The 144,179-nt window shown below is 49.8% G+C and overlaps 2 protein-coding genes across 7 annotated transcripts; both read left to right on the top strand.

Moving 5' to 3' along the window:
• The first annotated feature begins 2,314 nt into the window (after nucleotides 1–2,314).
• Nucleotides 2,315–25,849, top strand: TMEM219 (transmembrane protein 219). 4 transcript variants are annotated; one of them, XM_088457479.1, is made up of 7 exons: nucleotides 7,494–7,525; nucleotides 9,454–9,501; nucleotides 9,606–9,809; nucleotides 9,894–10,119; nucleotides 10,719–10,857; nucleotides 20,132–20,270; nucleotides 25,230–25,849. In XM_088457479.1, exons 2-7 carry the CDS (start codon nucleotides 9,469–9,471, stop codon nucleotides 25,365–25,367), a joined length of 879 nt encoding a protein of 292 aa, XP_088313605.1. In that variant the 5' UTR covers nucleotides 7,494–7,525; nucleotides 9,454–9,468; the 3' UTR covers nucleotides 25,368–25,849. The 4 variants fall into 4 exon arrangements, with proteins under 4 accessions (XP_088313607.1, XP_088313606.1, XP_088313608.1 ...); XM_088457481.1 differs by lacking the exons at nucleotides 7,494–7,525; nucleotides 9,454–9,501 and adding an exon at nucleotides 2,315–2,361; XM_088457480.1 differs by lacking the exons at nucleotides 7,494–7,525; nucleotides 9,454–9,501 and adding an exon at nucleotides 7,256–7,339.
• A 25,238-nt stretch (nucleotides 25,850–51,087) lies between these two features.
• Nucleotides 51,088–123,367, top strand: TAOK2 (TAO kinase 2). Of its 3 annotated transcripts, XM_088457499.1 has the most exons (21): nucleotides 51,090–51,449; nucleotides 51,567–51,912; nucleotides 78,946–79,146; nucleotides 79,262–79,333; nucleotides 79,423–79,524; nucleotides 90,750–90,795; nucleotides 91,172–91,268; nucleotides 91,358–91,471; nucleotides 101,504–101,595; nucleotides 102,238–102,331; nucleotides 109,583–109,664; nucleotides 109,983–110,150; nucleotides 111,974–112,180; nucleotides 112,411–112,539; nucleotides 112,649–112,885; nucleotides 113,346–113,474; nucleotides 113,816–114,019; nucleotides 114,146–114,385; nucleotides 120,200–120,412; nucleotides 121,685–121,867; nucleotides 121,953–123,367. In XM_088457499.1, exons 3-21 carry the CDS (start codon nucleotides 79,015–79,017, stop codon nucleotides 122,478–122,480), a joined length of 3,069 nt encoding a protein of 1,022 aa, XP_088313625.1. In that variant the 5' UTR covers nucleotides 51,090–51,449; nucleotides 51,567–51,912; nucleotides 78,946–79,014; the 3' UTR covers nucleotides 122,481–123,367. The 3 variants fall into 3 exon arrangements, with proteins under 3 accessions (XP_088313623.1, XP_088313625.1, XP_088313624.1); XM_088457497.1 differs by lacking the exons at nucleotides 120,200–120,412; nucleotides 121,685–121,867; nucleotides 121,953–123,367 and having other exon boundaries at nucleotides 51,088–51,449; nucleotides 114,146–117,981; XM_088457498.1 differs by lacking the exons at nucleotides 51,090–51,449; nucleotides 120,200–120,412; nucleotides 121,685–121,867; nucleotides 121,953–123,367 and having other exon boundaries at nucleotides 51,456–51,912; nucleotides 114,146–117,981.
• The last annotated feature ends 20,812 nt before the right edge of the window (nucleotides 123,368–144,179 follow it).

Below are 144,179 nucleotides of genomic sequence, written 5' to 3'. Positions count from 1 at the left end.
GTGTAACGATTCTTCTACAAACAAAATAAGTGGTGTTCCTGGAGAAGGTCTCTTCCCTTGTACAGCTCATATCCTGTCCTGGCCCTTTGTAAAGCACAATACAGGGGTCTATTTACTAAACAGTGTTAGAAGTGATAAGGTACCAGCCAATCAGCTCCCAACTGTCATTTTTCAAACACAGCCTGTGAGATGACAGCTGGGAGCTGATTGGCTGGCACCTTATCACTTTTCACTTCTAACACTGCTTAGTAAATAGACCCCACAGAGAGAGTGATAGCAAAGGGGGACTTGTATGAAAACTGGTGCAGGTTGAATGACTTGCTATTACACATCGGTCTCCAGCATGGCGACCCTCACGGCACGTGTAGGTGATGGCCATCTTGTTCCTGTGCACCAGTTCTCCTATATGTCCCCCAGTGACGTGGATAACAATATGGTCAATGGCAGCCGTTTCCAAACGCTGTCCTTAAGGCACCCGAACAGTCCAGGTTTTAAGGATAAATCCGTGCTTGTGCATAGATGGTATGAGCAAACTGACTGAGGTACTAATTACATCACCTGTGCATAAGTATGGATATCCTGAAAACCTGGACTGTTGTGGTGCCTTGAGGACTGAGTTTTGGAACCTCTGGTATATGGTGTTGTCATTTTCCCATATATACATGTGTAATGTAAATGATTCGCACATTGGATGAGGTTTGAGTCCGAGATGTAATATCTTCTCGCTATGAATTACAGCATGTGTTCTATGTGCACCAGATTTACATAACCCCTCTCACCCCACTTTCCTGTGTGTATGTATATATCGATATCACACAGTATATTTTTATGTATTCATTGATTGGGCCCATCACGTGGAGGATTTAATGGCAATAAGTACGTCCCAGGTACTTGTTGCTGGAAATAATTGTAGAGGAGGCTTTGGTTTCCCTATAGAGCTGTCTCCCTGGTAGTTGCCTACAATTATAATCCTAACACCCCATACATTCCTGTAGGAAATGAGGCAGGAAGCCCCTGCTCCAGGACTTCCTGTTCTCCTTTTGTTGGGGAATAAACATCTGAAATTCCAGCCAAACTGGAGAACAAGGTGCCGGATCGGCGCGGCGTCCGGTGCAATTGGGCACTCCGTCTTACAGCATGTTCCACAAAGTGTTAAACAGAAATACTAGTAGCAATCAGTGTTCCTTAGTGCAAGTAGCTCGTCTACTAAATGACACATTACAGCAACCCGGTTCCTGTTTCTATGGGAACTGCAGCCACTTGGCCTCCCTATAGCTGAGATTCGGCTGCAGAACGCTGGCAGGTTAACGGTTAATATAGTGGTTATTACCATTTTGTACATAGCATGCTGGCTGCGTGCACCTCGAGTTCACACAAGTGTCAGCTCACTGGGTCCATTCTGCTGTACGTTTGGCTGATGGGCTGGAAGGGTACCTGATGTATTACTTGTATCAATGATGAGATGAACGGTTCGATTTTACTAAGTTATGTTCTGATCGCAAAAACGACATCCTATTGGCTATCCGGCTCTGGCGTTTTTGGGATAGCTAATAAGGAAAATCCGGACTTGGCTAATTTGACGGAAAAAAACCAGCTGGCTAATGGGGCCCATCCATCAGCGATGGATTCCCGCGATGCTGCAACCCAGGATCGCAGAAATCCAACCTGTTGGATTTTGACGATCGCGATCAAAAAGTTATCGTGATCGTCAAATTGGGAGCATTTAACATGTAATATTTCAGCGATCCTGCGACTGATCGCTCAACATCGATGTTGGCTGGCCGGAGTTTCTGATCGTGTAGCAGGATCGTGGTAAAACCTGTCAAATGTATGGGCACTTTTTAGACAGCCCTTCCGTTCATTGGCAACTACTGGCATGAGACGCTATGAGGTAACTGTGCCTCGTGCCTCAGTGCAGATGTTGGTGCTTGAATAAACTGCCGACTTGCGAATACTTTGTACCCCAAACAAAATGAGCGCCATCGTTACGAGTGCACTTTAATTACCCATAGGCCCAAGCTTTTGTGATATTTGGCCTGGAGATAACGTGCAATGTAGATACATTTAATGTATGTGTTACTATTGTATCGAGTGCTAAAGTATCATCATATAAGAGGGTTTGCTACATTGTATGTCATTGTGTTATTTTCATGTAGAAAACCACCGATTTACCAGTTTAGCCTGTTGACAATTTGGTTTATTTTTCATGTTTTTTCTTGTTTTTTGTGTTTCTCGTAACTACACGGCTACATGTAATAAACAGGTTTTGCAATCGTTTCAACATCAGATGACATCTTCATTCAGGCTGGGTTATTATCAGGGAAGAAATCGGAAAGACAACCAAGACCGTCAAACCGGGAGGTATTTATGTGTGAGGGGGAAATGAATGGGGCAATTCCATTCTAGCCGATGTGCCTCAGGAAATGTCCATGAAAGTACTGCACAGCGATATATCTTTTCTTTTTCTTGCACCCCATAGAGATAAGCAAAGATTCCTTACTGCTATAGGCAGTAATGTGATGTCTGGAAGCACTTTGCCAAGAATTTAATTGGCAGCAGCGCACATTGCTTATACATGAACATCGGGGGTGCAAAGTTAAATGAGCGATGTTGGGGTTGGGATGTACCACTGATGTAACGGCACATCGTTCCGAATTGTATTGCCCCCCTGCCAGGGTTTTAGTATATATTTCCAAAGGGATGGCTGAATGCAGAGATAAACTAATAACAGGCAATAAAAGAACTATTATAAAACAAATGCCAATACTTTGTCCTGTGTTCCAGTTCTCTGTAAATCCCTTCCTACCTCTGCTTCTGATAGTGTATAATAATCTGTTAGTTGTGGTTCCCGACTATGTTTCCCAGAAAATGTTCCCTTTTTCCTAATCTGTCTGTGTTAGTGCTGACACCTTACCAGGAGGTCATGCTTTTTGGATTATGGAGTTTGCTGTGGTGCATGTTAGGGGGTGAGTAACTTACTAGCACACAGGCAAAGCATCATAAATCGTGGAGTATAAAGGTGTGTTTACATGAGGTCTTTCACAATGTAGCCGTATTCTCAGCTTTTACCAATTATTGTGCAATATTAATGACCTAGCATTGAACGATCTGATGTGCTAGGCGGCACTAGTGAGTACAATCACCACACGTCCTCTTACACGGCAGAAGTAGTCCGTGCACAGTGGCTGAGGTGTTCCTAGCCTGAGAGATTATTTCCACACCATGTAAATCACAGCGTAGGTTACTGTGCCTGGAGTAATGGGAGAGTCGGAGGATAATGGAAGAATGAAGTAGACACTTTGCGGCAGTTTCAATTAGCTCCGTATTGTGAATCCGTGCATATTGCGTGATATTTATGCTAAAAATATCAGGAGGGCTTGCTCAAGTTACTGGTATCCTGCAGCTTTTGTGCCTTCATTCTGTGGTGTACAATCTGGACCTGATTCAGAGCCGCTCGCTCTGAATCAGGGCGGCCGCTTTGTTTTAAAAAACCTGGCCTCCTGGCCGCTCGCTAAGCTGTGGGTGACCACCCACAGCTTTAGCGAGCGTCCAGGCGATGGTCGCAACCATCGGACTTGCAACGAGACCCTTTTGGTTAGGGTCTCGTCTACCGCAAGCCCCAGTGAGCTTCCGGCTCGCTCACTACTGACATCACTCGTGACAGCTGCCCCGTTTGTAGCGAGTCCCGAAGGGAGAGAATTTCTCGCTCTGGGGCTTGCGTGCGCAATGCCCCACCATCGACCCGCTTGCGAGCGTGTCTGAATCAGGCCCTCTATGTGAAATGGGATGTTGTTGTTGGGATGCCAGAGCCGAAATCTCAACACCAGGCAGAATCCCGGCACCAGCATCCAAATGGTAAGTGTTGGGGATAGGGTGAGGGTTAGGCACTAGGGGGAGGGATAGGGTTACGCTGCGGCAGGGGAGGGAGGGTTAGACTTAAGGTGCCTATTAGGCAACCTGAAAGACTGAACGTCCAGCGTTCTTTTGCCCTTCTGCTCCACGGGAGGTTTCTGTCCTCAGCTTAGGACACCTGCGGTACGGTTTTGACCCAACCTGGGTTTTCAGACATGGTTCCAACCCAGGTCAGACACCATTTACACAGCACCATCGATCTGTGTTATTCTCGGGTCTGCCCTGCTAAACTTGTGAGATCATAAAAAGTGGAAGGTGACTGCTCCACAACCGCCAATCAGCTCATTTTAGGCATGACCCAGGTCGGATAACCCGGGTTGCGCCAATTACACAGCACCATTACCCAGGTCCAACCCTGGTAGCTACATGGGTTGGATTGCCAGGTCACTTGACCCGGGTTATTTTTCAGGGACCCTTTTACACTGAGCTGCGACCCGGGTATACCCAGCAATAACCCAGGTTTTTTGCTCTGGTGTAAAAGGGGTATAAAAGTATTTTTTTTAATGGACTCTTTCATAGGCCTCCCAGGATACCCTCATTAGGTAGATAAATTTTCATTTACTTGTCTGGAAAAGTTTTTGAACTTTATAACAACATGTATCCACCATTGTGTTTGGGGCGCCAGGAACATATGCTTTTAAGCTTGGATGATGATGGAGTTTTTTCTATTGAATAAAATACTTACCATTTGGATTTAATAACCATCATCTGTTGTTCCTGAGGATCGTTGTATTAATCAAAGATACCATGATAGGAGGAATATACATATGTCTTGTGGGTATGGTACGCTTGCTGAAAAAGATGCCTTTATACACCTGTTTACATCTATTGCCCATGTTAAATTTGAGGTCCAGACTTTTCGCCTCCTTCACCTGTTTTCCAGGCGGAAAAGTATCTTGCGCATGCCCGCTATTACCCGTATTCAATTCCAAAGTAGGCAAAATCGGGAACCGGCGAAAAAATACGGGAATTTTCGGGAAATAATTGTAGGACCCCCCCTAAAGATGTCCAGACCTGGGGGATCACTATGGATACCCCCCGTTTTTGCCTGCAGAAGAAAGTCGGGTTTTTAAATAGTCGTGGCAGGTGTTTTTTTTTCCCCCCGACATTGAAGAAGTGATGCAGAAGAGCACTTATCTTTTTTTTTTTTTTTCATTTGTAAAAGTGGTCCCATCAAATTTGGGGTACCTGAAAATGGGTACTAGCATATTTGTAAGTCCCTAAACTAATTTCTTTAACATTCTGCAAAAATGCACCTGCTGCTAATAGCTTATTCTAGAAAACACCTGCCACATACTTACAGAATACCCCTGAACCTATTTCGCTATTTTTAAACTGTTACCCTATTTTTTTTTTTCTCCCAAAAATTTTAAAGTAAGTTTTTTTGGGTGTCGCAATTTTTTTTTAACTTTTTTTTGCACATTTCGTTTTAAGGGTCCATTCCCAAGGGTGCAGGCAATTTTTTTTAAGCCTACACCCCTAAACCCCAATTCTGCATTTTTTTTGCGCCAGCTAAAGTTTGGCAAAAAATTATCCCCGTTTTTTAACACTGACTTTTCGCATCGGCAAAAAGTCAATGTAATTGAATATGGGGATATTTCAAATAGGCGAAAATGACGTCATCGGTGATAAACTAAAGCTGATTCCGACATTTCGCCTCAAATTGAATACGGGCATATGCTAGAGTGAGTGGGGTACGCCCCTCTTTATAACTCTATTGCATCGTGCGGTGGGATTAACATTATTATTAACGTACACTGTACCACACTTAAAGGTGTGTTTCATTTTGAGTACTTCTCGCATTTATCTCACGGTTTGCTCTTATCTCGGTGGTGTGGTATTAAAATAGTATCTATTTACCCACACTCACTGGAACGAGTATTTATTTATTTTTTTTTAAATTATTATTTTTGTTTTTTTATATCCATCGACGTCTGGGAGGGAAAAAAAGAACCCTTGGAAATGAAAGACCACTCCGGGCCCAAGGAATTACATTATCCTACCAGAATCAATATATCTGATTTCATATACCTTCATTGAGAAGCGCCTTCATCTGAGTCCCACCTTTGTTTGCATCTTTCTAGTAGTGGGGTGTTGGGTGACACCCAGGTGCTCATGGAAGAGGAATGCATCCATTTGCGCAGGAGTTTTAATTCCCTTTTTTTTTTTTTTCTTTGCTAGTTTTATAAGTATTTATATACAACAGGGGTGAGGAACCTTTTTTCTGCCGAGGGCCATTTTGAGATATTGAGAGATAATAAATATATATATATATATATATATATATATGTATATAATTATTTGTGGGCCCTTGTGCAGGCCACGACCCTCCGTGTGACATCACATGGGGGAGGGGGCCACAATCGCCCGTGATTACAGCAATAACCAGAGCATCCTGAGGATGCTCCGGGGAGCTGTAGGGGCAGTGCTATGACTGTACGAAGCATCCTAAGGCCGCTCCAGGTGGCACTGCTGCATAGATTCTGGCTGCAGGGTGCCATACTAGGCTCCCTGCTAGCTAGAGGAGGCTAACAGAAAAAAAGCTCATAGGGTCATTCCAAATGATTCCAGGGGCCTTATACGGCGCCCGGGCCTGAGGTTCCCCATCCCTGATATACAATTAGTAAAATATTGTGAAAAATAAAGACTACTCTTATCTGCAAGTTGAAAAATCCCTTGTCCATCAATGCTGCATCAGCATAATGTCCCACCTCAGGACCCCGTTCTCTGCTCTTCATAGAAAGCGACGTGACAAGTGAACCGTCTGTAATTGGTGCATATTCATATTTTCCTTATATAAACACCTGGGAATACATTATTACTCACCAGGAGCTGTGCACCTTTTAGCACTGCACTTTATCTTGACATTTTTACATTAACATTAGGACTTTCAAAAAGTTATTACCAAGAATGGTGGGGACAACTAAAAAAAAAAAAGTTATGTAGTAGAGACTCATAATGAATTGTAATTATGGGGCAGGCAGATGTATTTATGTATGAATGTATGTATTTATGTATGAATGTATGTATTATGTATGAATTTAGAGTAAAAATAAATAAAATTTCGTCCCCACCCCAAACACACAGAGTTAGTGATGATCAATGCTTAAACACTCTGTAAAGTGGTGCAGATCCAAAAATAATGATACAGTCAGCAGCACATAACACATACTTCAGCCAGGGCTGTAGTCACACAAAGCACTGTGTGCGTGGACTGGAGACCAGCAAAATGGCGGCGCCCGCGTGTGGCGACACCTGGGCAGGGGCAGAGGCTCGCACTCGCAGCGGTGGCCAGTTTCCATGGAAACACGTAGGCGATTCCCGCTGCCGCCACCGCCGCCGCCATTTTGTGAGCGGGCAGATCCGGCTTAGCAAGCAGCAGCAGCAACCGCTGCGCAGGCGCCGTGAGAGCTCACCGGCCTGACGGGTATGGACGTTGTGACCGTAATAGGGAGCGGATGCATCATGGGGGATCATGCGGGGGCTCTGTGAACTACCACTCCCAGAATGCACCGCGTGCTGTATACGTTATCTGTACAATGAATGGCCTTATGTCTTATGGTGACAGGGGGGGATGTCAGGGCAGCCATTGCAGTGAGCTTGTATAGGAGAGGTAGGCAAGCTGTAGTTCACCACTGATGGCTATATATGTGTATATATATATATATATATATATATATATATACACACATATACATATATATATATATATATATATATATATGTAGAAGAATATATATATATATATATATATATATATATATATAATCTCATTGGCCCAATTGCATATTAAAATCCCACCCTATGGTATGATTGGGTTAGGGGCGCTGTGTCCCGGCGATGCCCGGATTGTGACGCCATTGGAACGCTGTCAGCGGCACCCTACCGTGGGCTGATTTCTCCCCTAGGCCCACTTGCGGTAGCCTCAATGTGCGCATTTCAATATTCACCCCGGTGGGGCTGCCAATTAAAATGTGCCATTTAGTTCGCAGCACCGCGGTGGTGCATATTTAAAACGCGCACGTCGGGGCTACCGTCAGAAAATGGCGAATGTTCCCCCCGTCAAGTTCAGGAAATGTTGTATTTTCGGAGCTTGATGGATTTAGGGTCCCATAGTAGTGTATGGGGACAGCGAGCCAGAGCGGGGGGCTGACAAGTAAGCAGGAGATATCCATGATATCCCCTGCCTTACCTATATAATGAATGCCGCGCAGAACTCAATGTATACAAAAGTAGGTGACAGTGGCTGCGTACTGTACACAGATGATCGACCGCCCACATAGAAGTCCCTACTCGGACAGAGAAACTGCACCTGCCAAAGGGACACCGCTGCAAGTGTCAGTGGTGCGACCGACGGCGGTTGTCTAAGGACGCACCAATTGGTATTACTGCGTGTACAGACGCTGACAGTTGAGCGTCTTTGTCCTTGCATGTGACACACGTATGTACACAAGGAAATAGTTTGTATCAACAGCTGCATTTAAGTCACAGACGGGCGACCGCTAATAGACGCAGTTGCGGGCGTTTCTGCATCCACCTCTGAACTAGGCCGTAAGTCGGCTCCACTTTTTATCAGTATCCCGCACTGTGTCTGTCATATTACAGTTTGCGGTTTGCAGACATTTCCCTCCCTACTCACGTTCTTATCGCTCTCTGTTTGCCAAACATCGAGTCATAGGTCTTGATGACCAGGGCATAAGGGCCAATAGATAGCTGTTGCTAGGTTAGCTCCACCTCTTTAACAGTCCCGATCGGGGGATCCGTTGCTCCGTTGCGGTGGTTACTGTTCATGATTCTCTCATTGGTGGCAGAAATGACTGTAAGGATCTAGGGCAGTGGTTCCCATACTGTGCGCCATGGCACCCTAGGGGGTCTTGAGGACACTTGCAGGGGTGCCTCAGGTTGGTGGTCCAGCACCAAATCAATTATTCATGGTCAATATAATGTAGATATGTAGACAAACAGAAGCTCAAACCTGTCCAACACCACATAACTGAACCTAAGGATGACGGGTAAGCACAATATACTTCACTTTATTACTTTACTACATTTTATTCTGAATTTCTCAATAACAAACATCTGGCTTAGGGGTGCCATGAAAACAATGCTGATACTCTAGGGCGCCGTGGTTCAAAAAAGTTTGGGAACCTCTGATCTAGGGAAAGATACATTCAAGAAAGGGGGTTTCAAATGAAGTGGGTGGAAATGTTGAGGATTAATGGGCACACAGAAACCCTCTGGTGCACAGGCCTTACTGCTGATGTGCATTAAAGCGTTCACCTCTGTGCAATACTATGTTGTGGACTGGACCAATATTAATGAGCGAGCAGCTTATTAACTCAGAAGGGACCGGTGTCTGAGGACTATCCGCCGTGTGGGCTGAATAGCCTGCGCAGCTGCCTGTGTATCTCACTGGTGTCACGGATTCCCAGTACAGCCCACAAAATGGCCGCCTCCTCCGTTAAATATTGAGCAACCGGAGAAATGAATTGGGGTTTGTGTACCAGGTGCCACGAGATCATTTCAATGTGTATTGTACAGGTGGCAGTCACAGAGATGACGACCAGAGGCGGCTTCTCCACTCCCTGGGTTGGTACGAGAGGGATTTACCGCTAAACCTCTTTATCCGCCATCGTGCCTGTAACGCAGGATTATTTACCAGTAACTGGGCTTTATTTTCTGTAACTATGCAGGTGTCGTGGCTGCGGCTGACCACCCTCACCGGCGGCTCGCGTGACATCACCATGAGCTTTTGCCAGACGTGTCGGGGCATCCGCTTCTCTGCGCTACGGAACCCCCCAGTGGCGACTTTCTTCCTGTGTCTCGTGATCCTGGGAATTACGTTACTCTGTCTCGGAGCATACATCGAAACGCATCCAGTGAAGGACTTGTCCCAGGTACAGGAACAGCAGTGAATGAATGGAAGGTAAAAGGCCTATCTGGTGCACAGCCCTAAATATCAATTTCCTCCCCTGTGTCAGGACTGGGACGGTTTTCTCAGAACCCTCAGCTTAAAGAAGATCTGTCCCCAGGGTAACATGACCAGACAGTCGGCCTCCCCTGATCTGTCCGTAGATTCGGCATTGCTTCCCGATCATCTCAGCAATGTCTCCGTCCTGGCCAGCATTACACTGACGCCGTGGGAACTGGCGGTCAATCGCTCTGGTCTGCAGATATCCACCACAGGCAGTCAGCTTGGGATGAGAGGTCAGTCTGGGGGATGGCTTATCCGTATCTGTCTGCTCCTTCCTGCTCATTGGTGTTGTTATTTTATGTCCTATGTAAGAATGTGCTGGAAAACGTTTAGTATTTCCATATGATGCAACCCATAGCAGCCAATCAGATGCTAGCTCTAATCTCTCTGGTGTAGTCTAGAAATTGACGAGTACGTCTCACTACAGCGCCTCTTTGGTGCGCCAGGTGTCCTACATGGCAGGTAGAACATGTCATCTTATTACCACCTTCCTCTCACTGAGAATTTGGGGTGCATGGTCACAGGCGTTTGTTGTGTCCATGGTCTGTTTGGTGATTGGCAGGCTTCCTTCTGGGCCGTGTAACGTGTTTCCTTATAAAGCCCTTGAGGGAGGGGGGTTATCAGGACGTGAGGGAGAAGGCGGCACACACGTGACATAATGCATAGTGTATCACACAATCCCTGTACATGTCTGCATTCCTCAGCTCCCTTGCTGGGAAACCGGTGAATGTAGAAGGTCCCCGGTGCAGATTACACAGGCCCGGCGTCTCTGCAGCTGCCGCCGCGTCACATATCTCCTGCTCCTGTTGACATACTGTATCTGTTTCCACAGGTCCCAGCGCAGAGGCCCATCTGTTGGTGAGCGTGACCTCCGGCGGGCGGTCGGTGCAGTGTAATAACAGCGGCGCAGAGTGCTCAGTGAAGTACTGTGTTACAGTTCTCGGCCCACAGTCCCTTCTGCCTCAGAGTAGGTGAGATATAGACCCCTCACAGCATGCCATTCATCTGAGTATAAGTAGAGATCCGCAAGGAACCACATGCTTCCCTCCCACAGCTGGATGTATGATTCCCCCCATACACGCCCGAACAATCACTCTACTTCTGTAATAATACAGTGCCTCCGCCTGACAGCTAGGAGCATCCTCTGTACAGTCACTATTATTGCCAACACACTATCACACCGCCTGACAGCTAGTAGCATCCTCTGTACAGTCACTATTATTACCGACACACTATCACACCACCTGACAGCTAGTAGCATCCTCTGTACAGTCACTATTATTACCGACACACTATCACACCGCCTGACAGCTAGTAGCATCCTCTGTACAGTCACTATTATTACCGACACACTATCACACCGCCTGACAGCTAGTAGCATCCTCTGTACAGTCACTATTATTACCGACACACACTATCACACCGCCTGACAGCTAGGAGCATCCTCTGTACTGTCACTATTATTACCGACACACTATCACACCGCCTGACAGCTAGGAGCATCCTCTGTACAGTCACTATTATTACCGACACACTATCACACCGCCTGACAGCTAGGAGCATCCTCTGTACAGTCACTATTATTACCGACACACACTATCACACCGCCTGACAGCTAGGAGCATCCTCTGTACAGTCACTATTACCACCGACACACTATCACACCGCCTGACAGCTAGTAGCATCCTCTGTACAGTCACTATTACCACCGACACACTATCACACCGCCTGACAGCTAGTAGCATCCTCTGTACAGTCACTATTATTACCAACACACTATCACACCACCTGACAGCTAGTAGCATCCTCTGTACAGTCACTATTATTACCGACACACTATCACACCGCCTGACAGCTAGTAGCATCCTCTGTACAGTCACTATTATTACCAACACACTATCACACCGCCTGACAGCTAGTAGCATCCTCTGTACAGTCACTATTATTACCGACACACTATCACACCGCCTGACAGCTAGTAGCATCCTCTGTACAGTCACTATTATTACCGACACACACTATGACACCGCCTGACAGCTAGGAGCATCCTCTGTACAGTCACTATTATTACCGACACACACTATGACACCGCCTGACAGCTAGGAGCATCGTCTGTACAGTCACTATTATTACCGACACACACTATCACACGCCTGACAGCTAGTAGCATCCTCTGTACAGTCACTATTATTACCGACACACTATCACACCGCCTGACAGCTAGGAGCATCGTCTGTACAGTCACTATTATTACCGACACACACTATCACACCGCCTGACAGCTAGTAGCATCCTCTGTACAGTCACTATTATTACCGACACACACTATCACACCGCCTGACAGCTAGGAGCATCCTCTGTACAGTCACTATTATTACCGACACACTATCACACCGCCTGACAGCTAGGAGCATCCTCTGTACAGTCACTATTATTACCGACACACACTATCACACCGCCTGACAGCTAGGAGCATCCTCTGTACAGTCACTATTATTACCGACACACACTATCACACCGCCTGACAGCTAGGAGCATCCTCTGTACTGTCACTATTATTACCGACACACACTATCACACCGCCTGACAGCTAGTAGAATCCTCTGTACAGTCACTATTATTACCAACACACTATCACACCGCCTGACAGCTAGTAGCATCCTCTGTACAGTCACTATTATTACCGACACACACTATGACACCGCCTGACAGATAGGAGCATCGTCTGTACAGTCACTATTATTACCGACACACACTATCACACCGCCTGACAGCTAGGAGCATCGTCTGTACAGTCACTATTATTACCGACACACACTATCACGCGCCTGACAGCCAGGAGCATCCTCTGTACACTCACTATTATTACCGACACACACTATCACACCGCCTGACAGCTAGTAGCATCCTCTGTACAGTCACTATTATTACCGACACACTATCACACCGCCTGACAGCTAGGAGCATCCTCTGTACAGTCACTATTACCACCGACACACTATCACACCGCCTGACAGCTAGGAGCATCCTCTGTACAGTCACTATTACCACCGACACACTATCACACCACCTGACAGCTAGGAGCATCCTCTGTACAGTCACTATTATTACCGACACACACTATCACACCGCCTGACAGCTAGGAGCATCCTCTGTACAGTCACTATTACCACCGACACACTATCACACCGCCTGACAGCTAGGAGCATCCTCTGTACAGTCACTATTATTACCGACACACTATCACACCGCCTGACAGCTAGGAGCATCCTCTGTACAGTCACTATTATTTCCGACACACTATCACACTGCCTGACAGCTAGGAGCATCCTCTGTACAGTCACTATTATTACCGACACACACTATCACACCGCCTGACAGCTAGGAGCATCCTCTGTACAGTCACTATTATTACCAACACACTATCACACCGCCTGACAGCTAGGAGCATCCTCTATACAGTCACTATTACCACCGACACACTATGACACCGCCTGACAGATAGGAGCATCGTCTGTACAGTCACTATTATTACCGACACACACTATGACACCGCCTGACAGCTAGGAGCATCGTCTGTACAGTCACTATTATTACCGACACACACTATGACACCGCCTGACAGCCAGGAGCATCCTCTGTACAGTCACTATTATTACCGACACACTATCACACCGCCTGACAGCTAGTAGCATCCTCTGTACAGTCACTATTATTTCCGACACACTATCACACCGCCTGACAGCTAGGAGCATCCTCTGTACAGTCACTATTATTACCGACACACACTATCACACCGCCTGACAGCTAGGAGCATCCTCTGTACAGTCACTATTATTACCGACACACTATCACACCGCCTGACAGCTAGGAGCATCCTCTGTACAGTCACTATTACCACCGACACACTATCACACTGCCTGACAGCTAGGAGCATCCTCTGTACAGTCACTATTATTACCGACACACTATCACACCGCCTGACAGCTAGGAGCATCCTCTGTACAGTCACTATTATTAACGACACACATTATCACACCGCCTGACAGCTAGGAGCATCCTCTGTACAGTCACTATTATTACCGACACACTATCACACCGCCTGACAGCTAGTAGCATCCTCTGTACAGTCACTATTATTACCAACACACTATCACACCGCCTGACAGCTAGGAGCATCCTCTGTACTGTCACTATTATTACCGACACACACTATCACACCGCCTGACAGCTAGTAGCATCCTCTGTACAGTCACTATTATTACCGACACACACTATCACACCGCCTGACAGCTAGGAGCATCCTCTGTACAGTCACTATTATTACCGACACACTATCACACCGCCTGACAGCTAGTAGCATCCTCTGTACAGTCACTATTACCACCGACACACGATCACACCACCTGACAGCTAGTAGCATCCTCTGTACAGTCACTATTATTACCAACACACTATCACACCGCCTGACAGCTAGGAGCATCCTCTGTACTGTCACTATTATTACCGACACACACTATCACACCGCCTGACAGCTAGGAGCATCCTCTGTACAGTCACTATTATTACCGACACACACTATCACACCGCCTGACAGCTAGGAGCATCCTCTGTACAGTCACTATTATTACCGACACACTATCACACCGCCTGACAGCTAGTAGCATCCTCTGTACAGTCACTATTACCACCGACACACGATCACACCGCCTGACAGCTAGTAGCATCCTCTGTACAGTCACTATTATTACCGACACACTATCACACCGCCTGACAGCTAGGAGCATCCTCTGTACAGTCACTATTACCACCGACACACAATCACACCGCCTGACAGCTAGGAGCATCCTCTGTACAGTCACTTTTATTACCGACACACTATCACACGCCTGACAGCTAGGAGCATCCTCTGTACAGTCACTATTATTACCGACACACAATCACACCACCTGACAGCTAGTAGCATCCTCTGTACAGTCACTATTTCCACCGACACACTGTCACACCGCCTGACAGCTAGGAGCATCCTCTGTACAGTCACTATTATTACCGACACACTATCACACCGCCTGACAGCTAGTAGCATCCTCTGTACAGTCACTATTATTAACGACACACACTATCACACCGCCTGACAGCTAGGAGCATCCTCTGTACAGTCACTATTACCACCGACACACACTATCACACCGCATGACAGCTAGGAGCATCCTCTGTACAGTCACTATTATTACCGACACACTATCACACCGCCTGACAGCTAGGAGCATCCTCTGTACAGTCACTATTACCACCGACACACGATCACACCGCCTGACAGCTAGTAGCATCCTCTGTACAGTCACTATTATTACCGAGACACTATCACACCGCCTGACAGCTAGGAGCATCCTCTGTACAGTCACTATTATTACCGACACACACTATCACACGCCTGACAGCTAGGAGCATCGTCTGTACAGTCACTATTACCACCGACACACTATCACACGCCTGACAGCTAGGAGCATCCTCTGTACAGTCACTATTATTACCGACACACTATCACACCGCCTGACAGCTAGGAGCATCCTCTGTACAGTCACTATTATTACCGACACACTATCACACCGCCTGACAGCTAGGAGCATCCTCTATACAGTCACTATTATTACCGACACACTATCACACCGCCTGACAGCTAGGAGCATCTTCTGTACAGTCACTATTATTACCGGCACACTATCACACCGCCTGACAGCTAGTATCATCCTCTGTACAGTCACTATTATTACCGACACACACTATCACACGCCTGACAGCTAGGAGCATCCTCTGTACAGTCACTATTATTACCGACACACTATCACACCGCCTGACAGCTAGTAGCATCCTCTGTACAGTCACTATTATTACCGACACACACTATCACACCGCCTGACAGCTAGGAGCATCCTCTGTACAGTCACTATTATTACCAACACACTATCACACCGCCTGACAGCTAGGAGCATCCTCTGTACAGTCACTATTATTACCGACACACGATCACACTGCCTGACAGCTAGTAGCATCCTCTGTACAGTCACTATTACCACCGACACACACTATCACACCGCCTGACAGCTAGGAGCATCCTCTATACAGTCACTATTATTACCGACACACACTATCACACCGCCTGACAGCTAGTAGCATCCTCTGTACAGTCACTATTATTACCGACACACACTATCACACCGCCTGACAGCTAGGAGCATCCTCTGTACAGTCACTATTATTACCGACACACACTATCACACCGCCTGACAGCTAGGAGCATCCTCTGTACAGTCACTATTATTACCGACACACACTATCACACCGCTTGACAGCTAGGAGCATCCTCTGTACAGTCACTATTATTACCGACACACACTATCACACCGCCTGACAGCTAGGAGCATCCTCTGTACTGTCACTATTACCACCGACACACACTATCACACCGCCTGACAGCTAGTAGCATCCTCTGTACAGTCACTATTACCACCGACACACTATCACACCGCCTGACAGCTAGTAGCATCCTCTGTACAGTCACTATTATTACCGACACACAATCACACTGCCTGACAGCTAGGAGCATCCTCTGTACAGTCACTATTATTACCAACACACTATCACACCGCCTGACAGCTAGGAGCATCCTCTATACAGTCACTATTATTACCGACACACACTATCTCACCGCCTGACAGCTAGGAGCATCCTCTGTACAGTCACTATTATTACCGACACACGATCACACTGCCTGACAGCTAGTAGCATCCTCTGTACAGTCACTATTACCACCGACACACTATAACACCGCCTGACAGCTAGGAGCATCCTCTATACAGTCACTATTATTACCGACACACACTATCACACCGCCTGCCAGCTAGGAGCATCCTCTATACAGTCACTATTACCACCGACACACTATCACACCGCCTGACAGCTAGGAGCATCCTCTATACAGTCACTATTATTACCGACACACACTATCACACCGCCTGACAGCTAGTAGCATCCTCTGTACAGTCACTATTATTACCGACACACACTATCACACCGCCTGAGACAGTGAGACGTCATTTAGTCTTTAATATCTTTGTCAGTTGCTAAAGCTCTACGTTATTGTTACCTGTATGCTTATCCTACCTCCACAACAAAGCAGCTTACAGACAGACGCTATACTACCATGGCTTATAGACAGTCAGTATACCGCCACAACTGACAGACAGTCAGTATACCACCACAGCTGACAGACAGTCACTATACCTCCACAGTTGACAGACAGTCACTATACCGCCGCAGCTGACAGACAGACACTATACCACCACAGCTGACAGTCACTATACCACCACAGCTGACAGACAGTCACTATACTGCCACAGCTGACAGACAGTCTCTATACCGCCACAGCTGACAGACAGTCGCTATACCACCACAACTGACAGACAGTCACTATACCACCGCAGCTGACAGACAGTCACTATACCACCACAGCTGACAGACAGTCGCTATACCGCCACAGCTGACAGACAGTCACTATACCGCCACAGCTGACAGACAGTCACTATACCATCACAGCTGACAGACAGACAGTCGCTATACCGCCACAGCTGACCGACAGACAGTTTTTATGGTGCCACAGCTGACAGACAGTTGCTATACCACCACAGCTGACAGGCAGTCGCTATACCGCCAAGGCTAATAGACAGTCACTATACCGCCACAGCTGACAGACAGTCGCTATAACGCCACAGCTGACAGACATTCATTATACTGCCACAGCTGACAGACAGTCACTATACCACCACAGCTGACAGACAGTCGCTATACCGCCAAGGCTAATAGACAGTCACTATACCGCCACAGCTGACAGACAGTCACTATACCGCCACAGCTGACAGACAGTCGCTATACTGCCACAGTCGCTATACCGCCAAGGCTAATAGACAGTCACTATACCGCCACAGCTGACAGACAGTCGCTATATCGCCACAGCTGAAAGACAGTCGCTATACCGCCACAGCTGACAGACAGTCGCTATACCGCCACAGCTGACAGACAGTCGCTATACCGCCACAGCTGACAGAAAGACAGTCGCTATACCGCCACAGCTGACAGACAGTCGCTGTACCGCCACAGCTGACAGACAGACGCTATACCGCCACAGCTGACAGTCGCTATAGCGCCACAGCTGACAGACAGTCACTATACCGCCACAGCTGACAGACAGTCACTATAGTGCCACAGCTGACAGACAGACAGTCACTATACTGCCACAGCTGACAGACAGTTGCTATACCGCCACAGCTGACAGGCAGTCGCTATACCGCCACAGCTGACAGACAGTCACTATACCACCACAGCTGACAGGCAGTCACTATACCGCCACAGCTGACAATCGCTATACCACCACAGCTGACAGACTGGCAGTCACTATACCGCCACAGCTGACAGACAGACAGTTACTATAGCGCCACAGCTGACAGACAGACAGTTACTATAGCGCAACAGCTGACAGACAGGCAGTCACTATACCACCACAGCTGACAGGCAGTCGCTATACCACCACAGCTGACAGGCAGTCGCTATACCGCCACAGCTGACAGACAGTCGCTATACCGCCACAGCTAACAGACTAACAGTCTCTATACCGCCACAGCTGACAGGCAGTCACTATACCGCCACAGCTGACAGGCAGTCACTATACCACCACAGCTGACAGACTGGCAGTCACTATACCGCCACAGCTGACAGACAGACAGTTACTATAGCGCCACAGCTGACAGACAGACAGTTACTATACCGCCAAAGCTGACAGACAGTCGCTATACCGCCACAGCTGACAGGCAGTCACTATACCACCACAGCTGACAGACTGGCAGTCACTATACCGCCACAGCTGACACACAGACAGTTACTATAGCGCCACAGCTGACAGACAGACAGTTACTATACCGCCAAAGCTGACAGACAGTCGCTATACCGCCACAGCTGACAGGCAGTCGCTATACCGCCACAGCTGACAGACAGTCGCTATACCGCCACAGCTGACAGACTAACAGTCTCTATACCGCCACAGCTGACAGACACACAGTTGTTATAGCGCCACAGCTGACAGACAGACAGTCGCTATACCGCCACAGCAGACAGACAGACATTCGCTATACCGCCACAGCTGACAGACTTACAGTCGCTATACCACCACAGCTGACAGACAGACAGTCGCTATACCACCACAGCTGACAGACAGACAGTCGCTATACCGCCACAGCTGACAGACAGACAGTTACTATAGCGCCACAGCTGACAGACAGACAGTCACTTTTCCACCACAGCTGACAAGCAGTCGCTATACCGCCACAGCTGACAGGCAGTCGCTATACCGCCACAGCTGACAGACAGTCGCTATAGTGCCACAGCTGACAGACAGTCGCTATACCGCCACAGCTGACAGACTTACAGTCGCTATACCACCACAGCTGACAGACAGACAGTCACTATACCACCACAGCTGACAGACAGACAGTCGCTATACCGCCACAGCTGACAGACAGACAGTTACTATAGCGCCACAGCTGACAGACAGACAGTCACTTTTCCACCACAGCTGACAAGCAGTCGCTATACCGCCACAGCTGACAGGCAGTCGCTATACCGCCACAGCTGACAGACAGTCGCTATAGCGCCACAGCTGACAGACATTCGCTATACCGCCACAGCTGACAGACTTACAGTCGCTATACCACCACAGCTGACAGACAGACAGTCGCTATACCACCACAGCTGACAGACAGACAGTCGCTATACCGCCACAGCTGACAGACAGACAGTTACTATAGCGCCACAGCTGACAGACAGGCAGTCACTTTTCCACCACAGCTGACAAGCAGTCGCTATACCGCCACAGCTGACAGGCAGTCGCTATACCGCCACAGCTGACAGACAGTCGCTATAGCGCCACAGCTGACAGACAGTCGCTATACCGCCACAGCTGACAGGCAGTCGCTATACCGCCACAGCTGACAAACAGTCGCTATACTGCCACAGCTGACAGACAGACAGTCGCTATACCGCCACAGCTGACAGACAGGCAGTCACTATACCACCACAGCTGACAGACACCACTGCAGTTGAAGCCATGATTTAAATAAACACCAACTGCCGGAGCCACCACCATCCCGTCCCAACCACAAACATCCACATTGACCTGGTATTTGCTGCCTGCAGGTCCTCACCAAAGTGTCCTGTGAGTAATGGCGGTGAGCAACTACTATGGCCCCTGTACGGGGTAGGAGCAGGACATGACATCACCTGTTACAGTATTGTGTATGATGGAGACTCAGAGCTGCAGAACATAATATCCCAGGTAAGACCAACAGAAACCTCCACAGTCCACCGGGACTGAGCAATGACCTACATGAAAGCCCCGTTTCTGATCCATCTGTCATCTCACCAGTTGCTCCAGTTTATTCTGCCATCACCAAAACTGACCCCCTTCCCCAGTGATCAGAAATCTGCAGTCACACCCTTGGCATCTCCTACAGTGCCTTGCAAAAGTATTCACCCCCCTTGGCTTTTTACCTTTTTTGTTACTTTACAACCTGTAATTTTTTGAATTTATTTTTATCTGAATTTTATATGATGGATCTGCACAAAATAGTCTAATTTGGTGAGGAGAAAAGAAAAAAAAATATATAAAATATAATCTTTAGAAATAAAATTCTGAAAATTGCATGTGCATATGTAATTACACCATTTACTTTGAAGGTCCCTAAAAGTTCTGGTGCAACCAATTACCTTCAGAAGTCACATAATTAGTGAGATGAAGCCCAGCTGTGTGACATCTAAGTGTCACATGATCTGTCAGTATAAACGCACCTTTTCTCATAGGCCCCAGAGGCTGCAACACCACTAAGCAAGAGGCATCACACCATGAAGACCAAGGGGCTCTCCAAACAAGTCACAGGGACAAAGTTGTTGAGAAGTACAATTCTGGGCTGGGTTATAAAAAAATATCCAAATCTTTGATGATCCCCCGGAGCACCATCAAATCCACCATCATCAAATGGAAAGAACATGGTACCACAACAAACCTGCCAAGAGAGGGCCGCCCACTAAAACTCGCAGACCGGGCATTAATCAGAGAGGCAGCACAGAGACCAAAGGTAACCCTGAAGGAGCTGGTGTATCTGTGCATGTGACCATAATAAGCCGTACACTCCATAGAGCTGGGCTTTATGGAAGAGTGGCCAGGAAAAAGCCATTACTTAGTGATAAAAAAAAAAAGACATGATTTGAGTTTGCCAAAAGGCATGTGGGCGACTCCCCAAATGTGTGGAAGAAGGTGCTCTGGTCAGATGAGACTAAGGCCCTCATTCAGAGCCGTACGCTCTGAGCAGAGCGCACGCTCTGAATGAGGGCCGCCCTCCATAATTATTGAGCGTCCTCCTGGACGCTCGTATAGCTGTGGGTCACCACCCACAGCCCTTACGAGCGTGCAGTTTGATGGCCGCGATGGTCTTGACCATCGCGACCATCGCCACTGCGAGCCGGAGCCTGCGGTTGAGTTTATCAACCGCAAGGCCCGGAGTGATTTTGGCTCTATCAGAGCCAAAATCACTCCCACTGACATCACTAGTGATGTCAGTGGGCCGGCTTCTGACGGTAGGCGTTCCCTTGGGAACGCCCCCGTCAGGGAGGCACGCCCACCAAAGGGGGCGTGCTGTCAATCAACATCGACAGCACGCCCCCTTTGATCAGACACAACGAGCGAAGGAAAGTCCTTCGCTCGTCGCGTCTGGCGCATGCGCACGACGGAGCTCCCGCCGTCGTGCGCATGCGCAGTGCACAACATCGACCCACTTGCGAGCGGACAGCCGCTTGCGAGTGGGTCTGAATCAGGCCCTAAAATTTAACTTTTCGGCACCAAGGAAAACGCTATGTCTGGCGGAAACCCAACACATCCCATCACCCCAAGATCACCATCCCCACAGTGAAACATGGTGGTGGCAGCATCATGATGTGGGGATGTTTTTCAGCAGCATGGACTAGGAAACTGATTTGAGTCGAGGGAAAGATGGATGGGGCTAAATACAAGGATATTCTTGAGCAAAACCTGTGTCAGTCTGCCTGTGATTTGAGACTGGGACGGAGGTTCACCTTCCAGCAGGACAATGACCGGAAGCATACTGCTAAAGTAACACTCCAGTGGTTTAAGGGGAAACATTTAAATGTGTTGGAAGGGCCTAGTCACAGCCCAGATCTCAATCCAATTGAGAATCTGTGGTCAGACTAGAAGATTGCTGTTCACAAGCGGAAACCATCCAACATGAAGGAGCTGGAGCAGTTTTGCCTCGAGGAATGGGCAAAAGTCCCATGGGCAAGATGTGGCAATCTCAAAGAGACTTATCCAAAGCAGCTTGCAGCTGTAATTGCCGCAAAAGGTGGCTCGACAAAGTACTGACTTAAGGGGGGTGAATAGTTATGCACGCTGGCGTTTTCTGTTATGTTGTCCTAAATGTTGTTTGATTCACATTATAAAAAAAACACAACTGCACAGTTGTAGGCATGTTCTGTAAATGAAATGATGCACACCCTCACACAATCCATTTTACTTCCAGGTTGTGAGGAAACAAAACATGAAAAATGCAAAGGGGGATGAATACTTTTGCAAGGCACTGTATGTTCCTGAGGTGCAGGCCTCCAAAATGAGCGGTAATGCAGGAGGGATGGCGACTCACCTGGGATGCCATCCTCTTCTTCTCTGCTACCCAAGGAGATGAACGGAAGTCAGTTTTGCGGGCAGATTTATGTGTCCGAGCCGAGCACACTGAACTTTGGGCCTGATTCAGAGCCGAACGCTCTGATCAGAGTGCTCGCTCTGAATCAGGGCCCTCCTCCATGAAGATGGAGCGGCCTCCTGGCCGCTCGCATAGCTGTGGGTGACCACCCACAGCATATGCGAGCGTCCATGATGATGGTCGCGATGGTCTTGACCATTGCGACCATCGGGCTTGCGACGGAGACCCTGCGGTAGGGTCTCGCTGCCGCGAGCCCTGGAGTGATTTTGGCTTTATCAGAGCCAAAATCACTCCCACTGACATCATTACTGTTGTCAGTGGGGCCGGCTTCAGACAGTAGGCGTTCCCATGGGAACGCCTCCGTCTGGCAGGCACGCCCCCGGCACGCCCACCAAAGGGGGCGTGCTGTCAATCAACATCGACAGCACGCCCCCTTTATTGCGAGACCCGGAGCAATGGAGAGCCCGTCGCTCGCCGGGTCTCGCGCATGCGCACGACGGAGCTCCCTCCGTCGTGCGCATGCGCAGTGGGGGAACATCGACCCGCTTGCGAGCATCCTGCGCTCGCGAGCGGGTCTGAATGACCCCCTTTGAGCGATCCAGAATCTCAGCCGAGCATCTGGGCGCGCGCACATAGGATAAGTGTGAGCAAGCGCAGAGGTCTGTGTCATTTCACACAGATCTCTGGCACCGGATGGATTTGGGGGGGTGATCACAGATATATGCATGCGGACGGAGATTTAAAGTACGGGCGGAAAGATCTGACCATCATTGGCTGAAACGGCAGTTTGTGGAAGGCAAATGGGTGGTCATCGTGCAGGCGCATGGATCAGATCTGTGTCGTTGGCAGGTAGCCTATCGTCATTTGCTTGTTTGGAATGTGCGGGCGGCAATAAGACGCCTGTTTCTGACTGTAGCCGGTAAGTTCAAACGACCAATGGGAGGTGTTGCAAACAAGTAAGCTTTTTATTCCAGAGTTGAAAAGGCAGAGCCAGTGTAATGGCTTCTTACCTAAGGCACATACAGGGCCTGATTCAGAGCTGGACGCTATTTGCGCTCGCTCGGTCAGAAAAAGGGGCCGGCTATTTAAATTGAGCGCTCGCTCTTTGCAGTCTGAGCAAAGGAAACATGCGCTCGCAATTTTGTAAAGACGCCCCCTGGCCACTCGCATCCTACGTCATCTCCGCTATTTATTAGATTAATCGAGTACATCGAAAGGCATCTGAACTGCTCGCAGTGCTTGTGGTAGGTTTATCCTACCGCAATTATGCGAACAGTTCAGGGTAAGAGACAAGCAAGTGACGTGGTCGATGACGCTGCTTTGTTAATTATGCACACCCTTAAAACGCCCGTTTTGACCGTTTGGCACGGCTGCGTTCGGATCTCCACTCCCCGTTTTCAAGCACCTTCCCCTGTTACCACCCACAAACGCCTCATCCTGTCACTCAAATTAGCAGACACTCGCTATTTGGCGAGCGTTCGATTTCCGAACGCACTGACTGGTTGGCGCATGCGCATTACGACCCATACGCATGCACAGTTGTGCGAACATCGCTCGGAGTGAACGAGCGGCCGCTTACGAGCGGCTCTGAATCAGGCCCTCAGTTCAGGAACAAAAAAATCAGCTTACATGAGACAGCAGTTCAAACGAGCAGAGTATTCACAGCAGTCGTGGTTCAGATTGTCCAGCATAGAGAGAGCTGCTGAAGGTGCAGCCTCTCCCTCACATTACCCCAGACTGACTAAACTTACCAGGGTTTTATACCTCAGCTGGTTTACATTGAGGTAAGGGAGGACTACAGGGAGGTTACCCCTTTCCTCAGAACGTGGGAGAGACCCACTCTGTCATGCTGACGGATCTTGATGATGATGATGGCTGCTGAATGTGCAAGGACTGAGGCGCCCACTTTTAGCGCCCGCGTACCAATTGGGCTGGTGGAAGTGTCGTCTGTGCACGCAATGGTGGATTGTTCCGAATCACCGGCGGGTGTTGCAGCGTGCACGGGCATTGAAAGTGGGCGTCTCAGGGGTTACACATTTCGGGTCACGCTGGTACACTAGGCGAGGGCTGAAACTAGCATTTGCCTATCATTGCCGCTGCAGCGACTGCGATGAAACCTCTGAGTGGAGCATAAAGCTGGGTTACAACGTAGGATGACAGTACTGGCAGACGCCATTTGATATTTTTGTATAGTGTATTGACAGGCCCGAAAGGCAATAATTGGGGAGGGGCAAGGTGATGTACCCAGCTCCACACCTATTATCTGAGCATGTGCCCAGTGCACCCACTGTAGTATTGCCAGTGACAGAGTGATATATGTTGATTCAGTACCCTCTGACCACCCTGTCTTCTCTCTCTCCCCTCTCCCGCTCTCTCCCCCCTCCCTGCCTCTCTCTCTCCTCCCTCTGTCTCTTCCACCCTCTCTCTCTCCCTCTCTCACCCCGCCTCTCTTCCACCCTATCTCCCTCACTATCTCCCATCCTCTCCCCCCATCTCTCTATCTCTTTCTCCCTCTCTCTTCCCAGGAGGAGCGGTCCTTGTGCTTTCACCGCTTGCTGCTTACTGCAGTCTGCCTAATCTTCCTCGGCGTCGTCCTGTGTATACTCAGCTCTTACTGGTACCGTCCCCCCAAAGCGGACAAGTGGACTCCTGCAGAACTGTGAGAGGGTCTCATCTGCCACAGTGCAATAAAATGGACAAAATTCAAGTGCTGTATCTCCTCTTTTCTTAGTCAGCCTCTCACAGTGTCTCATGTTGATGGAATTTATAGGTAAATGTAACGTCAGAACTGCATTCATTAAAAAGCACTAGAAACTGAAAACTTGAGAGAAGTACAAAAAAAACGTTATTAAATCATATACAATTGGTATACATTATATACTGTCAAATGAGACAAAGATACAGAATCGACAGCCAGAGAATAGTAACATAGAGCCAAATATTACTGTATTGTATACACATACGTGGAGTCTGGGGATCATCCTTACTGTATACACATATGTGGCATCTGGAGATCATCCTTACTGTATACACATATGTGACATCTGGAGATCATCCTTACTGTATACACATATGTGGCATCTGGAGATCATCCTTACTGTATACACATACGTGGCATCTGACGATCATCCTTACTGTATACACATACATGGCATCTGGGGATCATCCTTACTGTATACACATATGTGTCATCTGGGGATCATCCTTACTGTATACACATATGTGGCATCTGGGGATCATCCTTACTATATACACATATGTGGCATCTGGGGATCATCCTTACTGTATAGACATATGTGGCATCTGGGGATCATCCTTACTGTATACACATATGTGGCATCTGGGGATCATCCTTACTGTATACACATATGTGGCATCTGGAGATCATCCTTACTGTATACACATATGTGGCATCTGGAGATCATCCTTACTGTATACACATACGTGTCATATGGAGATCATCCTTACTGTATACACATACGTGTCATATGGAGATCATCCTTACTGTATACACATACGAGGCATCTGGAGATCATCCTTACTGTATACACATATGTGGCATCTGGGGATCATCCTTACTGTATACACATATGTGGCATCTGGGGATCATCTTTACTGTATACACATATGTGGCATCTGGTGATCATCCTTACTGTATACACATACGTGGCATCTGGAGATCATCCTTACTGTATACACATATGTGGCATCTGGGGATCATCCTTACTGTATACACATATGTGGCATCTGGGGATCATCTTTACTGTATACACATATGTGGCATCTGGTGATCATCCTTACTGTATACACATACGTGGCATCTGGAGATCATCCTTACTGTATACACATATGTGGCATCTGGGGATCATCCTTACTGTATACACATATGTGGCATCTGGGGATCATCCTTACTGTATACACATACGTGGCATCTGGGGAACATCCTTACTGTATACATATACGTGGCATCTGGGGATCATCCTTACTGTATACACATATGTGGAGTCTGGGGATCATCCTTACTGTATTCACATACGTGTCATATGGAGATCATCCTTACTATATACACATACGTGGCATCTGGAGATCATCCTTACTGTATACACATACGTGTCATCTGGGGATCATCCTTACTGTATATACATACGTGGCATCTGGAGATCATCCTTACTGTATACACATACGTGTCATCTGGGGATCATCCTTACTGTATACACATATGTGGCATCTGGGGATCATCCTTACTGTATACACATACGATGCAATACGAGGCATCTGGAGATCATCCTTACTGCATACACATACGTGTCATATGGAGATCATCCTTACTGTATACACATATGTGGCATCTGGGGATCATCCTTACTGTATACACATATGTGGCATCTGGGGATCATCCTTACTGCATACACATACGTGTCATATGGAGATCATCCTTACTGTATACACATATGAGGCATCTGGAGATCATCCTTACTGTATAGACATACGTGGCATCTGGGGATCATCCTTACTGTATACACATATGTGGCATCTGGGGATCATCCTTACTGTATACACATATGAGGCATCTGGAGATCATCCTTACTGTATAGACATACGTGGCATCTGGGGATCATCCTTACTGTGTACACATATGTGGCATCTGGGGATCATCCTTACTGTATACACATATGTGGCATCTGGGGATCATCCTTACTGTATACACATATGTGACATCTGGAGATCATCCTTACTGTATACACATATGTGACATCTGGAGATCATCCTTACTGTATACACATATGTGACATCTGGGGATCATCCTTACTGTATACACATATGAGGCATCTGGAGATCATCCTTACTGTATACACATATGTGACATCTGGGGATCATCCTTACTGTATACACATATGTGGCATCTGGGGATCATCCTTACTGTATACACATATGTGACATCTGGAGATCATCCTTACTGTATACACATATGTGGCATCTGGGGATCATCCTTACTGTATACACATACGTGGCATCTGGAGATCATCCTTACTGTATACACATACGTGGCATCTGGTGATCATCCTTACTGTATACACATATGTGGCATCTGGGGATCATCCTTACTGTATACACATATGTGGCATCTGGGGATCATCCTTACTGTATACACATATGTGGCATCTGGGGATCATCCTTACTGTATACACATACGTGGCATCTGGGGATCATCCTTAGTGTATACACATACGTGGCATCTGGAGATCATCCTTACTGTATACACATACGTGGCATCTGGAGATCATCCTTACTGTATACACATACGTGGCATCTGGGGATCATCCTTACTGTATACACATACGTGTCATCTGGGGATCATCCTTACTGTATACACATATGTGGCATCTGGGGATCATCCTTACTGTATACACATACGTGGCATCTGGAGATCATCCTTACTGTATACACATACGTGGCATCTGGAGATCATCCTTACTGTATACACATACGTGGCATCTGGAGATCATCCTTACTGTATACACATATGTGGCATCTGGAGATCATCCTTACTGTATACACATATGTGGCATCTGGGGATCATCCTTACTGTATACACATATGAGGCATCTGGAGATCATCCTTACTGTATACACATACGTGGCATCTGGGGATCATCCTTACTGTATACACATACGTGGCATCTGGGGATCATCCTTACTGTATACACATACGTGGCATCTGGGGATCATCCTTACTGTATACACTTACTGTGTATGTATGTGTATATATATATATATATATATATATATATGCAAACGTGGTATCTGGGGTTCATCCTTACTGTATACACATACGTGGTATCTGGAGATCACCCTTACTGTATACACATATGTGGAGTCTGGGGATCATCCTTACTGTATACACATATGTGGAGTCTGGGGATCATCCTTACTGTATACACATACTGTGTATGTATGTGTATATATATATATATATATATATATATAATGTGGTATCTGGGGATCATCCTTACTGTGTATACATATGATGTCTGGGTATCACCACCATCAACTGGCCTGACCAATCTCTGTTCTCCTATGGCCGTGCCCTCACTGCTGCCCTTTTCTGTGCTGCCCCTCTGCACTAACCTGCTCTCTCCATAAGTGATCTCTCTCTGCTGAGGAAGTTGCGCTCTCACACTGACCTCCTGTTATGAGCCGTTGCAACATCTCATATCTGCTGCAGGTTCCGGCCAGAGCTGAGGGGATTAGCAGACAAAGACAGCCACAGTGAGGCTTGGTTCAGGCTGATGTCTCTTAGATGGGAAGCCTCTGTGAACATGCAGCACTCAGCTGCTCATAGTGATAATTACCAGAGGCTGGTCTTGTTTGCTCACATGGGATTGGCTCTGACTTCTGTTATAGGGCAACCAGCCCATTCCTGCCTTGCCGGAGATAGTTTCTTGTGGAAGTCATGCCATCCGGCCCCTGTTCCTGTATCTGCTGTTTGGTATTCCTGGTTCCTGTCCTGACTCTGCCTTGCGTTACCTGCACCTGTTGGATGTATACCTGGAACATCATTGTTCTGCAAATCCACTCTGCAAACCATTGGTGTTGTGTACTTTAGCTATTCCATTCTGCAATATATGTATATATCTCTTGCTCCTATTATACCCTGCAAAACATACGCTGGTTAATATATTGCTATTCCATTCTGCATTATGTTATGCTGCAATTCCATACTGCCAGCTACATGTGTATCTGAGTTTATTGCTATACCATCTTGCAATATATCTGTTGATTGTGTTTGCCACTATTTTATGTAGTTGTGTTTATATGCAATTGTATTCTGTTATTGTCTGCTACTCTGTGGTACTTACCCTGCAATATTATTAGTGTTGCTGATATTTACACTACCTGTTTATTAGTGTGCATTCTATCTTGCTTGTGTCCACGACTGCAGGCTGCTCCGTGGTTAATATTACCTTTGTACTACTACAGTTTTACCTTGCGAATTCCCACTGCTCCTACTGTCTGGAGGTTAAGAACCAGCGGCATCCTAAGTACCAGTAAGTGCGTCATACTCTATAGGAACAATGGGCGGTTGTTATAGGTAGAATCATTCCTTAGATTGGTTCTAGAAGACTTATGCAAATATAGGGGAGATTCATTTTACCTTTAGTTCAAGTACATTTTCTCATCCTATAGCTCTGCGCTCTCTTGAGGTTAAGAACCAGCGGCATCCTAAGTACCAGTAAGTGTGTCATACTCTATAGGAACAATGGGCGGTTGTTATAGGTAGAATCATTCCTTAGATTGGTTCTAGAAGACTTATGAAAATATAGGGGAGATTCATTTTACCTTTAGTTCAAGTACATTTTCTCATCCTATAGCTCTGCGCTCTCCCTCACTAATCAGTCTTGTCACAGAGCACTCATTTCCTCGCAGGCCTTCAACTACTCGCTAACTTCAAATCCCCCCCCCCCACTCCTCCGTCAGTGCAAAATAGAGTCCATCGACCATGATATCTTATCACTTCCCCGTACCCCTGGCATCAATAATCATGCCTTATTTAATGTAGACATTTAATGACTAAAAAGAGATGGAAACTATTGGATCCAATGAACACTTGCACTCTCGCTCGCATCTGTTGGACAATGTCATTGCGCACGTGTTTGACGCACGCTGTCACTAGTATTAGTGGGTAAACAGCCTGAAGCTGCTATTGTGAGAAGAAACAACAACATAAGCGGCAAAAATCTTCTCAATGTGATACTGTGACAATATCTAAGCAAGATACAAAAGTCACAGTGTCAAACTAGTTCTAAAGAGCTGTATTTCATCTAGAAATCCGATACTTTGGATGATCCTAAAATAATTAGTCCGTTTAAAGTGAAGTCCAGTGCGAGAGATAATCCACTCAGAAACAATCTGTCTTGTACTTTGCAGGGAAGAGATTAAGCGAAATTGAATTCACTTGTGATTCTTGTCATTTGTTAAGGCTCTGCGCACTAAAGTGTTCTATTAATAAACTAAATGCTTAAAAACATACATATAATTCATTGCACTTTGCAAATAAAACCCACGGCTGATCCAGCAGCCTTCAATATGTTTGGGAGAAAGTGATCAAACGTAATGATTACTCTATTCTCCTACTTCCCGACTAGGCACAGGTCTTAGGGGGTCATTCAGACCCGGTCGCAAGCGCTGAGCGCTCGCAACCGGGTCGATGTTACCCCACTGGGCATGCGCACGACGGAGCTGGCTCCGTCGTGCGCATGCGCGAGACCCAGGTAGCGACGGGCCCTCCGGGTCTCGCACCAAAGGGGGCGAGCTGTCGATGGTGAGTGACAGCTCGCCCCATTTGGGAGGTGGGCTGGGCCGGCCAAACGGAGGCGTTCCCGAAGGAACGCCTGCCGTTTTGTGGGCGGCCCCACTGACATCATCAGTGATGTCAGTGGGGAGCTTCCTGCTCGATCAGAGCAGGAAGCTCCCTGGGGCTTGCGAGTGCCGAGACCCAACCTCAGGGTCTCGTCGCAAGCCCCGATGGTCGCGATGGTCTTGACCATCGCGACCATCACCCTGGTCGGTCGCTAGAGCTGTGGGTGGTAACCCACAGCCTAGCAATCGACCAGAAGGCGGCACTTAAAAAAGTAAGTGGCCGCCCTCATTCAGAGCGATCGCTTGCTCTGAATGAGGTACTTAGTCCACAACGCGTTTCAGGGGGTCACTCGGCCCCTTCCTCCGTCCTTCTGTAGCCTCTCTAATTAGCATGCCGTATCTTTTCCCAAATATTCAAAAAGGAACTTGATGCATTGCAGTGATCATCCTGCGCAGGTGAATCAAATAGATATAAGCTTTGTACAGTCTAAGTATAGCAACCTTAACACGGAGGCTATAATAATGTAACATATAGGATAAGTGAAATGGTAACCGCAAGTGAGTGGAAAACCATAGCTGTCCTCTACCCCGTAATGTCTAGGAAACTCCAGAATTTGAGGGGAGCTCTCCCCGAGACAGTACCCCCCACCTCCTGGAGCTGCCAACGTCCATAGTGAAGTGGGCGGTCTGTGGGTTTGATTACACTATTCGAGGTGAATCCCATCATCTTGGGTCTTCTCCCCACTGCACAATGCTGCAGATGGCGGCACTGCATAGCAGGAGGTGGGTCTGCAATGACGTCATTCACAACACCACTACCAACGCTCCTCCCTACTTCCGCAAAGGCCAGTTATCAAGCATGTGTAGATCCTATATATGCCCATACTGTACACATTCAGGACCTTATTCAGAGGCGGCTGTACGGTCTACGACCGCACGGCTGCCTCGATGTTTTGCCAGTGCGCATGCGCACGAGGGAGCCAGCTCCCTCGTGCGCATGCTTGAGACCCGCTACGACCGACAGCGCCGGTCGTAGCGGGTCTCTTTCCAAAGGGGGTGAGCTGTCGATGTTGATTGACAGCTCGCCCCGTTCGGAAGGCGGGCCGGGGGGTGGCAGCCCAAACGGAGGCGTTCCCATGGGAACGCCTGCCGTTTGGGGGAGGCCCCACTGACATCACTAGTGTATGACAGAGCCAGAAGCTCTCCGGGGCTTACGACAAGTGAGACCCTACCCTAGGGTCTCGTCGTAAGCCGCGATGGTCTCTGACCATTGCGACCATCACCCGAGCGGTCGTTAGAGCTGTGGGTGTTAACCCACAGCCTAACGACTGCTACAGAGGTGGGCGGTCAGGATGCAAGTGGCCGCCCAGTTTCTGAGCGACCGCTTGCATCCTCCGACCGCCTCTGAATGAGGCTCCCAGTGTCTGCTGCGCCACACACAACGCAAATCTTGGTTCTCCCCTACAATAACAGTCTGTAAACAAAATCCAAGTAGTTGGCAGTTCCGCCAAAGGTCTTACTGCACAAACTGCTTGTCGTCAGGAAGTCCTTATGGAATAAAAAAAAAGAATTAACAAGCTTGGAACCCTGTTCCCCATGACATGGACAAAGCTTTTGTTATTAACCTTAAAAAAATTCAAGGAAGTGTCTATGCGCACACTATGGGCTGCACGCGTGACTGGGTTAGCTGTAGGCCACCCACCTTACATAAAACAAATAGCAAAACGACAATAAGAAACAAAATGGGGCCGATTCAGACCCGGACGCTGAGCTGCGCTCTCTCGCAGCCAAAAGGGGCCGGGTATGCATATTCCGAGATCGCACTGTGTGGTGTAAGGACGCCCTCTATGTCTTAGAGAGCGATGGCAGAGTGAGCGCACGCCGGTATAAAGACGCCCACTTTTCTTTCTTAGCCCACGTCATCTCCAGGAAATGTATGATTAGTCAGAACCATCGAGAGCCATCGGAGCTGCTCGCAGCCCTTGAGGTCAACCCTACCCCACCGCAAGCACTGTGATCACCGCAGGCTGAAATACAACCAAGTGACATGTACAATGACGCCTCCATGCTAATTATGCACACCCATAAAACGCCGTTTTGACGCCTGCGTTCGTACCACCACTCCCCCGTTCACAAGCACCTTCCCCTGTTACCACCCACAAACGGCGCTATCTGTCACTCAAAGTAGCGTCCAGTCTGTGCACTACGAGCGCACGATTCCCGGAAGCAGTGACTGGTTCGCGCATGCGTATTTTGCCGCATGTGCAGACGGACGATAATCGCCCATTGCTTTTGTTATTGACCAGGTTTATCACATTACCCCCTTCTTAGTGACCATGTTAGGTTGGTGTTACAACAAGGCCATAGCCTCAGCCTACACCTTGGTGACTGGCTGTTGAGAAGGCAAAACGCTGTCAGCCCATGACATGCGAGCGACAGAACTGTGGAGTTCAATCAGACCCGGACGCTAAGCCGCAAACGCACGCTATGGCCGATAATTGCACGTTTGCGCATGCGTATGCGTCATAATGCGCACGCACGAGTGACTTACTGCGTCCGGGAATTGTGCACTCGTAGTACTGGAAGCTAATTTGAGTGACAGATACGGGGGGAGTGGATTTGCAAACACAGTCGTGTCTGGGTGTCTAAACTGAGTTTTATGGGTGTGCATAATGAGCAATGAAGCGTCATTGTACACGTCACTTGATTATATTTTAGCCAGCAGTGATCGCAGTCTACCTCAAGCGCTGCGTGCAGCTCTAATGGCTATTGATGTCATCGAGTAATCACACACTTCCTGGAGATGACGTGTGCTGAGTAAAGAAAGGTGGGCGGCTCTTTATACTGGCGTACGTTCGCTCTGCCGTCGCTCTCTAAGGCATAGAGGGCATCCTTCCACCAGACAGTGCGATCGCGGCATTTGCATACCCGGACCCTTTTGGCTGCGTGAGATCGCAGCTCAGCATCCGGGTCTTTGTCTGTGCTGAATCGCTCCTGAGGGACAGGGTCCTGGGCACTTATAAACGCTGCGCCTTTGCAACTGGAACAGTGCAGCTTCCCTGCACCCCAGTGTGACACCGCCATTAGGATGTGTGCCCATGCTGGCTTTCCACCACTCAGAATTCAGGGCCTGATTCAGAGCCGGACGCTCTGACCAGAGCGCTCGCTCTGAATCAGGGCCCTCCTACCTCAACTTGGAGCGGCCTTATGGACGCTCGCATAGCTGTGGGTTACCACCCACAGCTTATGTGAGCGTCCATGATGATGGTCGCGACCATGGGGCTTGCGACGGAGACCCTGCGGTAGGGTCTCGCTGCCGCAAGCCCTGAAGTGATTTTGGCTCTATCAGAGCCAAAATCACTCCCACTGACATCACTAGTGATGTCAGTGAGGCCGGACCCAGACGGTAGGCGTTCCCATGGGAACGCCTCCGTCTGGCAGCCACGGTCCCGGCACGCCCTCCAAAGGGGGCGTGCTGTCAATCAACATCGACAGCACACCCCCTTTGATGCGAGACCCGGAGCGACGGCTACCCTGTCGCTAGCCCGGTCTCGCGCATGCGCACGACGGAGCTCCCTCCATCGTGCGCATGCGCATTTGGGTACCATCGACCCGCTTGCGAGCGTCCTGCGCTCGCGAGCGGGTCTGAATGAGACCCTCAGCTTACTCCAGATTTTATCATTGATCCCTGTGATTATTATCACAAGCTCTGTTCACACAACCACTCGGGGTAATGGCGTGAACGCTCTATGGACCACAGATAAGAAACACAGCAAGCTGCATCTATGCTCCATCCTGGAGAACTGTACAGTATAATTTCCTTTATGTTTCATAGTTTACAAATAAAAAAAATAAAAAAACTGTACCGGAGGGAAGGTCCATGGTAGAGATAGCCATCAGTATACAATGGGCCTGATTCAGACCCACTCGCGAGCGGCTGTCCGCTCGCAAGTGGGTCGATGTTATGGACTGAGCATGCGCACGACGGAGGGAGCTCCGTCGTGCGCATGCGCCAGACGCGACGAGCGAAGGAAAGTCCTTTGCTCGTTGTGTCCGATCAAAGGGGGCGTGCTGTCAATGTTGATTGACAGCACGCCCCCTTTGGTAGGCGTTCCGGGGGCGTGCCTCCCTGACGGGGGCGTTCCCACGGGAACGCCTCCCGTCAAAAGCTGGCCCACTGACATCACTAGTGATGTCAGTGGGAGTGATTTTGGCTCTGATAGAGCCAAAATCACTCCGGAGCTTGCGGTTGAAAACCTCAACCGCAGGCTCCGGCTCGCAATTTCGATGGTCGCGATGGTCACGACCATCGCGGCCATCAAAATGCACGCTCGTATAGCCTGTGGGTGGTGACCCACAGCTATACGAGCGTCCAGGAGGACGCTCCATTTTCATGGAGCCCGGCCCTCATTCAGAGCGTGCGCTCTGCTCAGAGCGTACGGCTCTGAATGAGGGCCAATGTTTCGTAAGCATATTAGGTCATTCTGTTTCCATTTGGTTCTATGTAAACGATGGTCACCAATGGTTTTTCCGATGTTTCTCCCATGTTAGCAGAACAGTGTTTTTTCGGCAGTGCTCACTTGCGCAACCTGGCGTTCTCAGCTGCGCATGCTGCCAGCCATTGAACGGTTTACAAGCGATGGTTACAGGCCATGGAAAGGCATGTCACAAAGGGCCTGATTGACAGTTGTATGCAAACCCAATGGTTACATATCACACCTGGAAGTGGACGGCAAGTTGTAGTCTGGCCCATTCAGGGACACTCCGCGAGGTGCATAAGTTACTAAATAGGTATTGAACGTGTTACTCACTATCTAGACTTATTCTCTGGGCTCTATAAGTTCATATGCATCGCGATATTTAGAATATTGCAAACAGTATTATCAATAAGCACTGAATGATTGTTTGTGATCCTCAGCATGTTATTGTTGGAAACTTATAAAATGTTATCACTATGTAGACTATGTAGACAAAAGTGATTGGACACCCCCGCACAAGCGAAATGCCTACCATTGCACACGAGTTCCAATTGGCCACTAATGTGGCAGTTTCGACAAGAACACTTGGTGGGGAGGCCCGTGCACTTGCAGTTCTATGGAAACAACAAATGTTTTTATCAGGACGACAATGCCACCTGTCATGTTTGAAGGGCGACGCTGGACTGTTATACAGAAAATTCCATAACTCGGATGGACTGGCCAGCTCAGAGTCCAGATCTTTATTCCCATTGAGAACCTCTGGGAAGAATTGGAGCGACGGGTACGTTCTAGGCCGACTCAACCTTCTCCAGTGTCATAGTTGGTCACCGTACATAAGGCGGAATGGCAGAACATACCACCTGCTGCTGGCCAGGGACTCGTGGACAGTTTGCCAGGAAGGGTGTCTGCAGTCATCACTGCACATGGTGGCCCTAGTACAAAACACTGACGTCAAAAACATCTCATTTACCTATTTGTCAGTGTCCAATCACTTTTGTCTACATAGTGTATATATGTCTTACTAGCGACCCGCCCCGGCTTCGCACGATAGTCTTTTTTAACCAAGATCTTATAAGATTTCCTTGTCGGCGACATTAGTTGCTTTTTCCTCCTGACATCAACACAAAAAGATTTAGGCTCTCATTTCAGACCCGGTCGCAAGCGCTGAGCTCTCACAACCGGGTCGATGTTAAGGACCTGCGCACGCGCAGCGGACGCACTGCGCGGGCGCAAGCCCCGGAGCGAGAGAGAAACTCTCTTGCTCCGGAGCTCACCACAAAAGGGCGGCTGTCGATGTTGATCGACAGCTCGCCCCGTTTTGTAGGCGGGGTGACTAAACAAACGGAGGCGTTCCTGACGGAACGCTTGCCGTTTTGTGGGCGGCCGCACTGACATCAGCAGTGATGTCAGTGGGGAGCTTCCTGCTCGATCAGAGCAGGAAGCTCCCTGGGGCTTGCAGCTGCCGAGACCCAACCTTAGGGCCTTGTCGCAAGCCCTGATAGTCGGGATGGTCTTGACCATCGCGACCATCAACCTGGTCGGTCGCTAAGCTGTGGGTGGTAACCCACGGCTTAGCTAGCGACCAGGAGGCCGCACTAAAAAATAGAAGCGGCCGCTCTCATTCAGAACGAGCGCTCGCTTCTTGCGAGCGCCTCTGAATGAGGGCCTTAGTTTTGACGTGACACAAGGGCCACGTAAAGTTGTCAGTGAGAAAAACAGTATCCACCTAGGTCAACTCCAGCTATGTTAATATAAACAACAATAATGTGGACAGTAGGCGCAACCTTCTAGAATAAGTGCGCTAAATCCAATATAATCAGAAGATAGTCCAAAGTCAATTCACAAGTTCACTAAAATGGATATATCTTTCTTCTTAAATCCTCAGATGTATAATAATCCTTTTTCCATAGGGTATGAACAATTTTTCCAACAGGTAAGGTCCAGAGATGGCGGCATGTAATTCACACCCAGTCACATGTAGGCCAATAACCTCCAAGGTCTCCCGGGGAAAAACCTGGAAAGGCAGCTCCTGGATATGCACTCCTCGCCTGGATGTAATCAATCACCTGGTGCTGTGGGCCTGATTCAGAGCTGAACGCTCTGACCAGAGTGCTCGCTCTGAATCAGGGCCCTCCTACCTGTTTTTGTAGCGTCTGCATGGACGCTCGCATAGCTGTTGGTTACCACCCACTGCTATAGTGGGCGTCCATGATGATGGTCGCGATGGTCAAAGACCATCGCGACCATCGGGCTTGCGACGATACCCTGCAGTAGGGTCTCGCTGCCGCAAGCCCAGGAGTGATTTTGGCTCTATCAGAGCCAAAGTCACTCCCACTGACATCATTACTGATGTCAGTGGGGCCGGAATCAGACGGTAGGCGTTCCCATAGGAACACCTCCGTCTGGCAACCACGCCCCCGGCACGCCCACCAAAGGGGGCATGCTGTCACTCACCATCGACAGCACGTCCCCTTTGGTGCGAGACCCCGAGCGACGTATTTCTCGTCGCTCGCCGGGTCTCACGCATGTGCACGACGGAGAATAATAAAGAATAATAAAGAAAGCTTATGTAGGACTTAACACATAGGCTTTCTTTATTATTCTTTAACCCTCACTTTAAATCTCACACTAGTGTGATGCCATGGGGCGGTTCTGCTGGGTTGGCCTGGGGGGTCCCGTGCCCTGTATTTGTTCCATAGGAGTGTTAGGGACCTGCCTGATAGAGGTCACCTGGATGCGGTGGGCAGGCCCATAATTATGGCCATTATTATGCTAAGAACCTCTTTGATGCTATTTAGCAATTATATTATTAGGTTCAGCATGATTAGAGTGTGCACTTGCATTTGTCTCTTTATGATCTTCAACCTTGGCCTTCCAGCTGCTGTGGAACTACACATCCCAGCATGCACTGCCACCTTTTTGATATAACAGCATGCTAAAACTATGGCAGTGCATGCTGGGATGTGTAGTTCCACAGCAGCTGGAGGGCCAAGGTTGAAGACCTCTGCTCTACATGGTATAAAATAAAGTTCATCGTTGTGATATATCTTTAAAGGTTTAGGCAGCGTAAGACAAGACAGTCGTTTTTCATTCACTCGCGTCACTAAAATCGTCACTGCTCGGCTCACTTTTGACATACTGTACATTAATGTTTCATAAACCTTCCTTGACAAATGAGTCTATAGAATAGTGACAACTGCATCAAAATCCATCCAGTGGTTCTCGAGATTAGCCTGAACAAACAGATAGACGCCTACCAGGGACTTTATTTTATACTATGTATGTATAGACTATTGACCCACCCTGGCTTAGCACAGGAGCATTGTCATCTTTCCGCAGCCCCCTGCATCTCATTACAACCTACACCATGTCACCACATTCCGCTGCATCTCACCACAGCTCCCTGCTCCTCACTCCTGCCCCCTGCATCTCACTACTGCCCCCTGCATCTCACCACAGCCCCCTGCATCTCACCACAGCACCCTGCTCCTCACTCCTGCCCCCTGCATCTCACTCCTGCCCCCTGCATCTCACTCCTGCCCCCTGCTCCTCACTCCTGCGCCCTGCATCTCACTACTGCCCCCTGCATCTCACCACAGCACCCTGCTCCTCACTCCTGCCCCCTGCATCTCACTCCTGCCCCCTGCATCTCACTACTGCCCCCTGCATCTCACCACAGCCCCCTGCTCCTCACTCCTGCCCCCTGCATCTCACTCCTGCCCCCTGCTCCCTACTCCTGCCCCCTGCATCTCACTACTGCCCCCTGCATCTCACCACAGCCCCCTGCTCCTCACTCCTGCCCCCTGCATCTCACTACTGCCCCCTGCTCCCTACTCCTGCACCCTGCATCTCACTACTGCCCCCTGCATCTCACCACAACCCCCTGCTCCTCACTCCTGCCCCCTGCATCTCACTACTGCCCCCTGCTCCCCACTCCTGCCCCTGCATCTCTCCCATGTCACCACAATCCCCAATGCTGGGAAGGGGAGGAGGATCATGGATGAGAGATTTGTATTGCAGCTACCGTAGGCATTATCAGCAGCATGTCCCCGGGGCTGGGGCACCTGTGCATATTTCTGCAGCCTCCATGTGCTCCCCTCCCCAGCTGACGGACATGGCGATAAGCAGTGTCCTCTGTGCACAATGTACCCTGTATTTCCTGGGCTTTCTGTTAGCCTTCCTCACCGTGATGCCCCTGTCCAAAAACAGCGCTGACTTCCATGGGAGGTGCCTGCTGTTTGCAGAGGACATGTGGCTGCGCGGGAACATCACGCTGGAGAGAGAGCACTTCACGGTGAAGGAGTGGTGAGGAACTCTTGACCTTCCTCAACCCATCATTATAGAAGTCCTGCGATTGCCTGGAGAACCACTTTTCCACTTCCAGGCTTACATAATTTGTGTTGTAAAATGGCTTATTCATCTCAGGGAAGACAAAGAAGTCGCCGGGTGCGAGATCAGGCGAATAGGGGACATGGGGCAAAATTTCGAAGCCACATCTGTCGGCTTCCACAGCCGGAATGTTCGGGTGCAATGTCGGCTAGGAGATGGATGCCTTTGCTCATCATACCATGGCGTTTTTCTTTCATGATATCTTGCAATTTCTGCAGGAAGGTGCAGTAGTAAGTGCTGGTGATGGTCTGACCCTTCGGAAAGTAATCAGTTAGGATTACGCCACGACAGTCCCAAAAAACAGACATCATGACCCTTCATGTAGATTTCTGCACCTTGGCTTTTCTTGGGAGGGGATGAGAAGGAGTGTTTTCACTCCTTGCTCATTTCTTTGGTGTCCATATCGTACATGTAGACCCAGCATTCATCCATAGTCATGAGATGTGCAAAGAAATCCTATTTATCCTGCTCCTACCGAGTCAACATCTGCTGCGAAAGTTCACATGGAGTATGCTTGTGAAATGGGGTCAGCAAGCGGGGAACCCATCGTGATGACACTTAGACATGGGAAGTTGCTCACGCATAACCTTCCACACACTTTCATAACTAAGACAGACTTCTTTCATGATCACTTCAATGGTTATTTGTCTGTCTTCGAGGACAAGAGCCTCCACTTTCTTGACCGTGTCAAGATCATCCTTGATAGAAGGTCTCCCAGATCAAGGCTCATCTGAGAAGGACATGTGTCCAATTTCATATGTCATATGATGGACTTTCATCACCATAAACTGCCACCATTTCATCATGGATTTGGCAGGCACTGTTACCCTTCAAATGGAGGAACTTAATAACACTGCAGGATCAATTTTGTCCATCATGCAGGTTACTGATATCTACCAGCTCCAGAAACTAAACAAAGTTGACATAAGTAGCTGTACTTTACAACATCATGCACATAAGAATCATTGATTATGTTGATCAAATTACATCAGGATATGTCAAAAACTTGGTGATAATTAAAACTTTATGATACCCCCTCGTAAACATAGAAACATAGGGCAAAATTTACTAAGCTGCGGTTTGATTGTGGTTTCTATTCTATTCTAAACCCCAGCGGTTTGATGACGGTTTTGCAGCGGTTTCTAAATGACAGCCCTGTTCTATTCTATTCTAAAATGTGTTTTGACTGTGGTTTGGCGTCGGTTTTGCTTTCTGCAGATTTACTAAGGCCAAAACCGCTGCAAAACTGCCATCAAAACACATTTTAGAATAGAATAGAACAGGGCTATCATTTAGAAACCACTGCAAAACCGCCACCAAACCCCCGGGGTTTACAATATAATAGAAACCGCCACCAAACCGCCGGGGTTTAGAATAGAATAGAAACCGCCGTCAAACCGCCGCTTAGTAAATTTTGCCCATAGAATTTGACGGCAGATAAGAACCACTTGGACCATATAGTCAAACACAGGGCCAGAAACGTAAGTTGGCTGGAGTTGACCTGAGTGGAGACTGTTTTTCTGATGGACAATTTTATGTGGCCCTTTTTGCGTGTCACGTCAAAACGAAATCTTTCTACTTCAGGGTCCATAGGGGGTCCACAGGGTTGACCTTGCGGTATAGCTGGATAAGGATCCACGGGCACCACATAGTTAAAGCTTTAGCTGCTCCCAGGATGCACTTGGGTCCATCCTCCTCTATACCCCGCCCCCGAGCCACAGGCACCTCAGTTTGAGTTGGTGCCCGGCCGGAGTCGGGTCACCCTGCGCAGGGTGGCTACAGGAACAGCCCCCAAAAGCTTTTTTATTTACAAAAAAAAAAGAGAGTCTGTTAGGGTTTTTATTTTTTTTTTAACGGCTCTTTAGGGGCAGCGAAGGGCTGTCTATACAGACGCCCACGCTGCCGCTCTTCCCCGCTGACGCCGCGACGCCAGTATCGCACTGGGGATCGCGGCGGGAGGCCAGATTTCGTACTAGCCGGACTCTGGGGACCTCCCTGGACTGCTGCCGGGGACAAGGTAAGCCGCGAATCGCCGATTAGCGGCGGCTCGCGGGTCTTGCCAGAAATGCAGTCCTTTGCCCCGGTTCTTGGGGACAGACCGGGGGCTGCTAGCGGTGGCGGCGGGCTCCCCCTCTGCGGAGGAATACCCCGTGAGACCACTAGACCACCAAGGATTTCAATGGCAAGCGGGAAGCCGGCAGCCCTGGGGTTAATTGCTAGCCAGGGGAGGAAGCCTTCCCTGTTTAACGGCTCCTCCCCTCAGCTCAGCGCGCCTGTCAGCACGTAGTCTGGCGTCGCTGAGCTGCAGTTACTCGGCCACTCCTCCTCTGAGGTCTCTGGGGGCCATTTTCTTGTGGCAGCGCAGATACTCTCAGGGAGCACGCGGACCGGTCCCCCTGTGTACCTCTACCCCGATCAAGGACAGTGTACACAGCGCTATAGCCCTCCCAGACACTGAATCTGGGCAGGTTGATTGTAGTGGAAAGGTGCAGTGAGTATATCTTCTCTGCATGGTATGTGACTTTTGCTAGTGCTGCCTGTCTGTGCTTATTTCTACTTACTGTCAGCTTATACCTATCCCTTTACTTCTCCTACAAGCCCTGCAGGTGTGTGGGGGAGGGGCGTTTTCTACAGACCTCACCTATATAAATCACGTATTTGTGAGGTCCGTCACATACAGTTGTGTGCTACACAGTACCATATTGTGGGCTGTTGTTCAGCACACTGGTGAGTGCGCTTGATTCGGCTCTGTTGCCAGATATATTTATTTATATAATATATTTTGTCATGTCGGACGAGGAGGTTGAGCACTCCGTGGCTCCGGTATTGGTCTCCTGCGGACGCTGTTCTGCAGGAGTGGATAGGGAGGATTTGTCACAGGATGGCCTGTGTAGACGGTGCCAGGTGGTTCCTGGCCCATCAAAACCTCCTATAACGCAGGAACCACCATGGGCGATGTTTTCTCAGGTGCTGGTGTCTATTGCGGACCGTCTGTCGGTCCCGACTGCTGTTCCTACTAGGGCGTTGCCCCAGCCTGCCGTTTCCCATTCCCCGGGTGTCCCGCAATTATTGCGCAGCCCCCCCGGGTCTCAGTCTGTTGGTCCTTATGCGGGGTTGCCTATGTATATACAGGCTTCCCCTGTGACGCAGCAGTCTGTGGTGCCCTTCCAGGCCCCTATGGCGGCTCCTCCACCCTGGGTGGATGTGCTCTCCAACTCCGTACAAAATTTGGCGGCCGCGTCTTCGGCTTTTCAGTCAATGTTGCAGACTGACATGCCTTCTAGGGCATCAAAACGCACACTAATGGCGCAGGCGGCACATGTATCGGACTCAGAGGGGTCCTCAGATGATGGGGAGGTTCCTGATGACACTGACTCGGACACATCAGTCCAGGAAGTGGATACCAAGTCGTCCATTAATGTGCGAGCACTGGTTAGGGCGGTGCGAGCCATTCTCCTAATAGAGGATGAGGCACCAGCTCCTAAGTCGAAGTATCCTAGTTTAAAAAAAACTAAGGTGGCTTCTGCGGTGTTTCCCCTGTCTGATCAGTTGACGGATCATATGGCGGTGGCTTGGCAGGCACCTAGTAAGAGATTCCTACCTCAGAAGCGGTTGGCTTCTAATTACCCCTTTCCTGAGGCACATTGTAAAAAATGGGAAACTCCACCGGCGGTGGATTCTCACGTCACCCGTTTAATACGGAGCACTACTTTGCCATTACCGTCTATATTCTCGCTGAAGGGTCCCACGGACAGGAAAGTTGAGACTTGCTTAAAGTCCATTTACTCCCTCTCAGGGGCAGTGGCCCGACCGTCCATGGCCATCTACTGGGTGGCCAAGGCCATTGAGGGATGGGCCAACGCATTGGAGGATACCTTTCCGGACGACGCTCCGGATGTCCAGAGGGCGTTGTTGGGACAGATGAGGGACGCTGCTTCCTACATTGGAGAAGCCTCTTTGGATGCTAGTCTGCTGACTTCTCGAGTATTGGCTGCAGCAGTGTCTGCCCGCCGATCCTTATGGTTGAGGTCCTGGAGAGCGGACTTCGATTCAAAGAAGGGCCTGGAGGCCTTACCTTTCAATGGAGAATTACTATTTGGTCCGGACTTGGACAAAATAGTGGATACCCTGGCTAAATCCAAGTCAGCTTTCCTCCCTTCAGCGGCAACGCCTGCCAAGGTCCGGAGCTCGGCTTTTCGTTCCTTTCGAGTTCAGGGTAAGGCAAAAGGTCAGTCCTTCCCGAGACAGTCAGCGGCTAAGACCGCCTCTAAACCCAAGAAGCAAGCCTGGAGTGCTCGGTGCCCTTCTTCCAAGCAGGAAGATAAACCTGCGGCCTGATGGGACGGGACTCCCTCTGGGGGACCTCAGAGTGGGAGGCCGACTTCTCCAATTCGCCCAGTGTTGGCACAATGCCACCACGGATGCCTGGGTTTGAGAAGTAGTCTCTCAGGGGTACGCCCTGTCTTTTCGGGTCAGGCCGCCCCGCCAGTTTTTTTGCACGAGTCCTTCTCTGGACAAGACCAAAGCTTCCCAGATTCAGGTGGCTATACAATCCTTGCTACAAGCAGGGGTCATTGTTCCCGTTCCGCAGTCTCAATGCGGGACGGGGTACTATTCTACTCTGTTTCTGGTACAGAAGCCCAATGGTTCTCATCGCCCTATCCTGAATTTGAAGTCTCTGAACAAATACCTCAGGGTTCCCAAGTTCAGGATGGAACATCACTACCTGTTTCGGGCGTTGCCTTTTGGCCTTTCCATGGCTCCGAGGGTATTCACCAAGGTGATGGCAATTATGGCTGCCCACCATCGGGGCCAGGGCATACGGCTGCTGCCGTATCTGGACGATCTTCTGCTGGCGGGCTCCCCGGAGGTACTTCTTCGACATCTCCACCTGACCATTGCTTGTCTTCAGGCACACGGGTGGTTGATAAATTGGAAGAAGTCTTCTCTGATCCCATCACAACGGATGGTTCATTTGGGAGCCCTTCTGGATTCTCGTCAGCAAAGGATTTTCCTGACTCCGGAAAAGGTGTCTTCCCTACAACTGCGGATACACAGTTGCCTGAACAGTGCCAAGGTGTCGGTACACTCGGCCATGAGAGTCCTAGGGTCCATGGTGTCAGCATTCGACATGGTGTAATTTGCCCAGTTCCATTCCAGGCCCCTGCAGGGGCAGATTCTATCGGAGTGGAACGGGTTGCCTCACCGTTTCCGATCCCAGACACTGGTCTTGTCCTCGGAAGTGCGCCAGTCTCTAGCTTGGTGGCTTCAGCCAGCTCATCTCATCGAGGGTCGCTCCTTTGGGATCCCGGACTGGGTCCTGCTCACAACAGATGCCAGTCTCCGGGGTTGGGGGCCGTGACCGGCTTGTTGTCTCTTCAGGGCCGTTGGTCTGCGGAGGAAGCAGTTCTTTCCATAAACATGCTGGAGCTGCGGGCCGTGTACAGGGCTCTGCTGTCGTCAGGCACCGCTCTTCACGGAAGGGCAGTGCAGGTGCAATCCGACAACGCCACCACGGTGGCATACATCAATCACCAGGGAGGAACTCGCAGCCGAGCTGCGATGTCAGAGGTGTCTCAGATCCTGGCTTGGGCGGAGCGCCACCTTCTAGCGATCTCGGCAGTCTTCATCCCGGGAGTCCTCAATTGGGAGACAGACTTCCTCAGCCATCACAACGTGCATCCCGGGGAATGGTCGCTTCACCCAGGGGTGTTTCAACTTCTCATGGACAGATGGGGACTGCCGGAGTTGGACCTGATGGCCTCTCGTCACAATTACAAGTTACCCGTGTACGGCTCAAGGACAAGGGACGCAGGCGCAAGCCTGGTGGACGCGCTGTCGGTGAAATGGACATTTCACCTAGCGTATCTGTTCCCTCTGATCTCCCTGCTCCCTCGGGTACTAAGAAAAATCAAACAGGACGGGAGCACGTTTCTGCTGGTGGCTCCAGCGTGGCCCAGACGTCCTTGGTACTCCGATCTCAGGAGCTTGTCCGTTGACGCTCCGTTCGTTCTACCTCAGCGTCGGGACCTGCTGTCTCAGGGGCCTTGCCTTTACCCAGATCTGGGTCGGCTGTCTTTGACGGCATGGCTCTTGAGACAGCCGTCTTAAGGTCCCGGGGCTTTTCAAGCTCTATCATCGGTACCATGCTGAGGGCGCGTAAACCGGCCTCTGCACAGATTTAACACAGAGTGTGGCACACTTATTTTCAGTGGTGTGAGTCCAGAAACTTTGATCCTCAGGTGTTCAGGGTTTCTAGGATTTTGGCATTTCTGCAGTCAGGTCTTGACCTGGGCTTACATCTTGTTTCCCTGAAGGTTCATGTATCGGCTCTGTCTGTGTGGTTCCAACGTAGAATCGCTACACTGCCTGACGTTCATACCTTTTTCCAGGGTGTTCTTAGAATCCAGCCTCCCTTTGTGCCTCCAGTGGCTCCGTGGGACTTGGCGGTGGTTCTTCGGGTCCTGCAGGGACCTCCTTTTGAACCTCTTGAGTCGGTTGACCTCAAGTGGTCAACACTTAAGACTGTGTTTCTCCTGGCAATTGCTTTGGCCAAGAGAGTATACGAGTTGGGGGCACTTTCCTGTAGTCCCCCCTTCTTCATTTTTCACCAGGACAGAGCAGTGCTTCGCACTCGTCCTGAGTTTTTGCCTAAAGTTGTCTCTAAGTTCCACATCAATCAGGAACTGGTGGTGCCAGCTTTTCAGTCCCCTGATCTTACAGCTGGCGAGGCTTCGTTGGACGTTGTCCGTGCTCTAAGAATTTATGTTGATCGGACTGCTTCTGTTAGACGGTCTGATTCGTTGTTTGTCCTCTTTGGTTTTCATAAGAGGGGTTGGCCTGCCAACAAACAAACCTTAGCCCGTTGGCTTTGTTCTGTTATTAGGGAGGCTTATGTACAGGAAGGTTTACCTGTTCCAGACTCTGTTAAGGCTCATTCCACTCGGTCTGTGGGTCCTTCTTGGGCTGCTAGACGTGGTGCCTCCGCTGTTCAGCTGTGCAAGGCAGCCACTTGGTCTTCCATTCAGACGTTTTTGAGGTTTTATGCGTTTGACACCTTTGCCTCTCAGGATGCATCCTTTTCGTGCAGGATTCTCCTTTCTGCACAGGAGCGTCCCCGCCCTTAGTTGAACTGCTTTGGGCCATCCCCAAGGTCAACCCTGTGGACCCCCTATGGACCCTGAAGTAGAAAACAAGAGATATGGTAAGAACTTACCTTTGTTATCTCTGTTTCTACGAAGTCCATAGGGTCCACAGGGCGCCCGCCCTGACGCACCTGGCTTCAAATGGGCTGTGTTGTTGGTCACCGGTTTTCCGTGAGTATGGTTTTCTTGTGTGTTCCAGTCTTCCTTCTCTCTGTTTAGTCTCCTCCTCCGGCCTCGGCTGCTTACCAACCTAGGTGCCTGTGGCTCGGGGGCGGGGTGTAGAGGAGGATGGACCCAAGTGCATTCTGGGAGCAGCTAAAGCTTTAACTGCGTGGTGCCCGTGGATCCAGATCCAGCTATACCCAAAGGTCAACCCTGTGGACCCTATGGACTTCGTAGAAACAGAGATAACAAAGGTAAGGTCTTACCATATCTCTTGTTTTTCGTGTTGACATCAGGAGGAAAAAGGAAAAAAAAGAGATTTGCCCCCCAGCACACTGCAGCAAAAACAATACTTAAATCCTACATAATAATAGCGATTCAGAGGTATTAGTTACACACATTTGCAAATATATGAATAAGCGCCAGGCCAATCGTCAAGGCTCCTCTATACTGGCGTCCCTAAAATTAAGGGGCTCACGTCCGAGAAGCATGGCACCCCAAAAAAATTCCAGCCAAGGGCCATCCCCAGGGCATCACACGAAAAAGGGAAAAAAGGTGATCGTGAAGTATAAAGAAAAGATGTGTAAAGATAAATCAATAAGTGTTAATGAAATGATAAAGAATTAAAATGACATAAATAATGTACAAACAAATAGAGAAGTGATAAAAGTATTCTATGTGAATTAAGTGGTGATGCCATGAGAAAGGCCCAGTCAGAACCCCCCCGGGGCCCCACTCCCAAACGCTCACCCCAAAATAATTATTGCTAGATAATGGTAGCACCCACTCTGGATCATATAATTACAATTGATGTACTGCATGATAACAGTACATATATAAGCTGAGAGCTAACTTACCTTGGAGGTACCCCAAAAAACCTCCACATGGCACTATAAGCATCAGCACCTCCTCCTAATGCTGACTGCCTTCATGCCTCTCCAAACTTGCCAAAAAAATGGTAGTTGCTCAGATTAGCTTTATTGCATAACACAGGTGCTTGTAAAGGGCAGGGTTTACACTGAACACAGAAAAAAAAAGAGATTTGCCCCCCAGCACACTGCAGCAAAAACAATACTTAAATCCTACATAATAATAGCGATTCAGAGGTATTAGTTACACACATTTGCAAATATATGAATAAGCGCCAGGCCAATCGTCAAGGCTCCTCTATACTGGCGTCCCTAAAATGAAGGGGCTCACGTCCGAGAAGCAAGGCACCCCAAAAAAATTCCAGCCAAGGGCCATCCCCAGGGCATCACACAAAAAAGGGAAAAAAGGTGATAGTGAAGTATAAAGAAAAGATGTGTAAAGATAAATCAATAAGTGTTAATGAAATGATAAAGAATTAAAATGACATAAATAATGTACAGGCACATCAGGAGGAAAAATGACTAATGTCGTCTACAAGGAAATCTTATAAGACCTCGGTTGAAAAAGACTATGCCCATAAATTCAAAATTATATGTATGAAACACGATATTCTTATCCTGCTTTTATAAATACTTTTAAAGTACTAATGTTCAAGAATTCACAATCTATAAAGTATTTTAAATGCAAACAGAGGGCCTGATTCAGAGTCGGACGCTATTTGCGCTCGCTCGTTCAGAAAATGGGCCGGATATTTAAATTGAGCGCTCGCTCTTTGCGGTCTGTTGACGCCTCTATGTCTGAGCGAGCAAACAAAACATGCGCTCGCTATTTTGTAAAGACGCCCCCTGGCAGCTCGCATCCTACGTCATCTCCGCTATTTGTTAGATTAATCGAGTACATCGAAAGGCGTCTGAACTGTTCGCAGTGCTTGTGGTAGCATTTTCCTACTGCAATTATGCGAACAGTTCAGGCTAAGAGACAACCAAGTGACGTGGCCGATGACTCTGCTTTGTTAATTATGCACACCCTTAAAACGCCCGTTTTGACCGTTTGGCACGCCTGCGTTCAGATCACCACTCCCCGTTTTCAAGCACCTTCCCCTGTTACCACCCACAAATGCCTCATCCTGTCACTCAAATTAGCAGGCACTCGCTATTTTGCGAGCGCTCGATCTCCGACCGCACTGACTGGTTGGCGCGTGCGCATTACGACCCATACGAATGCGCAGTTGTGCGAACATCGCTCGGAGCGAACGAGCGGCCGCTTACGAGCGGCTCTGAATCAGGCCCAGAGGCTGCTCCTCTTGCACTTGGACTGGACCCTCCAGAAAAATGCAAGCAATACAAACACCAAGAGGGCGCTGGTAGTTTGGTAAGTCTTTAAACTATTTTAATGACTTAAAATAAGTATATATTAGGCGTACATCAAAGTTCCTTGATATATTGCTAATCTAAATGGTCTTTAAATTGTAGTCCTCAATCTGGATCTCTCTTCTAGGATAACTCGGCAAGCTTCAAGAAGTATGTGCTCCATTGCCAATTCTGGCTTATGTTGTCTTCACAAGCAAGGATCTCTTAATATGGTGATTGGTCCTATGGGAAAACCTGTCCTCCAATGGCACCCAAGAAACAAGGCCCAAGGCCATTAATTGTGTAGTATAATGATCGATTTCATACACTTGTTAAAAAACAGCTCAAATACTCTTACATAAAAATGGATTCCTGTAGGCCAGTGGTGTCAAACTCGGGCCCTCCAGCTGCTGTGGGACTACATATCCCAGCATGCCATGCCACAGTTTTAGCATGCCCTAATAGCAAAACTGTGGCAGTGCATGCTGGGATGTGTAGTTCCACTGCAGCTGGAGGGGGCCCAAGTTTGACGCCACTGCTGTAGGCCATACATGCCGACAATCTGGGAGGAGGCAACCTGGTCGGTATAGCAGGGGACGTGGCGAGGGGAGTGATGCAAGTTAGGGGGCATGACTGCGCGACCGTGTCATCTCAGCCCCGCCCCCGCTACAGAATGCCGAGATTACCGTCATTGTGCAGCAGGGGGGGCCACAATTACGCAATTCAGCGCAAATCTCATCATTGGCTCCCCCCCAAACCGCCCACTTGTATTGAATAAGTGGGCAGCAGCAGAGAGAAAGTGGACGCCGGTAGGAGGGTGTAGGCGTGTGCCGATTTTCGGAAAGCCTCCCGGCTGTTACGTGAGAGTAAGCAAGTATGCTGTAGGCGTATAACTGACCACCAGCCGCTAGAGATGTTAAGTGCAAGTCGACAATACCCCTCACTGGGGAGTAAGCTGTCAGTGGATGCGTGTGTCATTGTTGTAGTACAGCTAGCTATTACAATACCAGCGCGTTTCATTCATCACAAACGGCTTCTTCAGGGGTGTGGCTTCATAAAAAAAAACCAAGGTGCCTAATTATCAGTATGGTTCTCAATATGCAAGCCACAATAATAGCCAAAATAAAATATATATATATATATATATATATATATATATATATATATATATATATATATATATATGGAAAGATGCCTATCCTTGTATCAATTAATGCATATAGCGTAGAACATTTTCATCTTTGCGACATATTTGAACAAAAAAAGAAGTCTGTAACATTTTAGCAATTGACGCTTGTTTCTTTTTAAACATTAAATAATAAGCTAAAGCTTAATATAGCTGCTGTGCGGGCACCCCCAAAAAAAAAATGTCATACATCATTTTTTGTTTACATTCAATAAAGTTTTCCTTACAGATTTAAAAAAGAAAAAAAAAAAAAAAACCATGCACGGGCAGATGCCCTCAGCGCCAGAGGCCACGGCGCCCCGTCTGCGCCTGCGCACCCGAGCCATAGCCTTCCCCACGGAGACGCCCCGCCGAGACTAGCGACCCGGCGCATGCGCGGGAGGGCCCCGAGCCGCTTCCGGTTTAGCTCCCGCCCGGTCCGCCATCTTGGATGGAGGAGAGAGAGGAAAAAAAAAAAGGGAGGGGGGAAAGGAGAGGAAGAGCTGTATAGAGAGAGAGGACGGGAGGGGGCTGTGGGATGCTCCCTATAGACTGACACTGAGCTGGGGCTCCTGCACACAGGGCACATACATACATACACACAGAGCTGTGTCCTATATATGTGCATGGGAGAGAGGTGGGGGCTGGTGTGTCTGCAGTTGGGCACATCATGTAGGCAGCATTAATACACCTTACAGGGGGAGAGCACAGCACTGACACCCGGGGACAGGCTCACACACATGCTTAGGGAGCCATAGAGGGGGCTGGAGGCAGGACACAGCACCTATACATGATCTACATTGCATCCTGCTCACCCACCCACCCAGGTCTGTACACATAATCATTATATCTATATATAATCCAGGGGGTGGGAGGCCTTGTGGGGAGCAGAGCTGCTGCATCGGGGCCACAGATCTGAGCTGTACGTCTGTATATCTCTGTAGGGGCTGCCAGAGGTCCGAGAGACAGCGCTGACACGCAAGAGACCGCCACCAGTACCTGCACAGGAGACCGGCACAAAGAGACAGGCTTTGGGGACCTGTCAGACACAAAGAGACCGCCGATACATGCACTGCCCGGGCTGGGTGGCCTCAGCGGGCAAGGTGGTAGGGGACTGCGAGGCTGGCACACCCGCTTATGTCCAGAGTGACCGCCGGGGTTAGAGGGACAGGGGGGCTTGCCCGGAGAGCCAGCATGGGAGGCCGCGGGCAGAGACTGCTGCCCCTCGCCCATTGAGAGCTGCGAAACAGGCGAGGAGTCCGAGGACCCACAGCACGGTGAACCATTCAGGTAAGCTGGGGCAGCCGCCCCCCCTGTGTGTGTGTGTGTGGTGTGTCATTGGGAATCCTGGAGATCCGCTTGCAGGGGGTTGTGAAATGATGCGGTTAAGGAAAGGTGTAAAGTTGATGGTAGTCGGATACGTATGGTTAAATAAGGTGCTATCTGGAAAACTGATTGTGACCAGATCAAGTGCCCAGCTGCCGTATGCCCTACCTGGAAATTGAGATTTGCAGTGATATCCTGTGTTGTGAGTCTCTGTTGTGGACTGTCAACAGCTTGAGGGCCCTGGCGGTGGCTGGCGAGCTCCGAGGGGGCCCTGGTGGTGGCTGGCGAGGGAGCCCTGGTGGTGGCTGGCGAGCTCTGCCAGGGCTTTGGTGGGTTGGTGCTTGCTGGGGAGATCCACAGGGGCAGCAGTTGAAGAAAAAAATATTTCTACTCTCTGGAACATATGCACAATGATTATACATACAAGGGGTGGTTCAATTATTTGCGCTGACTGCAGTTCCCACCTAAAGTGACTGGCGCAAATTCAATCACTTATGCCACGGGCACCCACTATTTCTACTGGAACCCTTCTGAGGTTACGAGCAGAAATCTGGGAAACGTCTAGCTTTTGGGCACCCCAAGCTGCCGCTTGGACAACGCGCCCATTACTTTGCATGGGTTTGGCTACTTTGTGCGTCTGACTCCGGTGCATTTGGGCACAACATGCGTTATAAGTAACGGGCATTCACAACCATCAGTAAAACAATTGAATATCGCCCGTTGGGCGCCCATTACTTATATGCTCGAGAAAACAATTGCATTGTCCCCACAGAGTAAAGCGTGTAGGAGGAATAGCTACCTAGAAATTGTGCAGGTTTGTCTGTATAGGGCTTTGCGGTGACATTCTTTCAAAAGAGCATTTGGGAGAAGCCCAGGGAACCAGCCGGACAGGATTTAGAGTCAGCGCCCTGCTGTTGGGGCATTGGCGTGGCGGGGGCACATATGCTTTCAGCATTACTGGTACAGCTGAGACACTTGGCATTGAACAAGAATGGTGGTCATGGGTGGTTGAGTTGAGATTTGGGGGGGGGGTGCTCATCAAAAGTAAGACTTGTGTAGGTGAGGTTTACTTCAACTTAATAATGTGATCAGCAGCAATGTCCGGCCTGTATGCACAGTTGGTGGTAAATGTTTTGATGCTGCATTCCCATGGCTTTCTGTAGGGCTGTTAGAGAGTCATATGTTGCTCATTACAAGCTGCCATTTTTCTGGGAAAAGGAATCCTAGGATGGGGTGGACCTACCCCAACAGCCTGTACACTTTAGAAATGAATGCTGGAACAGCTCTTTTAGGAGTACTTTATATCGATGTGAATGGATGCAAGATTCTGGGACTTGATACAGATTGTCTCCCTTTTATGTTGTTTTGGCATAATGCAGACAACGCTGTGGGTCTAAGATTTGCCAATGCCGGCACCCCTGTATATACCTTAATGATAGTTCAGTCACCTGGGACCCCATCCTTGGTAGGAGATCCCTGGTGGTGGATTCCTTGTGTCTGTTGTTGTGCTGAGAAGTAAATCTTTTGTGGTCTACTGACAGAAGGGGGCGCTGTGCTGGTGCCAACATTATACATCTCCTGGAGGCCTGGCATCATCATTGGTCCTAGCAGTAAAGGGAGGGGGTAAATTGGGGAGGCCCTCATTAAGTCTTTGTGGATGGGTATCAACCTTGCTAAAAAATAATAATTATTATGAAATTGTGCTATAAATTGTTAACTCATGAGTGTAACCACTGATACAGATGGAGGTCTAGATGGATCGATGTGTGACACAGGGATTCTGGCGCTGATTCTGCTGTGGGATGAAGGGTTTGTTGTAGTGATCACTGCACTAGAGTACATAGCAGTGGTATATTGGGGTGCCATGCTGTTTATATACAGGAGGGGGGGGGCTGTAGCGGTACCGATGGGTGGAGCTTTGGCGGCAGGATTTCTTTGTAGAGGAGCAGATGGACATGGTAAGACCAGGACCTCCGGTGAGCAGAATGTAACATCCGTGATCTGACGCAACCAAGTAAAAATGAATTCTTGCTGTTGATTGGATGAGCGCTCTTAGGTCCAGGTAACACTGGAAATGCTCATACTGTCAAATAACGGTGTGATAAATTATCGGGTATAACAAACCCCTTCAAGACCGGAAGTGGCTGCTACCTCTATGGCCAGACACCTTCTCTTGGATTTGCGGTTTGGGTTCCTCTGGGGAATTATTTCACTGCTTAATCTACAAAAGAAAAAGGTATATAAATGTATATAGCGTCGTACTCTGCACTGTACAGAGACTCGTTCACATCTGTACCTTCCCCATTGGTGCTTACAGCAGGGTCCTCCAACTCGTTCCCCTAGGCACCCTAACAGGCCAGGGTTTAAGGCTATCCATGCTTGTGCACAGATGGTATCAAACTCAGGTACTAATTAAGTCACCTGTACTTAAACATGGTTATCCTTAAAACCTGGACTGTCGGTGCCTTGAGGAGTAAGTTTGGGAACCACTGACTTAGGGGTAAAATGAGTTTTTAGAAGAGGAGATGTTGCCCATAGCAACCAATCAGATTCTACTTAACATTTAGCCTTGTAACATGTACCTTCTAGAAGATAATAGAATCTGGTTACTATGGGCAACATCTCCACTTCTAAAAACTCTCACTTTAGTAAATTTACCCCATACAGTCTAAATTCCCTCCAAAACACACACGTCCCTTATTATCGGCAGCCAATCACCCCGCCAGTATGGTTCTCTGGTGCACCTGGAGGAAAGCCACTGGGAGAACCTACAAACCACCGCACAGGCGGTGTCCTGCTCGCCATCAGATGCATGTCTCTGTTACTATATTATGTAAAGCTGGGTACACACTAAACGACACGTATACCCAGCGATCCATCGGGCGACAGCCCACTGCCAACGGGCTGTCCTATTGGCTGACCGGTACACATTAGGAGATTCGTTGGCCGACTGCCCAATATGTTGTCCTCTTCTGCATCCCTTGGGGTCGTCGGCTGCATCGTCAAGTTTAGCTGCATGTAGGGCCGACCTGACAATGTGGCTGACGACCCCACGGGAGCGTGCACTACCCGACATGGTGGGTACACACTAGACGTTTTTGAATATTTTTTTTGCTTCGATCCGTCGGAATCGAGCAAATCGCTCAAAAGATCATCTAGTGTGTAGCCAGCTTCACATGCAGGGTGTTTGGGCTATCACTTTAAAATAGTTTTTATTTTATTTTTCGTTGAGGATTTTTGTCTGCAATTCCTAGCTATCTGTAATTCTGCCCATGGTTACTTTTACCGAACCTGGAGCCAATACAGATATAACGGGGGCAACTCGATTAACATTGATGTGTGTGTACAGCCATGGCCACAAGCTTTGGTTTTCACAAAGTTTGCTGCTTCAGTGTTTTTAGACCTTTTTGTCATGTTACTATGGTATACTGATGTAACATTACAGCATTACATAAGTGTCAAAGGCTTTTATTGACATTAGATAGTCAGTATGTGACTTTTATTGACAGATGGCCGCCCATTCTTGCCTAATCAATGCTTGGAGTTTGTCAGAATTTGTGGGTTTTAGTTTGTCCACCCGCCTCTTGAGGATTGACCATAAGTTCTCAGTGGGATTAAGTTCTGGGGAGTTTCCAGGCCATGGACCCAAAATGTCAATGTTTTGTTCCGTTGCCACTTATACCCCTTTTACACCGGAGCTAATACCCGGGTTATTGCAGGGTTAACCCGGGCAGCTCCCTGGTGTAAAAGGGGAGAGGGTTGGATCGCAGGGTCGAGTGACCCGGCAATCCAACCCAGGTAACTAGCAGGGTTTAACACGGGCATAGACCGTGAAACCCTGCGGTGAAAACAGCGCACTCCGGGTAACGATGACCTGGAGAGCGCTGCTAGCCGGCCGATTGGTCCGGCTTCAGTGGCGCTTGGAGATGACATTTCCAAGTGTCCACTTTCACGCCGGGAAAGCCAGGTCTATGCAGACCCGACTCCGGTGTGAGCGGTGCCGACTCGGGAATATCCCGAGTCGGTGCCGGCTAAATTCCGGGTCTGATCCAGATAGGAACTCTGTTCCAACTCTGGGTCAGACCCGGAATTTTGGTGGAAAAGGGGTATTAGTTATCACTTTTGACTTATGGCAAGGTGCTCCATCGTGCTGGAAAAGGCATTTTTCATCACCAAACTGTTCTTGGATGGTTGGGAGAAGTTGCTCTTGGAGGATGTTTTGGTGCCATTCTTTATTCATGGCTGTGTTCTTAGGCAAATTTGTGAGTGATCCCACACCCTTTTGGCCATGGAGATTATATATATATATATATATATATATATATATATATATATATAAAAAGTGTGTATATATATATATTAAATAGTGTGTGTGTATGTATATATAATATATATATATATATATATAATTAAATATGTGTGTATGTATATGCCTTGCAAAAGTATTCACATCCCTATGGATTTTTCGGGATTTGTTGCCTCACAACCTGAACTTAAAAGTTAAATTTAAGTCTCATCTGACCAGAACACCTTCCTCCATACATTTGGTGAAGTCGCCCACATTCCTTTTTTCAAACTCAAATCGTGTCTTATATTTATCACTAAGTAATGTCTTTTTTCTGGCCATTCTTCCATAAGGCCCAGCTCTATGGAGTGTACGGCTTATTATGGTCACATGCACAGATACACCAGCTCCTTCAGGGTTACCTTTGGTCTCTGTGCTGCCTCTCTGATTAATGCCCTTCTTGCCCGGTCTGTGAGTTTTGGTGGGCGGCCCTCTCTGGTTTGTTGTGGTACCATGTTCTTTCCATTTGATGATGGATTTGATGGTGCTTCGGGGGATCATCAAAGATTTGGATATTTTTTTATAACCCAACACAGGATTGTACTTCTCAACAACTTTGTCCCTGACTTGTTTGGAGAGCTCCTTGGTCTTCATGGTGTGATGCCTCTCGCTTAGTGGTGTTGCAGCCTCTGGGGCCTTTCAGAAAAGGTGCGTTTATACTGACAGATCATGTGGTGGACAGGTGGACTTCATTTCACTAATTATGTGACTTCTGAAGGTGATTGGTTGCACCAGAACTTTTGAGGGGCTTCATAGCAAAGGGTGTGATTGCACATGCACATGCTAATTTTCAGAATTTTATTTATAAAGATTATTTTTTATATTTTTTTTTTTTCTCATTTCACTTCATCAAATGAGACTATTTTGTGCAGATCCATCACATAAAATTCAGATAAAAAAAAAAAAAGAAATGACAGGTTGTAATGTAACAAAAAAAGGTAAAAAGCCAAGGGGGTGAATACTTTGGCAAGGCACTGTATATATGGAGACATATAATATAAATATATATATATACTGCAAACTTGCTCCTGGTAGCAACAATGGCAATAACTATTGCCTCCATCTCGGTATGAATCTTCTAGTTGTGTCTGGCATGGATCTACTAGTCATGTCTTGCATGGGTCGGCGGGCTCAGCTATCCCAAGTAAGACGCTAGGTCCTGGACACCGGGAGGAAATCCCATGTGACATCACTGGGATTTCCTCTGACCATGGTGAAGCATTCCTCTGCTGTTGCATTATACAGTGTTCAGCTTTGAATACAGCTTCTCCATATATTGCAGGGCTTGGGAACCAATCTAAATGGTTTAGTGTTGCAGGGGTACAAGGCTGTTACACGTGTGGATTCATGTTGGGGAGCGAGGGGGTGTGGGATGGATTTTCATCAGAATATATCACTGTGTACTGAGCATCTCCTGAAAGATTTTCCGAGCAGACAGCTACTCCCTCGATTATCAATCTGTTTAATATTCTAATAAAAAACTAAAGGGACCAGTTCAATTTATCAACAGACCAACTAAAGGGAAAATATTTCTGCAACATATCTCGGCAAGCAATAGGATGTTTTTGTTCATGTATTTGTTTCAACTTTTCTACATCAGGGTCCATAGGGTATCCACAGGATACCTTGGGGTATAGGCGATGACGTCAGGCATCGGGCACCATAGAGTTAAGTTTTCAGCCTCCCAGGATGCACTAGGGTCCCCCTCCTATACCCCGCCCACGAGCCAAGGCATCTCAGTTTCATTGGTGCCCGGCTCAGAGTCGGAGCACCTGTTTAGAGGGGGGCTAAGGATAGCCCCTGAAGTTTTCTTCGTGGCAGCTGTGGCTGCACCTCTGGAAGTACAGCATGGACAGTCACTACTGACGTCCATGCTGTCTTCCCTACACCCCCGCCGGTACCAGAACGCCGGTACTGATCCGGGGATGCTGGTAGGCATCTGGGGTCACAGCTAGCGGTGACCCTAGATGTTTGGGACCATGGCCGGATCCAAGGGGGCAGCAGGTAAGCAGCGGAGTCCCGCGGTGGGACCCTGCTGACACATGGTCCAGAGTCCCCAGGCAGGGGGCTCCCTGGGGACTGGCTGCAGCGTGAAGCTAGGTACTAACCTGCGCTTCCACTACCCCCCTGGGACAGCGGACCGCGGCTGAGCGGTAGCGCTGCGGCGTCCCAGGGGTTAAATGTATGCCAGGGGAGCGCGCCTTCCCTCTAACACAGCCGGCGCCTCCCCCGCTGCACACAGCCCTCTCTGCTCTGCTGACTGGCCCTGTGGCAGCGCTCCTCCCCCAGGCCGGCCTCCTCTCTGCTCCTCGGTGGCCATCTTTCCTGGAAACATGGTGAGCGCTGTTGGATGCTGTAGATTGGTGGCATCGCGGTCTGGGTACCCCGGCATACCTATCCTCCGTTGGCTTAAGGTCTGTGTATGCAGCGCTGTGTCCTACCAGGCTCTGTGATTGCGTAGTTGAGAATCAGCGCTGATAGTGCAGGAATTGATTTCTTTGTATTGTATGTGACTTCTGCTAGCGTCTGCTGCCTGTACTTTCACTTTCTACTGTCAGCCATTTCACTGTCCCTGATCTTTTTCTGCTAAAGCCCTTGCGGTGCCGTGATTGCAGGGCGGTTCTCCCACTATACTAACGAGTATCAGTGAGAGGGGTCACATACTTATCATGTCTGAGAGTGACTTTCCTCTCCAGCTTATGTGTACTACATGCAAGGTACCAATAGCGGAGGGGGAGGGTAACGCAGAGGGGCTATGTCGGCAGTGTTATTTATTGGCGCGGCCAATTACTGTCACGGCTCCGGTACAGGAGCCGCTCTGGGCTTGTTTCGCCAAAGCGCTTACAACCCTGGTGGGCCAGTTAGCCTCGCAGCCTGCGTTCCCACAGATGGGATTGTCCCAGCAGTCAGTGGTGTCGTCACCCATGCAGGGTTTCCAGAGACAATTGATGGTACCCCACAGTCTCCCTATTTCTCCTCACCAGGTCTCTCAGGAGCCTGCGTGGGTTAATTCACTGACAAGTTCTGTACAGCACTTGTCGGACATGTTACAAGGGGAGTCTGTGTTGAGGCCACATAAGCGGCCGATGGCGTCTGTCCGCTCCTTAAGAGGATCACGATGTGACGTCTGATGATGGGGAGATTCTGGATCTTTCTGACCAGGAACCTCTCCGTACTAAAGAATCGGACGCTAGGTCCAAGGTTTATATTCCTGGACTTATTCGGGCAGTCCGCACAGCTTAGTGATTGAGGATGAAGATTCTCCGGTGTCCAAAGTCTAAATATGCCTTTTTTAAGGATATTAAGGGTGACGCCACAGTGTTTCCTCTTTCAGGTCAGTTAGTGGACCATTTAGAGGAGGCGTGGAAACATCCTGGCAAACGGTATCCACCTCAGAGACGCTTGGCGGTGGCTTATCCGTTTGCGGATAATTATTTTTCTAAGTGGGATGCCCCTCCACAGGTGGATTCTCATGTGACACGCCTAGTTCGTAGTGCCACATTGCCCATGCCCTCCATGTCTTCCTTGAAGGATGCTATGGACCGTAAGGTGGAGATCTGCCTAAAGTCCGTTTATTCCCTTGCGGGGTAGGGCAGCTAGGCTATGGCCATTTGTTGGGTAGCCAGAGCTATGGAGTGCTGGGCTGATAGTTTGGAGGCGTCTTTTGATTCCGACTGTTCGGCTGAACAGACCGAGTTGATAGGCAGTCTCCGGGATTCGGCCACTTATATCAATGAAGCGGCTTTGGATATCAGTACCCTGGCATCTTGGATTTCTTCCGCAGCTGTAGCTGCTCGTCGCACCTTATGGTTGCGATCTTGGAAGGCGGACGCTGATTCCAAAAAGGGCTTGGAAGCTTTGCCTTTTAATGGAGAAGTCCTATTTGGTCCGGATCTGGACAAACTTGTAGCCACGCTGGCGGCAGCCAAATCTGCATGTCTCCCGTCTGCTGCAGTTCCTTCCAGTTCAGGTACGTCGTCCTTTCGGCCTTTCAGGGCCCAGGGTAGGCCTAAAGCACAGTCTTTTCCCCCGTCAGGCTGGCCCCAAAAAATCGGCCAAGCCCCGGAAACAGGCCTGGAGTACCAGACGTCCGGCACCTAAGCCAGATGACAAGCCTGCGGCCTGACGGTCCCGGCCTCCCTTTGGGGGATCCCAAAGTGGGAGGCCGCCTGCTGCAGTTCGCCCAGTGTTGGCCGTTTACCACGACAGACACTTGGGTTCTCGAGGTGGTTTCTCACGGGTACGCCCTCTCCTTTCGGCACAGGCCCCCGTCTCGATTCTTCACCACGGGTCTTCCATCAGACCGGAACAAAGCCACGGAACTGCGGAAGGTTTTGCACACTATGCTCCAGGCTGGAGTTATAGTGCCTGTTCCATTCTCCCAGAGGGGCCAGGGTTTATATTCCAATCTGTTTTTGGTGCAGAAACCCAATGGGTCGTATCGTCCGATCCTCAACCTCAAAGCACTCAACAGGTCTTTGCGGGTGCCGAGGTTTCGGATGGAGACCCTACGGTCCATCATTCTGGCGCTGGAACCTGGGGACTACATGGTGTCATTGGACATACAGGACGCTTACCTGCATGTCCCTATTCTTTTACGCCATCAACAGTACTTGGACGACCTTCTGTTGGTGGCAAGATCTCCAGAGCTCCTTCTACGCCACTTGGACCTGACCATTGCGGTACTGCAACAGCACGGCTGGTTGATAAACTGGCAGAAGTCCACCCTGATCCCGTCTCAGAGGATTCTGCACCTCAGAGCCTTATTGGACTCCGGACAGCAAATGATCTTTGTGACGGGGGAAAAGATCTCTGCCTTGCAGTTGAGGGTGCGCAGTTGTCTGCAGAATCTCTGTGTGTCTCTGCACTCGGCGATGAGGTTACTGGGCTCCATGGTGTCAGTATTCGACATGGTTGAATATGCCCAGTTTCACTCCAGACCTCTGCAGCAATTGATCCTGTCCAAATGGAATGGACTGCCTCAGAGTCTAAAATCCCAGATGATGGTGCTCACTCCGGAGGTTCGCCTGTCCCTAGCCTGGTGGTTGCAGACGACCCATCTCAACAAGAGTCGTCCGTTCTGGGTGGCGAATTGGGCCCTGGTGACAACGGACGCCAGTCTTCGGGGCTGGGGAGCAGTCACGGGTCCACACTTGTTCCAGGGCAGGTGGACTCGGACGGAAGCAGAGCTTCCAATAAACATCTTGGAGCTGCGCACGGTTTTCAATGCTCTCCAGCAGGCACATCGGGTTCTCCAAGGTCACCCAGTGCAGGTCCAGTCGGACAACGCTACCACCGTGGCCTACATAAATCGGCAAGGATGAACCCGAAGTCGGGCGGCTCTCGTAGAGGTGTCCCGAATCCTGGTTTGGGCGGAGCGTAATCTCCCGGCCATAGCAGTATTCATCCCGAGAGTCCTAAACTGGGAGGCAGACTTTCTCAGTCGCCAGGATGTTCATCCGGGGGAATGGTCTCTGCACCAGGACGTCTTTCAACTTCTGGTGGACAGGTGGGGTCTTCCAGAGATCGACCTCATGGCGTCACGGCACAACAACAAGTTGCCGGTGTACGGGTCTCGCACAAGAGACGAAAAGGCATCTCTGGTGGATGCTCTGTCCGTCCGGTGGACGTTCCGGTTTGCTTATCTGTTTCCTCCGTTTTCCCTTCCACGGGTAATCCGGAAATTCAAACAGGAAGGAGGGACGCTCCTGTTGATAGCTCCCGCGTGGCCCCAGAGGCACTGGTTCTCAGACCTCCAGGGACTGTCCGTGGACATTCCTCTGCGGTTGCCGTTACGCCCGGACCTCCTGTCACAGGGTCCTTGTCTTCACCCGGACCTGACTCGGCTGTCTTTGACGGCGTGGCTGTTGAGACGGCCATGTTAAGATCCAGGGGTTTTTCCAGCTCTGTAGTGCAAACAATGCTAAGGGCTCGGAAACCATCCTCTGCGAGGATATACCATCGTGTGTGGCATACGTTCTTCCAGTGGTGTCGGCCGAGAGGTTATGCTCCTCGGGAGTTAAGTCTGTCTAGAGTGTTAGCTTTCCTACAGGCGGGACTGGACCATGGGCTTCGCCTTGCGTCTCTGAAGGTGCAGGTGTCTGCCCTATCCGTCTGGTTCCATCGTAGGATTGCTGCAATCCCTGATGTGTGCACCTTTATGCAAGGTGTTCTCAGAAGTCAGCCACCTTTTGTTCCACCAGTGGCGCCTTGGGATTTAGCTGTGGTCCTGAGGGCTCTCCAGGGACCGCCGTTTGAACCACTGGGCTCAGTGGACCTCAAATGGCTGACAGCTAAAACAATTTTCCTTCTGGCCATTGCTTCGGCCAGACGTGTTTCTGATTTAGGGGCTCTCTCATGTAGACCCCCTTTTCTGATTTTTCATAGGAACAGGGCGGTGCTGCGCACTCGTCCTGGTTTCCTTCCTAAAGTTGTTATCACATCAACGAGGAAATCGTTGTGCCGGCTTTTAACTCACCTGATGTTTCAGTGGGTGAGGCCACTTTGGTCGTTGTGCGGGCCTTAAGGATTTATGTTGACCGCACTTCTTCGTTTAGGAAGTCGGACGCCTTGTTTGTCCTCTATGGCTTCCGTAAAAAGGGTTGGCCTGCTTCAAAGCAAACTTTGGCAGGTTGGATTTGTATGGCAATTTCAGAAGCTTATCTTCATGAACGCCTTCCGGTTCCATCGTCTGTGAGGGCTCATTCCACTAGGTCTGTGGGTCCTTCGTGGTTAGCTCGACGTGGTGCCTCTGCAGTCCAGATCTGCAAGGCTGCCACGTGGTCCTCTGTCCATACCTTTGTGAGGTATTACGCTTTTGACACCTTTGCCTCTCGGGATGCTTCCTTCGGGCGGCGGATTCTCCTTTCAGCACAGGAGCGTCCCCACCCTTAAAGGATACTGCTTTGGGACATCCCCAAGGTATCCTGTGGATACCCTATGGACCCTGATGTAGAAAATATGAGATATGGTAAGAACTTACCTTTGTTATCTCTATTTTTACGAAGTCCATAGGGTTCCACAGGACTCCCGCCCTGTCGCACCTGTGCTGCAGATGGGCTTTGCTCTGGTCACCGGTTTTTCCGTCTCCCTCTGGTGAGAATGTGATTCTTGTGTGTGTCCAGATCTTTTTTCTCTCTTCCTACTCCTCCTCCGGCCTATGGCTTCGTACGTAACTGAGATGCCTTGGCTCGGGGGCGGGGTATAGGAGGGGGACCCTAGTGCATCCTGGGAGGCTGAAAACTTAACTCTATGGTGCCCGATGCCTGACGTCATCACCTATACTCCAAGGTATCCTGTGGTACCCTATGGACTTCGTAGAAATAGAGATAACAAAGGTAAGTTCTTACCATATCTCATATTTTTGATGGGTGATTTAAATGCAGAATATTGGCTTTTATTTTATGCCGCCTTAAGGGTTCCGCAGCGCCGTTCATAAGCGGGTGTAAATTATATTAAAATTATAGCCTTGTCTTTTATTCATATGGTGCCACAATATCTGCCGCGCCGTGCAGGGATCAAAATTGATAATTAATACTTAAGACACCTGTAACAAAACTATACAACAAATTGCAGGGTGGAGTTAAGCTGGGTACACACTAGGCCATGTATTGGACAGTATACCGTTGTCCAGCAAATTGGAAAGACCTATCGTGCCCATCGCATGGTGTTTTCGTTTAATCACGTGTTGTCTAAGGCATCTTACTGCACGTCAGATGGGACGACCAAGCGGTCAACGGCATGCGGGTGAATGCCGGATGGAAGGGTATATCGTGCGGTTGTACCCCGGATCGTGCAGTGTGTACGGCAGCCCGATATATCCTTCCATCGGGCGTCGGGTCGGCTGGGATACACGTCCTTCTTCTGATGTGTACCCGGCCTTACTGGGGGATGTTAGGGGAACGGTAGAACAGCTCATCGCTAGTGAAAGCAAGTAAAGCAAATTTGGGGAGGGGTAAGAACTTAGTAAATCTGTATTTAATGAGTCTGAACCCAACAAGTGGATGGACACACAGGAACAGAGACGTAACCAGGAGGGCGAACTGGGACAGTAAGTGAGCGTACAGAGGGACTGAGAAATGAGGAGGCGGATGGGTTTTTACGAATAGGTGATTGTTAAGGACCCATTTGAACTGGAGGGAGGAAGAGAGAGGTCTTTGATGCGTGAGTGAAAGGTGACCATAGCTGAGGTGGGATGACGGGGAGGAATGTGGATGCCTGAGAAGTATCGGGAGTGGCATGATTGGTTTTGGATTGTACTAGTAGCTGGCAGAGGGCTGATGGAGAGTAGTGAGAGAGGGGAATAAGACGAGCAGCGGCATTAAGTATGGATTAAAGTGATAGAGAGAGAGGAAACAAGAAGGTTGCAGTAGTCCAGGTGGGAAATGACAAGTGCATGTGTGAGCGGTTTGGTGTTGTCCATGGTGAGAGAGGGCCTGATTCTAGAGAGATTGTGAAGTGGAAGCGGCACATTTGTTAGAGAGACTGGATGTGCGGAGTGTGGGAGAGGGCCAATTCAAAGATCAGGCCCAGGCAGTGGAATTAATATACCCGGTGAGAAATGACCTTGCCCTGGAAATATTGTGGAGAGGGACTGGATGTTGGAGGGGAACTATGTTGGTGGAGGAAGGTGGTCCACTGCCTCACATGGCGCTTTAAGGTCGAGGAGGATCAGTGCCCTGTGAGAATCTGTTATAGTTACCACTAAACTTACATAGCATTATCTACTGACGCCATTTTCAGGCATGGTACAATATGGGCACTATTCTATTCTATGCGATGTGAATAGCGCCGGGAGTGAGCTCCCGGAGCTATTCAATACACCGCGCTGCCATGTCCTACTAGGATTTCTTTTCGCATCCCCCCGGGGATGAGAGCAGAAATCCGACAAAAGTCCCGGCGCGAGGCTGTTTTCTGCCCTTAGCACCGGGAAAACAGCATTGCGCCGGGAAGTTAGGTCGGGGAATGCCCGTTATCGCGCCTTAATCAGGGTGTTTAGTCGCGAGAACGGGCATTCTCCGACTAAACACCGCGCACAATTGAATAGCTCCGGGAGCTATCTCTCGGCGCTATTCACATCGCATAGAATAGAATCGTGCCCTATATGGACAAAAGTATTTGGCCACACCTGTTCGTTATTGAATTGAGGTGTTTCAATTAGACCCGTTGCCACAGGTGTATAAAATCAAGCTCCTAGCCGTGCAGTCTCCATTTGCAAACATTTGTGATACAAAATGGGTCGTTCAGAAGAGCTCAGTGACTACAAGCATGGTTCTGTGATAGGATGCGTGGTACTGTGATAGGAGGCGTGGTACTGTGATAGGAGGCGTGGTACTGTGATAGGAGGCGTGGTACTGTGATAGGAGGCGTGGTACTGTGATAGGAGGCGTGGTACTGTGATAGGAGGCGTGGTACTGTGATAGGAGGCGTGGTACTGTGATAGGAGGCGTGGTACTGTGATAGGAGGCGTGGTACTGTGATAGGAGGCGTGGTACTGTGATAGGAGGCGTGGTACTGTGATAGGAGGCGTGGTACTGTGATAGGAGGCGTGGTACTGTGATAGGAGGCGTGGTACTGTGATAGGAGGCGTGGTACTGTGATAGGAGGCGTGGTACTGTGATAGGAGGCGTGGTACTGTGATAGGAGGCGTGGTACTGTGATAGGAGGCGTGGTACTGTGATAGGAGGCGTGGTACTGTGATAGGAGGCGTGGTACTGTGATAGGAGGCGTGGTACTGTGATAGGAGGCGTGGTACTGTGATAGGAGGCGTGGTACTGTGATAGGAGGCGTGGTACTGTGATAGGAGGCGTGGTACTGTGATAGGAGGCGTGGTACTGTGATAGGAGGCGTGGTACTGTGATAGGAGGCGTGGTACTGTGATAGGAGGCGTGGTACTGTGATAGGAGGCGTGGTACTGTGATAGGAGGCGTGGTACTGTGATAGGAGGCGTGGTACTGTGATAGGAGGCGTGGTACTGTGATTGGAGGCGTGGTTCTGTGATAGGACGTCACCTTTGCAATAAGACGGTTCCTGAAATTTCATCCCTGCTGGATATTCCACGGTCAACTGTAAGTGATGTTATTAGAAAGTGGAAGCGTTTAGGAACAACAGCAACTCAGCCACGAAGTGGAAGACCACATAAAATCAGAGAGGTGTCAACGACTGCTAAGACGCATGGTGAGTAAAAGTCGCCAACGATCTACTGATTCCATAGCTGAAGAGTTCCAAGCTTCCACTGGCATTAATGTAAGCACAAATACTGTGGAATGGGTTTCCATGGCCGAGCAGCTGCATGCAAGCCTCACATCACCAAGTACAGTGCCAGGCGTCGGATGGAGTGGTGTAAAGCACACTGACACTGGACTGTGGAGCAGTGGTAACGTGTTCTGTGGAGTGACAAATGGTGATTCTCTGTTTGGTAGTCAGATGGGCGAGTCTGGGTTTGGCGGATGCCAGGACAACGTTACCTGCCTGACTGCATTGTGCCAACTGTGAAGTTTGGTGGAGGAGGGATAATGGTAGGGGCTGTATTTCAGGGCTTAGGCTATACCCCTTATCTCCAGTGAAGGGCAATCTTAATGCTTCAGTATACCAAGACATTTTGGACAATGGTATTCTTCCAACTTTGTGGTGACTGTTTGGGGAAGGCCCTTTTATATTCCAACATGACTGTGCCCCAGTACACTCAAAGCAAGGACTATAAAGACATAGCTTGGCGAGTTCGGTGTGGAAGAATATGACTGGCCCGCACAGAGCCCCGACCCCAACCCCATCGAGCACCTTTGGGATGATTGGGAGCCAGGTCTTCCCGTCCAGCATCAGTGCCCGAACCTCATAAATGCTGTACAGAGTGAGTGGGCACAAATTCCCACAGAAACCCTCCAAAATCTTGTGGAAAGACTTCCAAGAAGAGTGGAAGCTGTTATAGCTGCAAACGGGGGACCAACTCCATATTAAAGTATATGTATTTGAATACAATGTCATTACAGTCCCTGTTGGTGTAATGATCAGAGGCGTCCGAATACTTTTATCCATATAGTATATGTGTACATTAGGCGCACTGCTCTGTGACTCCTCATGTTACACTTGTCTGTAGGTGGGATACCTGTATGTAAATCTCTCCCAACAAAAGATTACACCTTTGCCTCTATATTCAGCTCTATTTCCCAGCCACCTACTTTGTAGAAGTAATGAGGTTCTGTGTGTAACCAGTGCAGCGATCACAGGTGTTAGCACCAGAAATGAGTGAGGTATAAAGTAGAGGTAGCACAGATAGCATACGCCCTGATGTCCTAGTGCATAATATAAGACAAATGTAAGTGTTAAATTGAGTTTGTATAACAACAGTCAGCAGATTGGATATAAGTGACGCTCACTATAGCAGTATTGTCCGTAGTCTGGACTGTGCCAGCTATAGGAAGTAGGATGTGCCATGTACAACATTAAACTTGTTTGTATACCAAAGGTATAGGGGGACTTAAGGATCCAGAGTGTAATGGCCTCACTATACAGTTCTACCTTGCTGGAAATATTGTTTTGTGGATCATTTTAAATAACAGTTTTGTGTGATTGGCAGATATCTACATAATATACACCTCATTTTCAGTGTTCATATATCCCTGCGGGTGAGTGTGGTAGACGCAGCTCACTGTAGATCTAGTCCGTGCGCTAATGTGCTCCTGCTGGGTGACCTGGAAAACGTGACCTGTCGGTAGCTCTTGCGGGCCGAGGTTGGCTACCCCTGTCATAGATGGTACAGGTACCAATAAAGTGTACACGTTTCGTATGACTGTTACGTCAGAAGGCGTAGCATAAAATAACCCATCATTGTTTTCATTGAACCTGACGGGTTAATGTCTATTTTCCTGGTAATAAAAAAAATGCTGTAAACATTTGTACATATTTTTGCCTTATTGTTGGAACAACAGTATGTAACAGTCACCGGTTCCTCCGTAGTATAAGGGTAACATTGTTTCCCTGAGCAGCTGTATTGCTTTTAGTGGATTCTTGTAGTAGTGATTAGGGTCGGGATGGTTATGTCCAGACTATCTCTAGTAGGTAGGTGTAATATGGATGTTTTATTACTGTTAAATCGCTTTTTTTTACATGTCTGAGCACATATGGTTAAATCCACGCGTTTCACTGACCAGTACCACAATTAGGGAACAAAGCATAAACTTTCAGAAAACCGTAAAGTATTTAATTGCCCACTATTAATTGGCAAATATTAATTTAAACACTGGCATTTCCTGAGCTTTAGTTATTGGATACAGTATTTGTCCGGTTCGGCATTCTATAGTCGGCATTCTATACAAAGCAATATATTCTGGGAGCAATTCAATTGTTTTAGCGCGTCGGTTCTCCCGTCTAAGGTGACGGGAGATCGCATGGTGCTATTCAATTGATGCCGATCTTCGCGTCGATCGCGCCCAAAGTGGTCGGGTTTAGCCACGTAAAACGGCTACACCCGACCAAAGCGCTGGGGCGCGATTGCGAAAAGTGCCGGTTGGGCGCCCCAAACAGGTCTCTCTTCACGCATTTCAGCTTGCCACCCCCGGGGGGTGCAAGCTGGAATGTTGGCACCAGCAGCTGATCGCGTCCGACTGGAGCAACAATTGAATAGCTCCGTCGGGAGCGAAAGGTACTGAAAACAATTGAATTGCGCCGTTTAAATCTTGTCTGGTAAAATTTTTTTATTTTTTTTATCCTTTAAATCCACCTTTTATCATATTTTATATCTTTAAGTTTATGGAATTTAGCAGCAGAGAGATTGGGAGGAGTCTGATGACGGAAGCGTTTTATTCTGTGCGTGCCCGGGCTATGTCTGTAAATATACTGAAACCACACACATACTAAAATAGCTGAATGCTTACATAGCCTGCACTGCAGGTCATTGTCACAGTATGTACATATTCCTATACTATTTCTAGATGCAGTTTTTGTATTGAATGCTATTTTTATATATAAATGACCCGTCATTACCCCAGAACAGCCGGAATGTTCTGATATGGATAAAAGTAGATGCAGGAAATATTCCTTACAGACTCTATGGTGACATGATGGCGTCGCGCAGCTGCTGCAGATTTGGCGGCTGCACATCCATGCTGCGAAACCCCCTCCCCGTTCCCCCCCACATCCTAAAGGTGCCCTATTGTACTGAGACCTGATGGCTGTGGATGCCACTTGGGTATGCTGAGCTCATGTACGTGGAACCGGCGTGAACTGACGTGCGCTGTGTGACATGGCGCCTTATCCTGCTGGGAGTAACCATCAGAGGATGGGGAGACGGTGGCCATAGCGGTGCACTACAATAAGCAGGCAGGCTGTGGCATTTATACCATGCTTTGTTGGTATTTTCGCCCATGATACTGCCACCTTCTGAATGTGTTTTTTTTTTCAAGTTTTGTGCACCTTTCGCTATATACCCTAGGGACTGTTGTACACACAAATCCCAGGAGATCGGCAGTTTCTGAAAGACTCAAACCACCCGGTCTGGCGCCAACACTCACTCCACAGTCCGTTACCTAGATCACATTTGATGCCTATTCAAGTGTTTGGTCTGGACAACAGCTGAACCTCTTGACCATGTCTTCAGGCTTTTATCCATTTAGTTGCTGCCACATGATTGGCTGATTTGATATTTGCATTAGCAAGTAGGACTACAGGTGTTCTTAAGAAAGTAGCCACCCTATGTGTATGTATCAAATATATATGTAGGTAAAACATTTATATTTTACAAATTGAAGGGGATATAGATACTATGATTTTTAAAAAATATATTTTTTTTTTCACTGTGATTTTTGTTAATTCTAAATCACTTTTATGAAACACGTAGTGTAAATTTTTGTACAGACATCTGTATAATTTACCATAATTTCTGATTGGCTACCGATGTCAGAGTAACAATGAGAATAATTTTGGCTATGGTGCCCATGATCGGACTTACTACAGTCCCTATTGGAGACACTGTGGGGTCTATGTACTAAGCCGTGATAAGTGCCAGCCAATCAGCTCCCAACTGCCATCTCACAGGCTGTGTTTGAAAAATGACAGTTGGGAGCTGATTGGCTGGTACCTTATCACAGACGTATCACTTTTCACTCTGTCTCTTATCACTGCTTAGTACATAGACCCCTTACAGAGAGAACCTGCATCCCACCTGTATGGGCACTACCTGCAGCTTCCCTGCCTCATTCCTCCCATCTCCCTGTCACTCTGGCCAGACGATATACTGCTTATACACACTGCACATGTATAATCGCTGTCCTACACAATACAGTCACCACAAAACTGGGGGCACTTTTCTTTTCTCTTGTCTGAAAGAAACCTCTGAAAAAGCAAATTATACCAAAAGTTAACTCGTGCATAATCGTGTAATGGGTAAGACACCTAATAACAGTATATATCAAAGGAAAGGCCCCTTATCTCTATATTAGACATGTTGTTAGAGACAGGTACCAGCTGGAATTATAGTCTATCCCCTTCCAGGCACCGTATACTTGCAGCGATGTTTGCAGTATAACACCATTATTGTGTCTGTTCCTGAGTGTGGAGGGCCCTGCCCTGCTCCCGAGTGTACAGACAGCTGTAACGGGGCCAGGACTGACCAGCTCTGTACGATGGACCTGTGAATCTATGCCTTTATCTGCATAGAAAGTAGATCATTATTACTAAGCTGGATAGAGAACCAGAGACTTCCATAAAAAGATTACTGCCTGATTCTGCTTTTTGTATATGATCACATGCTGTATGATTGCATATGGAGGTTCGGAAGTGTCATTGGCTGGGAGACCCATAGTGCAGTTTAGGAAGTTGTTATATATATTTGGTATAAAGAAGAACGTGCTGGTGGGCGTGACGTGGTATAAGGCAGAACGTGCTGGTGGGCGTGACGTGGTAGAAGGCAGAACGTGCTGGTGGGCGTGACGTGGTAGAAGGCAGAACGTGCTGGTGGGCGTGACGTGGTAGAAGGCAGAACGTGTTGGTGGGCGTGACGTGGTAGAAGGCAGAACGTGCTGGTGGGCGTGACGTGGTAGAAGGCAGAATGTGCTGGTGGGCGTGACGTGGTAGAAGGCAGAACGTGCTGGTGGGCGTGACGTGGTAGAAGGCAGAACGTGCTGGTGGGCGTGACGTGGTAGAAGGCAGAACGTGCTGGTGGGCGTGACGTGGTAGAAGGCAGAACGTGCTGGTGGGCGTGACGTGGTAGAAGGCAGAACGTGCTGGTGGGCGTGACGTGGTAGAAGGCAGAACGTGCTGGTGGGCGTGACGTGGTAGAAGGCAGAACGTGCTGGTGGGCGTGACGTGGTAGAAGGCAGAACGTGCTGGTGGGCGTGACGTGGTAGAAGGCAGAACGTGCTGGTGGGCGTGACGTGGTAGAAGGCAGAACGTGCTGGTGGGCGTGACGTGGTAGAAGGCAGAACGTGCTGGTGGGCGTGACGTGGTAGAAGGCAGAACATGCTATCGTTCATGATATGGTACATAGGGCAGAACGTGCTGGTGGGCATGACGTATATAGGGCAGAACGTGCTGGTGGGCATGATGTGGTATATAGGGCAGAACGTGCTGGTGGGCATGACGTATATAGGGCAGAACGTGCTGGTGGGCATGACGTGGTATAAGGCAGAACATGCTATTGTTCATGACGTGTATATAGGGCAGAACGTGCTGGTGGGCATGACGTGGTATATAAGGTGGAACGTGCTGGTGGGCATGACGTGGTATAAGGCAGAAGATGCTGTTCATGACGTGGTATATAGGGCAGAACGTGCTGATGGGCATGACGTGGTATATAGGGCAGAACGTGCTTGTGGGCATGTGGTATATAAGGTGGAACGTGCTGGTGGACATGACGTATATAAGCGTATAAAGGGCCAAAGCGCTGTATGAGAGCAGCTGGTAAAAGGGGTGTCAGCCCCTAAGAAGCTATAAACAAGAAAGAAGAATGGGATAACAGCGCTAGAACATATCGCTAAGCTAAAATAATAATAGTTAGGGTGGACGGTTTCTTAAAAAATATATGTATTTATTACAGCAAATTAAACAATAATCATCTAAAAAAGGACCTATATCATTATCCGTTGAAATAAACCAATGAGGTATAGAATAGATCTTATAGGACAACCACATAAGAAACTGTCTTAATAATATTCAGTCTTACTCCTTGGTATCAGTAAGACTCATAAGGCCGAACAATGTTACCGGTTCAGGAATGGCAAAGTTCATTCAGTCCTTGGCAGGGTTACCGCAGAGATGTTAGTCCTCCGGATGCTCTTTACTGCTGCCAATAACTGGTATAATTCAGTCCAGAGTCACAAGTGTACATCCAAGTGGAGTTAGGAGTGGTTTGTCCAAGTGGCAATCATAGAAAAGCGCTCAACGCGTTTCGCTGGGTGTGATTGAAGTCCAGCTTCCTTTTTATGTCCTTTTTTAGATGATGATTATTTAATTTGCTGTAATAAATACATATTCTTTTTACGAAACCGTCCACCCTAACTATTATTTTAGCTTAGTGATATGTTCTAGCGCTGGTATCCCATTCTCTTTTTTTTGTTTGACGTATATAAGGCAGAACATGCTGGTGGGCATGACGTATATAAGGCAGAACATGCTGGTGGGCATGACGTATATAAGGCAGAACATGCTGGTGGGCATGACGTGGTATATGGCAGAATGTGCTATAGTTCATGACGTGGTATTATATAGGGCAGAACATGCTATTGGGCGTAACGTGCTATGTAGGGCGGAACGTGCTGGTGGGCATGACGTATATAAGGCAGAACATGCTGGTGGGCATGACATGGTATATAGGGCAGAACGTGCTATTGGGCATGACTTGGTATATAAGGCGGAATGTGCTGGTGGGCAAGACGTGGTATAAGGCAGAATGTGCTATAGTTCATGATGTGGTATATAGGGCAGAACGTGCTATTGGGCATGACGTGGTCTATAAGGTGGAATGTGCTGGTGGGCATGACGTATATAAGGCGGAACGTGCTGGTGGGCAAGACGTGGTATAAGGCAGAATGTGCTATAGTTCATGATGTGGTATATAGGGCAGAACGTGCTATTGGGCATGACGTGGTCTATAAGGTGGAATGTGCTGGTGGGCAAGACGTATATAAGGCGGAACGTGCTGGTGGGCATGATGTGGTATAAGGCAGAATGTGCTATAGTTCATGACGTGCTATTGGGCATGAGGTGGTATATAAGGCAGAATGTTGGTGGGCATGACGTGGTATGTGCTGTAGGTCATCACGTGGTATATAGGGCAGAATGTTGGTGGGCATGAAGTGGTATATAGGGCAGAACATGCTGGTGGGCATGACGTATATAAGGCAGAATGTGCTATAGTTCATGACGTGGTATATAGGGCAGAAAATGCTATTGGCCGTGACGTGGTATATAGGGCAGAATGTGCTGGTGGGCATGTTGTGGTATATAAGGCAGAACGTGCTGGTGGGCATGTTGTGGTATATAAGGCAGAACATGCTGGTGGGCATGACATGGTATATAAGGCAGAACATGCTGGTGGGCATGACGTGGTAGGGCAGAACATGCTGGTGGGCATGACGTGGTAGGGCAGAACATGCTGGTGGGCATGATGTGGTAGGGCAGAACATGCTGGTGGGCATGCCGTGGTAGGGCAGAACATGCTGGTGGGCATGCCGTGGTAGGGCAGAACATGCTGGTGGGCATGACGTGGTAGGGCAGAACATGCTGGTGAGCATGACGTGGTAGGTCAGAATGTGCTATAGTTCATGACGTGGTATATAGGGAAGAACGTGCTATTGGCCGTGACGTGGTATATATGGCAGAGCGCGCTGCTGTGGGCGAGATATAGCAGGAGAGGGCAGCAGAAGTTGGGGGTTAAGCGACAGGACTAGTGGGTCAGCTGCAAGGTGAGATGTTAGAACGACACTGGCATATGTGAGGGAGAGGTTTAAGGGTTAGGGGCAGCTATTGTGTGGGAGAGACAGTGCGGCAGCCGCTGGGAGAGATGTTGCGGTCAGCAGCAGCCATGGTGAGGGCAATATGCAGCTGGTCAGTAGCAGTTGTGGTGAGGGCGAGACGCAGAGACTGGGTAAGTGGTAAGGGCGAGATGCAGTGTGGTTAGTGGCAGTCCTGGCGAGGGCGAGACGCAGGGGGTCTGTGGGCGCCGATGTGATGACGAGATGCAGTTGGTCAGCGGCAGCCATGATAAGGGTGAGAGGCAGTGAGTGAGTCAGCGGCAGCCTTGGTGACGGCTAGATATGGTCGCAGCCAGTGGTTAATGGTGCAATGTGGGGGGTCAGCGACAGGAGGGGATTAATGGTGCGATGTAGGGGGTCAGCGACAGGAGGGGGCTTAATGGTGCGATGTAGGGGGTCAGCGACAGAAGGGGGGTTAATGGTGCGATGTAAGGGGTCAGCGACAGAAGGGGGTTAATGATGCGATGTAGGGGGGTCAGCGACAGAAGGGGGTTAATGGTGCGATGTAGGGGGTCAGCGACAGGCGGGGGTTAATGGTGCGATTTAGGGGGTCAGCGGCAGCGGGGATTAAGGGTGCGATGTAGGGGGTCAGCGACAGGCGGGGCGGTTAATGGTGCGATGTAGGGGGTCAGCGGCAGGCGGGGTAAAGGAAAGTGACTATCTGGTGTCCTGTGTGAAAGGCCTGGTATCGGCTATGTCACGGGATGGTGATGGGGCTGCAGATGGATGTATTGGGTATTATTGCTCTGTCTGACACGTTTCCTGCCCCTCTGTGTGAAAGCCAATAGTAAACCTGTAACTAGGGCTGTCAGCAGAAGAGGAGGGGGCTGCTGTGCCTGCATCTGTTATTTACCCAACTAACACTGGACTCGCCAGCAGGAAATGGGTTAATGCATACAATCTACCTGGCTAGACAAGTTGGCACCCGTTTCCGGAGCTGATGTGCATGGCAGGGAAGGGTTAATTGTGGCTCTTGGTTCATTAGGACATAACTGGGTAATGTGTTCATATAGTAACACTCATAGGTCATAAATGTGCTTTAAAAACGATAAAATTCTCCTATTTACCATGTCTCCCTCTTCCGGTCCCCCCTGTTATCTAGTTGAATATCAGTCACCCCTCCTGTATCCTCCCGTGTGTTCTCTCGCCCCCCTCACTTCATTTCAGTAGGGGTTTTCACTACCTTTTGAAACAACCCTCATTTTATTTCTGAATTGTGTTTTGCCCTATTTCCTGTCACCCATTCCTGTATTCTTCCAATCAATGGCTGAATTATTCCCTCCACTTCCCATTCATGCTTCTCCCATCTCTATCCCTTTTCCTCCTGTTTCCACCCTCCGCTTCACGTTTCGTCCCACTTCTGTTTCCTACCCCACTTAGCTCTGTATCCCATTTTGCATCCTGTTTCCTTCTCCTCACACCCCCTCTGCATGCAGTTTCCTCCTCCTCCTCCTCCTCCTCCCTCTCTGTATACTGTCTCACCCCTCTGCATCCCGTCTCCTCTTCCTGCCCTTTATCTGCATCCGTGTTTCCTCCTCCTCCCTCTGCATTCTCTCCCCCCCCCCGCATCCCGTTTCATCCTCCTCCATCCTTCCGGTGTCTCCCGTGTGCTCCTCCACCCTTCCGGCGTCTCCCGTTTGCTCTTCCGGCATCTCCCGTTTGCTCCTCCGCCCATTCCGGCATCTCCCGTTTGCTCCTTCGCCCATTCCGGCATCTCCCGTTTGCTCCTCCGCCCATTCCGGCATCTCCCGTTTGCTCCTCCGCCCATTCCGGCATCTCCCGTTTGCTCCTCCGCCCATTCCGGCATCTCCCGTTTGCTCCTCCGCCCATTCCGGCATCTCCCGTTTGCTCCTCCGCCCATTCCGGCATCTCCCGTTTGCTCCTCCGCCCTTTCCGGCATCTCCCGTTTGCTCCTCCGCCCTTTCCGGCATCTCCCGTTTGCTCCTCCGCCCTTTCCGGCATCTCCCGTTTGCTCCTCCGCCCTTTCCGGCATCTCCCGTTTGCTCCTCCGCCCTTTCCGGCATCTCCCGTTTGCTCCTCCGCCCTTTCCGGCATCTCCCGTTTGCTCCTCCGCCCTTTCCGGCATCTCCCGTTTGCTCCTCCGCCCTTTCCGGCATCTCCCGTTTGCTCCTCCGCCCTTTCCGGCATCTCCCGTTTGCTCCTCCGCCCTTTCCGGCATCTCCCGTTTGCTCCTCCGCCCTTTCCGGCATCTCCCGTTTGCTCCTCCGCCCTTTCCGGCATCTCCCGTTTGCTCCTCCGCCCTTTCCGGCATCTCCCGTTTGCTCCTCCGCCCTTTCCGGCATCTCCCGTTTGCTCCTCCGCCCTTTCCGGCATCTCCCGTTTGCTCCTCCGCCCTTTCCGGCATCTCCCGTTTGCTCCTCCGCCCTTTCCGGCATCTCCCGTTTGCTCCTCCGCCCTTTCCGGCATCTCCCGTTTGCTCCTCCGCCCTTTCCGGCATCTCCCGTTTGCTCCTCCGCCCTTTCCGGCATCTCCCGTTTGCTCCTCCGCCCTTTCCGGCATCTCCCGTTTGCTCCTCCGCCCTTTCCGGCATCTCCCGTTTGCTCCTCCGCCCTTTCCGGCATCTCCCGTTTGCTCCTCCGCCCTTTCCGGCATCTCCCGTTTGCTCCTCCGCCCTTTCCGGCATCTCCCGTTTGCTCCTCCGCCCTTTCCGGCATCTCCCGTTTGCTCCTCCGCCCTTTCCGGCATCTCCCGTTTGCTCCTCCGCCCTTTCCGGCATCTCCCGTTTGCTCCTCCGCCCTTTCCGGCATCTCCCGTTTGCTCCTCCGCCCTTTCCGGCATCTCCCGTTTGCTCCTCCGCCCTTTCCGGCATCTCCCGTTTGCTCCTCCGCCCTTTCCGGCATCTCCCGTTTGCTCCTCCGCCCTTTCCGGCATCTCCCGTTTGCTCCTCCGCCCTTTCCGGCATCTCCCGTTTGCTCCTCCGCCGCCCTTTCCGGCATCTCCCGTTTGCTCCTCCGCCGCCCTTTCCGGCATCTCCCGTTTGCTCCTCCGCCGCCCTTTCCGGCATCTCCCGTTTGCTCCTCCTCCGCCCTTTCCGGCATCTCCCGTTTGCTCCTCCTCCGCCCTTTCCGGCATCTCCCGTTTGCTCCTCCTCCGCCCTTTCCGGCATCTCCCGTTTCTTGCTCCTCCTCCGCCCTTTCCGGCATCTCCCGTTTCTTGCTCCTCCTCCGCCCTTTCCGGCATCTCCCGTTTCTTGCTCCTCCTCCGCCCTTTCCGGCATCTCCCGTTTCTTGCTCCTCCTCCGCCCTTTCCGGCATCTCCCGTTTCTTGCTCCTCCTCCTCCTCCGCCCTTTCCGGCATCTCCCGTTTCTTGCTCCTCCTCCTCCTCCGCCCTTTCCGGCATCTCCCGTTTCTTGCTCCTCCTCCTCCTCCGCCCTTTCCGGCATCTCCCGTTTCTTGCTCCTCCTCCTCCTCCGCCCTTTCCGGCATCTCCCGTTTCTTGCTCCTCCTCCTCCTCCGCCCTTTCCGGCATCTCCCGTTTCTTGCTCCTCCTCCTCCTCCGCCCTTTCCGGCATCTCCCGTTTCTTGCTCCTCCTCCTCCTCCGCCCTTTCCGGCATCTCCCGTTTCTTGCTCCTCCTCCTCCTCCGCCCTTTCCGGCATCTCCCGTTTCTTGCTCCTCCTCCTCCTCCGCCCTTTCCGGCATCTCCCGTTTCTTGCTCCTCCTCCTCCTCCGCCCTTTCCGGCATCTCCCGTTTCTTGCTCCTCCTCCTCCTCCGCCCTTTCCGGCATCTCCCGTTTCTTGCTCCTCCTCCTCCTCCGCCCTTTCCGGCATCTCCCGTTTCTTGCTCCTCCTCCTCCTCCGCCCTTTCCGGCATCTCCCGTTTCTTGCTCCTCCTCCTCCTCCGCCCTTTCCGGCATCTCCCGTTTCTTGCTCCTCCTCCTCCTCCGCCCTTTCCGGCATCTCCCGTTTCTTGCTCCTCCTCCTCCTCCGCCCTTTCCGGCATCTCCCGTTTCTTGCTCCTCCTCCTCCTCCGCCCTTTCCGGCATCTCCCGTTTCTTGCTCCTCCTCCTCCTCCGCCCTTTCCGGCATCTCCCGTTTCTTGCTCCTCCTCCTCCTCCGCCCTTTCCGGCATCTCCCGTTTCTTGCTCCTCCTCCTCCTCCGCCCTTTCCGGCATCTCCCGTTTCTTGCTCCTCCTCCTCCTCCGCCCTTTCCGGCATCTAATTTTTTTCCTCCCCCTTCTGCATCCGTTATCCTCAAGCGGACCTATTGATCACTTACATGTGTATTGTTGCTCCTCAGCTGTTTCCTAGTTGGCTTTTAGTATGCATTGCTTAGTGGTTAACATCACTGCCTCACACCACTAAGGTCTTGAGTTCAATTCCCTGATCTGTGTGGAGTTTGTATGTTATCCTTGTGTTTGGGTTTTGTGTTCTCTGGTTGCTCCAGTTTCTTCCCACACTCCATAAACATACTGGTTGGTTATTTGGCCCCTGACAACAATGAACCACAGTGTGTATGAGCATGTGACAGGGAGTATAAGTGTAAGCTCCGCTGGGGCAGGGACTGATGTAAATGACTGAATAGTCTCTGTAAAGCGCTGCTAGATATGTGCGCTGTATAAGTAACTGGTAATAAATAATACATAGGTTTTACTTACTTTACTTTGCTTCATACATTTTGCGGAGCTGACTGTTAACATTTAATAATTCTTATTAATCTCCCCAGCTCTCAGAGGGTCCATCCTCCGTGGGAGTGGTGGCGGTGTCCCGCGGGGGGCTTCCTCTGGCCCTCGTCATGCCGTCCAACGCCCGGGCTGGCAGTCTGAAGGACCCTGAGGTAGCCGAGCTTTTCTTCAAAGATGACCCAGAGAAGCTGTTCGCAGACCTGCGGGAGATTGGGCACGGCAGCTTCGGAGCGGTCTATTTTGTGAGTACCACTAGCAGGAGCTGTTATTTTGGGTCCCCCATTGTCTCTTACCAGTCACTGCTTTGTGCTGTCACACTGACTTCTCTCTCTCTCTCTCTCTCTCTCCTCTTCCCAGGCCCGCGATATTCGTAACAATGAGGTCGTTGCCATTAAGAAGATGTCCTACAGCGGAAAGCAGTCTAATGAGGTGAGCGTCTCTGGGGCAGATCTGGGAGAGGAGGGGTGTTGTGTCCTTGCGGCCTGGGTACTGACGCTCTCCCAATCCCCCCCCTGCAGAAATGGCAGGACATCATAAAAGAAGTGAAGTTTCTCCAGAAGCTGCGACACCCCAACACTATTGAATATAAAGGATGTTACCTGCGGGAGCACACAGCCTGGGTGAGTCTCTAGCCCACCCGGAAGACTCAGCCAATGGGGTCTCTGCTGAGGCTGCGAGATGGTACATCTCCTGCTCTGCTGTTACACTGCTGCTGGGGAACGGCTTCCTCCTTGCATAGTGTGTTGTCGGTGTATCATGCTCATTGTGTATTGTAAGGTTATACTTCGGACAGGTTCTCCTTAGGCCGGATGTGGAGCTTTTTTTTTTTTTTTTTTTTCAGTCTTTCAATCAAATTGATCCAACTTCACGTTACTTGTGGGTCTACCAGGCTTTGGTCATGTATGCAGAATCCCTTAGGATTTGATCGGGCATTGCTGTCGGGGTGGCGGTGTCAGTATGTACGGGCCACAGACTACGAAACGGTTTTATGCTTCGGCTCATTCGTTGGCCAATGAGATGTATACATAGTCCATGGCCATTTCCTGGGCGGTGGTGGTGCCATGTTGACTGTACATGTTTACTCCGTAGGCTCACCCAAGGCCAGGCAACTTGTGCAGTGTAATCGTCGCTCGGCCACGAGTAACCGCGTTATATTACAGGCCGTAGAGTCTTCATTATATGGCAATCAAACGCCTTAATGTGATCTGATGCACTATTATATTAAGAAACTTACTCTCGGGCGGATGGAAAATGAATATGAAGGTTTTTGAAACCTTCCTTTTAGTCGGATACATAAAGCTTAAACAAAATAGATGTTTCCTTTAAAGAGGATCTGTCTGTTTTAAATAATTAACATAAAAAAAAAATGATATTCTAACAGATTTATGTGAGCCAACTGGTTTCTGCTTACCCCCCACTCCTGCCGCTAAACATACGTCTGTATTGTGTCCATATAACCCCTTTTAGTATCTGTATTTCTGCAGGAACTTTTATCTATTAGTGAAAGCAATTGCAGGGTCTCCAAAAAGCAGCAGATATAATGCTGAGATGCAGACTTGCACGGCCTATAAAGGTGTTAGATAAATGCCAGGGTACCGGTCAGACATGCGTTACGTGCTCAGCTCAAGGAGCGTTGTGTTTGCGGTTAAATGTACAGGAAGGCTGGAAGGTATAGGCAATTCTTCTAACACATGCTGTGTTACTGACTGTAATATAGGGATGACATCTACACTTTATAGATATCTGCCTGAGATGTGCTACAACATGGCACCTACCAGTAGCCTGTCTGAAGGTGCCTGGATGATCCAATGGCCACATTTGGGATGTCTAGTATAGGAAGGTGACCCTGAGCCGTTTTACGGGACACGTAATATACAGGGAATGTGTGCTATTGCTGTGTGTAGACAGAGATTGGCCGGAGATGTGTGTACATGCAGATCACAATCTTACTTGCAGAGCCTCCAGTACATGTAAAGCTGAACCATGCAAGTGCTGTGTGTGGGAGGCTGAAGCGGCATAGTGTGTGTACAGAAAAAGCCATCACAATAGCCCCCTGCAGGCTGCCCGCGTCACTGCCAAACGCCCCCTCTTCTCTCTGACACGGCTGTCATCCGCTCACCTCTGCCCTAGTGCAGGCCTGTGTCACCACGTCCCCTAACGGCTATGTAATCTGTGTGCGTCTTCCATCTTCCTGGGTCTCTCTCCCTCTGTTACAGCGTATCTGACCTCTCTCCCCAATACACTGTATCTGCCCTCTCACTTACACTGTACCTGCACCTCTCTCCCCAATACACTGTACCTGCACCTCTCCCCAATACACTGTACCTGCACCTCTCTCCCTTACACTGTATCTGCCCTCTCCCCAATACACTGCACCTGCACCTCTCTCCCCAATACACTGTAGCTGCACCTCTCTCCCCAATACACTGTATCTGTCCTCTCTCCCTTACACTGTACCTGCACCTCTCTCCCCAATAAACTGTATCTGCCCTCCTTTACACCGTACCTGCACCTCTCTCCCCAATACACTGTATCTGTCCTCTCTCCCTTACACTGTACCTGCACCTCTCTCCCCAATACACTATCTGCCCTCTCCCTTACACTGTACCTGCACCTCTCTCCCCAATAAACTGTATCTGCCCTCTCTCCTTTACACCGTGCCTGCAACTCTCTCCCCAATACACTTTATCTGTCCTCTCTCCCTTACACCGTACCTGCACCTCTCTCCCCAAAACACTGTATCTGCCCTCTCTCCTTTACACTGTATCTGCACCTCTCTTCCCAATACACTGTACCTGCACCTCTCTCCCCAATACACTGTATCTGCCGACTCTCCCCAATACACTGTATCTGCCGACTCTCCCCAATACACTGTATCTGCACCTCTCTCCCCAATACACTGTATCTGCACCTCTCTCCCCAATACACTGTATCTGCACCTCTCTCCCCAATACACTGTATCTGCACCTCTCTCCCCAATACACTGTATCTGCACCTCTCTCCCCAATACACTGTATCTGCACCTCTCTCCCCAATACACTGTATCTGCACCTCTCTCCCCAATACACTGTATCTGCACCTCTCTCCCCAATACACTGTATCTGCACCTCTCTCCCCAATACACTGTATCTGCACCTCTCTCCCCAATACACTGTATCTGCACCTCTCTCCCCAATACACTGTATCTGCACCTCTCTCCCCAATACACTGTATCTGCACCTCTCTCCCTTACACTGTATCTGCACCTCTCTCCCCAATACACTGTACCTGCACCTCTCTCCCTTACACTGTATCTGCCCTCTCTCCCTTACACTGTATCTGCACCTCTCTCCCCAATACACTGTATCTGCACCTCTCTCCCCAATACACTGTATCTGCACCTCTCTCCCCAATACACTGTATCTGCACCTCTCTCCCCAATACACTGTACCTGCACCTCTCTCCCTTACACTGTATCTGCCCTCTCTCCCTTACACTGTATCTGCCCTCTCTCCCTTACACTGTATCTGCCCTCTCTCCCTTACACTGTATCTGCACCTCTCTCCCCAATACACTGTTTCTACTTCAGGGTCCATAGGGGTCCACAGGGTGACCTTGGGGTATAGCTGGATCCTGGATCCTCGGGCACCACGGAGTTAAAGCTTTTAGCTGCTCCCAGGATGCACTTGGGTCCAACCTCCCCTATACCCCGCCCCCGAGCCACAGGCACCTCAGTTTTAGATGGTGCCCGGCCGGAGTCGGGTCACCCTGCGGGGTGGGCTGCAGGAGCAGCCCCCTAAAGCTTTTAATTTTTTATTGAACTTAGTTAAATTTATTTATTTTTTACTATAAGTTTTTTCTCTAGAGCAGCAGCGCTGGGCTGTCTGTACAGACGCCCACGCTGCCGCTCCTTCTCCCTGCTGGCGCCGCGACGCCAGCACTGAACTGGGGATCGCGGCGGGGGAAGCCAGAGTCTGTACTAGCCGGACTCTGGCTTCCCCCGGGACTGCTGCCGGAAGACGCCGGGGAGATCAGGTAAGCCGCGCACCGCTGATTAGCGGCGGTGCGCGGGTTCCTTGTAAATGCAGTCCCATGCCCCCGGTCTAGGGGACAGACCGGGGGCGCTAGCGGTGGCGGCGGGCCCCCCCTCCAGCGGAGGCATACCCCGCCAGACCACTAGACCACCAGGGTTAATATCGCGGCAAGCGGGATGCCGGCAACCCGGGGGTTAATATGCTAGCCAGGGGAGGAAGCCTTCCCTGTCTAGCGGCTCCTCCCCTCAGCTCAGCGCGCCTTTCAGCCCGGAGTCTGGCGTCGCTGAGCTGCAGATACTCGGCCACTCCTCCTCTGAGGTCTCCAGCGGCCATTTTCTCTGTGGCAGCGTGGATACTCTCAGGGAGCACGCGGACCGGTCCCCCTGTGTACCTCTCCCCTGCAGAAGGACAGTGTACACAACACTATAGCCCTCCCAGACACTGAATCTGGGAGGTTGATTGTAGTGGAAAGGTGCAGTGAGTATATCTTCCTGCATGGTATGTGACTTTTGCTAGTGCTGCCTGTCTGTGTTTTTTTTTTTCTACTTACTGTCAGCCTGTACCTATCCCTTTCCTTCTCCTACAAGCCCTACAGGTGTGCGGGGGAAGGGTGTTTCTACTGACCTCACCTATATAGATCACGTATTTGTGAGGTCCGTCACATACAGTTGTGTGCTACACAGTACCATATTGTGGGCTGTTGTTCAGCACACTGGTGAGTGCGCACGTTTTCTTCCTAAGTCATGTCTGAGGAGGAGATTGAGCACTCCGGGGCTCCAGCATTGTTCTCCTGCAGGCGCTGTTCTGCAGGAGTGGATAGGGAGGATTTGTCACAGGACGGCCTGTGCGGACGGTGCCAGGCGGTCCCTGGTACGTCTAAACCTCCCATTTCGCAGGAGCCACCATGGGCGATGTTTTCCCAGGTGCTGGTGTCCATCGCGGACCGTCTGTCGGTCCCGACTGCCGCCCCTACTAGGGCGTTGCCCCAGCCTGCCATCCCCCATTCCCCGGGTGTCCCACAATTATTGCAGACTCCCCCGGGGTCTCAGCCTGTTGGTCCCTATGCGGGGTTGCCAATGTATATTCAGTCCACCCCTGTGGCACAGCCGGCTGTGGTGCCGTTTCAGGCTCCTGTGACAGCTCCTCCACCCTGGGTGGATGCGCTTTCCCACACTGTCCAAGATTTGGCGGCAGCATCTTCGGCTTTTCAGTCGATGTTGCGCAGTGACGTGCCCTCCAGGGCGTCTAAACGCTCAGTCATGGCACAGGCTGCGCATCTTTCGGATTCTGAGGGGTTCTCGGATGATGGTGAGGTACAGGATGACTCAGCCTCAGATGCCTCAGTCCAGGAGGTAGACACTAAGTCTTCCATCAATGTGCGGGCTCTGGTTAAGGCGGTGCGGGCTATTCTTCTGATTGAGGATGAGGCACCCGCTCCCAAGTCAAGGTATCCTAGTTTTAAAAAAGCTAAGGTTACTTCTACAGCGTTCCCCTTGTCTGATCAGTTGACTGATCACATGGCGGTGGCCTGGCAGACGCCCAGTAAGCGTTTCCTGCCACAGAAACGCTTGGCGTCCAATTATCCATTCCCGGAAGCGCATTGTAAGAAATGGGAAACTCCGCCTGCAGTCGATTCCCATGTAACACGCCTCATCAGGAGTGCTACTTTGCCATTGCCGTCTATATCCTCGCTGAAGGATCCTACGGACAGGAAGGTGGAGACTTGTCTAAAGTCTATTTATTCTCTCTCAGGGGCTGTAGCCCGGCCGTCCATGGCCATCTCCTGGGTGGCCAAGGCCATTGAGGGGTGGGCCAACGCCTTGGAGGACACGTTTACGGATGAATCTCCGGACGTCCAGGGGGCGTTGTTAGGACAGATGAGAGATGCCGCCTCCTACATTGGAGAAGCATCTTTGGATGCTAGCCTGTTGACCTCTAGGGTTTCGGCGGCAGCAGTGTCTGCTCGTAGATCCTTGTGGTTGCGGTCTTGGAGAGCAGACGCGGATTCAAAGAAAGGCTTGGAGGCCTTACCTTTTAATGGGGAATTACTATTTGGTCCGGACCTGGACAAAATAGTAGATACCCTGGCAAAATCCAAGTCAGCCTTCCTCCCTTCAGCTACTACACCTGCTAAGGTCCGGAGCTCGGCGTTTCGTTCCTTTCGGGTTCAGGGCAAGGCAAAGGGTCAGTCCTTCCCGAGGCAGTCCGCACCCAAGACCGCCACAAAGCCAAAGAAGCAAGCCTGGAGTGCTAGGCGCCCTTCTTCCAAGCCAGAAGATAAGCCTTCTGCGTGATGGGACGGGCCTCCCTCTGGGGGACCCCAGAGTGGGAGGCCGACTTCTTCAATTCGCCCAGTGCTGGCACAATACCACCACGGATGCCTGGGTGCGAGAAGTGGTCTCCCAGGGGTACGCCCTGTCTTTTCGGCACAGGCCGCCTTGCCAGTTTTTTTTGCACAAGTCCTTCTCAGGACAAAACCAAGGCCTTGCAGGTTCAGGAAGCCATAGAGGCCTTGCTGACGGCGGGGGTCATTATACCCGTACCACAGTCTCAACGTGGGATGGGGTATTACTCTACGCTGTTTCTGGTGCAGAAACCCAATGGCTCTCATCGCCCCATCCTCAATTTGAAGTCCCTGAACAGGTTTCTCAGGGTTCCCAAATTCAGGATGGAAACTTTGCGTTCCATCATACTGGCGATGGAACCGGGGGATTATATGGTCTCCCTGGATATCCAGGACGCCTACCTCCATGTGCCTATAGCAACATCGCACCAAAGGTTTCTGCGGTTTTCTATTCTCCATAACCACTACCAAGTCAGGGCTCTACCCTTTGGTCTCTCCACGGCACCAAGGGTATTTACCAAGGTGATGGCGGTCATGGCGGCTCACCTTCGGAGCCAGGGGATACGGTTGCTACCGTATCTAGACGACCTCCTCTTGCTGGCAAGCTCCCCGGAGGTACTGATCCAGCATCTCCACCTGACGGTCGCTTGTCTACAGGCGCACGGCTGGTTGATCAACTGGAAGAAATCCTCCCTCATCCCATCACAACGGATGGTTCATTTGGGGGCCCTGCTGGACTCTCGTCAGCAACGGATTTTTCTGACTCCAGAGAAGGTCTCCTCCTTACAGCTGCGGATTCACAGTTGTCTGAGCAGTGGCAGAGTGTCGGTGCACTCAGCGATGAGAGTTTTGGGGTCCATGGTGTCGGCATTCGACATGGTGGAGTTTGCCCAGTTCCATTCCAGGCCCCTGCAGGGGCTGATTCTTTCAGAATGGAACGGATTGCCACACAGGATCCGCTCTCAGATGCTGGTGTTGTCCTCGGAGGTGCGTCTGTCCCTAGCCTGGTGGCTGCAGACAGCGCATCTCCTGGAGGGGCGCCCCTTTTGGATCCCGGAATGGGTTCTGCTCACGACAGATGCCAGTCTCCGGGGTTGGGGGGCGGTGACAGGCTCCTTGTCACTTCAGGGTCGTTGGTCGGCGGAGGAAGCGATTCTTCCCATCAACATCCTGGAACTGCGGGCAGTATACAGAGCCCTGCAGTCGTCCGGCACCGCTCTTCACGGAAGGGCCGTTCAGGTGCAGTCAGACAACGCCACCACGGTGGCGTACATCAATCACCAGGGAGGGACTCGCAGTCGAGCTGCGATGTCGGAGGTGTCCCGCGTCCTGGCTTGGGCGGAGCGCTATCTTCCAGCTCTCTCGGCAGTTTTCATCCCAGGAGTCCTCAATTGGGAGGCAGACTTCCTCAGCCGTTACGATGTGCATCCCGGGGAATGGTCGCTTCATCCAGAGGTATTCCAACTACTCGTGGACAAGTGGGGGCTGCCAGAGCTGGACCTGATGGCGTCCCGTTACAATCACAAGCTGCCTGTGTACGGGTCAAGGACAAGGGATGCAGGCGCAAGTCTGATAGACGCGCTGTCGGTGAAATGGCTGTTTCAACTGGCTTACTTGTTCCCTCCGATATCTCTGCTGCCTCGGGTCCTGCGCAAGTTCAAACAGGACGGAGGCACACTGATCCTGGTGGCCCCAGCGTGGCCCAGAAGGCCGTGGTACTCCGATCTGCGGAGCCTGTCCATCGACGCTCCGTACCTCCTACCTCAACGGCGGGACCTGTTGTCTCAGGGGCCCTGTCTTCACCCGGATCTGGGTCGACTATCTTTGACGGCGTGGCTCTTGAGACAGCCGTCCTGAGGTCTCGGGGCTTTTCTAGCTCCGTTATTACCACCATGCTGAGGGCGCGCAAGCCTACTTCCGCGAGGATCTATCACAGAGTGTGGCACACTTACTTTCAGTGGTGCGAGGCCAGAAACTATGATCCCCAGGTGTTCCGAGTTTCGCGTATTCTGGCTTTCCTTCAGTCCGGTTTGGACTTAGGATTACGTCTTTCTTCACTGAAGGTACACGTGTCTGGTCTGTCGGTGTGGTTCCAGCGCAGGATCGCTGCTATGCCGGACGTACACACCTTTTTCCAGGGTGTTTTGAGAATCCAGCCTCCCTTTGTGCCACCTGTGGCCCCGTGGGATTTGGCGGTGGTTCTTAGGGCCTTACAGGGTCCTCCTTTTGAGCCCTTGGAGTCAGTGGAGCTCAAGTGGCTAACTTTTAAAACTGTTTTCCTCTTGGCAATTGCTTCTGCCAGGAGGGTTTCAGATTTGGGGGCGCTTTCTTGTCGTCCCCCTTTTCTGATTTTTCATCAGGACAGAGCGGTGCTTCGCACTCGTCCTGATTTCCTGCCTAAGGTGGTTTCCAGGTTCCACATTAATCAGGAAATTGTTGTACCAGCCTTTCAGTCACCTGATCTTTCGGCTGGGGAGACTTCCTTAGACGTTGTAAGGGCACTCCAGGTTTATGTGGACCGGACTAGTTCTGTGAGGAAGTCGGATTCTTTGTTTATCCTCTTTGGTTTTCACAAGAGGGGTTGGCCTGCCAACAAACAGACTCTAGCCCGTTGGCTTCGTTCTGTTATTATTGAGGCTTATATGCAGGAGGGTTTAGCTGTTCCAGCCTCTGTTAAGGCTCATTCCACTCGGTCCGTGGGCCCTTCTTGGGCTGCTAGCCGTGGCGCCTCTGCTGTTCAGCTCTGTAAGGCGGCCACCTGGTCTTCCATTCAGACCTTTTTGAGGTTCTACGCGTTTGACACCTTTGCCTCTCAGGATGCATCCTTTGGGCGCCGGGTTCTCCTATCAGCACAGGAGCGTCCCCGCCCTTAGTTGGACTGCTTTGGGACATCCCCAAGGTCACCCTGTGGACCCCTATGGACCCTGAAGTAGAAAACAAGAGATATGGTAAGAACTTACCTTTGTTATCTCTGTTTCTACGAAGTCCATAGGGTCCACAGGGCACCCGCCCTGACGCACCTGGCTTCATATGGGCTCTGTGACTGGTCACCGGTTTTCCGTCTCCCATTTCTGTGAGTATGGTTCTTGTGTGTTCCAGTCTTCCTTCTCTCTGTTTCGTCTCCTCCTCCGGCCTGGGCTGCTTACCAACTGAGGTGCCTGTGGCTCGGGGGCGGGGTATAGGGGAGGTTGGACCCAAGTGCATCCTGGGAGCAGCTAAAAGCTTTAACTCCGTGGTGCCCGAGGATCCAGGATCCAGCTATACCCCAAGGTCACCCTGTGGACCCTATGGACTTCGTAGAAACAGAGATAACAAAGGTAAGTTCTTACCATATCTCTTGTTATCTGCACCTCTCTCCCCAATACACTGTATCTGCACCTCTCTCCCCAATACACTGTATCTGCACCTCTCTCCCTTACACTGTATCTGCCCTCTCTCCCTTACACTGTATCTGCCCTCTCTCCCTTACACTGTATCTGCACCTCTCTCCCCAATACATTGTATCTGCACCTCTCTCCCCAATACACTGTATCTGCACCTCTCTCCCCAATACACTGTACCTGCACCTCTCTCCCTTACACTGTATCTGCCCTCTCTCCCTTACACTGTATCTGCCCTCTCTCCCTTACACTGTATCTGCCCTCTCTCCCTTACACTGTATCTGCCCTCTCTCCCTTACACTGTATCTGCCCTCTCTCCCTTACACTGTATCTGCCCTCTCTCCCCAATACATTGTACTTGCACCTCTCTCCCTTACACTGTATCTGCCCTCTCTCCCTTACACTGTATCTGCCCTCTCTCCCTTACACTGTATCTGCCCTCTCTCCCTTACACTGTATCTGCCCTCTCTCCCTTACACTGTATCTGCCCTCTCTCCCTTACATTGTATCTGCCCTCTCTCCCTTACACTGTACCTGCACCTCTCTCCCTTACACTGTACCTGCACCTCTCTCCCTTACACTGTACCTGCACCTCTCTCCCTTACACTGTACCTGCACCTCTCTCCCTTACACTGTACCTGCACCTCTCTCCCTTACACTGTACCTGCCCCTCTCTCCCTTGCACTGTACCTGCCCCTCTCTCCCTTGCACTGTACCTGCCCCTCTCTCCCTTGCACTGTACCTGCCCCTCTCTCCCTTACACTGTACCTGCCCCTCTCTCCCTTACACTGTACCTGCCCCTCTCTCCCTTACACTGTACCTGCCCCTCTCTCCCTTACACTGTACCTGCCCCTCTCTCCCTTACACTGTACCTGCACCTCTCTCTTACACCATACCTGCGCCTCTCTCCTCAATACACTGTATCTGCCCTCTCTCCCCAATACATTGTACTTGCACCTCTCTCCCTTACACTGTATCTGCCCTCTCTCCCTTACACTGTATCTGCCCTCTCTCCCTTACACTGTATCTGCCCTCTCTCCCTTACACTGTATCTGCCCTCTCTCCCTTACACTGTATCTGCCCTCTCTCCCTTACACTGTATCTGCCCTCTCTCCCTTACACTGTATCTGCCCTCTCTCCCTTACACTGTACCTGCCCCTCTCTCCCTTACACTGTACCTGCCCCTCTCTCCCTTACACTGTACCTGCACCTCTCTCCCTTACACCGTACCTGCACCTCTCTTCCCATCACACTGTACCTGCCCCATCTCTCTGAGCTGTATTTGCCCCCCTCTCTTCAATACTCTGTATGTGCCCCATTTCTTCAATACCTGGTACCTGCTTCCCTTTCTCCAGTATCTGGTTCCTGCCCCCCTTTCTCGAAAACCTGGTACTTGCCCCCTCTCTCTTCCTTACACCGCACCTGTCCCCCCTTCTCCGTTACACCGCACCTGTCCCCCCTTCTCCGTTACACCGCACCTGTCCCCCCTTGTCACGCCTGTACCCTCCCATCCCCTGTTGCTTGCTTTTTCTGTTTTTACCTCTGTTTACCCAAAACATGCCCCTATTTCACCAGGACCTGCCCTGTGCCTCACTTTTGCCCCAGTCCCACATGTGTAATCCTACTTTCTACTATAGTATTAATTCTAGGGTGAGCAGGGGGGGGGGGGCTCTTAATGAAGGGCACGATGTGCGTGCCCGAAAAAGGAGCGTTCTCACTAGAAGAGGCGGTGTGTCCTTGAGGCGGGCCCCATTTCATTACAGTAGGGGGGCAGCACTCACGGAGATGCTGGACTGTCCCCGAGCTCTCCTCGCAGTGCGGAGATGCGGCACGCTCTTCCTTCCCGCGGCATCTATTCACTCGCCGGTGATTGTCTCACCAGAGCTTCCTCTACCTGGGTGGGGGGACGGCTGTTTCAGCGGGGCGCTGCTCCATAAGGTCAGGGCACGGCGCCCCGCGGGGGAACACTATTATATGTCATATAATCTCTCTTCTTTGTGGCTCTGAGAAACGCCTGTTGTTATTATTACTCTGTTACTATTAATCTGCAGAGCACACACACTATATAATACAATGTTTTGTCTCTTCTATGAACACTTGTCTTCCAGCTGGTGATGGAGTATTGCCTGGGATCTGCTTCCGATCTCCTGGAGGGTGAGTGTTGCATGGGGCTGTGGTGGGATCTATTACCACCAATAACCTACCACAACCGTTCGCAGCCAATCGGATATTGGCTTTAATTTGATTGACCTGCACTAAACCAATCAATGCTGATACCTGTATAGGTCACAGCTGGTCTCACTTCCTAAAGATCCTGTGCTGCGATGACAGGAGGCGTTTATATCCGGCAAGCGTTTTCTCGGTCATGTGACGCCACACTTCGGGTAGTGTCACCGAGACAGGAACGCCAGTATTTAAGGCTCTGTTATCGCGTGACCATGTCCTTAGAGACAGATATCTGAGGGTGAGAACGGCGGTCAACGAGATGAGTCAGAGGTTGGTCCTGACGTCTTCCATCTTGTCTCTGCAGTGCACAAGAAACCCCTCCAGGAGGTGGAGATTGCTGCTATTACCCACGGTGCACTCCAAGGCCTGGCCTACCTCCATACACACAACATGATCCACAGGTGAGTGCCCAGGTGAGGCCTGAGCAGTAGTGTGCTCTTATCCTCCTTTACTCTCCTTAATTATACCTCATTCTGTACTCCCCATGCAGAGATGTGAAGGCCGGTAATATCCTCCTCACAGAACCAGGATTGGTGAAACTTGGGGACTTCGGCTCCGCTTCCATAGTGGCTCCAGCGAATTCCTTCGTGGGAACTCCATACTGGTAATAAACTGATCTACGCAGGACAGATAGTATATAGTGAGCGGAGGGGCCCCTGACCCACACTGTATGTAACGCAGGACAGATAGTATATAGTGAGCGGAGGGGCCCCTGACCCACACTGTATGTAACGCAGGACAGATAGTATATAGTGAGCGGAGGGGCCCCTGACCCACACTGTATGTAACGCAGGACAGATAGTATATAGTGAGCGGAGGGGCCCCTGACCCACACTGTACATAACGCAGGACAGATAGTATATAGTGAGCGGAGGGGCCCCTGACGCACACTGTACATAACGCAGGACAGATAGTATATAGTGAGCGGAGGAACCCCTGACCCACACTGTATGTAACGCAGGACAGATAGTAAATAGTGAGCGGAGGGGCCCCTGACCCACACTGTATGTAACGCAGGACAGATAGTATATAGTGAGCGGAGGGGCCCCTGACCCACACTGTACATAACGCAGGACAGATAGTATATAGTGAGCGGAGGAACCCCTGACCCACACTGTATGTAACGCAGGACAGATAGTATATAGTGAGCGGAGGGGCCCCTGACCCACACTGTACGTAATGCAGGACAGATGGTATATAGTGAGCGGAGGGGCCCCTGACACACTGTATGTAACGCAGGACAGATAGTATATAGTGAGCGGAGGAACCCCTGACCCACACTGTATGTAACGCAGGACAGATAGTGTATAGTGAGCGGAGGGGTCCCTGACCCACACTGTACGTAACGCAGGACAGATAGTGTATATAGTGAGTATAGGGGCCCCTGACCCACACTGTATGTAACGCAGGACAGATAGTATATAGTGAGCGTAGGGGCCCCTGACCCACACTGTACGTAACGCAGGACAGATAGTATACAGTGAGTATAGGGGCCCCTGCCCCACACTGTACGTAACGCAGGACAGATAGTATACAGTGGGTATAGGGGCCCCTGCCCCACACTGTACGTAACGCAGGACAGATAGTATACAGTGAGTATAGGGGCCCCTGACACACACTGTATGTAACGCAGGACAGATAGTATATAGTGAGCGGAGGGGCCCCTGACCCACACTACGTAACGCAGGACAGATAGTATACAGTGAGTATAGGGGCCCCTGACCCACACTGTATGTAACGCAGGACAGATAGTATATAGTGAGCGGAGGAGCCCCTGACCCACACTGTACATAACGCAGGACAGATAGTATATAGTGAGCGGAGGAACCCCTGACCCACACTGTACGTAATGCAGGACAGATGGTATATAGTGAGCGGACGGGCCCCTGACACACTGTATGTAACGCAGGACAGATAGTATATAGTGAGCGGAGGGGCTCCTGACCCACACTGTATGTAACGCAGGACAGATAGTGTATAGTGAGCGGAGGGGCCCCTGACCCACACTGTACGTAACGCAGGACAGATAGTATATAGTGAGTATAGGGGCCCCTGACCCACACTGTATGTAACGCAGGACAGATAGTATATAGTGAGCGGAGGGGCCCCTGACCCACACTGTACGTAACGCAGGACAGATAGTATACAGTGAGTATAGGGGCCCCTGACCCACACTGTATGTAACGCAGGACAGATAGTATATAGTGAGCGGAGGAGCCCCTGACCCACACTGTACGGAACGCAGGACAGATAGTATACAGTGAGTATAGGGGCCCCTGACCCGCACTGTATGTAACGCAGGACAAATAGTATATAGTGAGCGGAGGAGCCCCTGACCCACACTGTACGTAACGCAGGACAGATAGTATATAGTGAGTGGAGGAACCCCTGACCCACACTGTACGGAACGCAGGACAGATAGTATATAGTGAGTATAGGGGGCCCTGACCCACACTGTACGTAACGCAGGACAGATAGTATAGAGTGAGCGGAGGGGCCCCTGACCCTCACTGTACGTAACGCAGGACAGATAGTATACAGTGAGTATAGGGGCCCCTGACCCACACTGTATGTAACGCAGGACAGATAGTATATAGTGAGCGGAGGAGCCCCTGACCCACACTGTACGGAACGCCAGACAGATAGTATACAGTGAGTATAGGGGCCCCTGACCCACACTGTACGGAACGTAGGACAGATAGTATATAGTGAGTATAGGGGCCCTGACCCACACTGTACGTAACGCAGGACAGATAGTATACAGTGAGTATAGGGGCCCCTGACACACACTGTATGTAACGCAGGACAGATAGTATATAGTGAGCGGAGGGGCCCCTGAACCACACTGTACGTAACGCAGGACAGATAGTATACAGTGAGTATAGGGGCCCCTGACCCACACTGTATGTAACGCAGGACAGATAGTATATAGTGAGCGGAGGAGCCCCTGACCCACACTGTACGGAACGCAGGACAGATAGTATATAGTGAGTATAGGGGCCCTGACCCACACTGTATGTAACACAGGACAGATAGTATATATTGAGCGGAGGAGCCCAAGACCCACACTGTACGGAACGCAGGACAGATAGTATATAGTGAGTATAGGGGCCCCTGACCCACACTGTACGTAACGCAGGACAGATAGTATATAGTGGGCGGAGGAACCCCTGACCCACACTGTACATAACGCAGGACAGATAGTATATAGTGAGCGGAGGGGCCCCTGACACACACTGTACGTAACGCAGGACAGATAGTATATAGTGAGCGGAGGGGCCCCTGACCCACACTGTATGTAACGCAGGACAGATAGTATATAGTGAGCGGAGGGGCCCCTGACCCACACTGTACATAACACAGGACAGATAGTATACAGTGAGTATAGGGGCCCCTGACACACTGTATGTAACGCAGGACAGATAGTATATAGTGAGCGGAGGGGCCCCTGACCCACACTGTACATAACACAGGACAGATAGTATATAGTGAGTATAGGTGCCCCTGACCCACACTGTATGTAACGCAGGACAGATAGTATTTCTACTTCAGGGTCCATAGGGGGTCCACAGGGTTGACCTTGGGGTATAGCTGGATCTGGATCCACAGGCACCACGCAGTTAAAGCTTTGCTGCTCCCAGGATGCACTTGGGTCCGTCCTCCTCTATACCCCGCCCCGGCCACAGGCACCTCAGTTTTAGTTGGTGCCCGGCCGGAGTCGGGTCACCCTGTCGCAGTGGGGCTGCAGGAGCAGCCCCTAAGCTTTATTTTAAAAGATAAATTATTTTTTATTTTTTTTTCTACTTTTTTTACACTGTTAGAGCGGCAGCATCAGACTGTCCTTTAGGACGTCCACGCTGCCGCTCCTTCTCCCCGCTGGCGCCGCGTCGCCAGTACAGCTCTGGGGATCGCGGCGGGACCCCAGAGCCTGTACTAGCCGGGCTCTGGGGACTCCCTTGACTGCTGCCGGACGCGACGGGGATCAGGTAAGCCGCGGGTCGCCGCGTGCGGCGGCCCGCGGATACTTTCTATGCAGTCAGAAGCCTCCGGTCTCTGGGGACAGACCGGAGGCGCTAGCGGCGGCGGCGGGCTCCCCCTCAGTTGAGGAATACCCCGCGTGTCCGCTAGACCACCAGGGTATCAGGCTGGTAGCGGGACCGGCAACCCGGGGGTTAATTGCTAGCCAGGGGAGGCAGCCTTCCCTGTCTAGCGGCTCCTCCCCTCAGCTCAGCGCGCCTTTCAACTAGGAGTCTGGCGTCGCTGAGCTGCTCTTATCTCTCGGCCACTCCTCCTCTGAGGTCTCCGGCGGCCATCTTTACTGGCACATCGCAGACTCCCAGGCGGTATCAAGTGGACCGGTCCCCCTGTGTACCTCTCCCCTGCTAAAGGACAGTGTACACAGCGCTATAGCCCTCCCAGACACTGAATCTGGGCGGTTGATTGTAGCGGAAGGTGCAGTGAGTACTAACTTTTCTGCATTGTATGTGACTATTGCTAGTGCTGCATGTCTGTGACTTATTCTCCTTGCTGTCAGCTTATAACTATCCCTTTCCTTCTCCTACGGCCCGGCAGGTGTGTGGGGGAAGGGCGTTTTTCTGAGACCCTCACTTATATAAAACACGTATTTGTGGGGTCAGTCACATACTGTTGTGTGCTACACAGTACCATATCTGGGCTGTTGTGTCGCATACTGGTGAGTGCGCCGGTGTTAAAACCGTAATTCCTCTGGTGATACCTATTTCTTGTGATTTACGGTATCATGTCTGATGAGGAGACTGAGCGCTCTGTGGCTCCTGTGCTATTTTCCTGCAGACGTTGTGCTGCTGGAGTTGATGGGGAGGACTTATCTCAGGTTGGTCTGTGCGGGCGGTGCCTGCTGGTACCGGGCCCCTCCAACCCCCCTGTATCACAGGACCCTCCTTGGGCGATGTTTTCACAGGTGCTGGCGTCTATTGCGGACCGGTTATCGGTCCCATCAGCGGTCCCTTCTAGGGCGTTACCGCAGCCCACCATCCCCCATTCCCCGGGGGTTCCACAAATGTTGCGGTCTTCCCCCGGGGCCCAGACTGTGGGTCCTTACTCGGGACTGCCTGTGTATGTGCAGTCTTCCCCAGGGACGCGTCAGTCTGTAGTGCCTTTGCAGAGTTTTGCTCCGACGGCTCCTCCGCCTTGGGTGGATGTTCTATCCAGCTCCGTACAGAGTCTGGGGCTTCATCCTCTGCGTTTCAGTCCATGTTGCAAGGTGATGTGCCACCAAGGGTCCGGTTGTGAGTTCACTAGCTGCGCAGTTGTCGGACTCGGAAGTGTCCTCAGATGATGGAGAAATCCATGAGGACTCTGACTCTGATGTCATGGGGCAGGAGGTGGAAGCGAAGTCCTCCATTAATGTTCCAGCCTTAGTTAGGGCGGTGCGGGCTATCCTACATGTTGAGGATGATGCGCCGGCTCCTAGGTCGAAGTTTCCTAATTTTAAAAAGGCCAAGGTGACTTCAACTGTGTTCCCCCTGTCTGATCAATTATCGGATCATATGGCGGCGGCCTGGCAATTACCTAGTAAGAGGTTCCATCCACAGAAGAGGTTGGCGGCGAACTATCCTTTTCCTGAAGCTCATTGCAGGAAATGGGAAACTCCGCCGGCGGTGGATTCCCACGTTACCCGCTTGATCAAAAGCGCGACGCTGCCATTGCCGTCTATCTCCTCTTTGAAGGATCCCACGGACAGGAAGGTGGAGACTTGTTTAAAGTCCATTTATTCTCTTTCCGGGGCGGTGGCTCGCCCGTCCATGGCTATCTCCTGGGTGGCTAAAGCCATTGAGGCATGGGCCAATGCCTTGGAGGATACCTTTCCTGATGAGGCTCCGGATATCCAGAGAGCGTTAGTGGGACAGATGCGGGATGCAGCTTCCTATATTGGGGAAGCGTCTTTGGATGCCAGCCTGCTCACTTCTAGTGTGTCGGCTGCAGCGGTGTCTGCTCGGCGCTCCCTGTGGCTGAGGTCCTGGAGGGCTGATGCAGATTCAAAAAAGGGTCAGGAGGCCTTGCCTTTTAATGGTGATTTACTATTTGGTCCGGATTTGGACAGAATAGTGGATACTTTGGCTAAGTCCAAGTCGGCTTTTCTCCCTTCGGCCTCTGCGCCGGCTAAAGTGAGGAGCTCTGCCTTTCGGTCCTTTCGGGTTCAGGGTAAGGCCAAGGGCCAGTCCTTCCCGAGACATTCGGCGACCAAGGCCGCACCCAAGCCCAAGAAGCAGGCATGGAGTGCTCGGCGCCCTTCTTCCAAGCAGGAGGATAAGCCTGCTGCCTGATGGGACGGGACTCCCTCTGGGGGACCCCAGAGTGGGAGGCCGACTTCTCCAATTCGCCCAGTGTTGGCACAATACCACCACGGATGCCTGGGTTCGAGAAGTAGTCTCTCAGGGGTACGCCCTGTCTTTTCGGTTCAGGCCACCCCACCAGTTTTTCTGTACGAGTCCTTCTCTGGACAAGACCAAAGCTGGTCAGATTCAGGTAGCTATAGAATCCTTGCTACAAGCAGGGGTCATTGTTCCCGTTCCGCAGTCTCAGCGCGGGACGGGGTACTATTCTACTCTGTTTCTGGTACAGAAACTCAATGGTTCTCATCGCCCTATCCTGAATTTGAAGTCTCTGAACAGATACCTCAGAGTTCCCAGGTTCAGGATGGAAACGTTACGTTCCATCATTCTGGCGATGGAACCCGGGGATTATATGGTCTCCCTCGATATCCAGGACGCCTATCTCCATGTGCCCATAGCACCGGCACATCAGCGGTATCTGAGGTTTGCTATCCTGAACCATCACTACCAATTTCGGGCGTTGCCTTTTGGCCTTTCCACGGCTCCAAGGGTGTTCACCAAGGTGATGGCGGTTATGGCTGCCCACCTTCGGGGTCAGGGTCTACGTCTGTTGCCGTACCTGGACGATCTTCTGCTGCTGGCGAGCTCCCCGGAGGTGCTTCTTCGACATCTCCACCTGACCATTGCTTGTCTTCAAGCACACGGGTGGTTGATAAACTGGAAGAAGTCTTCCCTGATTCCATCACAGCGGATGGTTCATTTGGGAGCCCTGCTGGATTCTCGTCAGCAGCGGATTTTCCTGACTCCAGAGAAGGTCTCCTCCCTGCAGCTGCGGATACACAGTTGCCTGAGCAGTTGCCGCCTGTCGGTCCATTCAGCTATGAGAGTTCTGGGGTCCATGGTGTCGACATTCGACATGGTGGAATTTGCCCAGTTCCATTCCCGGCCCCTGCAGGGGCTGATTCTATCGGAATGGAACGGGTTACCTCACCGGATCCGCTCTCAGATGCTGGTGTTGTCCCCGGAGGTTCGGCAGTCTTTGGCTTGGTGGCTTCAGACGGCGCATCTGGTCAAGGGGCGCCCCTTTTGGATCCCGGACTGGGTCCTGCTCACGACGGATGCCAGCCTTCGGGGTTGGGGGGCAGTGACCGGCTCATTATCGCTTCAGGGTCGTTGGTCCGCGGAAGAAGCACTTCTCCCCATCAACATCCTGGAACTGTGGGCTGTGTACAGGGCCCTGCAGTCGTCCGGCCCCGCTCTTCACGGAAGGGCGGTTCAGGTGCAGTCCGACAACGCCACCACGGTGGCGTACATCAACCACCAAGGGGGAACTCGCAGTCGGGCAGCAATGTCGGAGGTGTCTCGCATTCTTGCTTGGGCGGAGTGTCACGTTCCAGCGATCTCGGCAGTCTTCATTCCCGGAGTCCTCAATTGGGAGGCGGACTTCCTCAGCCGTCACGACGTGCATCCCGGGGAATGGTCGCTTCACCCAGAGGTGTTTCAGCTACTCGTGGACAGGTGGGGGCTGCCGGAGCTGGACTTGATAGCCTCCCGTCACAATCACAAGTTGCCCGTTTACGGGTCAAGGACAAGAGACGCAGGCGCCTGTCTGGTAGACGCTCTGTCGGTGAAATGGACGTTTCACCTGGCGTATCTGTTTCCTCCGATATCCTTACTTCCTCGGGTTCTGCGGAAATTCAAGCAGGACGGCGGCACGCTCGTGCTGGTGGCTCCGGCGTGGCCCAGACGTCCTTGGTACTCCGATCTGAGGTGCCTCTCCATCGACGCTCCGTACCTTCTTCCTCAGCGTCGGGACCTGTTGTCTCAAGGGCCCTGCCTTTACCCGGATCTTGGTCGGCTGTCTTTGACGGCGTGGCTCTTGAGACAGCCGTTTTGAGGTCTAGGGGTTTCTCCAGTTCGGTGATTGGTACCATGCTTAGGGCACGCAAGCCTGCTTCCGCGCGGATTTACCACAGGGTGTGGCGCACTTATTTTCAGTGGTGTGAATCCAGAAACTATGATCCGCAGGTGTTTCGGGTTTCCAGAATCTTGGAATTTATTCAATCGGGTTTGGACCTCGGCTTACGCCTGGCCTCTCTGAAGGTTCATGTGTCTGCTTTGTCCGTGTGGTTTCAGCGACGGATTGCTACACTGCCAGACGTTCACACCTTTTTCCAAGGTGTTCTCAGGATCCAGCCTCCCTTCGTGCCTCCGGTGGCTCCGTGGGACTTGGCGGTGGTGCTGCGGGTCTTGCAGGGTCCTCCTTTTGAGCCGCTTGAGTCGGGGGAGCTCAAGTGGCTGACATTTAAGACCATTTTTCTCCTGGCAATTGCTTCTGCCAGGAGGGTTTCAGAATTGGGGGCGCTTTCCTGTCGCTCCCCTTTTCTGATTTTTCACCAGGACAGGGCGGTGCTCCGCACTCGTCCTGAGTTTTTGCCCAAAGTGGTCTCAAAGTTCCACATTAATCAGGAACTTGTTGTGCCAGCTTTTCAGTCACCTGATCTTTCCGCTGGTGAGGCTTCCTTGGATGTAGTCCGGGCACTTAGAATCTACGTGGACCGGACTGCTTCGGTTAGGAAGTCGGATTCTTTGTTTGTTCTCTTCGGTTTTCACAAGAGGGGTTGGCCTGCCAACAAGCAAACGTTAGCCCGTTGGCTTCATTCAGTTATTTGTGAGGCTTATGCACAGGAGGGTTTACCTGTGCCAGCCTCTGTTAAGGCTCATTCCACTCGTTCTGTGGGTCCCTCTTGGGCTGCTAGACGTGGCGCCTCCGCTGTTCAGCTGTGTAAGGCGGCTACTTGGTCTTCAATTCAGACGTTTTTGAGGTTTTATGCGTTTGACACCTTAGCCTCTCAGGATGCATCCTTTGGGCGCCGGGTACTCCTTTCAGCACAGGAGCGTCCCCGCCCTTAGTTGAACTGCTTTGGGACATCCCCAAGGTCAACCCTGTGGACCCTGAAGTAGAAAAGAAGAGATATGGTAAGAACTTACCTTTGTTATCTCTGTTTCTACGAAGTCCATAGGGTCCACAGGCCGCCCGCCCTGACGCACCTGGCTTCAAATGGGCTGTGTGGCTGGTCACCGGTTTTCCGTCTCCCATTTCTGTGAGTATGGTTTCTTGTGTGTTCCAGTCTTCCTTCTCTCTGTTTAGTCTCCTCCTCCGGCCTTAGCTGCTTACCAACTGAGGTGCCTGTGGCCGGGGCGGGGTATAGAGGAGGACGGACCCAAGTGCATCCTGGGAGCAGCAAAGCTTTAACTGCGTGGTGCCCGTGGATCCAGATCCAGCTATACCCCAAGGTCAACCCTGTGGACCCTATGGACTTCGTAGAAACAGAGATAACAAAGGTAAGTTCTTACCATATCTCTTGTTATAGTGAGTATAGGGGCCCCTGACCCACACTGTACGTAATACAGGACAGATAGTATACCGTGAGTATAGGGGCCCCTGACCCACACTGTACGGAACGCAGGACAGATAGTATATAGTGAGTATAGGGGCCCCTGACCCACACTGTACGTAATACAGGACAGATAGTATACAGTGAGTATAGGGGGCCCTGACCCACACTGTACGTAACGCAGGACAGATAGTATATAGTGAGTATAGGTGCCCCTGACACACACTGTACATAATGCAGGACAGATAGTATACAGTGAGCGGAGGGTCCCCTGACCCAGCCAGTATGTAACGAAGGATAGACAGGACGTAGTGAGTGGAGGGACCCCTGACCCAGCCAGTATGTAACGAAGAACAGACATGATGTAGTGAGTGGAAGGACCCCTGACCCAGCCAGTATGTAACGCAGGACAGACAGGACGTATGGAGTGGAGGGACCCCTGACCCAGCCAGTATGTAACGCAGGACAGACAGTACGTAGTGAGTGGAGGGACCCCTGACTCAGCCAGTATATTACACAGGACAGACAGGACGTAGTGAGTGGAGGGACCCCTGACTCAGCCAGTATATTACACAGGACAGACAGGATGTAGTGAGTGGAGGGACCCCTGACTCAGCCAGTATATTACACAGGACAGACAGGACGTAGTGAGTGGAGGGACCCCTGACTCAGCCAGTATATTACACAGGACAGACAGGACGTAGTGAGTGGAGGACCCGTAACGCAGGGCAGACAGGGTGCAATGAGTGGAGGGACACCTAACCCAGCCAGTATGGAACGCAGGACTTACTGAGTGGAGGGAACTCCTGGACCACCCAGCGCGTTATGCAGGACAGATGGTATGGGGTGAGCAGAATGGACCACTGACCTAGGTATCATCAGAGACTTGCCTTGTAAGGATGTGAATGTATTTCCTCCCTTCAGGATGGCTCCGGAGGTGATCCTCGCAATGGATGAGGGCCAGTATGATGGGAAGGTAGATGTGTGGTCTCTGGGGATCACGAGCATTGAGCTAGGTGAGTCTTTGCATTGATACAGCGCTCCTCCGCATGTCTGCTGTTCCCCATCACTTTCTCCATTGTCTACCTGAAACTCATTCCCCTGTTCTTCTGTGGTGCCATGCCTCTATTTCTGCCAGAGCGCACGGTTTTTGTGGCGCTATGTAGTGGCATTTGCGGAGGGCAGGAGCTGCCACTGGCAGCACAGTGGGCTGGACAGTGTAAGGGAATGTTCCTTGCCGAGTTTTGCAGGGCAGTGTGAGATCAAGGATTAGTAATGATATTATTCATGTTACCCTCGATATGCCTTTAATGCATTTTGCACTTTCCCGGTCACACACCTGGGGCCTAACTCAGCTGTGCGAGTGATCCTAAGGTGCTAGAGCGTAGTTCTGGGGTGCGCTGGGCAGATCACCTACAAGCACCATTCGGAAAGCAAGGCATTTTGCACCGCGCATCTGTTCTCCTACTATCTTACCACTCCAACAACAAGATGAATTGTCTGGTTGCACTGCGCATATTTCCATATCCAGCATCCATCTCCTGTACAGCTGTTATTTCCCCATCCTGTTCCTAAGTGCTGTCCCCATTATTTTGGAGAAATTTCTACCTGTTTTAATGCGTGGTATTAAAATGATTGTCCGTCTTTCCTCTGTGTAGCGGAAAGGAAGCCCCCACTGTTCAATATGAATGCTATGAGTGCCTTATACCACATCGCTCAGAATGAGTCTCCTGTCCTACAGTCCAACCACTGGTGAGTCCTAAACCAGCACAATACATTACAGCTGTAGGTACAGTCCAACCACTGGTGAGTCCTAAACCAGCACAGTACATTACCACTGTAGGTACAGTCTAACCACTGGTGAGTGCTACCTGTACAGTACATTACCACTGTAGGTACAGTCTAACCACTGGTGAGTGCTACCTGTACAGTACATTACCACTGTAGGTACAGTCTAACCACTGGTGAGTGCTACCTGTACAGTACATTACCACTGTAGGTACAGCCTAACCACTGGTGAGTGCTCCACCTGCATAGTACATTACCACTGTAGGTACAGTCTAACCACTGGTGAGTGCTACCTGTACAGTACATTACCACTGTAGGTACAGCCTAACCACTGGTGAGTGCTCCACCTGCATAGTACATTACCACTGTAGGTACAGTCTAACCACTGGTGAGTGCTACCTGCTTAGTACATTACCACTGTAGGTACTGCCTAACTACTGGTGAGTGCTCCATCTGCATAGTACATTACCACTGTAGGTACAGAGTGGTAATGTACTACCAGAGTTTCTGCAAACTTAGTATTGAAAGAACCCCAACACCACTTCTCGCAACTGTTTTTTAACTAAGTCTAACCACTGGTGAGTGCTCCACCTGCATAGTACATTACCACTGTAGGTACAGTCTAACCACTGGTGAGTGCTCCACCTGCATAGTACATTACCACTGTAGGTACAGTCTAACCACTGGTGAGTGCTACACCTGCTTACTACATTACCACTGTAGGTACAGTCTAACCACTGGTGAGTGCTACACCTGCATAGTACATTACCACTGTAGGTACAGTCTAACCACTGGTGAGTGCTCCACCTGCATAGTACATTATCACTGTAGGTACAGTCTAACCACTGGTGAGTGCTCCACCTGCTTAGTACACTACCACTGTAGGTACAGTCTAACCACTGGTGAGTGCTACATCTGCATAGTACATTACCACTGTAGGTACAGTCTAACCACTGGTGAGTGCTACACCTGCTTAGTACATTACCACTGTAGGTACAGTCTAACCACTGGTGAGTGCTCCACCTGCATAGTACATTATCACTGTAGGTACAGTCTAACCACTGGTGAGTGCTCCACCTGCATAGTACATTACCACTGTAGGTACAGTCTAACCACTGGTGAGTGCTCCACCTGCATAGTACATTACCACTGTAGGTACTGCCTAACTACTGGTGAGTGCTCCATCTGCATAGTACATTACCACTGTAGGTACAGAGTGGTAATGTACTACCAGAGTTTCTGCAAACTTAGTATTGAAAGAACCCCAACACCACTTCTCGCAACTGTTTTTTAACTAAGTCTAACCACTGGTGAGTGCTCCACCTGCATAGTACATTACCACTGTAGGTACAGTCTAACCACTGGTGAGTGCTCCACCTGCATAGTACATTACCACTGTAGGTACAGTCTAACCACTGGTGAGTGCTCCACCTGCATAGTACATTACCACTGTAGGTACAGTCTAACCACTGGTGAGTGCTCCACCTGCTTACTACATTACCACTGTAGGTACTGCCTAACTACTGGTGAGTGCTCCATCTGCATAGTACATTACCACTGTAGGTACAGAGTGGTAATGTACTACCAGAGTTTCTGCAAACTTAGTATTGAAAGAACCCCAACACCACTTCTCGCAACTGTTTTTTAACTAAGTCTAACCACTGGTGAGTGCTCCACCTGCATAGTACATTACCACTGTAGGTACAGTCTAACCACTGGTGAGTGCTCCACCTGCATAGTACATTACCACTGTAGGTACAGTCTAACCACTGGTGAGTGCTCCACCTGCATAGTACATTACCACTGTAGGTACAGTCTAACCACTGGTGAGTGCTCCACCTGCATAGTACATTATCACTGTAGGTACAGTCTAACCACTGGTGAGTGCTCAACCTGCTTAGTACACTACCACTGTAGGTACAGTCTAACCACTGGTGAGTGCTACACCTGCATAGTACATTACCACTGTAGGTACAGTCTAACCACTGGTGAGTGCTACACCTGCTTAGTACATTACCACTGTAGGTACAGTCTAACCACTGGTGAGTGCTACACCTGCTTAGTACATTACCACTGTAGGTACAGTCTAACCACTGGTGAGTGCTCCACCTGCATAGTACATTACCACTGTAGGTACAGTCTAACCACTGGTGAGTGCTCCACCTGCTTAGTACATTACCACTGTAGGTCCAGTCTAACCACTGGTGAGTGCTCCACCTGCATAGTACATTACCACTGTAGGTACAGTCTAACCACTGGTGAGTGCTACACCTGCTTAGTACATTACCACTGTAGGTACAGTCTAACCACTGGTGAGTGCTACACCTGCACAGTACATTACCACTGTAGGTACAGTCTAACCACTGGTGAGTGCTCCACCAGCATAGTACATTATCACTGTAGGTACAGTCTAACCACTGGTGAGTGCTACACCTGCATAGTACATTACCACTGTAGGTACAGTCTAACCACTGGTGAGTGCTCCACCTGCTTACTACATTACCACTGTAGGTACTGCCTAACTACTGGTGAGTGCTCCATCTGCATAGTACATTACCACTGTAGGTACAGAGTGGTAATGTACTACCAGAGTTTCTGCAAACTTAGTATTGAAAGAACCCCAACACCACTTCTCGCAACTGTTTTTTAACTAAGTCTAACCACTGGTGAGTGCTCCACCTGCATAGTACATTACCACTGTAGGTACAGTCTAACCACTGGTGAGTGCTCCACCTGCATAGTACATTACCACTGTAGGTACAGTCTAACCACTGGTGAGTGCTACACCTGCTTAGTACATTACCACTGTAGGTACAGTCTAACCACTGGTGAGTGCTACACCTGCATAGTACATTACCACTGTAGGTACAGTCTAACCACTGGTGAGTGCTACACCTGCTTAGTACATTACCACTGTAGGTACAGTCTAACCACTGGTGAGTGCTACACCTGCATAGTACATTACCACTGTAGGTACAGTCTAACCACTGGTGAGTGCTACACCTGCATAGTACATTACCACTGTAGGTACAGTCTAACCACTGGTGAGTGCTACACCTGCATAGTACATTACCACTGTAGGTACAGTCTAACCACTGGTGAGTGCTACACCTGCATAGTACATTATTACTGTAGGTACAGTCTAACCACTGGTGAGTGCTACACCTGCTTAGTACATTACCACTGTAGGTACAGTCTAACCACTGGTGAGTGCTACACCTGCATAGTACATTACCACTGTAGGTACAGTCTAACCACTGGTGAGTGCTCCACCAGCATAGTACATTATCACTGTAGGTACAGTCTAACCACTGGTGAGTGCTACACCTGCATAGTACATTACCACTGTAGGTACAGTCTAACAACTGGTGAGTGCTCCACCAGCATAGTACATTATCACTGTAGGTACAGTCTAACCACTGGTGAGTGCTACACCTGCATAGTACATTACCACTGTAGGTACAGTCTAACCACTGGTGAGTGCTCCACCTGCATAGTACATTACCACTGTAGGTACAGTCTAACCACTGGTGAGTGCTCCACCTGCTTAGTACATTACCACTGTAGGTACAGTCTAACCACTGGTGAGTGCTCCACCTGCATAGTACATTACCACTGTAGGTACAGTCTAACCACTGGTGAGTGCTCCACCTGCTTAGTACATTACCACTGTAGGTACAGTCTAACCACTGGTGAGTGCTACACCTGCATAGTATATTACCACTGTAGGTACAGTCTAACCACTGGTGAGTGCTACACCTGCTTAGTACATTACCACTGTAGGTACAGTCTAACCACTGGTGAGTGCTACACCTGCATAGTACATTACCACTGTAGGTACAGTCTAACCACTGGTGAGTGCTCCACCTGCATAGTACATTACCACTGTAGGTACAGTCTAACCACTGGTGAGTGCTACACCTGCTTAGTACATTACCACTGTAGGTACAGTCTAACCACTGGTGAGTGCTACACCTGCATAGTACATTATCACTGTAGGTACAGTCTAACCACTGGTGAGTGCTACACCTGCTTAGTACATTACCACTGTAGGTACAGTCTAACCACTGGTGAGTGCTCCACCTGCATAGTACATTACCACTGTAGGTACAGTCTAACCACTGGTGAGTGCTCCACCTGCATAGTACATTACCACTGTAGGTACAGTCTAACCACTGGTGAGTGCTACACCTGCTTAGTACATTACCACTGTAGGTACAGTCTAACCACTGGTGAGTGCTCCACCTGCTTAGTACATTACCACTGTAGGTACAGTCTAACCACTGGTGAGTGCTCCACCTGCTTAGTACATTACCACTGTAGGTACAGTCTAACCACTGGTGAGTGCTCCACCTGCATAGTACATTACCACTGTAGGTACAGTCTAACCACTGGTGAGTGCTACACCTGCTTAGTACATTACCACTGTAGGTACAGTCTAACCACTGGTGAGTGCTACACCTGCATAGTACATTATCACTGTAGGTACAGTCTAACCACTGGTGAGTGCTACACCTGCATAGTACATTACCACTGTAGGTACAGTCTAACCACTGGTGAGTGCTCCACCAGCATAGTACATTATCACTGTAGGTACAGTCTAACCACTGGTGAGTGCTACACCTGCTTAGTACATTACCACTGTAGGTACAGTCTAACCACTGGTGAGTGCTCCACCTGCTTAGTACATTACCACTGTAGGTACAGTCTAACCACTGGTGAGTGCTCCACCTGCTTAGTACATTACCACTGTAGGTACAGTCTAACCACTGGTGAGTGCTACACCTGCTTAGTACATTACCACTGTAGGTACAGTCTAACCACTGGTGAGTGCTACACCTGCATAGTACATTACCACTGTAGGTACAGTCTAACCACTGGTGAGTGCTCCACCAGCATAGTACATTATCACTGTAGGTACAGTCTAACCACTGGTGAGTGCTCCACCTGCTTAGTACATTACCACTGTAGGTACAGTCTAACCACTGGTGAGTGCTCCACCTGCTTAGTACATTACCACTGTAGGTACAGTCTAACCACTGGTGAGTGCTCCACCTGCATAGTACATTACCACTGTAGGTACAGTCTAACCACTGGTGAGTGCTCCACCTGCTTAGTACATTACCACTGTAGGTACAGTCTAACCACTGGTGAGTGCTACACCTGCATAGTACATTACCACTGTAGGTACAGTCTAACCACTGGTGAGTGCTACACCTGCTTAGTACATTACCACTGTAGGTACAGTCTAACCACTGGTGAGTGCTACACCTGCTTAGTACATTACCACTGTAGGTACAGTCTAACCACTGGTGAGTGCTCCACCTGCTTAGTACATTACCACTGTAGGTACAGTCTAACCACTGGTGAGTGCTCCACCTGCTTAGTACATTACCACTGTAGGTACAGTCTAACCACTGGTGAGTGCTCCACCTGCATAGTACATTACCACTGTAGGTACAGTCTAACCACTGGTGAGTGCTACACCTGCTTAGTACATTACCACTGTAGGTACAGTCTAACCACTGGTGAGTGCTACACCTGCATAGTACATTATCACTGTAGGTACAGTCTAACCACTGGTGAGTGCTACACCTGCATAGTACATTATCACTGTAGGTACAGTCTAACCACTGGTGAGTGCTACACCTGCTTAGTACATTACCACTGTAGGTACAGTCTAACCACTGGTGAGTGCTCCACCTGCATAGTACATTACCACTGTAGGTACAGTCTAACCACTGGTGAGTGCTCCACCTGCATAGTACATTACCACTGTAGGTACAGTCTAACCACTGGTGAGTGCTACACCTGCTTAGTACATTACCACTGTAGGTACAGTCTAACCACTGGTGAGTGCTCCACCTGCTTAGTACATTACCACTGTAGGTACAGTCTAACCACTGGTGAGTGCTCCACCTGCTTAGTACATTACCACTGTAGGTACAGTCTAACCACTGGTGAGTGCTCCACCTGCATAGTACATTACCACTGTAGGTACAGTCTAACCACTGGTGAGTGCTACACCTGCTTAGTACATTACCACTGTAGGTACAGTCTAACCACTGGTGAGTGCTACACCTGCATAGTACATTATCACTGTAGGTACAGTCTAACCACTGGTGAGTGCTACACCTGCATAGTACATTACCACTGTAGGTACAGTCTAACCACTGGTGAGTGCTCCACCTGCATAGTACATTACCACTGTAGGTACAGTCTAACCACTGGTGAGTGCTCCACCTGCATAGTACATTACCACTGTAGGTACAGTCTAACCACTGGTGAGTGCTACACCTGCTTAGTACATTACCACTGTAGGTACAGTCTAACCACTGGTGAGTGCTCCACCTGCTTAGTACATTACCACTGTAGGTACAGTCTAACCACTGGTGAGTGCTCCACCTGCTTAGTACATTACCACTGTAGGTACAGTCTAACCACTGGTGAGTGCTCCACCTGCATAGTACATTACCACTGTAGGTACAGTCTAACCACTGGTGAGTGCTACACCTGCTTAGTACATTACCACTGTAGGTACAGTCTAACCACTGGTGAGTGCTACACCTGCATAGTACATTATCACTGTAGGTACAGTCTAACCACTGGTGAGTGCTACACCTGCATAGTACATTACCACTGTAGGTACAGTCTAACCACTGGTGAGTGCTCCACCAGCATAGTACATTATCACTGTAGGTACAGTCTAACCACTGGTGAGTGCTACACCTGCTTAGTACATTACCACTGTAGGTACAGTCTAACCACTGGTGAGTGCTCCACCTGCTTAGTACATTACCACTGTAGGTACAGTCTAACCACTGGTGAGTGCTCCACCTGCACAGACATTTAGTCCAATGACTATGGATATTAATACGCTTGCCTTATTTAAGTGCTGCATAAAGTATAAAAATTAAAGTGGCCTAACTGTTGCTTGGCAGCGAGGGACAATAGCTGTGCAGCGTATAAAGGTGACAGAGTATGAGATTGGCATCGTTACGGGCTGCGGTAACCAGTGACTGTACTGGTTAGCGTCCCTCTTACTTGGATGCGGATATCTTTTCTCTGTATACAGGGTATACTAAAATCGTTTTTTTTTTTTTTGTTCACAATTAAAATTTGTTGTTGATGTTGCACCCCTATTTATAATTTAAGGGTTACCACGGAGATGCCAGTTGTGTTTAATGCAGTTAATTAACGATCTCTGTCCGGCAGGTCTGAGTATTTCCGGAATTTTGTGGATTCGTGTCTTCAAAAGATACCCCAGGACAGACCGAGCTCCGACATTCTGCTTAAGGTGAGATGATGTCGCCGCCCAGAGGCGCATTTCATCATTTGTCGGATGCCAGAATCATTGCCATGTTTTGCCACCCAGCAACTGAGCCATATTTATGTCTTGCCGCAGTTGGCTGCTACGATTTAACGCCTGTTACAGCGTCCCCACAACCTTTTATTAATATCGTCCGCCATTAATGAGAGCCCACGCTTTGATACTCTGAATAACTTTGCCAGTCTGCTGCTGCCGGCTGCTATCACCAATTCTTCTTATTGTAAATGTCTTAAAAGCTAAAAGCTCAGAAAATATAACTCGTAACGTAAATTATCTCCCTTCCAGCACCGCTTCCTGCAAAGGGAGAGGCCGCAAACCGTTATCATGGAACTGATCCAGCGCACAAAGGACGCAGTAAGGGAGCTGGACAACCTGCAGTACCGCAAGATGAAGAAAATCCTCTTTCAGGACACTCAGAATGGGCCCAACACAGAGACCACTGAGGAGGAGGAGGTAAGAGGGCTCTGCAGGGGTGGAGCATTAGGGCTGAGGAGGAGGAGGTGGTAAGAGGGCTCTGCAGGGGAGGAGCATTAGGGCTGAGGAGGAGGAGGTGGTAAGAGGGCTCTGCAGGGGTGGAGCATTAGGGCTGAGGAGGAGGTGGTGGTAAGAGGGCTCTGCAGGGGTGGAGCATTAGGGCTGAGGAGGAGGTGGTAAGAGGGCTCTGCGGGGGTGGAGCATTAGGGCTGAGGAGGAGGAGGTGGTAAGAGGGCTCTGCAGGGGTGGAGCATTAGGGCTGAGGAGGAGGAGGTAAGAGGGCTCTGCGGGGGTGGAGCATTAGGGCTGAGGAGGAGGAGGAGGTGGTAAGAGGGCTCTGCAGGGGTGGAGCATTAGGGCTGAGGAGGAGGAGGTGGTAAGAGGGCTCTGCAGGGGTGGAGCATTAGGGCTGAGGAGGAGGTGGTAAGAGGGCTCTGCGGGGGAGGAGCATTAGGGCCACAAGGGGGAGGTGGTAAGGACTTTGCGGGGGAGGAGCATTAGGGCTGCTGAGGAGGAGGAGGAGGTGGTAAGAGGGCTCTGCGGGGGAGGAGCATTAGGGCCACGAGGAGGAGGTGAAAGAGCTCTGCCGGTGGTAGTCTGTCAGAGCCAATAAGAACCAGGAAGTCAGACAGCCCTGGAGGGATGGAGCGTTACAGCCATGGAAGAAGAGGAAGTGATAGTGCGCTTCCAGGGTGGAGTCAGACCTACAGAGGAGGAGAGCAGGTGGAGTGTCGCTCATTGAAGAGACTGCTGCGGGAGTGGAGTGTTAGAGCCAATTAGGACAAGGAAGTCTGTGTGGTAGAGAATATAGACTGTAAGCTCCTTTGGAGCAGGGACTGATGGCAATTATTGAATGCTCTCTGTACAGCACTGCACAATATGGTGACTTTGGTCTGCAGATGTTCTGTAGGGAGGAAGGTGGAATGCCCAGGCATTGTGTGAAGACTGTAGATGTTCTGTAGGGAGGAAGGTGGGATGCCCAGGCATTGTGTGACTGGGGATGTTCTGTAGGGAGGAAGGTGGGATGCTCAGGCATTGTGTGAGGAATGTAGATGTTCTGTAGGGAGGAAGGTGGGATGTCCAGGCATTGTGTGAGAACTGGAGATGTTCTGTAGGGAGGAAGGCGGGATGCCCAGGCATTGTGTGAGGACTTGGAGATGTTCTGTAGGGAGGGAGGTGGGATACCCAGACATTGTGTGAGGACTTGGGGATGTTCTGTAGGGAGGAAGGTGGGATGCTCAGGTATTGTGTGAGGACTGGAGATGTTCTGTAGGGAGGGAGGTGGGATGCCCAGGCATTGTGTGAGGACTTGGGGATGTTCTGTAGGGAGGAAGGTGGGATGCCCAGGCATTGTGTGAGGACTGGAGATGTTCTGTAGGGAGGAAGGTGGGATGCCCAGGCATTGTGTGAGGACTTGGAGATGTTCTGTAGGGAGGAAGGTGGGATGCTCAGGCATTGTGTGAGGAATGTAGATGTTCTGTAGGGAGGAAGGTGGGATGACCAGGCATTGCGTGAGGAATGTAGATGTTCTGTAGGGAGGAAGGTGGGATGACCAGGCATTGTGTGAGGACTGGAGATACGAAGGTTGTATCCATTAATCCAATATTTAATGGTGGTCAGTCGAAGATATTTTGCTATACTGGTGATACTGTGACAAGTGGGACAATATTAGTGGGGACGACAGGAAGAAGGGAGGCAGATGTCCATGAAGAGGAGGCATTAAGTGCCTCAGCATAAGCTTTCATACATAGTTCCTGCAGGCCATATGGTGACCCTTACCGTCTTCTCTTTATCTCTCCCAGGAGTCGGAGCAGTTCCTCCATTGCACGGGCACCATAACCAGCATGGAGAGCAGCCAGTCTGTGCCCAGCATGTCCATCAGTGCCAGCAGTCAGAGCAGCTCGGTGAACAGCTTGGCCGATGCCTCCGACGACAGCGGGGAAATGGCAATGATGCAGGAGGGAGAGCACACGGTGACCTCCAACAGCTCCGTCATCCACCGACTGCCGGTAAGTGTCCGCCCAGAGAAACCGCTGAGGAGTTTTGGTACCTTTTGGGTGTAGACCCTGACCTTATATGTTCCCCCTGCAATTGCCGTATCTAAGCATAGAGAGGCGAAACACTGGTTGTAATTAATTGTCATCAATACTTCCATTGCGAGACAAGGAAATATTTCCCATGCAATTGTCTCCAAGGCTCTATCGCCAATCCTGGAATAACGCGCTGGCTTTCTTTCCAGGCTCACGACAACATATATGATGATCCGTACCAGCCAGAGATGGAGGCTCAACAGTCAACCTCAGCGGCTCGCCGCCGGGCCTATTGCCGCAACAGGGACCACTTCGCCACCATCCGCACCGCCTCACTGGTGAGGGGACACCGTGATGAAATTTACGGGCCTTTCACGCTTCTCTGCCCATTTTTGTTTTATCCTTGCTCTCACGGTCTCCTCTGTGTGTGTGTGTCCTGTCCTCCAGGTGACGCGGCAGATCCAGGAGCATGAGCAGGACTCGGCCTTGCGCGAGCAGATGTCGGGATACAAACGCATGCGCCGACAGCACCAGAAGCAGCTGATGGCTCTGGAGAATAAGCTGAAATCGGAGCTCGATGAGCACCAGCAGCGCCTGGACAAAGAGCTGGAGGCTCACAGGAGCAACTACGTTGCCGAGACGGACAAGCTTTCCAAGAAACACCAGGTCATCTTTGAGAAGGAGGTACGCCGGCTACATTAATGGCACCTGCAGAGTGTCTGAGGGAGACGCATGTTGGTGGATGGCTCATGTTAGAACATTAGAGGATTGTGTGTTGGGGGATGGGGGTTTCGGGGAGGGAAGTTGGGAGTGGAGGTGGAAACTTCATAGTGGGACCCGTTTAGAGCTCTCTGGAGCATGTACTAAATAAGTCCAGCTTGGAGAGGATAAGGAAACGTTGAGGGGGCAACCAGGATAACCGGGGATTGTGGAAGGAAGATGGTGGAGTGCGGAAGGTAGAGGATGTACAAGCACAAAGAGAGGAATTGAGGCCATGGGGTGCAGGCTACGCTCAGAGAGCAGGTATGATACCGGAGAGAATACAGGTCCTCAGGTGATGGAGGACACCTTTGGTTGTGGTGAATGGATAATGTCATCAAACTTAGACGTTCGTTCGTGTGTATATATAATTTGTGATTCCCAGGCTAAGGCAGCCATGACTGAAGAGAAGAAGTTCCAGCAGCACATTTTGGGCCAACAGAAGAAGGAGCTGACGAACCTCCTGGAGAGCCAGAAGCGCCAGTACAAGATCCGCAAGGAGCAGCTCAAGGAGGTGGGTAGAAATATGAGGAACATCTAACACTGCTGGATGTCCATGACCTGACTTGTACCACCATATACAGCGATGAGGGCGGTCCATGTGGCCAAGTTTCCTCATGCTCGGTCCAACGTCATTTATATTATCCCTGGTGTGTGCAACTTGCGTCATTTATTAGACGGGGAATGACCAGAGAATGGCCTCGGTGTGTACGGTAGGTGGCACAGACTCTGGAGAGCTGTCAACTTTTCTAGAGCAGATAGAGGTCAACCTATACCTCCTAGCTACAGGTGGAAGCAATGGGGGGTGTCTAGCTCTGTGTCTGGGGTGTCCTAAGGTTTGCGTTGTACTTGCAGGAGCTGCAGGAGAACCAGAGCACCCCGAAGCGGGAGAAGCAGGAATGGCTGCTCCGTCAGAAGGAGAGCATGCAGCATTACCAGGCGGAGGAGGAGGCCAACCTGCTGCGCCGTCAGCGCCAGTACTTTGAGCTCCAGTGCCGGCAGTATAAGCGCAAAATGCTGCTGGCACGACACAACCTGGACCAGGACCTTCTCAGAGAGGTGAGTGAGGTGTCCGCTCTCAGGTCCATCATTTGCTGTCTGGTGACTGGGTGAGTGAGGATTGGTGGTATATAAATACAGCTTATTGGGTATAATACTGCAGTATACTCTTCTCTTTACCCCCAGGAGCTGAACAAGAAGCAGACGCAGAGAGACTTGGAATGCGCAATGCTGCTGCGGCAACACGAATGCACCCAGGAGCTGGAGTTCCGTCACCTGCAGCTCCTGCAGCACACGCGCAGCGAACTCATCCGTCTGCAGCACCAGACTGAGCTGGGCAACCAGTTGGAGTATAACAAGCGCCGGGAGCAGGAGCTTCGGCAGAAACACGCGGCTGAGGTCCGGCAGCAGCCCAAGAGCCTGAAAGTAAGGCCTGGGGAGGAGGAGGAGGAGAAGGATAAGGATGAGGAGGGGGGAGAGGGAGGCACATTCAGCCTCTACAGCTCTGAGGATGAGATGGAACCGGCAGGTTTGGGGCTATCTGCAGAGCGCACTGAGGCAGATGGCTGTCCAGACTCTGACGTTCCCTACTTTGAGTTGACGTCTGCGTGGGTGCTGGATCCGGAAGTCCCTCTCCGCCCAGCGCCTGCGCAGGTTTCTACGTCATTACCAAGTCATGCTCTCTGTGCCATACTCACTCTGCTGGCAGCTTCCCGACCCTCCTGCCCTTGGTCTCTGCTTCCTCTGCTGCTGGCCGTCCTTACCCTCTGGCGGCCGGGACCCCTTTTAGATTCTGCTCTGGTGGCCCTAGAGACCCTAGGGGCCAGTCTGCTCTGTGGCTACATATTGCTGTGCTGGGTCTTCTCCTTGAGCCGCGCGTCCTTCATGTTGCTGGCCCAGGGCTGGGGGGCGGTGGCTGTGCTGGCGATGAGTTACCGGCTGCGGTTATATTATGTGCCGGTGCTGGCAATAGCAGTGGGGGTGTTCACCTCTCCTGGAATATTCCTCTCCATCTTTTTGGCTGCCGGCTCCCTGGGACGGCCTACGGGCCAGTGGCTCAAAGAGTGGCCGAAACGAGCACACAGGTTGTGGCTTAGGGCACTGCTGCGATTGCCCCGGCCACTGTTCAGGGCCCTACAGCGCTGCGGGGCAGCGGGAGAGGGGGGGCTCTTCTACCTTTTCCCAAAGACATACAAGGGTGGCTACCGCAGCCGTATACCTGTACTGGCTAGCAGGTCCTCTACAGGGAACCGCACCAGGGCCTCGTGGTGGAGGCGGCTCCTCCGATCCCCCTCACATCTGGCAAAAACGCTAAATGAAAGCTTGGCAAGGGGGGTACGGAGGCTCTGCACAGTGCTGCCTCCAGTAGCTCTCCTGTACATGGAGAGGCTGAGACTGTTGAGGGAGGAGCGACCTAGCCGCATTCCAAGACTGATGAGCCGAGAGCAGAGACGAACGGAATCTGCAAAGCGTAGGGAGCAGCGGGGACCACTTACGGGGAGGTCAGCGGGCAGAGCCAGCAACGCCAGGCGTACAAATCCTCAAGTCCCATGGAGGTGATGGTGGGAGGGCGGCCTTGTCACTCTATCCAAATCGTAATGTGCCTTATTGCAGGAAATGAGGGTGGCTCAGGAGAGAGCGAATCGTTACATGGAAGTGATGCCTGCCTGTACTGCTTGTTCTCCTGTCTCAGGGGTGCCACCTTGTGGCGATCAGTTAATATGAGGGCAAAATGTTGAATGTGACGAGCGTGTTTGCACTACTTTGTGGTTCATGATTTCCCGGCACAGTCACCAAACTTGTGTATACATCGTACTTCCTGATTATATTTTGCACACGGCTCTACATTTAAATTAAAGTAATGAAATGAACATGGCGATTCTGCGATTACCTGTACAGTTTGCACTTTTCATTGTGCTGTATAAAGTAGGTGCATTATTGCAGTTAGTAGCCTCAGCAGTCCCCTGCGTACAGACAGCTGGCGAGATCTGGCCGATGTGCAGGGCTCTCGTAGACGACCCAGTGGCGCTGCACACTGTGATTTCAGAGTAACAGAGCAATACGTTGTCCTAGTTTTCTGCAATCAGTAACTGGACACAGACCCACATGTACAGCCATAGGAGCGCTCTTGTTAGTGTCCCTTTAAATGAAAGCCTGCACTGGTGTGGGCTGGCCTTATAATTAGGGGGTGTCACTTCCATGTAACAGGTGTTGTTGGGACTGTAATATGGGATAAAACCACTAGGAACGCCTTGAAGGGTTTTGTTTGGTTTAGTTTTTTTTTTTCTACTATTTTTGGTGTTGGTGGGCTCATGCTGGTCTCTGTGTCAGGGGAGAGGTTAAGTGCCATATTCCCGTCTCTTTCCATCCCTAGGGCCAGGAATGTAACTGGTCCGGCTGTTTCAGCAATAGCTGCGGCTTGAAGTCATTAGGACCACTGCTCAGTCCATTATACAGTAAGACTGACACCACTGGCCGCTTTGTGTATTACATCAGCTTGCTGGCAAATGTAGTTGGGCAACCTCAAACATAGGGTCGGGCGTACTCTCAGACCTGTAGAGAACAAACCTATGGGCTTCGGAACAGTATATGGAACAGAACCAAGATTGTCATCCTGTGACCTGTTGTGAAACACTGCAAGCTGGTACTTGTAGTTCCACAGAAGCTGGAGAGTCGCAACTGGTCTTGGGCAGGAAGAGAGATATATATATTTTTGCACAATTGCTTCGTAAAGCACCTTAAACTGTTAACAAGATTGGTGCTCTCACGTTGTGTAGCAGTCTGGTTGCTGCCGACTGGCACCTCCTGTTTTTAACACGGCTAGATCTGTTATGACATTCTGTGGTTGGTGCTCCTGGGGACACCTGGTGGCTGCTGTGTGTATTACACCCAGTTACTTTGTGGTGCGTCTGATAGCGCTAAGGGTGACACATAGTGGCTTGCAGTGTATATTACACCCCATTACTTTGCGCAGTGTACCTGTAGGTAGTTCTAGTAGGGGAAGCTGTGGCTGCAGTGTGTATTTTCAGTGTTTCAGACTCTAGATGATTATATGAAGGTTTGGTCACTTGCAACTGGGTTAACACTTCAAGCCGGTTTCCTTTCAGCCCATTAACCTTTTCTGTGCCGGAGACCAGCCTCCCACAAAACACAAACTCTGGACAAATTATTGAAAAAAAAAAAAAACAGAACAAAACAAAACACCTTTTTGTGGTATTTCACCCTTTTTATTTTGATCTTAAGATTCCGGTTTAATTTTTATTTTATTTTTTTATTTATTTTAGCCCCCTCACTCCTTTGCACATTTGTAAAAACTGCTGACATTTCTGTGTTTTTTATCGACACAATATATATATTTAAAGTTTAACCCCTCTGCTGCTGTGAGGCGAGCCAGTAGAGGCAGCAAAGGGGGTTAAATCTATTTATTTAATGTTTCCTAAATATATATATATATATTTCTCCATTTTTATTTTTCGTTCTATCTCCCGTTGTAAATGAGTCTTTTATGTTCCATTTTGTGTGTTTTGTTTTTGTTGTGTTTTTTTTTTTTTTTTGTAATAAACATGTTACTGGAATTTTGAAGTCATCCAGTTTGTGTCATTTATTTCCATTTGGAACCATTTGTGTTGATGTATCGGGTGGGGAATCTTAGGGGAGACGATGTAGTCCGATTTCTGGGTCTCCCCTGATACAAGGCTGTCTGTAGTAAGCAGAGAAATGGTTAATGGAGCGATACTCTGCAGGGACAGGGAATGCTGGATCACTAATAACTGCGTAATGACATGGCTAAGCACAGCTGCAAATGCTGGATATGACACATGGAGGAAATGTGTAAATATTACCGGTGGGGGGGGGGACACAGGGACTTGTCTAATATAATGAGTTATGCAGCCTAAACCCGCTGAACACTAGGCGACAGGGACGCAAATTAAGGAAGCTTGAAGTCACTGGTTTACTGATGGGGGTATAATCCTAAATTATGACCCAAATTCTATGTATCAAATAAGCCAACTACCAAAACCATATTGCACTAATTCCTGCACTTCATGCAAAGTACTGCAGCCTCTGTGTGTCTGTTCCCCCTGTGCGTACTGCAGCCTCTGTGTGTCTGTTCCCCCTGTGCAGTGCTGCAGCCTCTGTGTGTCTGTTCCCCCTGCGCAGTGCTGCAGCCTCTGTGTGTCTGTTCCCCCTGCGCAGTGCTGCAGCCTCTGTGTGTCTGTCCCTGCTGCGCAGTACTGCAGCCTCTGTGTGTCTGTCCCCGCTGCGCAGTACTGCAGCCTCTGTGTGTCTGTCCCCGCTGCGCAGTACTGCAGCCTCTGTGTGTCTGTCCCCCCTGCGCAGTACTGCAGCCTCTGTGTGTCTGTCCCCCCTGCGCAGTGCTGCAGCCTCTGTGTGTCTGTCCCCCCTGCGCAGTGCTGCAGCCTCTGTGTGTCTGTCCCCCCTGCGCAGTGCTGCAGCCTCTGTGTGTCTGTCCCCCCTGCGCAGTGCTGCAGCCTCTGTGTGTCTGTCCCCCCTGCGCAGTGCTGCAGCCTCTGTGTGTCTGTCCCCGCTGCGCAGTACTGCAGCCTCTGTGTGTCTGTCCCCGCTGCGCAGTACTGCAGCCTCTGTGTCTGTCCCCGCTGCGCAGTACTGCAGCCTCTGTGTGTCTGTCCCCGCTGCGCAGTACTGCAGCCTCTGTGTGTCTGTCCCCCCGCGCAGTACTGCAGCCTCTGTGTGTCTGTCCCCCCGCGCAGTACTGCAGCCTCTGTGTGTCTGTCCCCCCGCGCAGTACTGCAGCCTCTGTTTGTCTGTCCCCCCGCGCAGTACTCCAGCCTCTGTGTGTCTGTCCCCCCGCGCAGTACTGCAGCCTCTGTGTGTCTGTCCCCCCTGCGCAGTGCTGCAGCCTCTGTGTCTGTCCCCCCTGCGCAGTGCTGCAGCCTCTGTGTGTCTGTCCCCCCTGCGCAGTGCTGCAGCCTCTGTGTGTCTGTCCCCCCTGCGCAGTGCTGCAGCCTCTGTGTGTCTGTCCCCCCTGCGCAGTGCTGCAGCCTCTGTGTGTCTGTCCCCCCTGCGCAGTGCTGCAGCCTCTGTGTGTCTGTCCCCCCTGCGCAGTGCTGCAGCCTCTGTGTGTCTGTCCCCCCTGCGCAGTGCTGCAGCCTCTGTGTGTCTGTCCCTCCCTGCGCAGTGCTGCAGCCTCTGTGTGTCTGTCCCCCCTGCGCAGTGCTGCAGTGTCTGTGTCTGCCCCCCCCACCCTTCTCTGCGCAGTACTGCAGCCTCTTTCTGTCTGTCACTCCCCCTGCATAGTACTGCAGCCTCTCTGTCGTGCACCCTGTATTGTATACTGCAGCCTCGGCCTGTCTCCGCCCCCCCCCCCCCCCCACACACACACACACGGCAGCTTCTGTGTCCGTCGTGTCCACCCAGAATAGCTGCAGATGTGTCCAGTGACCCAACTCCCACCATACACTCACCATAAACAGCGGATGTGTGCTAAGAAGGTCATATCATAACCCCCATCATCTTCAGGCTGATCAGCACCAATCTGACACATGGCGACATCCAGCAGCGCTGACCTTCCTTTAGTACTGACTAACTTTGTTACTGGCAATTTTTGTTTAGCGTGTATGGAGCATGGCGACTGGTATTGCGGTATGGGGCTCAGTCTCATACCAATACCAACCAATCGGACCTCTGCGTTCACCAGGAGAATGTTGGCTAGAGGGTTTGGTGCATAGGGCACACTGAGTGAAAGCGTGACATTGCCATTGTGTACACAGTGGCGTGCAATTATTATATGTACACATGGTTGTGTGTAACATACAGTCTGTATGAAGCACGTGGGGTCAGTAACCATGTTATATACCGCTGGGCATTGTTACATATTAGCTGCACACCCCAGTGATCGCTTATGGGCTGCCGCGGACCATACCTATATATATATATATTTCTCCTGCACAGATTTAGAACTAGTACCTATATCTCCTGCCAGGTGTTCTGGGACTTATAGTGCCACAGCAGCTGCGGCAGCCCTGGTTGTTACACATAGCGGAGTAATGTAATGCACAGGGGGGGAGCACTGCAGAAGGTAATATATCTGTGTTTTGGGACACGAGGAGTAGTTGGGGTTGCGATTGATTTGTCTTCTCTCCCGTCCCTGTCTTCTCCTGCCCCATCCTCCCTCCTTCATGCATTTGGTCTTCTCTGTCTCCACCTACATTGGTCCCCCCTCTCCTGTTCTTCCTCCCTGACCCCTTCTCTCTCCAGTCTAAGGAGCTACAGATAAAGCGTCAGTTCCAGGACACGTGCAAGATCCAGACGCGGCAGTACAAGGCTCTGCGCAACCACCTGCTGGAGACCACGCCCAAAAGCGAGCACAAGAGCATCCTGAAGCGGCTGAAGGACGAGCAGACCCGCAAGCTGGCCATCCTGGCGGAGCAGTACGACCACAGCATCAACGAGATGCTCTCCACCCAGGCCGTGCGTCCTTTAATGCTTATGTCCCCCTTGCATTGTCCTACTATTGTGTGCTGTGACGACTTCCCAGAGCTTAGCTCTTTCATTTGTCCCTCCACAATTGTGGGTGGAGCTGATAAATGGCAAAAAGCTTAAATGACAAAGCATAGCGTATCAGTCAGTGGTTGCCGTGATACCACTGGCAAGGCCCCTTTGCAGCCTGTACCAGAGTATGGGGGCGATTCAGTTGGATGCATTGTGCATGTGCCAGCTGCTCCTTTTACTGAGCAAACCTATGGCAGTGCGAGGAACAAGGTGTTGTGCTGCCATCGGCACATCACAAGCTTCACATCTATTTGAATTACCCCTTGTGTCTGTTCCCTTGCTGGGTATACTAATACATCAGAGGCTGTACCCCCTAGCACTACTGCAGGATAGAGAGAGCATTGGCTGCTTTGGCTAAAGGGTAGAGCCAAAGGCGTAGGTGACAGATTCCTATTTAAGTACATTGCTTGTTATTTAGCCTAGAGGTATAATCTGCTTTCATCTAGAATCTATCGGCGGATTTTCTTTCTAAAGCACAAGGCATTCTGTAGAATGTGCAATACTATAATACAGGCCTCAAAGCCAGAAGTGATGTTAGACAACATATTACTGATGTGCTAACTACGAAAAGCGATTTATTGGTTTCTCTACGCCAGGGGTCTTCAAACTTGGCCCTCCAGATGCTGTGGAACTACACATCCCAGCATGCACTGCCCATATATTTTTAGCATGCTGTTATATCAAAAAGGTGGCAGTGCATGCTGGGATGTGTAGTTCCACAGCAGCTGGAGGGCCAAGTTTGAAGACCCCTGCTCTACGCCCTTCTGCAGTTTTTCGCTAAATGCATTGCTTTTATTTTCTTATATACAGATTGCAGGAGGGTATTTATATGTGTGTGTATTAGATACAGTGCACACACACACCTACCGGGGTGCTAATCCATATACACAAATAAATTGTCTGCACTCGCCAGTCTTGTATAAATCATCTAAAACCACTATTTTATCACCATTGCTAGGGCTGATGCTTGGTTTTAGTGAGAGAGCTTTTTCTTTGAGCTTCAGTATTCACGTTTTGGGTCATTCATCTAGCTGACTCGGATAAAGAAGCACCTCCCAGGTTACAGGGGAGCGATGGCGTGATGAGCGTATTTAGTGGGGCATAAATACACGGCTATTTCAGATTTTTATCATGATGTCAGTAATTGGCTGTAATTGCCATTTTGAGTATACTGTGAACGTGTTTTGTCAGTTGCGGTTGGACGAGACCCAGGAATCGGAATACCAGGATCTTAGGATCCAGCTGCAGAAAGAACTGGAACTCCTGAACGCCTATCAGAGCAAGATCAAGATTCACACAGAGGCTCAACATGAGCGGGAGATCAAAGAGCTGGAACAACGCGTCTCCATCCGCCGTGCGCTGCTGGAACAGAGGGTGAGAAGCAGCAGGGTGGCTGGTGGGGTGGGGGGGTGGCACTTTGTTTATCCACGTGCCTAACATCGCTGTGTTGATCCCGCAGATAGAGGAGGAGATGCTGGCCCTGCAGAGCGAGCGCTCGGAGCGTATCCGCAGTCTCCTAGAACGCCAGGCCAGGGAGATTGAAGCATTTGACTCGGAGAGCATGCGGCTGGGATTCAGCAACATGGCGTTGACTGGCATCCCTGCAGAGGCGTTTAATCAGGGCTACCCGGCTCCTCCCCCAGGCTGGCCCTCCCGCCCTGTCCCTCGCAGCGGCTCCCACTGGAGTCACGGCGTGCAAAACACTGGGCCCCCCCAGCTCTGGCGCCAGCCAACGCTTCTAGCGCCTCCCTCCTCTGCCTGGGGTCTGCATCCCCCAGGTTCCTCCGCCATGCCCTCCTCTTCCTCCTCCTCTTCCTCCTCTGCCTCGCCATCTTCCTCTAGCGGCCGGGCTGGCCTTCTACTACTCCGTAACAGTCCGCAGCCTATGAGGCGAGGAGCACCTGGGGGCCCATCGGAAGTGGGGTTGAGTCGAAGCACCAGTGTCACCTCCCAGCTCTCTAACGGCTCCCATCTATCCTACTCCTGAGCTCATAGCTGCGTGTTGTCCCTCAGTAACCCTTCTCCACCCTGCCAGTGCCAGGTAGCCGGAGCCAGTCTCTCCCCCCTATACGTACCTGTGGTTCTAACAGTATGGCTCTCGACATCAAAGCTCCAAACGTTTCCTACTGATTGCTCCTCGTTACCCTCCATTTTTTTTTTTTCTCTTTCCAAATCATTATTTAAATCCTAATCCCTGTTCTATAGACCCCCCCCCTCCACAACCTTAGCGCTGGGTCCTACCCCATGTACATAAAACTTTTCCCTGCTCCTCTCCCAACTATTGGTTCATATTTTTCTTCCTAGACACCTTTAAATAGCCCAAGTATTTCACCCCATCTGTGGTAGAAGATCAAACACTGCTTGTTTTTCTAGCACTTTACTGGGTAAAATGCCTATAAATATATATAATTTTTTTTTATTATTATTATTTTTTTTTTTTTAAGTCCCTTTTATTATATGTTGAGTCGCTGTATCATTTTAATGATGTTGTTGCTGAGTTTTCTGATGGGCGGTTGTGAGTCCGTGAGTACATTGAGTGTGCGAGAGAATGGGGTGTGTGGTATTTTTTTTTTTTTTTTTTTTTAAATAGATAAGATTAAAATTGTAAAAAAAAAAAGAACAAAAAAAAAAAACAAACTATTAAGGAATGTATTAAAAATAAAAAAAACTACTTAATATCCCTTTCGGGGGCGTCCTTTGGCCACGGGCCTAGATGTTTTTTTTTTTTTTTTTTTTCTTTTATCTTGAAAGTGAAATGAAGCAGGATTGCAGGACGCGTTTCCCTGCTGAGCCGTCAACGTTTCAGGAGATTACAGAGACTTTTACGTTACATGACAAATGTTGGATATTAAAGGATTAAACTGGAATGGATAATGACTCCTGTGTGGTACAAAGTTTGTGGGGGGAGGGAAAGCGGTGGCTTGTGGGTGGGGTTGCCCTGGAGTATGCTGTTATGATTGGGTGATGTGTTTCACATGCCCATGCACCAGTTATCCCGAATGTTTCCATAAGGGGGTAACACCCCAACTGAGGGGTAGGGGATGCCCCACAGTGTTTGCAGTGCAGCCTGGCAGCACCAGGCTTACAGGGGGGGAAGTCAGCTGGGCCTGTACCATTGTGGCAGGTTCAGTGACATCACCAGTGTTTCCATGACAACGGCATCTGTGCAGTTGGCTCCTGTCTTGGTTACAGATGCAGCATCCATCAGTAATAACCCGCTGCTGCATCACTTCATCCTCAGGGGCGGTACTAGAAGTGCTCTTCATCCTCAGGGGCGGCGCTAGAAGTGATTTACATGCACATTACCACTACCCACAACACCGGGTAATTGTAATTCTCATTGTTGCTAAAGTATCTTACTAGTAGTATTATAGATATATATTATCTCTGTCCCCTGCAGCTCATTAGTGAGCCACGTGTGAGAGTGGATGGAGGGGGAAGGGGTTCGATCATATGCGGAAAGTGGCCTGATCGGTGGTGGTTCTGTGAGCAACACTGCACCACTCCCTGGCGATGCCCGTAGTCTGAGCACACTTTGAACGCAGCCACCACGGCTGATTCTCTAAAGGCGTCTCAGCTAGCGATTTTACTGTGGCCAAGGCAGGACTTGGACAAGGCTGGCTAGAGGGACAATGGTTCGGGTGGAGTAAGGGCTGTGCTTTTCCCTAGGATGGAACGCACAAAAGTGCTTTGAAATGTATTTCTTTTTTTGGCATTGAGATCAATTAATATGGAGATTCATTAGATTGGAAATGCTTTTGATTCTACTTCAGGGTCAATAGGGGGTCCACAGGGTTGACCTTGGGGTATAGCTGGATCTGGATCCACGGGCACCGCACAGTTAAAGCTTTTGCTGCTCCCAGGATGCACTTGGGTCCATCATCTATACCCCGCCCCCGAGCCACAGGCACCTCAGTTTTAGTTGGTTCCCGGCCGGAGTCGAGTCACCCTGTCGCAGTGGGGGCTGCAGGAGCAGCCCCTAAGCTTATCTTTAAAGAAGAAAAGTTTTTATTTTTTCTTGTTTTTACACTTCAGAGCGGCAGCATCAGACTGTCCATTAGGACGTCTATGCTGCCGCTACTACACCCCGCTGGCGCCGCGACGCCAGTACAGATCTTATAATCGCGGCGGGACCCCGGAGTCTGTATTAACCGGGCTCTGGGGACTCCCTTCAACTGATGCCGGAAGCGCCGGGGATCAGGTAAGCTGCGGGTCGCTGCGTGCGGTGGCCCGCGGGTACTAAATGCAGTCGGATGCCTCTGGTTTCTGGGGACAGACCGGAGGCGCTAGCAGCGGCGACGGGCTCCCCCTCTGAGGCATACCCCGCGTGACCGCTAGACCACCAGGGTGTCAGGCTGGCAGTGGGAACCAGCAACCCTGGGGTTAATTGCTAGCCAGGGGAGGCAGCCTTCCCTGTCTAGCGGCTCCTCAGCTCAGCGCGCCTTCGCTCGTGTGCTGGCGTCACTGTGCTGCTCTTATCTTGCGGCCACTTCTCTGAGATCTCCGGCGGCCATCTTCTTTTGGCAAAGCATTGCAGATCTCCCAGGCGGTTCAAGTGGTCCGGTCCCCCTGTGTACCTCTCCCCTGCTAAAGGACAGTGTACACAGCACTATAGCCCTCCCAGACACTGAATCTGGGAGGTTGATTGTAGCGGAAGGTGCAGTGAGTATATCTTCTCTGCATTGTATGTGACTTTTGCTAGTGCTGCCTGTCTGTGACATTTCTACTTACTGTCAGCTTATACCTATCCCTTTCCTTCTACAGCCTGGCAGCTGTGTGGGGGAGGGGCATTTTTCTGTGGACTTCACTAATCTAAAACAAGTATTTGTGAGGTCAGTCACATACAGTTGTGGGCTGTTGTGTTGCATACTTGTGAGTGCGTGGGTGTTAACACCATAATTCTTCCGGTGATTCGTATTCATTGAGTATGGCATAATGTCTGATGAGGAGACTGAGCACTCCGTGGCTCCTGTGTTGTTTTCCTGCAGACGCTGTTCGGCAGGGGTTGATGGGGAGGATTTATCACAGGATGGTCTGTGCGGGCGGTGCCAGCTAGTGCCTGGCCCCTCTAAACCCCCTACGATGCAGGATCCTCCTTGGGCGATGTTTTCGCTGGTGCTGGTGTCAATCGCGGACTGTTTAGTGGTCCCGACTGCAGTCCCTACAAGGGCGTTGTCCCAGCCTACCATTCCCCGGGTGTTCCGCATTTGTTGCAGTCTCCCCCCGGGTCTCAGACTGTGGGTCCTTATTCGGGGTTGCCGGTGTACGTACAGTCTCAGTGACAGCAGTCCATGGTGCCCTTTCAGGGGTATCCTCAGGTGGCTCCTCCACCCTGGGTGGATGTTCTCTCCAGCCCTGTACAGAGTCTGGCAGCCTCGTCTTTGGCTTTTCAGTCGATGTTACAAAGTGACATGCCACAAAAGGCGTCCAAGCGTCAGGTCGTGGGTTCACTGACGGCGCAGTTGTCAGACTCGGATGTGTCTTCAGAGGGCGGAGAGATTCATGAGGACTCTGATGCCATGGCCCAGGAGGTTGAGACTGTCCTCCATTAATGTGCCAGCATTGGTTAGGGCGGTGCGGGCCATCCTTCACATAGAGGAGGATGCACCGGCTCCTAGGTCGAAGTATTCTAATTTTAAAAAGGCTAAGGTAATTGCAAATGTTTTTCCCCTGTCTGACCAATTGACGGATCATATGGCGGGGGCCTGGCAGTCGCACAGTAAGAGATTCCAACCACAGAAACGGTTGGCAACCAATTATCCGTTTCCTGAGGCTCATTGCAGGAAATGGGAAACCCCACCGGCGGTGGATTCCCATGTCACCTGCTTAATTAAAAGCGCTACATTGCCCTTGCCATCTATCTCTTCTATGAAGGATCCCACGGACAGAAAAGTGGAGACTTGTTTAAAGTCTATCTACTCTCTCTCCGGGGCGGTGGCCCGTCCGTCCATGGCCATCTCTTGGGCGGCTAAAGCTGTTGAGAGCTGGGCTTAACGCTTTAGAGGATACTTTTCCAGATGATGCTCCGGATATCCAGAGAGCGTTAATAGGACAGATTAGAGATGCGGCTTCCTATATTGGATAAGCGTCGTTAGATGCCAGCCTGCTGACCTCTACGGTTTCGGCTGCAGCTGTGTCTGCTAGTCGGTCCTTGTGGCTGCGGTCCTGGAAAGCTGACACAGACTCTAAAAAGGGCCTGGAGGCCTTACATTTTAATGGGCAGTTGCTATTTGGTCCAGACTTGGACAAAATAGTGGATACACTGGCTAAATCCAAGTCAGCCTTCCTCCCTTCGGCTTCAGCACCTGCTAAGGTAAGGAGCTCCGCTTTTCGGGTTCAGGGTAAGGCCAAAGGTCAATCCTTCCCGAGGCAGTCGGCGACCAAGACCGCCTCTAAGCCCAAGAAGCAGGCCTGGAGTGCCAGGCGCCCTTCTTCCAAGTAGGAAGATAAACATTCTGCCTGATGGGACGGGCCTCCCTCTGGGGGACCCCAGAGTGGGAGGCCGACTTCTTCAATTTGCCCAGTACTGGCACAATACCACCACGGATGCCTGGGTTCTTCTGCACGAGTCCTTCTCAAGACAAAAAAAAAAGCTTTTCAGATTCAGGAAGCTATAGAGTCCTTGCTGAAAGCAGGGGTCATTGTTCCCGTTCCTCAATCACAAGGGACGGGGTACTACTCTACTCTGTTTCTGGTGCAGAAACCCAATGGTTCTCATCGCCCTATCCTCAATTTGAAGTCTCTGAACAAATTCCTCAGTTCCCAAATTCAGGATGGAAAAGTTACGTTCCATCATTCTGGCGATGGAACTTGGGGATTACATGGTCTCCCTTGGTATCCAGGACACCTACCTCCATGTTCCGATAGCACCTTCGCACCAACAGTATCTGAGGTTCGCTATCCTACAGCATCACTATCAGTTTCGGGCGCTACCCTGTGGCCTCTCCACGGCGCCGAGGGTATTCACCAAAGTGATGACTATCACGGCCGCACATCTTCGGAGCCAGAATGCATGGCTGCTGCTGTATCTAGACGACCTTTTGCTGGCAAGCTCTCCTGAGGTTCTGCTTCAACATCTCCACCTGACGATCGCTTGTCTGCAAGCGCACGGGTGGTTGATAAATTGGAGAAAGTCCTCCCTGATTCCATCACAGCGGATGCTTCATTTGGGAGCCTGCTGGATTCTCGTCAGTAGAGGATCTTCCTGACTCTGGAGAAGGTCTCCCTACAGCTGTGGATACACAGTTGCCTCAGCAGTTGCCGCCTGTCAGTCCATTCGGCGATGAGAGTTCTGGGGCCCATGGTGTTGGCATTCGACATGGTGGAATTTGCTTAGTTCCATTCCCGGCCCCTGCAGGGGCTGATTCTATAAGCATGGAACGGGTTACCTCACCGGATCCGCTCTCAGATGCTGGTGTTGTCCCCGGAGGTTCGGCAGTCTTTGGCTTGGTGGCTTCAGGCAGCTCATCTGGTCAGGGGGCGCCCCTTTTGGATCCCGGACTGGGTTCTGCTCACAACAGATGCCAGTCTCCGGGGTTGGGGGGCAGTGACAGGCCCTTTGTCACTTCAGGGGCGTTGGACTGCGGAAGAAGCACTTCTCTCCATCAACATCTTGGAACTGCGGGCGTTGTACAGGGCCCTGCAGTCGTCCGGCACAGCTCTTCAAGGAAGGGCGGTTCAAGTTCAGTCCGACAACGCCACCACCGTGGTGTACATCAACCACCAGGGAGGAACTCGCAGTCGGGCTGCGATGTCGGAGGTGTCTCGCATCCTTGCTTGGGCGGAGTGCCACATTCCGGCAATCTCGGCGGTCTTCATCCCAGGAGTCCTCAATTGGGAGGCGGTCTTCCTCAGCCGTCACAACGTGCATCCCGGGCAATAGTCGCTTCACCCAGAGGTGTTTTCAGCTACTCGTGGACAGATGGGGGCTGCCAGAGCTGGACTTGATGGCCTCCCGTCACAATCACAAGTTGCCCGTTTACGGGTCAAGGACAAGAGACGCAGGCGCATTTCTGGTAGACGCGCTGTCGGTGAAATTGACGTTTCAACTGGCGTATCTGTTTCCTCCAATATCCCTGCTACCTTGAGTCCTGCGGAAATTCAAGCAGGACTGTGGCATGCTCGTGCTGGTGGCTCCGGCGTGGCCCAGATGTCCTCGGTACTCCGATCTGAGGAGCCTCTCCATCGACGCTCCGTACCTTCTTCCTCAGCGTCAGGACCTATTGTCTCAAGGGCCCTGCCTTTACCCGGATCTGGGTCGGCTGTCTTTGACGGCGTGGCTCTTGAGACAGCCGTCTTAAGGTGTCAGGTTCGGTTATCAGTACCATGCTCAGGGCACACAAGCCTGCTTCCGCACGGATTTACCACAGGGTGTGGCGCACTTACTTTCAGTGGTGTGAGTCCAGAAACTATGATCCTCAGGTGTTCCGAGTTTCTAGGATCTTGGAATTTCTTCAATCAGGTTTGGACCTAGGCTTACGTCTTGCCTCCCTGAAGGTTCGTGTGTCCGCGCTGTCTGTGTGGTTCCAACGAAGGATCGCTACACTGCTAGATGTTCACACTTTTTTCCAAGGTGTTCTCTGAATCCAGCCTCCCTTCGTGGCTCCTTGGGACTTGGTGGTGGTTCTTCGGGTCCTGCAGGGTCCTCCTTTTGAGCCGGTGGAACTTAAGTGGTTAATGTTTAAGACTGTTTCTCCTGGCAATTGCTTCTGCCACGAGGGTATCAGAATTGGGGGTACTTTCCTGTCATCCCCCTTTTCTGATTTTTCACCAGGACAGGTCTGTGCTTCGCACTCATCCTGAGTTTTTGCCTAAAGTGGTTTCGAAGTTCCACATCAATCAGGAACTTGTGCTAGCTTTTCAGTCACCTGATCTGTCAGCCGGTGAGGCTTCTTTGGATGTAGTCCGTGCTCTCAGAATTTATGTGGACCGGACTGCTTCCGTCAGGAAGTCTGATTCCTTGTTTGTCCTCTTTGTTTGCAGGCCAACCCCTCCTGTGAAAACCCAACAAACGTTAGCCCGTTGGCTTTGTTCTGTTATTTGAGGCTTATGTACAGGAGGGTTTACCCGTGCCTGTCTCTGTTAAGGCTCATTCCACTTGTTCTGTGGGTCCCTCTTGGGCTGCTAGAGGTAGCGCCTCTGCTGTTCAGCTGTGTAAGGCGGCCACCTGGTCTTCCATTCAGACGTTTTTGAGGTTCTATGCGTTTGACACCTTTGCCTCTCAGGATGCATCCTTCGGGTGCCGGGTTCTCCTTTCTGCACAGGAGCATCCCCGCCCTTACTTGAACTGCTTTGGGACATCCCCAAGGTCAACCCTGTGGACCCTGAAGTAGAAAACAAGAGATATGGTAAGAACTTACCTTTGTTATCATCTCTCTTTCTACGAAGTCCACAGGGCGCCCGCCCTGACGCACCTGGCTTCACATGGGCTGTGTGGCTGGTCACCGGTTTTCCGTCTCCCATTTCTGTGAGTATGGTTTCTTGTGTGTTCCAGTCTTCCTTCTCTCTGTTTAGTCTCCTCCTCTGGCCTTGGCTGCTTACCAACTGAGGTGCCTGTGGCTCGGGGGCGGGGTATAAAGGAGGATGGACCCAAGTGCATCCTATGAGCAGCAAAAGCTTTTAACTGCGTGGTACCCGTGGATCCAGATCCAGCTATACCCCAAGGTCATCCCTGTGGACCCTATGGACTTCGCAGAAACAGAGATAACAAAGGTAAGTTCTTACCATATCTCTTGTTTTGTATGCCATGTGGCGGTGTGCTGGCCCCATTCCAGCATGATAGGGTATATGCCTTGCATTGCTATGCTACCCCCTACTCTCAAGGTGGAAGGAACTTTTCCTGTCATGAACTAAAAAGGGACGTTGCTGGTGACACCTACAGGCTGTAAGCAGCACTGCAATATGACCAATACTAGCTGGTGTTTCTTCTGAAAAAGAGTTACAATCATGGTAAGTGATTATGTGCAACACACGTCATAAATTTGAACAGACTCTACATGAAATAACTGGGTTACTGACCGGTCCAACACGATCACCATATCACTGCTTATCTGATTTTAGTGGAATCAAAAAAAGAAAGGAAAAGAAAACTCTTTTGGCTGGGGGCACAAACTTAATATAATCTATTAAAACAAAGTTTATTACATAATCTTCAACTTACGTACATAAAAGACATAACACCATATATAGACAGACAAATTACACAAAGGTTGTATATGTAAGTATCACACTGTTAATTAAACTATTGTTGGACAAATGTATCGTGTTCTGGTCACTTAGTAGTCATCTAAAATGCTTATTGTGATCCAGAATATGTCCTCCAAGTATGAACTGCCGTGTTCATATGTCAAGGCAAAAAATATTTCTAAAAAACATATAGGATGAAGTATCTGTAGGGAATGTCACCAGACTGCCCCCTTACAGTATGGGGTAATATCTGTCAATGATTTGGATTGCCGAAATGAAAGAAGGAAATAAAGAATAGTGGGTATAAAAGAACTGCACACTTTGAGGAGTGAAATACTGCTGTTAATTTATCTGCATGCATGGAATGATATTAATGAGTGTGAACCTCAGTGTCAGTTATAACAGTCAGAAAATTAAGATGAGTAATAGTCATACTGAAAAGAATCAAGAATGCCATGCATCTGCTTTCATATCTCTATGCTTCAGCGGTATCGTGCAGAGGAGTTTATTTATTATTAACAGTTTCTTATATAGCGCAGCAAATTCCGTTGCGCTTTACAATTTGAATCAAGATTAACATTATACTGGGTTGTAAAAGACATACATACATGACATACATAAGGGTAAGAGGGCCCTGCTCGCAAGCTTACAATCTATAGGGAAATAGGTGTTGATACACAAGGATAGGTGCTACATATTGCAAATTGGTCCAGCCCGATTGCAGATGTTCTTGGTGGGCTGTATAAGCCAATCACACAGGAAAGTTGGCCTAGGGTTAGGAGGATGTTCAATTGAAGAAAGAGAAGATGTGATAGGTGTTTACTATAAGAAGAGAGTTAGATAGGGAGCTATAAAAGGTTAGGTGGGCGGTCCTGGAATCTGAGAAGCTTGTCTGAAGAGGTGAGTTTTCAGAGAATGCTTGAATGTTTGGAAACTAGTGGAAAGTCTTATTGTGCGTGGGAGGGCATTCCACAGGGTGGGTGCAGCCCGATAAAAGTCCTGTAACCTTGCATGGGAACAAGTAATGCGCGGGGATGAGAGGCGCAGATCTTGTGCAGAGCGGAGATGTCGGGTTGGAAGATATTTTGAGATAAGTGAAGAGATGTATGTTGGTGTGGTTTGGTTAATAGCTTTATGTGTGAGTGTAAGTATTTTAAATTGAATACGGTAGAAGACCGGCAGCCAATGGAGGGACTGACAGAGTGGATCAGCAGACACTGAACGTTTGGTGAGAAAGATCAACCTCGCAGCTGCATTCAAAATGGATTGTAGTGGGGAGAGCCTGTTTTTGGGAAGACCAATAAGGAGACTATTGCAATAGTCAATGCGGGAAATTATGAGTGCGTGTATAAGAGTTTTTGCAGTGTCTTGCGTAAGATATGGTCGAATTTTGGCTATGTTTCTTAGATGTATGTAACAGGATTTAGAGACAGATTGAATGTGGGGAACAAAAGACAGTTCAGAGTCAAGGATCACACCTAGGCAGCGAGCTTGTGGGGTGGGGTAGATTGTCGAGTTGTCAACAGTAATAGAGATATCAGGTTGGTAACTGCTATTGGCTGGTGGAAATATAATTCTGTTTTGGATATATTAAGTTTGAGGTGACGAGATGACATCCAAGATGAAATGGCAGAGAGACATTCAGTGACACGGACCAGCACAGATGGTGACAAATCTGGGGATGATAGGTAAATTTGAGTATCGTCCGCGTACAGATGATACTGAAAACCAAAAGAGCTGATTAGTTTGCCAAGAGAGGTGGTATATATTGAGAAAAGCAGAGGACCTAATACTGAACCTTGTGGTACTCCAACTGATAGAGGTAGCGAAGTGGAGGTAGAATCAGAAAAGCGAACAGTGAAAGAGCGATTAGATAGGTAAGATGAGAGCCAAGAAAGGGCTGTGTCTTGAAGACCAATGGATTGTAGTGTTTGTATGAGAAGAGAGTGGTCAACAGTGTCAAAGGCAGCTGAGAGATCTAGAAAAATTAGAAGTGAATAATGGCCTTTAGCCTTGGCAGTGACCAGATCATTTACTACCTTAGCCAGTGCTGTCTCAGTGGAGTGTTGGGAACGAAAGCCTGACTGAAGTGGATCCAATAAGGTGTGGGTGTTAAGAAAGTGTGTGAGGCGAGTTTAGACAAAGTCTCTCCAGTAGCTTGGAGGGGCATGGTAGCTGGGAGATAGGACGGTAATTTTAGAGAGAGTTAGGGTCAGAATTTTGTTTTTTCAAAATGGGAGTGATCACTGCATGCTTGAACAGTGATGGAAAGATACCAGTAGAGAAAGAGAGATTACAGATTTTAGTTAAGTGTGGAATGAGCACAGGAGACAGAGCTTTACTGATTTGTGAGGGTATAGGATCAAGAGGAGAGGTAGTAAAGTAGGAGGATGAGAAGAGCGTAGCTACTTCATCTTCATTAGTGGGGTCAAATGATGAGAACGTGCCATTGGGTTCAGGTAGGGAATTGAACAGGACCCTGGCTGAGAGAGTGCATACCATTTCATTTCGGATATTATCAATCTTGTTTTTGAAATAGGAAGCAAGATCTTGTGCACTGATAGTAGCAGGTGGGTTGGGTGATGGAGGGTTAAGAAGTGATTTAAATGTATTAAAAAGTCGCTTGGGGTTAGAGGCTTGGGCTGAGATAACAGATTGGAAATATATCTGTTTGGCATTATCCAGTGCATTACGATAAGAGTGGTAGATCGTTTTATATGTGAGGAAGTCACTTGGAGTATGAGACTTTCGCCACTGACGTTCTACTTTACGTGAGTTTTTGTAGGTGTCTTGTGAATTTGGAATGCCACGGCTGACGTCTAAGTCTACGCGGAATGTGATGGGTAGCTGGAGCTACTTCATCAAGGGCTAGTTCTAGGGTCTGGTTCAGGTGTGATACAGCAGTCTCAGGAGAAGTGAAAGTAGAAATAGGTAAGAGTGATTGTTGCAGAGAGGTGGATAGTTGTTCAAAATTAATAGCATTAATAATCTCTGCGGGTTTGAGGAGGTTTGGTTGATTTGCTTGGCATTGAGGCTGATGTAATGGAGGAGAGTGTGCAGGTGATAAGGTTATGATCTGAGAGAGGGAAAGGAGAATTAGTGAAATCAGACTGAGCATAGTCTGGTAAATACAAGATCAAGGCAGTGGCCATCTTGATGAGTAGAGGAGTCAGTCCATTGGGAGAGGCCAAGAGAAGATGTTAAGGAGAGAAGTTTGGAGGCATGAGGGGATTGTGGACTGTCAATGGGGATATTGAAATCACCCATGATGATGGTGGAGATGTCAGAGGATAGGAAGTGAGGGAGCCAGGCAGAAAAATGTTCCAGAAATTGATTGGGTGGTCCAGGTGGACGATAGATAGCAGCAATGCGCAGAGAGAAAGGAGTGAAAGTCCTAATAGAATGTACTTCAAATGATGTAAATGTAAGGGATAGTACCTGTGGAATAACTGTGTATGTAAAAGATTGGGACAGTAGTATTCTTACTCCACCTCCTTTACTATTACCAGGCCTGGAGGTATGTGTGAAGTGTAGACCACCATGTGAGAGTGCTGCAGGGGAGGCAGTGTCTGATTGTGTGAGCCATGTTTCTGTTAATACCAGAAGATTGAGGTTATTAGAAATAAAGAGGTCATGGATGGATGTTAGTTTGTTGCAGACAGAGCGTGCATTCCATAAGGCACATTTCAGTGTTTTGGAGGGTGATGGGAGGCACGTGATGTGTCTGAGGTTTGCTGGATTTATATTCTGTGAGTAGGGCATGTGTGTAGGGCCTGGATTTGGTGATATGTCACCAGCTAAGAGAAGTAGAAGGAAAGAGACATAAATATAGTTCTGTGTTTTTGTATGAAAGTTTTTTATGGCAACAGGTTGTGGATGTTATGGTCAATTTAGAAAGATAAGTAAATAGCTCATGTGTGTTCATAAGAGGGGAGTAGATTATTGAGGCTGCAATGTGTACAGAGGGGTGAGCTGCAGGGAGAGTAAAGGATGCAATAGCCTTAGAGAACATGCCATGGAGTGAAATAAGAATGAATAATGTTTGGTACATGATGGTTTAGAATAAAAAGAGAAAATCCGTAGAATACAAGTACTTATTGTTTGCATTTAGAAATTACCTGCTTTATGATGTTGTTCAACTGTTTTTTAACTGTTCATTTTGATACTTTATGCATAGGATACTTCATGCATGGGATGCCCAGCTCAATCGAGCCCAGCTCTCTAGATCTGACTAGTAAGATATACTGTGGCTGATTAACATAGGCTACATCTGAGACATGTCCATCTGACCTAAGGTGTTAAATTGCCTTGTGTTTGACTATGTAAACAACAGCCCAGTTTGCCATCATAAACTATGCTTCACTAACAACAACACACAAATAGGAAATGACTATTGCAACAATTTAAAATATCACATACATTTAAATATGATGAATGAATAAAGTTCAGAGTATGATTGCAGGAGGGTGGAGATCACATACATTTAAATATGATGAATGAATAAAGTTCAGAGTATGATTGCAGGAGGGTGGAGATCACATACATTTAAATATGATGAATGAATAAAGTTCAGAGTATGATTGCAGGAGGGTGGAGATCACATACCTGAGAGATGAGAAAAGAAGATGGTTAGATCCAGATAAATGTAATTTGGTTTTTAACTGTTCATTTTGATACTTTATGCATAGGATACTTCATGCATGGGATGCCCAGCTCAATCGAGCCCAGCTCTCTAAATCTGACTAGTAACATATACTGTCAGGAGATAATGATGAGAGTACATATATTGACAATAATTGATCCCTTTTAATAGTTGCATCTGCTTTCGGTCCTACTGTGCCCGGCTCCTGCGGGCCAGTACCGATGAGAGTGCAAAGAAAGATAGAAAAATTCGGCTAAAGTCTGTAGCATTCCACATACATATTAAATAAAGTAATGACAAATACATATGTGTACGTTTAGATACTTCAAAAAATATTGTTCCATTCCGACATGCCAGGTACCCAATAAGTAATTAAAGACATTTGCTAATGATATAATGCTCCATCCTCTATCATAGTATTCTCTCTAGTTTGTGTCTAAACTCCTAGCCATAAAGTAGTAGGTGAGAGCTCATGCCTTGCAGACAAGGCATGAGCTCTCACCTACTACTTTATGTAAAGTGAAAGACACTAGTCACAGGATAGATAGCAGGATAAACACTCACAGCACATATCATTGGCTAGGAGTTTAGACACGGGCACAGTAGGACCGAAAGCAGATGCAACTATTAAAAGGGTTCAATTATTGTCAATATATGTACTCTCATCATTATCTCCTCTGCACCATACCGCTGAAGCATAGAGATTTGAAAGCAGATGCATGGCATTCTTGATTCTTTTCAGTATGACTATTACTCATCTTAATTTTCTGACTGTTATAACTGACACTGAGGTTCACACTCATTAATATCATTCGATGCATGCAGATAAATTAACAGCAGTATTTCACTCCTCAAAGTTCAAAGTGTGCAGTTCTTTTATACCCACTATTCCTTATTTCCTTCTTTCATTTCGGCAATCCAAATCATTGACAGATATTACCCCATACTGTAAGGGGGCAGTCTGGTGACATTCCCTACAGATACTTCATCCTATATGTTTTTTAGAAATATTTTTTGCCTTGACATATGAACACGGCAGTTCATACTTGGAGGACATATTCTGGATCACAATAAGCATTTTAGATGACTACTAAGTGACCAGAACACGATACATTTGTCCAACAATAGTTTAATTAACAGTGTGATACTTAAATATACAACCTTTGTGTAATTTGTCTGTCTATATATGGTGTTATGTCTTTTATGTACGCAAGTTGAAGATTATGTAATAAACTTTGTTTTAATAGATTATATTAAGTTTGTGCCCCCAGCCAAAAGAGTTTTCTTTTCCATTCTTTTTTTGATTCCATTGTATCTTAACGCTAGGGGAGCACCACCAATCGTGTATATATAAGTTGATGGCATCAGAATTAGTGACATTTCCAACTACAATTTGAGGTTGATCACTTACTGCCACACAGCTGTAAACATTTGGCAATACTAATTTGAATTTCTCAGCCTGTGCGGGGACACTTCTCGTTTCTTGAATACAGTTATCTGATTTTAGTGGAAGAACTGTTCCCTTTCTAACCATTGGAGGAGTTTTAGTGCAGATGCTACAGAGGTGTCCTCATACATGTAGCCTATATACGCCACGCAGCGCGACTTGCCTGGCGTGAGTGAGCCGCCAGGTCTCGCGCTACTCTGCAAAAGTAGGGCATCTTTGTTTTGCCGAAAATGCGTCTCGGACTCCCCAGCAGCCTCTGCTGGTTAATCTGATATGCAACACTTGTATATCTGTGCACCTGAGTCTGTATATGAACCACAACAGAACTTGGAATGTAGAAAAGCTGCGGCCGCCACATTGTAGCACTTCGTATACAGATTCAGAGCACACAGATATACAAGTGTCAAATATCAAATGACTCAGAACAGTCTGCTGGTGCGTCCTAGCCGCGTCGCGTTGTGACTAGGACGTATTTAAAAAAAAAAAAAAGATGCCCAGTCTCACTGGTCCTGGATCGCCAATATGGGCCTTTTAGTGTGACTGCAGCAAAGATCAGGACACATCTGTACCTGATTGTGCCAGTTTGGCCTGGTACCTGTACAAACATGCATGATTAGGGGTCCTTGGTAGCCGAGTTTGGCTGTTTTATAAGATGCACTGTTCTCATGCACCTTAGTCCATGTTCTAGGGCCATTCCCATTTTATAAATAACTTCTAGTGCTGGCTTCCTTAAAAAAGTTATCAATGCTGTAATGTATATTATAGTCTGTAGGTGTCACTGTTGTTTAGGAAGTGGTTCAGCAAAGCGCAGCAAATCCAAGAAGGAGAAGGTCCCGCAGTCCCATTATCAATCACACTGCAGAGGAGCTGCAACTGTCTGACATATTAGTGGTGTAGTAGGGTTATACACTATATGGTTACAATGGGAACAAATTAACAGTATTTCATTAACATTTAAAAAGCACCAGCGTATTCCATTGGGCTTTACAATCGAACAGGGGTTCTCAACCTGAACACTCAAGTTTTCCCAGCAGGCCACGTTTTGAGGATCTTTGTCTTGGGAAGCGTGCAGGATAATTGCTGACCCAGCAAATTAGATTAACTCACCTGTGCATGATTAAAGAAATCCACAAAACATGACCTGTTGCTGTTAAGGCCCCCCCCCCATATACATCAGCAATTGATTGTGTATAAAAATCTTTCCCTTTTTCAATCGATTGCACGATTGCTGCAATCAATAGCTGATGTCTGGGGGTTTTACTCAGGGACTGGAGTTGAACAGTGTTTGTCAAATGCGGCCCTCAAGACACCCTAACAGTCCAGGTTTTATGGATATCCATGCTTGAGCAGAGATGCTTAAATCAAAATGAGGTACTATTTAAGTCACCTGTTCTCCAGCATTGGACGTCCTTAAAACTTTGACTGTTATTGCGTCTTGACCGAGTTTAAGAAGCACTGTCCTAGGGAACCGAGGGGCTGCATTCTGATTAACATTAGTGTAGCCCATAAAATGCCTGCTTTCACGGTGCGCAGACTGCCATGACAGTGAAATGGATATCCTTAAAACCTGGACTGCTGGGATACCTTGAGGCCTGAGTTTGAGAACCGCTGATGTAAAGGATGCTAAGTGGTGGTAGAGCCATTAATGTTGGAGGCGTAACGCCCTTGCCTTGTTCTACGCTCCCAGCTGGCTCATTGCTCCTTGAATGCCCTCGGCCATGCCAGTGAAGCCATTGATTCCTCCTGCGTGCTGGTCCAGGACTCTTGGCAGCTTGGGCAACACCTGCTGGACCAACGAGGCCAAGCTGAATGCCACAAGTTCCAGTGTTCCCCCGGAGCATAGTCCAAGCTGTGAAACACTGCGGAGTGCCCTGCGTAAGGCAGAGGATGGTATGAATAATACCGATAATGGAGTCGGCTTATAAGTACACTTATGTGTTATACATGATTTTATAAAAGGCCAAACTTGTCAATCATGACATATGTGCTATATTATCCTTAACCTCTATTTTGTTTATAGCACCAACACACAATAGAGCATTTTACAGTTTATTATGTACGTCAGTCTCTGCCCAAGTGGATCCTACAGGTTTCTATTCTCTGACCGGTTCCCTAACATCCAGCTTCCAGTGTATAATAAACTGGACCCAGTAGAAAATTCCCAATTACAGCCCAATATTTGCACTGGCCCTAGCAACCAATATATAATAAATACTCCCCTATAATTAATTTTTTCTTGTTTTATTCAGTCACCTTTCTGTGGGGATGATTCATTTGTTGTGGTGGTGGGCGGTGGCAAGTAATGGCCGCCTAATGTTGCAATTCAACTGTTCTGGGCGCCCATTAATTATCGCGGTCTTTACGCCCTATTAGATCGGGTTTAGCCATGTAAAACAGCTAAACCCATCTAAACTCCCCGGTTAGGGCGCCCTAACCACGGGTTTCTCACACATTTTCGCTCGCACCCTTCTGAGGGTGCGAGCAGAAATGCTGGCGCCGGCAGCTATCGCATCCGGATGGAGAAATAATTGAATTGCTCCATCGGGTGCCCTAAAAAAAAAAAAAATAGCCGCCTTGTGACCAATTGAATCGCCCCCTGTGGCCGTGACCGCTGCTCATATAACTCCTCCCCCCTTACACCCACACCTCACAGAGGCTTTCATGGGTTGGGTGAGAACTTTAGGTTACAGCAGAGGTGATCTGTAGCAGGACTCCTTTATATTATAACTATCTGCTGTGCCCAGTGTTCCCAGTCTTTTTTTCCCCTTCCCATCTTCTCTCTGTGTCTCTTGTTTTATTCTCTCCTTCCCCCACCTCTCTTTCCTCTTTCTCCCTCTTTTCTCTCTTTAGTGTTAGCACTTTCTTCTTCAGGGTCCATAGGGCTCCACAGGGAGACATTGGTATGTAGGTGGGACTTGGAGGACCGAACACCAACTGCAAAGCTTTTCAATCGCAGGATTGCTTTGGGCCTTCCCCCCTATACCCCGCCCACAGCCTGAGGGCACTTCAGTTTCGTTGGTGTCCGGCAGGAGCTGGACCACCATTATGACGGGGCTGCATTAAGCAGCCCAAGATTTTATTTTATGATTTAATTTATTTCTATTTTTTTTTCTTTTTACAATAATGGGTGAGCAGCACCAGACTGTCCTCCGGATGTCCGTGCTGCCGCCCCATCACCCCTCTGAGGCGCTGTGACTCCAAGCCTGTGCTAGGTACTCCCGGCTGGGCTCCAAGGGGGACTAGCTAGCAAGCTCTTCGGACCCCAGACTGCAGCTCGGGAATTCAGGGGACAGGTAAGGCGGAACTCCGTTCGCGTGGACCCACATTATTGTGCAGTCTTACCGCCGATCTCAGGAGATAGACCGGAGGTGCTGATGTTAATACTGGTGCGCTCACGACTCCACTAGACCACCGGGGCATATAACATACTGGCGCAGGGCATATGTAAGGAGGCCTGGGGACCCGGTTATTAATATCAGCAAGGGCAGAAGGCAGTCTCCCTGCAGCCCCTCCCCCAGTCCAAGGCGCCATTCCACTGCGGTCTTGGTGTTCCCTGGGCTGCTCCTCCCTCACCTTCCGCCCCCTCAGAGACATGCGGCAGCCATTTTCTGCAAGCAGGTCTCCAGGAACGCTTGGTCCAGTCTCCCTGTATACCTCTCCCACGGGCTAGGTCATACAGAACTATGGCCCTCATTCAGAGCCGGACGCTCTGAGCAGAGCGCTCGCTCTGAATGAGGGCCGTCCTCCATAAAAATGTCCGTCTTTTCCACGACAGCAGATATCAGCCAAGGCCTCCAAGCCTAGGGCCAAACAGGCCTGGGCTACTAGACGTCCACCAGCCAAGTTTGAGGACTAGCCTACAGCCTGACGGGGCGGGCCTCTCTCTGGAGGCTCCCAGGGTGGGAGGCTGACTTCTTCAATTAGCCCAGGTTTGGCATCAAACAACATCAGATGCCTGGGTAAGGGAAGTGGTCTCCCACGGATATGCCCCCTCACATTTCTGAGGTGACCCCCCCCCCCAGCAGTTCTTTTGCACAGGACCTCCATCGGACCCAACCAAGGCCCTGCTGCTCTAAAAAAAACATTTAGTCTTTACTGAATTCAGGAGCCATAATTCGGGTCCCCTCCTCACAACGAGGCAAGGGCTATTCTACCCTTTTCTTAGTTCAGAAGCCCAATGGGTCTCATCAGCCTATTCTCAACCTCAAATCTCTGAACAAGTTTAGCAGGGTGCCCAGCTTTCGTATGGAAACCCTCCTTACCATTATCCTAGCTATGGAGCCTGGGGATTTTATGGTATCTCTAGACATTCAGGAGACTTACCTACATGTACCTATAGCGCCTTCTCAAAAACAATATCTCCGGTTTGCTATACTACAGCAACATTACCAATTTCAGGCTCTGCCGTTCAGTCTTTCAACGGCCCCCCAGGTCTTTACCAAGATTATGGCAGCCTGTCTTCGCTGGCAGGGGATCAGACTGCTCCCATCCTTGGACGAACTCTTGCTCTTGGCCAGCTCGCAGGAGACTCTTCACTGCCATCTAAAAGTAACCATTGCCTTTCTTCAAATGCACGGTTGGCTGATCAACTGGAGAAAACTCTTCTCTAACACCATCTCAAAGGATGGTACATTTGGGGGCCCTCCTGGACTCTCAAGTTCAGAGAATCTTCCTAACATCTGACAAGATTTCAGCAATCCAGCACAGACTACGCATACTGCTCTACAAGCATCGAGTGTCAATTCACTCTGCAATGCAGGCCTTGGGATAAATGGTGTCCACTGTCGACATGGTTGAGTTCACCCAGTTTTACTCCAGGCCTCTACAACACCTGATCCTCTCCAAGTAGAATGGGCTACCCCATCTGCTCAAATCCCAGACGATGAGCCTCCCCCCAGAGGTTCACCTGTCCCTAACCTAGTGGCTACAGACATCCCATTTGAACAAGGGTTGTCCCTTTTGGATCCCGCAATGGGCTCTCCTCACCACGAATGCTATCTCATGGCCTCAAGACACAACAACAAACTTCCAATTTATGGAGCCAGAACACACGCATTGTCGGTGAAATGGAACTTCAATTTGGCATAACTCTTCCCTCCAATATCCCTACTTTCTCACATGCTTTGAAAGTTCAGACAGGAGGGGGGGTACAGTCCTGTTCATAGCTCCGGCTTGGCCCAGATGTCATTGGTACTCCGATCTTCAAAGGCTCTCCATAGACATTTCTCTTCAACTTCTTGTCTCAGGTTCCATGTCTACATCCAGACCTAGCCCGTCTGTCATTAACGGCTTGGGAACCACATGTATAGCTCATGCTGGGGGAGATTTAGCACCAACCAATCAACTCCTATCATCTAACAGGCTGTGTTTGAAAAATGAGTTAGAAGCTAATTGGTTGGTACTTTATCTCTCTCCAAGGCTTGATACATCTCTTCCATCCCCCACGTGTGGGGATGCCGACCGTCGGCATTCCGACTGTCTAATCCCAGCAAGTGTCTAATGACCGGCGTCGAAATCCTGACGCCTGTCATTAGACCTACGCCGGGAGCCCGACACCCGGCTTACCGATCGAAGGCTAGATGGGCGTGGGCAGCCGCGGGGGGAGGGTTAGGTTAGGGGTTCCCGGGGGGGAGTTAGGGTTAGGCTAGGGGAATGGAAGGTTAGGCTAGGGGAAGGGGGTGTTAGGGTTAGGCTGCGGGGAAGGGGGGGGTTAGGTTTAGTCACTTAGAGGGGGGGTTAGGGTTAGGCACCCCCTAAGGGAGGGTTAGGAGGGGAGGTTAGGTTAGGTTAGTAAATAGAAAAAATACTCACCTGTCGGGATCTTCACGGCCGGGCTGCCGCTGCGGCCGGCAGTAAATCATACTGATTCCCCCATGTGACCTCAGCCTCCTGTCTTTCTCCTTACAGTTGTCTGTCACCCGGAGCCAGAGATGAGTGGGAAGCAGTGCGGGTAAGTGACACAAAGTAATGGAGCATACACACGGTCAGATCTGTCAGATTAACGATTGAATGATTTTGACTGCATTAAAATGAATGGAATCGTCCAAATCTGACTGTCAGATATCGTTATCTGACCATCGGGAACGCGCATCGTTCATCGTTCAGAGATGTCAGATATGTCAGATTTTCCTTCAGATATGAACGATAACGATTTAAAAAGAAAAATTAGACCATGTGTATGCACCATGACGCTGTAATCCGCTCTCACCAGGCGCTCAGTGACATCTGAGCTGCATCTCGTGTCTTCTCTCTCACAGAACGTGTTCCCGGAGCACCCTGGAAGGACGCACTGAGAATGTGAGAATTACCTGCTGTCTGTCTGCCTGTTTCTGCCTGTAGCTGTCTCTGACCCATCTAACTCAGTGTATCTGTTCCAGGGGAGCAACCCGGCCAGAGAGGAAACTGACAGCGCAAAGACAACGCATCACAAACAGGTACCAGCTGTGTAATAAATAGCCATACCGTGCCAGGGGTCACACACCGGCAGAGAGAGTACCGGATCAGTGCATGGGGCCACATAACGTATATACAGAGAGTACAGGATCAGTGCATGGGGCCACATAACATATATACAGAGAGTACCGGATCAGTGCATGGGGCCACATAACAACATATATACAGAGAGTAACGGATCAGTGCATGGGGCCACATAACATATATACAGAGAGTAACGGATCAGTGCATGGGGCCACATGACATATATACAGAGAGTAACGGATCAGTGCATGGGGCCACATGACATACATACAGAGACTACCGGATCAGTGCATGGGGCCACATAACATATATACAGAGAGTAACGGATCAGTGCATGGGGCCACATGACATATATACAGAGAGTAACGGATCAGTGCATGGGGCCACATAACATATATACAGAGAGTAACGGATCAGTGCATGGGGCCACATGACATATATACAGAGAGTACCGGATCAGTGCATGGGGCCACATGACATATATACAGAGAGTACCGGATCAGTGCATGGTGCCACATGACATATATACAGCGAGTAACAGATCAGTGCATGGGGCTACATAACAACATATATACAGAGAGTACCGGATCAGTGCATGGGGCCACATATCAACATATATACAGAGAGTACCGGATCAGTGCATGGGGCCACATGACATATATACAGCGAGTAACGGATCAGTGCATGGTGCCACATGACATATATACAGAGAGTAACGGATCAGTGCATGGGGCCACATAACAACATATATACAGAGAGTAACGGATCAGTGCATGGGGCAACATGACATATATACAGAGAGTACCGGATCAGTGCATGGGGCCACATGACATATATACAGAGAGTAACGGATCAGTGCATGGGGCCACATGACATACATACAGAGAGTACCGGATCAGTGCATGGAGCCACATAACAACATATATACAGACAGT

This window comes from Taudactylus pleione, unplaced genomic scaffold (assembly GCF_031769625.1).
Source record: "Taudactylus pleione unplaced genomic scaffold, aTauple2 ptg000762l, whole genome shotgun sequence".
NCBI lineage: Eukaryota > Metazoa > Chordata > Amphibia > Anura > Myobatrachidae > Taudactylus > Taudactylus pleione.
This window is presented reverse-complemented; position numbering and strand designations above follow the sequence as displayed.

What these genes read in the sequence shown, in the direction of transcription:
- TMEM219 (XM_088457479.1), top strand. Translation starts at nt 9,469, where the DNA reads ATGACGACCAGAGGCGGCTTCTCCACTCCCTGG. An exon ending in CAGTCAGCTTGGGATGAGAG is followed by an intron (nt 10,120 to 10,718) that starts GTCAGTCTGGGG and finishes CTGTTTCCACAG; the next exon opens with GTCCCAGCGCAGAGGCCCAT. An exon ending in TGCAGAACATAATATCCCAG is followed by an intron (nt 20,271 to 25,229) that starts GTAAGACCAACA and finishes CTCTCTTCCCAG; the next exon opens with GAGGAGCGGTCCTTGTGCTT.
- TAOK2 (XM_088457497.1), top strand. Translation starts at nt 79,015, where the DNA reads ATGCCGTCCAACGCCCGGGCTGGCAGTCTGAAGGACCCTGAGGTAGCC. An exon ending in GTCCTACAGTCCAACCACTG is followed by an intron (nt 102,332 to 109,582) that starts GTGAGTCCTAAA and finishes TCTGTCCGGCAG; the next exon opens with GTCTGAGTATTTCCGGAATT. An exon ending in CCGTCATCCACCGACTGCCG is followed by an intron (nt 112,181 to 112,410) that starts GTAAGTGTCCGC and finishes CTTTCTTTCCAG; the next exon opens with GCTCACGACAACATATATGA.